General features: G+C 43.3%; 1 protein-coding gene across 12 annotated transcripts; it reads right to left on the bottom strand.

Moving 5' to 3' along the window:
• Window positions 1–29,654: 29,654 nt before the first annotated feature.
• On the bottom strand, window positions 29,655–108,398 carry LOC123994460 (protein phosphatase 1 regulatory subunit 12A-like). Of its 12 annotated transcripts, none has more exons than XM_046297077.1 (28): window positions 108,067–108,398; window positions 81,974–82,104; window positions 72,219–72,337; window positions 65,699–65,858; window positions 64,878–65,022; window positions 64,651–64,725; window positions 64,323–64,414; window positions 63,545–63,702; window positions 62,846–62,982; window positions 61,163–61,270; window positions 60,063–60,326; window positions 57,459–57,550; window positions 56,897–57,016; window positions 56,184–56,336; window positions 55,664–55,831; window positions 55,282–55,440; window positions 54,364–54,454; window positions 53,560–53,742; window positions 53,165–53,366; window positions 48,275–48,405; window positions 47,775–47,840; window positions 39,498–39,514; window positions 39,082–39,193; window positions 38,850–38,954; window positions 38,692–38,739; window positions 38,490–38,520; window positions 35,458–35,508; window positions 31,232–31,373 (listed from the first exon to the last, which is right to left on the bottom strand). In XM_046297077.1, exons 1-27 carry the CDS (start codon window positions 108,301–108,303, stop codon window positions 35,477–35,479), a joined length of 3,336 nt encoding a protein of 1,111 aa, XP_046153033.1. In that variant the 5' UTR covers window positions 108,304–108,398; the 3' UTR covers window positions 31,232–31,373; window positions 35,458–35,476. The 12 variants fall into 12 exon arrangements, with proteins under 12 accessions (XP_046153031.1, XP_046153039.1, XP_046153040.1 ...); XM_046297074.1 differs by lacking the exon at window positions 38,490–38,520 and adding an exon at window positions 34,273–34,484 and having other exon boundaries at window positions 31,237–31,373; window positions 62,873–62,982; XM_046297073.1 differs by lacking the exon at window positions 38,490–38,520 and adding an exon at window positions 34,273–34,484 and having other exon boundaries at window positions 31,237–31,373; window positions 55,297–55,440.
• Window positions 108,399–144,179: the final 35,781 nt, after the last annotated feature.

Here is a 144,179-nt window from a genome sequence, read left to right on the forward strand (position 1 = left end):
GACAAACTGAATTGGTCCACTCACACTGACAGCGTCGTGAAGAAGGCGCAGCAGCGCCTCTTCAACCTCAGGAGGCTGAAGAAATTTGGCTTGTCACCAAAAGCACTCACAAACTTCTACAGATGCACAATCGAGAGCATCCTGGCGGGCTGTATCACCGCCTGGTACGGCAACTGCTCCGTCCTCAACCGTAAGGCTCTCCAGAGGGTAGTGAGGTCTGCACAACGCATCACCGGGGGCAAACTACCTGCCCTCCAGGACACCTACACCACCCGATGTTACAGGAAGGCCATAAAGATCGTCAAGGACATCAACCACCCGAGCCACTGCCTGTTCACCCCGCTATCATCCAGAAGGCGTGGTCAGTACAGGTGCATCAAAGCTGGGACCGAGAGACTGAAAAACAGCTTCTATCTCAAGGCCATCAGACTGTTAAACAGCCACCACTAACATTGAGTGGCTGCTGCCAACACACTGTCATTGACACTGACCCAACTCCAGCCACTCTAATAATGGGAATTGATGGGAAATGATGTAAATATATCACCAGCCACTTTAAACAATGCTACCTTATATAATGTTACTTACCCTACATTATTCATCTCATATGCATACGTATATACTGTACTCTACATCATCGACTGCATCCTTAAGTAATACATGTATCACTAGCCACTTTAACTATGCCACTTTGTTTACTTTGTCTACATACTCATCTCATATGTATATACTGTACTCGATACCATCTACTGTCTGCTGCTCTGTACCATCACTCATTCATATATCCTTATGTACATATTCTTTATCCCCTTACACTGTTTATAAAACAGTAGTTTTGGGATTGTTAGTTAGATTACTTGTTGGTTATCACTGCATTGTCGGAACTAGAAGCGCCCGAGATGGCATAGCAGTTCAGACGTCTTTTGTCCTCGTCTTGTCGTGTCCTGTATATATATATATTTACAACTTTTTTTTCACATACATTTTTTTATTTTCCATCAACTCATCTTCAAAACACCCTCCTGCAAAACGCCTCACCAATTTATATTTATAAATAAGTATTATTTACCTCAAATCTGCAATCCTCCAAGAAGCTAGCCAGAAGCTAGCCAGAAACTCCAGCCAGAAGCTAGCCAGAAACTCCAAGAAGCTAGCCAGAAGCTAGCCAGGAGCTAATCAGAAGCTAGCCAGAAGCTAGCAAGGAGCTAGCTAGAAGCTAATCAGAAGCTAGTCAGAAGCTAGTTAGCTTCTTTACTGGCAAATTGTTAGTATTCAGCTAACCACGGTTTGTGGTCATCAGCTATCCTTTAGCTCGAAAATCTATCGCCAGTTTTGTACGGCGCAGCGCGGCTCGGAACATACCGGACCAATTTTTCTCTCCATGTCCTTGGATTTCAACTGCTCTCTGGACATTCATTCCCGGATCTCACAGCTAGCTAGCTGCTATCCGTGTGTCTATCTGCTCTCGTCGATTCCGGAGCAAACATCAATTACTCCGGAGCTAGCCAGCTCCGTCAATCACTCCTGGGCTGCAGTCACCTATCCGGACCCGTTTTACTGCCTACGCGGAGCCCCACCGGGCCTTCACAACTGGACTGCCGACGTTATCTACCCGAAGGAGATCCGGCTGGCTCCTCCGTCTCGACGTTACCTGAACGCCCATATGCGGCCTGCTAACCGTTAGCTGTCTTACCGGCTGCTCTCAGAATAGACAATCGGACAATTTATTTATTTTTCTTCTTATTATTATGTTTATTCTTGGGCCTCTGTAACTACATCTACTGTTTTTATTTTATTTTTGTTGTTGTGTGATTTGGACTAATCCCCTCTACCACACGGAACCCCACTAATCTACTGACGGAAAGCAAGAGGTGGCTAACAACAGACCTCCTTCCTATGCAAGCTTGCTACCGATGTCCTGGCTAGCTGTCTAAATCGCCTTCACCCCGAAACCAACCACTCCACTCACTGGACTCTTTTGATCACTCGACTAAGGATGCCTCTCCTTAATGTCAATATGTCTTGTCCATTGCTGTTCTGGTTAGTGTTTATTGGCTTATTTCACTGTAGAGCCTCTAGTCCTGCTCACTATACATTATCCAATTTATTAGTTCCTCCACCCACACATGCAATGACATCTCCTGGTTTCAATGATGTTTCTAGAGACAATATCTCTCTCTTCATCACTCAATACCTAGGTTTACCTCCACTGTATTCACATCCTAACATACCTTTGTCTGTACATTATACCTTGATGCTATTTTATCGCCCCCTGAAACCTCCTTTTACTCTCTGTTCCAGATGTTATAGATGACCAATTCTTATTGCTTTTAGCCGTACCCTTATTCTTCTCCTCCTATGTTCCTCTGGCGATGTAGAGGTGAATCCAGGCCCTGCAGTGCCTAGCTCCACTCCTATTCCCCAGGCGCTCTCTTTTGATGACTTCTGTAACCGTAATAGCCTTGGTTTCATGCATGTTAACATTAGAAGCCTCCTCCCTAAGTTTGTTCTATTCACTGCTTTAGCACACTCTGCCAACCCGGATGTTCTAGCTGTGTCTGAATCCTGGCTTAGGAAGACCACCAAAAATTCTGAAATTTTAATTCCAAATGACAACATTTTCAGACAAGATAGAACTGCCAAAGGGGGCGGTGTTGCAATCTACTGCAAAAATAGCCTGCAGAGTTCTGTCCTACTATCCAGGTCTATACCCAAACAATTTGAACTTCTACTTCTAAAAATCCACCTCTCTAAAACAAGTCTCTCACGGTTTCCGCCTGCTATAGACCACCCTCTGCCCCCAGCTGTGCTCTGGACACCATATGTGAACTGATTGCCCCCCATCTATCTTCAGAGCTCGTGCTGCTAGGCGACCTAAACTGGAACATGCTTAACACCCCAGCCATCCTACAATCTAAACTTGATGCCCTCAATCTCACTCTAATTATCAAATCAAATCAAATCAAATCATTTGATTTGATTTGATTTGACTCTAATTATCAATGAACCTACCAGGTACCCCCCCAAATCCTTAAACACGGGCACCCTCATAGATATCATCCTAACCAACTTCCCCTCTAAATACACCTCTGCTGTCTTCAAACAAGATGTCAGCGATCACTGCCTCATTGCCTGCATCCGTAATGTGTCAGCGGTCAAACAACCTCCACTCATCACTGTAAAACGCTCCCTGAAACACTTCAGCGAGCAGGCCTTTCTAATCGACCTGGCCGGGGTATCCTGGAAGGATATTCATCTCATCCTGTCAGTAGAGGATGCCTGGATATTTTTTTTTAAATGCCTTCCTAACCATCTTAAATAAACATGCCCCATTCAAGAAATTTAGAACCAGGAACAGATATAGCCCTTGGTTCTCCCCAGACCTGACTGCCCTTAACCAACACAAAAACATCCTATGGCGTTCTGCATTAGCATCGAACAGCCCCCGTGATATGCAGCTATTCAGGGAAGCTAGAAACCGTTATACACAGGCAGTTAGAAAAGCCAAGGCTAGCTTTTTCAAGCAGAAATTTGCTTCCTGCAACACTAACTCAAAAAAGTTCTGGGACACTGTAAAGTCCATGGAGAATAAGAACACCTCCTCCCAGCTGCCCACTGCACTGAAGATAGGAAACACTGTCACCACTGATAAATCCACCATAATTGAGAATTTCAATAAGCATTTTTCTACGGCTGGCCATGCTTTCCACCTGGCTACTCCTACCCCGGTCAACAGCACTGCACCCCCAACAGCAACTCGCCCAAGCCTTCCCCATTTCTCCTTCTCCCAAATCCATTCAGCTGATGTTCTGAAAGAGCTGAAAAATCTGGACCCCTACAAATCAGCCGGGCTAGACAATCTGGACCCTTTCTTTCTAAAATTATCTGCCGAAATTGTCGCCACCCCTATTACTAGCCTGTTCAACCTCTCTTTCGTGTCGTCTGAGATTCCCAAAGATTGGAAAGCAGCTGCGGTCATCCCCCTCTTCAAAGGGGGGGACACTCTTGACCCAAACTGCTACAGACCTATATCTATCCTACCATGCCTTTCTAAGGTCTTTGAAAGCCAGGTCAACAAACAGATTACCGACCATTTCGAATCTCACCATACCTTCTCTGCTATGCAATCTGGTTTCAGAGCTGGTCATGGGTGCACCTCAGCCACGCTCAAGGTCCTAAACGATATCTTAACCGCCATCGATAAGAAACATTACTGTGCAGCCATATTCATTGATCTGGCCAAGGATTTCGATTCTGTCAACCACCACATCCTCATCGGCAGACTCGACAGCCTTGGTTTCTCAAATGATTGCCTCGCCTGGTTCACCAACTACTTCTCTGATAGAGTTCAGTGTGTCAAATCGGAGGGTCTGCTGTCCGGACCTCTGGCAGTCTCTATGGGGGTGCCACAGGGTTCAATTCTTGGACCGACTCTCTTCTCTGTATACATCAATGAGGTCGCTCTTGCTACTGGTGAGTCCCTGATCCACCTCTACGCAGACGACACCATCCTGTATACTTCCGGCCCTTCTTTGGACACTGTGTTAACAACCCTCCAGGCAAGCTTCAATGCCATACAACTCTCCTTCCGTGGCCTCCAATTGCTCTTAAATACAAGTAAAACTAAATGCATGCTCTTCAACCGATCGCTACCTGCACCTACCCGCCTGTCCAACATCACTACTCTGGACGGCTCTGACTTAGAATACGTGGACAACTAAAAATACTTAGGTGTCTGGTTAGACTGTAAACTCTCCTTCCAGACCCATATCAAACATCTCCAATCCAAAGTTAAATCTAGAATTGGCTTCCTATTTCGCAACAAAGCATCTTTCACTCATGCTGCCAAACATACCCTTGTAAAACTGACCATCCTTCCAATCCTCGACTTTGGCGATGTCATTTACAAAATAGCCTCCAATACCCTACTCAACAAATTGGATGCAGTCTATCACAGTGCAATCCGTTTTGTCACCAAAGCCCCATATACTACCCACCATTGCGACCTGTACGCTCTCGTTGGCTGGCCCTCGCTTCATACTCGTCGCCAAACCCACTGGCTCCATGTCATCTACAAGACCCTGCTAGGTAAAGTCCCCCCTTATCTCAGCTCGCTGGTCACCATAGCATCTCCCACATAGCACCCCATTATTTGTATTTCTACTTTGCACATTCTTCCATTGCAAAACTACCATTCCAGTGTTTTACTTGCTATATTGTATTTACTTTGCCACCATGGCCTTTTTTGCCTTTACCTCCCTTCTCACCTGATTTGCTCACATTGTATATAGACTTGTTTATACTGTATTATTGACTGTATGTTTGTTTTACTCCATGTGTAACTCTGTGTCGTTGTATCTGTCGAACTGCTTTGCTTTATCTTGGCCAGGTCGCAATTGTAAATGAGAACTTGTTCTCAACTTGCCTACCTGGTTAAATAAAGGTGAAATAAATAAATAAATAAAAAGAAGCACAAGCATTTCGCTACGCTCGCATTAACATCTGCATGTGACAAATAAAATTTGATTTGATTTGATTTGAAATAAAGTGGTGATCCTAACTGACCTAAGACAGGGAATTTTTACTTGGATTAAATGTCAGGAATTGCGAAAAACTGAGTTTAAATGCATTTGGCTGAGGTGTATGTAAACTTCTGACTTCAACTGTATCTCTGACAGTAACCCTGTAAGATGAATGTGGCTAACCACAATGGAACATTTTTATCTTTAAAGACATCTAATTTTCAAGGCAGATCAGGTTTAAGCACAGTATAGTGCCATTATTTTCAGGAAGGTGTACCTACGGTAATAGGATGGACAGGAGGCAGACTGTTGACAGTGCACTCTACCTTTGTATGACCTTAAAACTATATGGGTAATGCAAAAGTAAAGTGTACTATCTCAAATATAAATGTGTTTATCCCAACTTTCTTGGCTGTCATGGTGTGTGTGTGTCATGACCGTGATGGCCTGAACTCGGAGCACATAGAATACCAAGGCAAACCGTAGTAACTGTAGTCAAAACACGATGGAACAAAGCCAGAGTGCATTAACTTCATTTACTGCTGTTTTCCTTGGTTGTTCCTTGGATTTTGTGGTTACTGCAAATTTGACACTCAACTTTCTCTAAAACTGAAGATAATTCAACCAGGACACTCTGTCATAAGATAAAACAGATATCACAAAGCCTGATTTCGGTCTTAATTGTCCGGCAGAATTATCTCTGATCTTGTCAATATCAGATAGCTTAAAACTTACTGTGAAGTAAAATTCCAATTGTCATCAATATAATAGTACGTTACAGTATACAGTTTATCATACTTCATATGTTTACAAGCATACATTTTCATTATGTTGTTCTCAAAATCTGGAGTAGAAAAAAATGCTTAGAATCTATAGTTTTACCAAAAGGTTAAGTGGTTATCAATTAAAAGCAGACGGATAGTAAAATATATTTTAACGAATGAGAAGACAGTCATATAAGAAAATATGTGAACATTGCATTGTGAAAAGCAATTACTTTATTTGAACATGTATTGCAATGTGAAACATGTACTTCTACATGAAAACAGTTTGGTGAACATTTACATTTAAAATAAAATAACATAAATTGTTGTGTTGTACTTAGTCAATTGGTGTGAAACAACTGCCTTCTTGATTATCTGTTTAGAGTTTTGTACTAAGTGTTGTGAAATGTACCAAAGGATTTGAAAAAAATATAGCTATAATGAACTTCGGCGATGTGGATGGAATCTAGCCCTAGGTGAAGACAAAGGGGCATTCCTCTGCACAGATCTTACAATGGACAGGTATTTTATGTATCAGCTTTTACACATATTATTTATAGCAATCTATAAATAGACTGCGGCACAGTCGATGACGTAGCACGCAAACATAGATTGATGCATGCAATGTCTGAGCAGGGGAATACGTCCAGAGACAGATATAAATGGGCTCCCGAGTGGCGCAGCGGTCTAAGGCACTGCATCTCAGTCAGTGTCGGTTCTAGCCCTGGGTGAACCACCTCTTCAGCGCCTTGATGACAGCTTTGCACACTCTTGGCATTCTCTCCACCAGCTTCATGAGGTAGTCACCAGTAATGCATTTCAGGTGTGCCTTTTTAAAAGTTAACTTGTGGAATTTCTTTCCTTCTTAATGTGTTTTAGGCAATCATTGTGTTGTGACAAGGTAGGGGTGGTATAAAGAAGATAGCCCTATTTGGTAAAAGACTAAGTCCATATTATGGCAAGAACAGCTCAAATAAGCAAAGAGAAACGACAGTCCATCATTCCTTTAAGACATGAAGGTCAGTCAATCTGGAAAATCTCTAGAACTTTGAAAGTTTCTTCAAGTGCAGCTGCAAAAACCATCAAGCGCTATGAGGAAACTGGCTCTGACGAGGACCATCACAGGAAAGGGTGACCCAGAGTTACCTCTGCTGCAGAAGATATGTTCATTACAGTTACCAACCTAAGAAATTACAGCCCAAATAAATGCTTTACTGAGTTCAAGTAACAGACACATCTCAACATCAACTGTTCAGAGGAGACTGCGTGAATCAGGCATTCATGGTCGAATTGCTGCAAAGAAACCATTACAAGAGGACACCAATAGGAAGAAGAGACTTGCTTCGGCCAAGAAACACGCGCAATGGACATTAGATAGGTGGAAATCTGTCCTTTGGTCTGATGAGTCCAAATTTGAGATTTTTGGTTCGAATTGCCGTGTTTGGTTCCAACCGCCTTTGTGAGACACAGAGTACAGTAGGTGAACGGATGATCTCCGCATGTGTAGTTCCCACCGTGAAGCATGGAGGAACAGCTATGATGGTGCTTTGCTGGTGACACTGTTTGTGATTTATTTAGAGTTCAAGGAATACTTAACCTGCTTAACCAGACCTGGCTTCCACAATCAACCAACCTCAACCCAAATGAAATGGTTTGGGATGAGTTGGACCGCAGAGTGTAGGAAAAGCAGCCATGAAGTGCTCAGCTTGTGGGAACTCCTTCAAGACTGTTGGAAAAGCATTTCAGGTGAAGCTGGTTGAGAGAAATGCCAAGAGTGTACAAGTTGTCATCAAGGCAATGGGTGGCTACTTTGAAGAATCTATCATCTAAACAATATTTTGATTTGTTTAACACTTTTTTTGTTATTACATGATTCCATATGTGTATTTCATAGTTTTGATGACTTCACTATTATTCTACAATGTAGTGGTATTGTATGTGTTGTATGTATTGTATGTGTATGTCAAGTAGGTTAGGTTTTCCGATGTGTTTCTGGGGCGTGGTTTGGTGGATTTTGTTCACTCAGGAATGTGTGTTGATTGATGTTGAACGAGAGATGCAGGTGTCTGTGAGCGTGTTTTATTTATTTATTTTAAAGACTGGTTCTATGTGTGGGGAGGCATATTTGGGCAGCTGTTTATGAGGCCTGTGAGGCGTCCTATACGTCAGACTTTGTGTTTTTCCCATGTTCTTCTCAGTGGTGTGTGTGGGGTTAAGACATGTTGTGTGTGTATGACTAAGACGATGTGCGTGTCCTTTGTTTCCACACAGCTAAATGGGCGATGAGAAACATCAACACATTGGGCAATGCCACTACCAGCATGGAATAACAATCTGTAGGATATGATGGCTTCCAGCAAGAGGATGAATAAACAATGACTTTGCAGAAAAGGGGCTGAATCATCATGACTATGCAGGAAACAGCAAGAGACGATTACTTCAAATGATTTATTTCTACTGGTATAATTCATACAAGTTTAAACCAAAACAAAAATGGTATTTTTGTATTTTTTATTATGGTGGTCGGTGATGTAGCATGTGGATTTACAGACAAGATTTTCACACTATTTTTGACATTTCTGATTCACAGTTTGATGCCTCATCGTGAGTCACAAGGGCAAAAATATATGGGCTATTGTATGAGACAGCATTTAGAACTGGAAGTCAGGTAATTCACCCTTGCAGGGATGAGAGTGCAAAATTAAGAAAAAAGTACTAAAAGATTTAAGTCTACAAGATTTCAAAGCAATTCAAGATGTATTGACAAGGCCTACATTGACCATGCAAGCCACATTTATGAAAACGCACATTGGCATAATATCCAGATGTAACAAAGAGGTTGAGGGAGGTTTCTTATGTTGTTAAAGGCCGTTTTTAGAGATAGACACAGGGTTTCAGCTAAGATATGAGATACTGTTTAAAATGGCTTCACTGAAAATACTGTCAAAGTTAAAATATTTTTGAAAACTGATAGACTAGGAGGCTGAAACTGTAATGGGTGTATGCCACTCTGACATTGCTCATCCTATTGTTTATATATTCCTTAATTACATATATATATCTATATTTAAATGTAACCTTTATTTAACTAGGAAAGTCAGTTAAAACAAATCTTATTTACTATGATGGCCTACTGAGGAACAGTGCGTTAACTAGCTTATTCAGGGACAGAATGACAGATTTTTACATTGTCAGTTCGGGAATTCGATCCAGCAACCTTTCGGTTACTGGCCCAACGCTCTAATCACTAGGCTACCTGCAGCCCCCATATGCTAAACCTGTGTATGTGACCAATACAATTTGATTTGACAAGAGAAAAGAACAAAAGAAAAGGGGGAGAATATATTCTCAACCTACAGATCTTGCAGGACCTCCAGTATGGTGGTGATGGACCAGGCCTGGGTCTCACAGCTGAAGGGACAGTACTGGCCATTCTCATTCGTCAGCTCAAGTAGACCCGTCCAAGACAATCTGGTGGGTGATAAGAGAAAATATTGATTATGTGACAAATATAATAAATAATATAATTTGAGTGAAACAACGGAAAAATCGAATGTACTTCTGACTCGAAAAAACATTATTTCATCCTGAGAGCATTTTCAAAACCATTTTGGTCACTTATTGTTTAAACAATTGAGAACTGTGTAGTATTTTGCAGTCACTTAAGTTCTTGGCCTTGTGTCTTACCTCTCCAAGTGAATGTTATGCCTAGAGAGGACATTCTTCACTAGGTTAACAGTCTTTTCGTAGATCTCCCATCTTCTTGGCAAAGTACAGTTCATATCTGCTCAGAAATGTTTGTGTGGGCTGTAAATGTATTAACGGATCCTTGGGGTATTGGAAGCCCTTAGCGACATTGAAATTCTCGCTATCCAGAGCATTATCATAGACACCATGAAAATAGATGACATGTTAACTGTGGTGCAAGAGATTGGTCTAGTCTAGTGAGTAACACAGACGTTTTCTGAGTATTGCTGGGGAGCGAATCTATGGTACGCTGCCAATGTCTTACCTATTTATCCTCCATCTTTCACCTTTCTGTTCTGATGTGTCTAAATAAAGCAACAACACAAGAAGAATGCTGTACTGTATGTGAATGTGTGGACGAAACATGTCAGTGGTTGTGTCTGAAATGATACTCTATTCCTTATGGGTCCTTGTAAAAAAGTAGTGCCCTGTATACAGTTGAAGTCGGAAGTTTACATACACCTTAGCCAAATACATTTAAACTCAGTTTTTCAGAATTTCTGACATTTAATTCAGTTTGGATCACGACTTTATTTTAAGAATGTGAAAAGTCAGAATAATAGTAGAGAAAATTATTTATTTCAGCTTTTATTTCTTTCATCACATTCCCAGTGGGTCAGAAGTTTACATACACCCAATTCGTTTTCGGTAGCATTGCCTTTAAATTGTTTAACTTACAGTGCCTTTCGAAAGTATTCGGCCCCCTTGAACTTTGCAAACTTTTGCCACATTTCCGGCTTCAAACGTAAAGATATAAAACTGTATTTTTTTGTGAAGAGTCAACAACAAGTGGGACACAATCATGAAGTGGAACGACATTTATTGGATATTTCAAAATTATTCAGCCCCTTTAATTTCAGTGCAGCAAACTCTCTCCAGAAGTTCAGTGAGGATCTCTGAATGATCCAATGTTGACCTAAATGACTAATGATGATAAATACAATCCACCTCCGTATAAATGCACCTGCACTGTGATAGTCTCAGAGGTCCGTTAAAAGCGCAGAGAGCATCATGAAGAACAAGGAACACACCAGGCAGGTCTGAGATACTGTTGTGAAGAAGTTTAAAGCCGGATTTGGATACAAAAAAGATTTCCCAAGCTTTAAACATCCCAAGGAGCACTGTGCAAGCGATAATATTGAAATGGAAGGAGTATCAGACCACTGCAAATCTACCAAGACCTGGCCGTCCCTCTAAACTTTCAGCTCATACAAGGAGAAGACTGATCAGAGATGCAGCCAAGAGGCCCATGATCACTCTGGATGAACTGCAGAGATTTACAGCTGAGGTGGGAGACTCTGTCCATAGGACAACAATCAGTCGTATATTGCACAAATCTGGCCTTTATGGAAGAGTGGCAAGAAGAAAGCCATTTCTTAAAGATATCCATAAAAAGTGTCGTTTAAAGTTTGCCACAAGCCACCTGGGAGACACACCAAACATGTGGAAGAAGGTGCTCTGGTCAGATGAAACCAAAATTGATTTTTTTTGCAACAATGCAAAATGTTATGTTTGGCGTAAAAGCAACACAGCTCATCACCCTGAACACAACATCCCCACTGTCAAACATGGTGGTGGCAGCATCATGGTTTGGGCCTGCTTTTCTTCAGCCGGGACAGGGAAGATGGTTAAAATTGATGGGAAGATGGATGGAGCCAAATACAGGATCATTCTGGAAGAAAACCTGATGGAGTCTGCAAAAGTCCTGAGACTGGGACGGAGATTTGTCTTCCAACAAGACAATGATCCAAAACATAAAGCAACATCTACAATGAAATGGTTCAAAAATAAACATATCCAGGTGTTAGAATGGCCAAGTCAAAGTCCAGACCTGAATCCAATCGAGAATCTGTGGAAAGAACTGAAAACTGCTGTTCACAAATGCTTTCCATCCAACCTCACTGAGCTCGAGCTGTTTTGCAAGGAGGAATGGGAAAAAGTTCAGTCTCTCAATGTGCAAAACTGATAGAGACATACCCCAAGCGACTTACAGCTGTAATCGCAGCAAAAGGTGGCGCTACAAAGTATTAACTTAAGGGGGCTGAATAATTTTGCACGCCCAATGTTTCAGTTTTTGATTTGTTAAAAACGTTTGAAATATCCAATAAATGTCGTTCCACTTCATGATTGTGTCCCACTTGTCGTTGATTCTTCACAAAAAAAATACAGTTTTATATCTTTATGTTTGAAGCCTGAAATGTGGCAAAAGGTCGCACAGTTCAAGGGGGCCGAACACTTTCGCAAGGCACTGTAGGTCAAACGTTTCGGCTAGCCTTCCACAAGCTTCCCACAATAAGCTGGGTGAATTGTGGCCCATTCCTCCTCCAGCTGGTGTAACTGAGTCAGGGTGGTAGGCCTCCTTGCTCGCACACACTTTTTCAGTTCTGCCCACAAAGTTTCTATAGGATTGAGGTCAGGGCTTTGTGATTGCCGCTCCAATACCTTGCCTTTGTTGTTTTTTGCACACATTTGGAAATATGCTTGGGGTCATTGTCCATTTGGAAGACACATTTGTGACCAAGCTTTAACTTCCTGACTGATAATAAATCCACATAATTTTCTTTCCTCATGATGCTGCCACCCCTGTGCTTCACGGTTGGAATGGTGTTCTTCGGCTTGCAAGCCACCCTCTTTTTCCTCCAAACATAACGTTGGTCATTAAGGCAGTTCTATTTTTGTTTCATCAGACTAGAGGACATTTCTCCAAAAAGTAGGGTCTTTGTCCCCATGTGCATTTGCAAACCGTAGTCTGGCTTTTTATGGACTATCAATTAGCCTATCAGAACCTTCTAAAGCCATGACATTATTTTCTGGAATTTCCCAAGCTGTTTAAAGGCACAGTCAACTTAGTGTATGTAAACTTTTGACCCACTGGAATTGTGATACAGTGAATTATAAGTGAAATAATCTATCTGTAAACAATTGTTGGAAAAATTACTTGTGTCATGCACAAAGTAGATGTCCTAACCGACTTCCCAAAACTATAGTTAACAAGACATTTGTGGAGTGGTTGAAAAACGAGTTTTAATGACTCCATCCTAAGTGTATGTTAACTTCCGACTTAAACTGTATGTAATAGCATGGTATTTCACACACAGTCACTCACTCTGGATCCAACGTCTTCATTCTCAGGGGAAAAATGTACATGCTTTGGACAATTGCTATTTGAGGCTCATGTAGAGAGTTGTTCCCCTGTTTTGCAAGAACTGTCTTGTTATAGAGAGATACATCTACTATTAAAAAACTGTTTAGCATTTGCATTTAGTGTGATAACAATCAGAAATTTCTAGGCTAACTGGTTATACGTTTCCTTCAGTATTCAATGAATCTAGACAAACTGTAATGCAGCCCCCTTAACTGAAGTGGGGTTGCCGAAACAATTATCTTGCAAAATGCACTAAACACCATCAAAGCTTCATATACCAGTCTCAAGATTAAAATCACTCCATCAAAACATTATCATTTGTCATTAATGAGAAAATTTATTTAGCAAAATTAACTACACCTTCAAAACTGTTATTTTCAATAGCTTTGCATACAACGCGCTGTAGGCCTCACATGACAGTGATGTTAGGCCTACAGCCTGTTGCCTACCTGAATCCGCAGCGAAGTCTGTATATTTATTATCCCTAAGTACAGATGTTATTGGTTTATCTTGGTCGTGAACACGCTGTAGGCCTAACATGACATTAAGGTTGGTGCTTCAGGCCAGAACTTACTTCAGGCCAGGTATGGCAGTTACATCGTGTGCAACTGAGAATACATTTCTCAAAACAGTATAATTTGTCATCTAATAAGAAAGTAGTCTTTTGATTAGATGTTCATGAATCTTAAGGCTTGGGAAGTCTCTTGGACCTAGACTTGGTGCTCCGGTACCACTTGCTGCGAGAACAGTCTATGACTAGGTGGCTGGAGAACTAGACCATTTGTAGGGCCTTCTTCTGACATCACCTGGTATAGAGGTCCTGGATGGCAGTAAGCTTGGCCACAGTGATGTACTGAGCCGTACACACTACCCTCTGCAGTGTTTTGCAGTTGGAGGCCGAGCAGTTGCCAAACCAGGCAGTGATCAACCAGGATGCTCTCGATGGTGCAGCTGTAGATCATTTTGAGGATCTGAGGACCCATTCCAAATATTTTCAATCTCCTGAGGGGAAATAGGTTTTGTCGTTCCCTCTTCACGACTGTCTTGGTGTGCTTGGATCATGTTAGTTTGTTGGTGATGTGGACACCAAGGAACTTGAAGCTCTCAACCTGCTCCACTACAGCACTGTTGATGAGAATTGGGGTGTGCTTGGTCCTCCTTTTCCTGTAGACCACAATCATCTCATTTGTCTTGGTCACGTTGAGGGAGAGGTTGGTGTCCTGGCACCACATGGCCAGGTCTCTGACCTCCTCCCTATAGGCTGTCTCGTCATCGTCATTGAAGCTCTCAACCTGCTCCACTACAGCACTGTTGATGAGAATTGGGGTTTGCTCGGTCCTCCTTTTCCTGTAGTCCACAATCATCTCATTTGTCTTGGTCACGTTGAGGGAGAGGTTGTTGTCCTGGCACCACACGGCCAGGTCTCTGACCTCCTCCCTATAGGCTGTCTTGTCATTGTCGGTGATCAGGCCTACCACTGTTGTTTCATCGGCAAACTTAATGATGGTGTTGGAGTTGTTCCTGGCCATGCAGTCATGAGTGAACAGGGAGTACAGGAGGGGTGTGACGACCCTCCCACTCTGTCTGCCGTATTCTCTCTTTGTTCTTGTTTCCTTATTAGGATACTGGTGGGCGGAGTTAGGAGGGTCGTCAGCTACATGGGAAACACCTGGGCCCGGGTGTGTCCCAGGATGAATACACCTCTTCCAGATTCATTGGGGAGACTCTCTCCATGCAGGCACCTTCATAGATTTTGTTGTGGTATTTTTGTGGCCTTTTGGTTGTTTGCTTTGGCACCTTTCAACACCCCGCATTATCACATTTATGCATGCAAAACACTCACTTGCACTACTGATTACACACACCATTGTTAATTGCATTTAGGTTACCTTAAGGAATAACAAAATATATTTATTAACTATCTCCACGTTGTCTCCCTTTTGTTACGGGCTTCGAGCCGGTTCGTGACAGGGGACTGAGCATGCACCCCTGAGGGGCCCCTGTGTTGAGGATCAGCGTGTGTGTTGTTACCTATCCTTACCGCCTGGGGGCTGCCCGTCAGGAAGTCCAGGATCCAGTTGCAGAGGGAGGTGTTTAGTCCCAGGGTCCCTTAGCTTATTGATGAGCATTGAGGACACTATGGTGTTGAACGCTGAGCAGTAGTCAATGAATAGCATTCTCACATAGGTGTTCCTTTTATCCAGGTGGGAAAGGGCAATGTGGAGTGCAATAGAGATTGCATCATCTGTGGATCTGTTAGGGCGGTATGCAAATTGAAGTGGGTCTAGGGTTTCTGGGATAGTTGTTGATGTGAGCCATGACCAGCCTTTCAAAGCACTTCACTTCATGGCTACAGACGTGACTGCTATGGGTCGGTAGTCACTTAGGCAGGTTACCTTAGTGTTCTTTGGCACAGGGACTATGGTGGTCTGCTTAAAACATGTTGATATTACAGACTCAGATAGGGAGAGGTTGAAAATGTCAGTGAAGACACTTGCAAGTTGGTCATGCTTGCAGTACACGTCCTAGTAATCCGTCTGGCCCTGCGGCCTTGTGAGCGTTGACCTGTGTAAAGATCTTATTCACATCGGCTGCGGAGAGCGTGATCACACAGTCGTCCGGAACAGCTGGTGCTCTCATGCATGTTTCAGTGTTATTTGCCTTGAAGCGAGAATGTAAGTAGTTTAGCTCATCTGGTAGGCTCGCTTCACTGGGTAGCTCTCGGCTTGGCTTCCCTTTGTAGTCTGTAATGGTTTGCAACATTCCATTTTTAAGAATTGTGATTCCCGTGCATTCACTGTAACTGAGTGGCAATGGGAGTGACTTTTAGCATGAGCTGAAAACTTATCAATAGCCTTCTTCCAATCTCTAAAGCCTGTGCTGAGAAATGTAGGGTCTGATGTTGTGACAAATGATGACCTCTGATTCAGAAGAAATAATACTTTATAGAGACACTGTAATGCAGCCCGGGGAATACTGGACAGTATATTTGTTTGAAAGACTCACTGTCACGTTCTGACCTTATGTCTTTGTTTTAGTGTGGCCAGGGCGTGAGTTGGGTGGGTTGTCTATGTTAGTTTTTCAATGATTTGCCATTTCTGTGTTTGGCCTGGTATGGTTCTCAATCAGCGGCAGCTGTCAATCGTTGTCCCTGATTGAGAACCATATTTAGGGAGCCTGTTTTCTATTGTGTTTCGTGGGTGATTGTTTTCTGTTGTGTGTCTGCACCAGCCAGAACTGTCTTTGTTATTTCCGTGTTCATTTGAATAAATATGGACACATACCACCCTGCACCTTGGTCCTCACCTTCTTCCACTGACGACGGCCGTTACACTCACATAATATTCAGCAAAAATACATTAGTAACCTTAGTACAGGGTTAGGGTTAGCCAGAGACAGACCTGTCTTACGGCTATTAATGACAGAAATGTGTGATAACCTTTTCTTCACCCACATTGATAGTGTTCGGGTTATCCAGAGTACTGACTTTCCTTTACAACACTAATGATGTAGCTATGTAAGCCTTATCAGAGCCAGAGTGACCCATCGGGTAGGGGGCCTATCTTCCTGTTTCTTTAGCATGAGGCAGTTTGATGTAGAATTATTTCCCTTGGACAGGACACTAGGACTTTAGCTACAAAGCTAATGAGGCAGTAAAAAAGGAACAGTGGTTACCACCACAATGGTGATAGCAAAGTTAGGCCTTAGCTGCTAGTCACACCAGGAACGGGCGGCCCCATGGCTGTCCTTGTAGATGCCTCTCTTGTGCACCAGGTCTGGATGTTTCTCATTGGGGTGCTGAAGGTTGTGAGACACATCGCAACGGGCAACAGACGTTGATTCAATGTCTAATTCCACGTTGGTTCAACGTAATTTCATTGAAAGGACGTTGATTCAAACAGTGTGTGCCCAGTGGGATAGAACATCAAAGTTCTGCTGGATCTTCCTGTTCCACTCTTCATAGGGCAAAGAGGTATTACGACCTAGAACAAAACATCGATCGGAAAACATACACACCATTTTTATTTTTACAATTCCAGTGCGGTACTGTATCATGTTTAAATAGACAATTCAACCTCTGACATTTCTGCGAAGTAGTATACCAATTGCCATAACTCATCAACATTTTTTTGAGTTAGTGAAAGTGGGTCACTAGTAAGAAAAGCAGCACTGGTATACAAAAGCGAGATCATTTTTCATTCCGCCGTATTAACACGGAAACATCGTAAATTGTGTTTTTATGTCTGTAACTAGTTGCTTGACAATGTCCCAACGTTTCATAAGGATATTTTTTTTTTTTTACATTTTAGACCCCTGTTAGTGCAATTAGGGTTAATGGACAGTAAAGTACATTATATTTTATCATATCTTGTCTTGTCTTGAGCAAAGGGCAAAGCAACTGTACCTAGGTGTAGCTGGGATTCCTTTGTTATGAGCTGTGTCACTCTCTCCTGTCTTGTCCATCCACGCCCCACAGCTAAAACAATTTCCTCAATAGACAAACCCAGAGTCATCATTCGACTTGGCCTCAAAATTAAACCCTGGAGGGGAAAGATAACCAAGCCAAGAGTAGGAAAAAAATTGCTGATCAAACCTGATTCTGTAAATTAAACATACTCTTAATTAAGTTAATAGAAAATACTTTGGAAACTATTCAGACCCCTTGACTTTTTCCACATTTTGTTACGTTACAGCCTTAATATAAAATTGATAAGTGTTTTTCTCTCTCAACAATCTACACACATTAACCCATAATAACAAACCAACATGTTCCTAGACATTTTTGCTCATTCATAAAAAATATATATAGAAATATCACATTTACATAAGTATTTGTTGAAGCACCTTGAACAGCGATTACAGCCTCAAGTCTTCTTGTTTATGACGCTATAAGCATGGCACACCTTTATTTGGGGACTTTCTCCCATTCTTCTCTGCTGATCCTCTTAAGCTCTGTCAGGTTGGATGGGGAGCGTTGCTACACAGCTATTTTCAGGTCTCTATAGAGATGTTCAATTGGGTTCAAGTCAGGGCTCTGGCTAGGTCACTCAAGGATATTGAGACTTGTTCCGAAGCCACTCCTGTGTTGTCTTGGCTGAGAGGGTCGTTTTCCTGTTGGAATGTGAACCTCCTGAGCAGGATTTCATCAAGGATCTCTCTGTACTTTGCTCTATTCATCTTTCCCTGCCACTGAAAAACATCCCCTCAGCATGATGCTGCCGCAACCATGCCTCACCGAAGGGATGGAGCCAGGTTCTCTCTGGAAGTGACTCTTGGCATTCAGGCCAAAGAGTTCAATCTTGGTTTCATCAGACCAGGGAATCTTGTTTCTCATGGTCTTAGAGTCTTTAGGTTGGTTTTGGCAAACTCCAAGTGGGCTGTCATGTACCTTTTTACTGAGGAGTGGCTTCCGTATGGCCACTCTACTATAAAGGCCTGATTGGTGGAGTGTTGCAGAGATGGTTATCCTTCTAGAAGGTTCCCCCATCACCACAGAGGAACTCTAGAGCTCTGTCAGAGTGACTATCGAGTTCTTGGTCATCTCCCTGACCAAGGTCCTTCTCTCCGATTGCTCAGTTTGGCCGAGCAGCCAGCTCTAGGAAAAGTCTTGGTGGTTCCAAACTTCTTCCATTTAAGAATGATGGAGGTTATCGTGTTCTTGCGGACCTTCAATGCTGCAGACATTTTTTGTACCCTTCTCCAGATCTGTACCTCGACACAACCCTGTCTCTACGGACAATTCCTTCGACCTCGTGGCTTGGTTTTTGCTCTGACATGCACTGTCAACAGTGGGACATTACCCTGTCGTTCTCAACTAACATCAAGGCGGTGGCCCGTTCCTGTAGGTTCATGCTCTACAACATCCGCAGAGTACGACCCTGCCTCACACAGGAAGAGGCGCAGGTCCTAATCCAGGCACTTGTCATCTCCCGTCTGGATTACTGCAACTCGCTGTTGGCTGGGCTCCCTGCCTGTATAGACAGGTGGAACAAACACGCCCCAATCAATCACCCCACCTTAAGGAATCCTAGTGTGCCTTTTCCAAGTCAGGTACAATCAAGTGAATGTACAATCAAGTGAATGTACCACAGGCGGACTCCAATCAAGTTGTAGAAACATCTCAAAGATGATCAATGGAAACAGTAAGCACCTGAGCTCAATTTCAACTCTCATAGCAAAGGGTGTAAATAAGGTATCTGTTTTTTATTTTGAATACATTTACCAAAAGTTGAAAAAACTGTTTTTACTTTGTCATTATGGGGTATTGTGTGTAGATTACTGAGGATTATTATGTTTTAATCCACTTTAGAATAAGGCTGTAAAGTAACAAAATGTGGGGGGAAAAAATCAAAGGATCTAAATACTTCCTCGTTCTTCTATCCTTGTGGGGACCTAAAATCCCACAAAGTCCCCACAAGGATAGTAAAACAAGGAAAATCCTTTCCTACATCCACATGAGGACAAAGGCTATTCTGAGTTTAAGAGTTAGGGTTTGGTCTAGGGTTATAACTATGGAATTAGAGTTAGGGTAATCGGTTAGTTGTTAAGTTTAAGAGTTAGGGTTAGGATTATGGTTATAACTATGGAATTAGAGTTAGGGTAATCGGTTAGTTGTTAGGTTTAGGAGTTAGGGTTTGGTCTAGGGTTACGGGTTAAAGGAAAATAGGATTTTGAATGGAAATACATTTTAGGTCCTCACGAGGATAGAAGAACAAAAAGTGTTTGTGTTTAAGAATTTTAAGGAAGTTGAAGCTCATTTACAGCAAATCTAGACTATTGAAAACTCTAAAATGCTATTTGGAGAACAGAAAAAAACCAGCAGAAATTAGCCCAACCATTATCACATTGGTTGCTGTAGCTTCATCCACCTCATTCGATCTAAAAACACGTAGCCTATTAGTTATACAATGAGGGTAGAGTGTTGCAGAGATGGTTATCCTTCTGGAAGGTTATACAATCAGGGGTTGGAACAGAACCAAAAACCATAAAATAACAAACATTTTCAATGAACAGAAACGGAAACGAAAGTGGTTCATACGGTTCCGGAACAGAACCATTCTTTTTCAAACATGGGAACCGGTTAATAACGTAATTTTTAAATGTTCCAAGCATTTTTTCCTAGTCCCACAAAAAAAGTGCCTCTGTCACTCAGAAATGTATTCCGGTATCTGCCTGCATGCTGAAAATCTTTGCCAGTGTGCGCGTGTTTAGGCTACCTGCCCCTCCCCCCTCCGATGCATAGGCCAATGTACTGACGTTACCATACGCTACTTTACCAGCGTTACCATAGGCTACTACTGACGTTACAAGTTTGGTTCAGAAGAATGGAGAGAGATTTTATTTGGCGTGAGAAAAATGGATTCACTTTTTTTCAATGCTAGTTATGGATACTATAGACCTAGTTATCACCTTTCACGTTGGATGTATTAACTACAAAATCGCAAGATGTTTTTAAATTCTGGTGCCGCTCTTTTACACACAAGCTTTTTAGCTAGCTAGCTCAAATGACATTCAAAGTTCCTCCATAAAAGCCGCTCCTCCTAGTTATAATACTGTAGACATAATTCAGATAATGCATATCATAACAAGATGCCCGGCACTTCAAGCCTCCTCCTCAACCCTCTCTCTCCACCTGTAAAATGGTTGTGTCATTGTTACGCCTTGGTCATAGTATTTTGTGTTTTCCTTAATTATTTGTTCAGGCCAGGGTGTGACATGGGTTTATATGTTGTGTTTCGTATTGGGGTTTTGTAGGCATTGGGATTGCGGCTGAGTAGGGGTGTAGCATAGGCTTGGCTGCCTGAGGTGGTTCTCAATCAGTCAGGTGATTCTCGTTGTCTCTGATTGGGAACCGTATTTAGGTAGCCTGGTTTTCACAGTGTATTTCGTGGGTGATTGTTCCTGTCTCTGTGTAGTGTTCACTAGATAGGCTGTAATTAGGTTTCACGTTCAGTTTGCTGTTTTTGTATTTATTATAGTTATTTCATATATCGTCATTAGTTTCATTAAAGACATGAGTAACCACCACGCTGCATTTCGGTCTGACTCTCTTTCGACAAACGAACGTCGTTACAGTCATGCTTCATAGGCTACACTTGCCTGTCCATCATGTATGTAAATAACTAGCATGCCTGCTCTATTGGCACTGATTGGTGAAGTAATTTAATGAGCTAAATGTTATGATATCTGAATGAGAGTGACTAAGAAAATCAACGGGGGCCCCCTAGAGGTCAGGGCCCCGGGCACATGCCCAGTGTTCCCAGTCAGTAATTCAGCCATGATTACTTCACATTTAGATAGCTGACGAGACTATTTGACCAAAACTGTTAACTGACATGGGCTAATTAAGTGACTGTCAGTGAGTCACATATAACAAGAGGGAAACCACTGATGCACAACCAAGTTTCAAAACTGCACCTTGTGTAATTCTACCATTCTAACTCAGCAGTAGGTTGAGTCCAAAATATATATATTTTGAATTCAATTTTTAGTCCAGACCTCGGTGTCCACATATGTAGCTACTGCACTGTGTGCCTTCTTCTGTCATGTTGCGGTCTGTCTGTGGTCCAGCGTTCCTCTCCCTGAACTCCAGCCCCTGCATGTGATGCGTCCCCCTATAGCTCAGTTGGATGACATCTTGTAACGCCAGGGGCTGGATCCCGGGACCACCCATACGTAGAATGTATGACATTGCAAATCCACTTTGATATGTACAGTCAATAAAGACAAGTCAAATTGAATAATAAAGCATTTCCAAATGTCCTGTCTAAAAATGTGTGTGTGCGAGTGTACCCAGGCTCCGGCAGGCTGTGGCTCGGACATGTTTGTGGGCTACATCCTGAACACAGGGAACATGAGAAGGCTGACACTGTCAGGCACCATGTTGCAGTAGGATTGGATGCACTGCAGCCACCACCACACTACCTCACAGCAGTTTTAACGAGTGTCAAGTCCCCCGACACTGCAGGTTGGGGTTCAGGCCACATCTCAGGCTAGGATGAAGTTCATGTGGAAATAAGCTATTAGATCAATTCAAGCAATCATCTGTGTAACCTTGACAGTCTATAGACAAACATTTATGTGAGATCCATTCAATTGTTTAGCAGCATACAAAATCATAAGTGCACTGGAGTTTCTTACTTTATATGAATAGTTTTATTCTCCATGCACATGGAAACTTTATATGTGAGACATAACTGATCTTCCTGTCACCAGAAACAGACCTCCCGGCCCCAGCAATGGAAGATCCCGGCAGCAAAATGAGGGAAACCTCATCAGCCAACTAGTAACTGAATGAGAAAGAAAGGGAGCAACATTATGTGGATATATCTATATCTCTGTAACAGTACAGAGGGGGATTTTCCATACCCAGAAGGGCAAAAATAAAGTTGTAATGAATTGGATTTAAATTGAACTGGATTGAATTGAAAGCCTTACCTGAAGCCAGTGAAACACATCACTGCTCTTTCTCATTGGTGATATTTTAATTTGACCTTTATTCAACTAGGCAAGTCAGTTAAGAACAAATTCTTATTTTCAATGATGGCCTAGGAACAGTGGGTTAACTGCCTGTTCAGGGGCAGAATGACAGATTTGTACCATGTCAGCTCGGGGGTTTGAACTTGCTTCCACCGCTCTAACCACTAGGCTACCCTGCCGCCCCAAATCATTGAGACTGTAGAGGGGGGGGGGCAGGGCCAGGTGCAGGCCCACAAAAAAACATCTGTACTGAGCCCAGAGATAACTGCTTCAACAGAGTGGAACTAGTCTGGATAAAGCTTAACACACAAATATTGCAAACTGAAGGACTGCACATTAGTTTAGAACAGCAGTATTTTTGTACACTGGTCACGACTCGTCTCATTGACAAATTCAGATTTGTCTATTTTATTTTTGAATAGGAATAGCAAGTTGTTATTAAACCCAGTTTTACATTTGATTGAACACAATATCCAAGGAGGTGGTATAGGCCCCAACAATGATGGAGCCAAAGTAGCATGGAACCAGGTAATGAGTGATGTACAAGGGATATGTGAACATAGCCTGGAACCACTTACCCACATGGAGGGACAACACGAGACATATCATTTAACTGCAGATCAGTATTTGTTTATAGTCACTTACCTCCAGTCTAAATACACAGTGTACAAAACATTAGGAACACCTTCCTAATATTGAGTTGCACCCTTTTGCCCTCAGAACAGTCTCAATTCATCAGGACATGGACTCAACAAGGTGTCAAAAGCATTCCACAGGGATGCTGGCGCTTTTTGACTCCAATTGCGTCAAGTTGGCTGGATGTCCTTTGGATGGTGGACCATTCTTGATACATAGGAAACTGTTGAGCGTGAAAAACCCAACAGCGCTCCAGTTCTTGACACACTCACTCAAACCAGTGTGCCTGACACCAAGGGCACTTCAATCTTATGTCCTGCCCCTTCACCCTCTGAATGGTTCACACTGTACACAATCCATGTTTAAATTGTCTCAAGGATTAAAAATATGTATTTTTAACCTATCCCCTCCCCTTAAACTACACTGACTAAAGTGGATGTAACAACTGACATCAATAAAGGATCATAGGCTGACCTGGTGAAAGCTGTCATGGAGAGAGCAGGTTAATGTTTTATACACTCAGTGTATACAGTTCATAATCAATACAACACAGATGCAGAGATTGTGTGTGATGAGGTGGTTCGTTTTGTTAGGTTTGTAAAAGTCTACTGCTTGGTGAGGAGGTAGATGACCATTTACCAGTAGAAGACAGCCACGTCTTATGGTAGTTACTTATGTGAATGAATAGGCCCTATGTCTGCAATGCATAGGTCAGATATTGTATGGGCCGAGATTCATCACAAAAACAACCATCAACCAAGTAAAATAATAATGTTGAGTAAGTGCACTGCACAGGGAGTAGTGAGTATGGCTGGTGAGTTGGTGTCAGGCACACGACCTGTCTTGTAGTGATTACAGAAGTGAATGAGGTGTCTCCTCAGAACCCCCACCAGCTCCTGGAACTTGGGGTGCAGGACAACATGGGTTACAGACTATGGCCATCAGTACATCTGTAAACTACAGTTTGTAAATTGTACTTCAAATAAAAAAAGATTTACAGATGTTATCACAGGTGCAGCAAAATGCTTATACAAACATAATCCCAAAAGTTTTTAAAGAAATATCAGAACGAGTAATATCAGTCTGGAATATTTATACAGGACCAGTCAAAAGTTTGGACACAGTGACGTGAAGACATCAAAACTATGAAATAACACATATGGAATCATGTAGTAATCAAAAGTGTTAAATTAAAATATATTTTTGATCTTATATTCTTCAAAGTAGCCACCCTTTGCCTTGATGACAGCTTTGCACAATATTGACATTCCCTCAACCAGCTTCACCTGGAATATTTTTCCAACAGTCTTGGAGTTCCCACATGCTTAGCACTTGTTGGCTGCTTTTTCTTCACTCTGCGATCCAACTCATCCCAAACCATCTCAACTGGGTTGAGGTCGGGTGATTGCGGAGGCCAAGACATTTGATGCAGCACTCCATCACTCTCCTTCTTGGTCAAATAACCCTTACCCAGCCTGGAGGTGGGTTGGGTCATTGTCTTGTTGAAAAACAAATGATAGGCCTGGTTTGCGCTTAGTTGAACTATCACTCAGAATTCTGTGGCAGCCATGCTGGTTAAGTGTGCCTTCAACACCAAATAAATCACTGACGGTGTCACCAGCAAAGCACCTCTACACCATCACACCTCTTCTTCCATGCTTCACAGTGGGAACTACACATGTGAGATCATCCATTCACCTACTCCCCACCAGACTAATGTCAATTGTTCGTGTTTTTAGGCTTCCTACTGGTGTCCTTTAGTTGTTTCTTTACAGCAATTCAACCATGAAGGCCTGATTCACAGTGTTCTCTGAACAGTTGATGTTGAGATGTCTGTTACTTGAACTCTGAAGCATTTCTTTGGGCTGCAATTTCTGGGGCTGGTAACTCGAATGAACTTATCTTCTGCAGCAGAGGTAACTCTGGGTCTTCCTTTCCTGTGGTGATCCTCATGAGAGCCAGTTTCATCATAGCGCTTGATGGTTTTTGAAGAAACTTTTCCGAATTGAATGACATTCATGTCTTAAATGATTGAGAGAATGCAGTATGTGCAAAGCTGTCAAGGCAAAGGGCAGCTACTTTGAAGAATCTCAAATATACTTAGACTTGCTTAACACTTTTTTTGTTACTATATGATTGAATGTTATTTAGTAGTTTTGATGTCTTCACTATTATTTTACAATGTAGTAGGTGTCCAAACTTTTGACTGGTACTGTATATACATATGTTTGGTATACTCAGTGTATGTATGGTGTGTAATGTGTATAGACAGTAAATTAATAGAAAATGAGTGTACAGCAATAGTTATATAGGATGAGCCATGACTTGTAACCTACAGGCCATGTGTATCATTAGTCTTAGAATAGAAGTGCTGATTTAGGACCCGTTTAGATCATATTATATGGACAAAGGTGACACTCCTACTCTGAGACATTTGATACATAGGACACCTGGGACAATAAATAGGACATTGTATTCATACTTACCTGAACAAGTGTCACACTACCAGAGTGAGCTGTTCAAATGTAATATGCTTACAATTCACTGCGGCCCTTACCAGTGACATCAGCCTGCTTCACAATCCTGCTGACGAGTAGCTGGACAGTTCCAGTAGGGGAAACAAATGGTACTAGCCATGCCTTACAAAAGGAATATAACTCATGTACATGTGTTTAGACTGAAGTGACCTAAGCACAAACCTCAGGTCTAAGAACAGCCCTGAGTTATCACACAGTAATCCCCGTGTTCTCATGCCTTTAATTAAATTTCCCATTGTGTACAAGCCCATTGTGTACAAGCCCATTGTGTACAATCATATGCCAGGCATATACAGAGACACACCTGTAACCCTAGCTGGGATGTAAAGTTGTAATTCTATGGTGCTGTTCTCATGTGACCTGGCTGTGTTCTCTGATCTCTGTGTGCTTAGGCAAACTGTTGATGCAGTTCCTGTCTTTCTGGTTTGACCCAGAGATCTGATCCACTCCACAGTCCTAGCCTCCAGAACCACCACCTCTTTTTGAATTATAAAAAAAAAAATGTACTTAAGTAGTGGTGGGAAAAAAATACTAAAATTATTATAGAGTAAAAGTAAAATCTATAGATCAAAATCCTCACATTAAACAAACCAGATACAATTTTTCTTAAAAGCTTTCTTAATTTACGGACAGACAGGGGCAAACTCCAACATTCACAAATACAGTATGTGTTTAGTGATTCCACCCAGATCAGAGGCAGTAGGGGTTACAAGGCGTTAAATGGATAGGTTTGTGAATTGGATCATATCATTGTCGTGGGTAACATCCAGGAACATGGCGTGGGCGATAGTGGGTACTAGACGTCTGAGGCTGAACGAACGAGCCCACAGGCTCTCCACCAAATGTGTAGACCAGCCTGCCCTCCACATGACTGTCCCCGTGGAGCAGAGAGAGGGTGAGCGAGAGCGAGGATATTATTATTGTAGCAACTAGAGAAAATTGGCAAATGGTTGTAGCCAATGTGGTCATTGCAGTCTTTAAAAAGAAAACTCAACCTGAATGAATCTGTCAATTTATTCATAGTTCACCGTTCATATTAACACCAAGGTAATTCTAGCCAAGAGATGATCAATTGCAGATTCATTTAATTTCCTGTGGCATTTCATACCATTAACTAAGGCAACACCCACCTTCACAAACGCATATCCATGTCACATGTTGAAGCAAAACAGAAAGTGAATAATTATTTTTCCCATTTCTAACAGATTATGGAGTCTGGTCCCAGATCTGTCCAGCTCCTTGCTGCCTGTGAACAGCTCAGCCACCATATGCAGGTCCAACTTCAGCTAGCGAGTTCTGTCCAGCATGTACTACATACAGCCTCACCACACACACACAGGCCAGGGACAACAATGCAACATGGGCAATGTTGGGGAATGGAGGAAGAGTGAGATTGGAGAGAGAGATGAAAAGAAGAAGTGAGGAGAGAAGAGGATATAGATATGAGACAAGAGAGGAGGCGAGGGAGAGAGAAGGGGTACAGGCTGGACAAGAGAGAGAGTAAATAAGAAAACGACAGAGCGGAGGGGGACGTGTCAATTACCAGGCAACAAACAGGTTAATGGGGGGAATTGGCCCGATAAAAAGGGGTGTTGGGAAATGTAGTAACAAAATCAATTTATATTTAAGAGAATGTGCAAAGGTAGTCTGGTGATATAGTTATACACTTAATATACAAAACATTATGAACACCTGCTTTAAGTGCCTTTGAACGAGGTATGATAGTAGGTGCCAGGTACATGTCAAGAACTGCAACACTGCTAGGTTAACCCTCAACTGTTTCCCGTGTGTATGAAGAAAGGTTCACCACCCAAAGGACATCCAGCCAACTTGACAACTGTGGGAAGCATCAGATTCAACATGGGCCAACATCACTGTGGAGCACTTTTGACAACTTGCAGGCTGTTATCTTGGCAAAAAAAGGGGGGGGGGGGGTTCCCCAGCATCGCCTCTGACCAGACTATCACATATAGGTTAGGTCTGACCGCCTTGGCTGGGGTAAATCTTTACCACCCCTTTTTGGTATAGACTGGATATGACAGTTTTAGGTATATAACTAGGCCCCAGTTACAATAGCACTTTCAACTGACCTGGAATCTAAAACTACTGAACTATCAGCTGACATGGAACCTAATACTGCTGAACTATCAGCTGACCTGACTCTGCAAAGTTTCTCAGGGGGTCATATGACGTGGGCCAGGAAGTGTCCGTCTGGCTCATCAGCAGCATTTCCTGGTCAAATACCAAGTGTTCCTCAGGTGAAATATCTGCACACCATTGGATGTTTCCCGGTGATCGGTCCCAATTTAGGCTGGTGGTCCACAAGGTGTTTATAAACTACATTTCCCAGTTCTAGCACTCAACATTAAGCTCCTCAACCAGTTACAACACTCCAGGGTGGATCAGGGCTCATTACTGTAACACAAGCACAGGAGTGACAAACATTTGTAGCTCCAACACTAGTGACAAGGCAACAACCAGCTCACGATTACTGGGATCCTTTTCTTCAAGGTATTCCCGCGCCTCTAAAACGGGTCTAAAGCGCCCTTATCGGACATAAAGATCGTAAATGTCTTCTAGAAGGTAGCATACAATATCAGAAAAGGTCTATTGCAATAAAGGAGTATCCAAAAGCAGACATGATTTGTGGCCACAGATGGTTTGTTTACATTTCTACTGTTGAGGCTAGAGGGAGTTGACGTAGGCTTACATCTCCATCTAGCGGTCGCGTCGGGGACAATAGTTGACAACTGTAGCATTAGCTTAACCCTAACCCTTTCCCTAATCTGAACCTCATTCTCCAAAACTGCTGCTTTAATATCCTAATCAACTGTGGCGACAAATCACACCCCTAACCCTTCCCGTGCCTCACAATCGTGTGATCCGCAAACATTCAATGAAATATTTCACTCAGTGTAGTCACTCCCACTTTGAATCGTTGCTATGCCACGATTATTTGCGCAACATCCCTGGGGACGAGGTTAAATGGTTCCCCCCTCTGAGAGTAATCTATGGGCCAGAAGAAACTAATCCATGGCTGACATGGATCTAAATCACATCATTATTATTGCAGGTGAAACAAAACAAACTGACCTGAGGTGGTGGTGGATGTAGGCCTAGAGGAGCATGGTTGTTGGGCTCTCCCCGGCTGAGCTGGGTGTTTCCATTCTATGTGGGTTAAAAAAAAACTGACCTGAGGTGGTGGTGGATGTAGGCCTAGAGGAGCATGGTTGTTGGGCTCTCCCCAGCTGAGCTGGGTGTTTCCATTCTATGTGGGTTAAAACAAACTGACCTGAGGTGGTGGTGGATGTAGGCCTAGAGGAGCATGGTTGTTGGGCTCTCCCCAGCTGAGCTGGGTGTTTCCATTCTATGTGGGTTAAAACAAACTGACCTGAGGTGGTGGTGGATGTAGGCCTAGAGGAGCATGGTTGTTGGGCTCTCCCCAGCTGAGCTGGGTGTTTCCATTCTATGTGGGTGACAATAAACTTGAACATTATTGGGAAACATGACTAGGAATGAGTAGACCTCATCATTTCTAAAAACACTCGTTTGTCCTAAATAAAATACAGGTAGTTGAGACATCAACATGGACATCTTTCACAGATTTAGCCAGTTGTTGGGAGTTGGGGACGTCCATAACACAGCTGAGATAACACAAGAAACCTCTCGTAGCATGATTCTGCTGTGCTATGGAGGTATCGCTGCAGAAAGAGGTCAAGACAAACTAGTCACAGACCAGCGACTGGTTAGCATCCCTGAAGGGCTATAAAGTCACCTTCAAGTGCACAATGTAATGAATGACAATAAAATAAGCAACAAGGGCTTCACAATGTACAAGTTTATTTTGAATGAACTCTTCAGTGGTTGGTAGTCACAGCACAGCTCGCATGTATGAAGCCACACGCCTATTTTACAAGATGGGAAATTTAAAAAGGAAAAACAGCAAAAATGTAAACCAAAAGAGGAGATGGCCAACAGTCCAACTACAGCAACTTGTTTTCTTTGCTACAGTATCCTTAAAAAGGCCACTGAATTGCATAAAATGTGTTTGATGCAGGGACTTTGATGGTGGCTGACATGAAATACTCCTCACATGGCATTGACAGTGCATGTAGACATTGTAAAAAAGACTGGGTTAGCAATACCTAAGATCTTTTAGTGACAACACCTTGGCTAATACTACGGCTTAAAAAAAACATGAACAGCACTCGTCCAAAGATACTGAATACAATGTGTGAAATGTAGTGAAGCAATTATATTAGTCGTATCTCAATTACCGTGAACACTTAAAACTGGAAAGAAAAAGCACTGAACACTGCCAGCCCTTCCATTTAAGAGAGAGAGGCCCGGTTGTAATCCAATGTCTTTAGACTCTAAATGAAGAAAATAGTTAAAAACACACTTTTTTTGTCCTCTGGAGTTTGTATATTTTTAATAGTAACAGACGGGAATCATAAATGCATGCCATGTGCTGGTCTCAAACGATACATACAGGTATATACAGCATCACTCAGTACCTGCTAAAACGAAGTGAGAAATACAGAGTATAAACCAACGCCTACACTACAACCTTAAAGAAAAGAGGGGGGGAGAGGGTCGGTGAAAGGGGTGAGCGATGGAAAGATGGAGGAGTGAAAATCCTACTAGTGATGGACTCATCATTAAAGCATTTTTATTAGAAATAAATGCATATTGCACATACAGTGAAAGCTTAAATTCCACCAAGTCCACCTGTTCTGTAAAGCGATAATTCCATTTACCTCTGAGGGAGACACACAAAGGTACAGAAATGGAAAGGGGGTGAGTGGCGTGGATAGAGGTGTGTGCGCGTGTGCTTGTGTGGTGTGTGTCGGGGGGAGGGGTTGCATGCACTAAGACAGGGGGTACCACTGGGAAGTCTTCTGCTGTGAGACAGAGCCTCCAAAAACAGGGGGAGGACTTCTGGGGGTCAGAAAGAACAGGACAACTACACATCGCACAACCTTTGTATGTAGGTCGAGAAACAAACAGGAAATGGAAACAAAAAGATCAAATAAGAGTTTGTGGCACAAATAAAATCAGGTGTGAAATAACTGTCCTTCTGTGACAGCCGAGAGATCGATACAAGTGTTTTATGTACAACTAAGGCTTATTGGTTAAATAGTTGAGGCTTCCCCGCCCGCAAACGCTTTTACATACCGTTCACAACCCTATCCTCTGCTAATGTAAACTCAGTGGTTCTATCTGGAGAGCAGCCACAGGTTGAAGTGGAGAATAACCTAATGGAGAGAGGGAGGACATGGAGGATGTGGTGGTAGAGGAGAGAGGGATAGGAGGGCTGAGGGGAGAAGGATTCTTCTTGATGCGGATGTCTCTTGCAATTAATACCTAAAAGTTGCAAGTCCATTAGTCACTGCCATGGAGGAGTGGGCGGGCCGCAGGAGGAGGGCCGGGGGGGGGGGGGGGGTTGTATGTTCTACTTGGAAAGCTTGCTAATGACTCGAATAAGAGCTCCGTTCTCATCCTTTAGTCTCTGGTTGTCTGCTTTCAAGTCTGGTAGCGTCTGGAAGAGAACAAAAGAGAGAGGGAAACGGGCTTAGAGACACGTTGACGTTTACCAGTCAGCCAGCCCAGTTCTAGAAACGGTTCATTGCAGAGTGTGTCATCAGCATCTTTGACGAGCCACAGTCAACAGTTTGTTTTACCCCCTTTGCCATTTATTTTCTTAGCTGAGAATGGAGCAGGCACACGCCGGTCAAAAGTCTCTGCTAAATAGCCATGCAGAACAGGAGAGGCGGCTCCACTGGCGCCCAGGAAAACATACTCGTCAAATAACCTGCACAAATCCTGGCAGCACTAAGTGCTCTTTTATTTGAAGCATACAGGGGCAAAAAATGCATGAGCAACAAACTGCTGCAGCATCAAATAATGCCTTTGCAATCGTTTTTTTTTCCCCCTGCGTCTTCGTGAGGTAGACTTACCACGTGTAAAGCTAACACCATCTCAGTCAATACCCGTTTCTGCCCTGAACCAAATTTCCAAACTGGTATTAGAAAATAATTGCATTACTACATCTGCCTTAATACAATGAGAGTAGTTACGTTATTCACTAACATAACTACACCACTGCCTGCCATCTTGGTCACGGTTTGAGAGTTTAGTCTGAAAGTGAAACAATAAAATGACTTAATAACAGGGATATCCTACTGCTTTAACTATTTATCAACACAATGTTCATCAGTGTGATGTCCAAATGTTGTGGATTAAGAAATTACAACCCAGTTTGTTTGACAAATTAAAATATTACTAATCACAATCAGTCACAATCAGTCACAAGATTATCCCTTACAGGTATAATTCCCTCAATATCAATTCAAACCATACTAGGCTAAGCAGATTCCTGAAGCCATGCAGCACAGCTTTGCCTGGGGCAGAGCAACCATGGCAGATTGGCCAGTCACTCTCGGAACAACTGAACATCCAGGGAAATCAAGAGCAAAACGTAACTGTCCACCGCAAAACTAAGGCATTGTATTACAGATGACAATCAACAACGTGAGCTTCTTATGGCATGTAATGGAAATTGAAATCATGAGCAAGAGCCAAATTAATATGTCTAGGTCACTGGGAAATTAAATGAGACCAAAGTGTAAACCTGCAGTATTGGGGTGACCCGGTCTCAAAGCTGGGTTGATGTCATCTGTAAGAGTCAACTGAAATGGGGGTAGGAATGGAGAGCGAGAGACACTGAGGGGAAAGGAAATGTGTTCGTCCTCCATAAAAAAAATGTCCGCCATTTGACGCAAAAAGAAAGCCACGTCATGCAAAGCCAGAAACAAGCGGAACGAAACAACCTTGATAAGACTTCAAGACTGCACACTGGTGGGAAAAGAACAAAATGGGGCACTCTCCTTTACAGTACATCAAATTATATAGTCAAATCAACTGCATGAAGATCTAATCATGTAGTACAATATTTAAACTTCAGGTGCTGCACTAGCAAAGTACACTGCTCAAAAAAATAAAGGGAACACTTAAAACAATGTAACTCCAAGTCAATCACACTTCTGTGAAATCAAACTGTCCACTTAGGAAGCAACACTGATTGACAATAAATGTCACATGCTGTTGTGCAAATGGAATAGACAACAGGTGGAAATTATAGGCAGTTAGCAAGACACCCCCCAATAAAGGAGTGGTTCTGCAGGTGGTGACCACAGACCACCTCAGTTCCTATGCTTCCTGGCTGATGTTTCGGTCACTTTTGAATGCTGGCGGTGCTTTCACTCTAAGGGTAGCATGAGACGGAGTCTACAACCCACACAAGTGGCTCAGGAAGTGCAGCTCATCCAGGATGGCACATCAATGCGAGCTGTGGCAGGAAGGTTTGCTGTGTCTGTCAGCGTAGTGTCCAGAGCATGGAGGCGCTACCAGGAGACAGGGCAGTACATCAGGAGACGTGGAGGAGGCTGTAGGAGGACAACAACCCAGCAGCAGGACCGCTACCTCCACCTTTGTGCAAGGAGGAGCAGGAGGAGCACTGCCAGAGCCCTGCAAAATTACCTCCAGCAGGCCACAAATGTGCATGTGTCTGCTCAAACGGTCAGAAACAGACTCCATGAGGGTGGTATGAGGGCTCGACGTCCACAGGTGGGGGTTGTGCTTACAGCCCAACACCGTGCAGGACGTTTGGCATTTGCCAGAGAACACCAAGATTGGCAAATTCGCCACTGGCGCCCTGTGCTCTTCACAGATGAAAGCAGGTTCACACTGAGCACATGACAGAGTCTGGAGACGCTGTGGAGAACGTTCTGCTGCCAGCAACATCCACCAGCATGACCGGATTGGCGGTGGGTCAGTCATTGTGTGGGGTGGCATTTCTTTAGGGGGCCGCACAGCCCTCCATGTGCTCACCAGAGGTAGCCTGAAGCATGCCCAGGTATTGTAGGGAGGTCATACAGGCACGTGGAGGCCACACACACACTACTGAGCCTCATTTTGACTTGTTTTAAGGACATTACATCAAAGTTGGATCCGCCTGTAGTGTGGTTTTCCACTTTAATTTTGAGTGTGACTCCAAATCCAGACCTCCATGGGTTGATAAATTTGATTTCCATTGATAATTTGTGTGATTTTGTTGTTAGCACATTCAACTATGTAAAGAAAAAAGTATTTAATAAGAATAATTCATTCAGATCTAGGATGTGTTATTTTAGTGTTCCCTTAATTTTTTTGGAGCAGTGTATTTGCTTAAAGGAAAATTACCACCTGAATTGATACTTACCTGACTGAAAATAACATTTAACTTTACTGTGAACTATAATAGGTAGTGTAAATGAAAGTGCCCGGTCAAAACACACTCCCCAATATGAAAACCAGAGAGGTCTGGGGAGGTAGGGGGAGTCAGTCTCAGGGGGGAGGAGATAACCTTGTAGTTGGGCGGGGGGGGGTGGACGACCTGCCTGTCTATGGGTGAGGTCGGAGCACAAATGGAGCATGAGAAGGGAGGGTGAGGGGGAGCGGTTGGGCAGGGCTACAGGTCCACGGAGGGGGGCAGCTGGCTGCAGGCTGACTGGGAGAGCTTGACCACCACGCGGGCCAGGGCCCTGTTCTCTGCCTGCAGCCGCTCCTTGACCTGACGCAGGGCCTGAACCTGCTTTACCTCTGGGAGGTTCTGCAGGAAAACCACAACACAGAGAGAGGGGGAGAGAGAGCGAGAGAAAGAGCGAGAGAAAGGGTCAAACCAGCAGAGGGCAGAGAAAAAAGGGGGAGATGGGAGAGTACCAGAAGGGAGAGAAATAATGGAAGACAAGGGGGAGCAATACAAATTATAGAGAGGATAAGAAGAGGGGCAAAGAGAAGACAAAACAGAAAAAGGAGATTGTTAGGAAAAATGGGACAGAGTTTGGAACTGGAGGAATGACAAGTGCTTTCCAGGCAGACTGGCATGTAGGAGAGATTGCAATCGACAGTAGCAGAGTAGACTAGAGAGAGGAAGACAGATATGGTCGCTGGGCTGTCTATGACCTAGAAATAATCACTTCATTATGGCAGCGCTGGGAAGAAGGAAGAAAACTTGCTGAATCTGGCATAATGGATTTTGTTGCCCCGTTTCTGAAAACATCCAATCTCACATCTACTTATCTAGAAGGGCATATGAGTTACGTCACCATAGATTATATAGAGCATCCCAGAATGTGACAAATACTGTACACACACATTCAGAATACACACAGGATATACTGGGGGCTCAAATCAAACACCACTATGCTGACTGTCTGTTAGGTTATATAACTACTGTGCTATAATTCACAGCAACAGAGTTTATCAAAACGGGACATTGAATAGCCTCCAGCCCTCCTCACATTGGGCCTGTGGCAGAGAGAAAAATAGCAGTCTTTGTGCAAAAACACAAACCTGTATAGTAACTGTTCAGCAATACATTTCAGCAGGGCATACTAATCTAGTACAGTAGTGGTCCAGCTAAAGTATACAGTGTGTTTAACAACAGAATATTGACTGCTGTTCCTGATCTTAAAGGGGCAATATGCAATTATGTGACTCACAACCTTCTGGTGCCCTACACACAAATAGGGCCATACAGCCAACTACATACATCCAGAGGGCCCAGTCACATGAGACAGTACCTTAAGTTCCTCCTCCATATCAGAGATCTTCCTTTCTAGAGCTCTTCTTTCCTGCAGGGAGGGGGACAAACAGATGTTAACCACGGGTTTAAAGAAGAGGGAGACGAGCATTGAAAAAAAAAAAAGACTCAAGACAACCACCGCATACAGGCTCCCACAAACTGCTTCAGTTATGTTACCTCACACCTCGGCTCCACAGCTCAGCTGTTACACCCTATTTTTCCTGACTAAAACGAGACGAGATTCCCTGGGGGGGGGGGATAACTATTACAATTTACTTGTCATTTTAGTCAACAAGAATGTGACGAGACTTTTGCGACTCAAATGTACATTTAATTTGACATGCGGACCACGGCGCACATGCCGTAACATTCGGCAGTCAAGTGTCACCTGGCTTCGCATCAATCCAAAATGGTCAACGAGTGACTGAGCTGTGTGGGAGAGCTGGACAGATCAGCTTAATCAGCTGCAGACCGCGGAACATGAAAGACGTGAATTCTGCCAAAGAGAGGACTGCATTAAATATTCTGCATGCATACATGCTGAGGATTGGACTTGTTTGTTTGTAGAATTGACATCTTTCAGCTGCACAGTCTGATTGAGCTGATCTACCCAGCTCTCCTCCCACTCAGCTACCCAGGTCACTTCAATCACTCGTCAATATTTTGAACTGATGTGAAGCCAAGTTCCAGAACACTTGACTTTTAACTAAACTCAACTAGAAACAGTAATGTTTACTCAATTTCATGTTGGCCATTTTTGCTTTGATCACATCAGAACCTCTATTTTCCCATTTTCCCTATTATTCATGTGTGTTGCTGCTGACGAGCCACGGTGCTCAAACACAAGTGGTTGCTTTTTTCCTGTGGGAGAAACTAATGCTATTTGTTGAATATTAGGAGTACGGTAAAACTTCTGACACTTCTGGAAAGCTCAAATCCGCCCCTTTTCAAGAAACCACTTATGATGGGGAGAAAATCAGTTGTAAATGGTTTAACCGGTAGCCAAGGCTTAATAGCCTATGGTTAATTATGGCTGGCATTAGTTACAATCTGCCACAATAATCAATGTTAGAGGTAGCCTACATATTATTTAATTTTTAAAAAATGCACCATGTGGCTAAAATGTGACTAAACCTAAAAAGGCATTTTAAGACTAAAACAAAGACTAAATGTAAATTGACACGGTCTGATAGCAAAACCTAGCTGCAGTTCTATCCAGTGACGGTGGAGAGGAGGTGTGAACGTCAGATAACAGATGCAGGTTGAGGAGCAACATGAAGAGAGGCGAGAGGAGGGAGAGTGGGTGAGGTGCACACGCATGACTGTGAAGCATGTCAAAGCCAGAACCATGGAGACTAATCTAAAAGACCTAACATGTTTAGTGCTGCATGTCCCATCTCCTCCTGATGTGGTCATCTAAACATGACAAGTTAATGAAATGACACATGGGTAATGGTCAGCTATACTGGCAGGCACAATACAATACAAAGGCAGACCCAAGCTGTGAAGGTCTGGAGGTATGCTGACTAAGGAATGCCAGGGGAAGGCCATCTAAAATCCAGTGACAACATGGACTCTAAGCAGACTAAAGCAATAGAATAGGGTACGAGTAAATCACTCATGCAATATGTTGGGAGATCAGGATAAATGAAAAAATTCTTGGCCACCATGCGAACTGCATGTGCCCGTTGACGTGAAGGAGATGTTTGGGTCAGTCGTTAAGGTGCTGTTTCTATGGGGTCAATTTCACACCATATGTATAAAATATAATCAATCGTGAACTTAAACTAAAGTTGAGAATGTAAAACTTACTTTAGGACGGTTGAAATAATGGCTGTTGAAATCAAAAACCCAACAAGACATCAAGAAAAACCAAAACGTGTAAGCAAATAATTTTAAAGCGAGAGCAAAACTATGACAAAAAAAAACCATCTACCTACCGTCTTACTACTTAGATAAACATATGAATTACCTGTCGCACAACGTTCGGCGCAGGTGTATGCCGAACTAGTTACCAACACCCGAACGTTGTGCGGCAGGTAATTCATATGTTTATCTAAGTAGTAAGACGGTTTGTCATTAAATGTATTAGACAGAGATGAGTCTAAAATCTGTACATTATTGACCCGTGCCTGACAGTTTGTAGTTAGCGAGCTAAAACGAGGTGGACTGTCTGCTTAAGGAGGCAATAGGAAAAAAAAGCCTGTCTATCATGTTCATTGATTGGGACGAACCGTCACTCCAAAATTAGCAGACCAATACGCCTCCCTCTAAACCCCGCCCTTCACGGAAAAATAATGCCAAAACTCTCAATGGAAAAGACTGGCAGTGAAAGCAAAGATACGAGTAACGTAACAAAAAAGGTAGTACATGCAGGCAAGAGCCTAGGCAAAACCTATTTCAATAGGAATGGTTGCTGGGAAAGCTTCACGGGAGAAGATCTTTTGCATTCGTTTTCAAATCTTTTTGAAAATCATTTGTCAGTTTTGCTCCAGCTTTAAAATGATTTGCTTACAAGTTTTGGGGTTTTGCTTTTGACGTCTTACTTTTGTATACAATTCTATACATTTGCTTTCAATTGATTGGTTATTGATTTCAACATCCATTATTTCACCCGTCCTTGAAAATACAATGTTTACAATTCAACTTTATTTTTCATGTTCACAAAGTATTTTATTTTGAAATCAATAGATATGGTGGTGAAGTTGACCCCATATGTTGGTGTCCGTCGTTAAGGTGATGTGAGTGAACACTTGCCAAGAAAATGGCAAAAAGCACATGCAGAAGATAACATTTCCATTGAAACAATCCATCATGTATACTCGCCATCACACACTATGCAAAAAGAACAACCCTGGAGAAGTGACCACACACACACTGGCTAAAAATGTTCAAAAACACGTGAGAGAAGGTAGGTAGCTCGTGCTTGGGTGGGGTGGCACGCCCCCCAGCCAACTATATGGGCATGGTGAGCCAGTCAGCAGGAGAGGCAGTAGACTGGAGAAAGTAGTCAGGTTTATAAGACCATACCACCCAGCTGAAATTGGGGCCTGCTTGTAACCTTCAGACATAAACCAGTTGGCATTGATTACCACGCTGTTAACCACTACCATTACCAATAGCAATAATTGTATTTATAAGTGCCTTTCATACATCTCATTTTTGTGAGTTCGTTCATTTGTTGAGCAAAATGATTCATTAAGTTAAAAACATAACACTTAATAATCATTACCCTTTTCTCCATCTCAAGCTGCGACCGGTCAGCAAAGCGCTCCTGCCTCTGTAACACAAGCAACATCGATAACCCAGTTAGTGAGGAAGTGCTATTTATTCACAATGAGTGATGCTAATTTCCCAACTGTACAGCGCAGCCTGGCCACAGTGCCTCACCTGTGTGGCCTTCTCCAGCTGTAGCTTCAAGTCATTCAGCTGCAGGTCTGTGTCACGTAACTGGGACTTCAGCTTCTCATTCTCAGCTAGGATCTGCTCATAAAGCTGAGAGGAAAAACAGTCAGAAAAAAGTCGAACTTCACAGGGAAGTATTAATATTTCTATGGTGGTGTTATAGAGTCTGGTGTGACTTTAACTAAGGTAGAAGGTGAATGTCTGGGAGCTCTAGTACCTTCTTGTAGTCAGTGCTATCGTCTCGGTCCAGCCTGCTTGAGAATGACCTGCGACCCTCGCCGTAGCCACGGCTACCCAAGTGGTCGGAAGAGGAAGTGCTGCTCTCATTCCTGAAGAGAATAAAAAGCCTTGATACTTAGCTCCACAGTTACAGTATCTTATCGACCATGTCTAATATTTACACTGCCATATACCAAGTTGTCAACAGTTTATTTGGTCCAAAGTGGCACAAGCCCCGCAAGTGAAGGTTAAGTAGTAGACCGGAAGGATGCATTCCCAAATGGCACTCTATTCTCCACATTGGTCAAAAGTAGTGCACTGAGCCCTATGGGCCCTTGTCAAAAGTAGTGCACTATATAGGGAATAGGGTGCCATTTGGAAAGATCTGAAGAATAAACTGAATTTGGCACATACCTGGACAGTCGGTCACTCTGAAAAGAAAAACAGAAGTGATTTAATGTCTTTACCCGATGTTACATCAAGCAAATCCACATGACAGATTCAGAGCAGTGCAGTTTTCCTGTTGTCTAGACAAGTGCAGTGCCTGGAATGTAGATGATCAATTAGAGTGCATTTGAGGGTTTCGGTTGTTCTGCTGGGAATGTTTGCCGCATCACACTGAAAACAGGATGTTTAAGGTGGCATTCTATTCTCCTAGCACATTCTTTTGTCCATTCTTTTTGTAAATGCTAAATTAAATGTACTGATAGGTTAGTCATTTCCTTGGCTTCACAAAGGTCTGCCTCCTTGACTTGCAAAGAGTGGACAAGGCTAGATGTTGGACCAATCAGTGTCTACCCCCTCAGTGTCGAGCCTCTCTCCCTTCTCATAGCACCTGACCACTCTGCACTGCAACAGCCCCCCCCCCGACATTCCTGAATGGCTGCCAAGCCTGCCAGTGCTTTAAGGGGCTGCCCCTGAACCCCAGCCTCTCCTAGCTCCCGCGGCTCTAGCAGAGTGCCTCAGAGCAGGCGGGATGGGGGTCAGAGGGCCAAGCCTATAGCAGTGTTGGCTTCCTGAAGCTGAAGGAGCCCGAATGCCAGGAAAAGCACTTGTGTGTCTGCACATCTTTAAGACCTTAGCTACAGAGATTAAAATGGTGAAGGGTAAGAAAACTGACATGTACAACTGGTTGAATTCCAGAAAAGAAAAATACACTGCTTAACAAAAACACCAAAGTATGTTTTAACCTACTTCTCTCAGGTTGTGATATATTTTGCAGATCTTGACAAATTCAAATCTACATCAAGTTGTAAAAAAAAAAAAAAAAAAAAAAAAAAAATGCTTTACTTCACACTGCAATTTAATTGACATCTCCATCTGGCTTTCAGGGGTCACCTTGTTTTTTCAATTGTAAAGATTTTATTTTTTATTGCAGCGTTTTAAAACTCTTATATCGTTTGTTGCTTTACATCAATGCGCGAGCGGGCGCTCTCACTCTCCAATTCTATTCAAATTGCATCCAAGATAGATTGATGAAATATCTAAATCTATATATATCTAAATCGATATCTATACAGTGGGGCAAAAAAGTATTTAGTCAGCCACCAATTGTGCAAGTTCTCTCAATTAAAAAGATGAAGCCTGTAATTTTCATCATAGGTACACTTCAACTATGACAGACAAAAATAAAAAAATCCAGAAAATCATTGTAGGATTAATGAATTTATTTGCAAATGGTGGTAGAAAATAAGTATTTGGTCAATAACAAACTTTCTCAATACTTTGTTATATACCCTTTGTTGGCAATGACAGAGGTCAAACGTTTTCTGTAAGTCTTCACAAGGTTTCCACACACTGTTGCTGGTATTTTGGCCCATTCCTCCATGCAGATCTCCTCGAAAGCAGTGATGTTTTGGGGCTGTTGCTGGGCAACACAGACTTTCAACTCCCTCCAAAGATTTTCTATGGGGTTGAGATCTGGAGACTGGCTAGGCCACTCCAGGACCTTGAAATGCTTCTTACAAAGCCACTCTTTCATTGCCCGGGCGGTGTGTTTAGGATCATTGTCATGCTGAAAGATCCAGCCACATTTCATCTTCAATGCCCTTGCTGATGGAAGGAGGTTTTGACTCAAAATCTCACGATACATGGCCCCATTCATTCTTTCCTTTACACGGATCAGTCGTCCTGGTCCCTTTTCAGAAAAAGAGCCCCAAAGCATGATGTTTCCACCCCCAGTGGCAGCGCAGCCTAGTGGTTAGAGCCTAGTAACCGGAAGGTTGCAAGTTCAAACCCCCGAGCTGACAAGGTACAAATCTGTAGTTCTGCCACTGAACAGGCAGTTAACCCACTGTTCCTAGGCAGTCATTGAAAATAAGAATTTGTTCTTAGCTGACTTGCCTAGTTAAATAAAGGTAAAAAAATAAATAAAAATACAATTCTTCACAGTAGGTATGGTGTTCTTTGGATTCTTTGTCCTCCAAACACGACGAGTTGAGTTTTTACCAAAAAGTTATATTTTGGTTTCATCTGACCATATGACATTCTCCCAATCTTCTTCTGTATCATCCAAATGCTCTCTAGCAAACTTCAGACAGGCCTGGACATGTACTGGCTTAAGCAGGGGGACACGTCTGGCCCCGCAGTATTTGAGTCCCTGGCGGCATAGTGTGTTACTGATGGTAGGCTTTGTTACTTTGGTCCCAGCTCTCTGCAGGTCATTCACAAGGTCCCCCCCGTGTGGTTCTGGGATTTTTGCTCACAGTTCTTGTGATCATTTTGACCCCACGGGGTGAGATCTTGCGTGGAGCCCCAGATCGAGGGAGATTATCAGTATGTCTTCCATTTCCTAATAATTGCTCCCACAGTTGATTTCTTCAAACCAAGCTGCTTACCTATTGCAGATTCAGTCTTCCCAGCCTGGTGCAGGTCTACAATTTTGTTTCTGGTGTCCTTTGAGAGCTCTTTGGTCTTTGCCATAGTGGAGTTTGGAGTGTGACTGTTTGAGGTTGTGGACAGGTGTCTTTTATACTGATAACAAGTTCAAACAGGTGCCATTAATACAGGTAACGAGTGGAGGACAGAGGAGCTTCTTAAAGAAGTTACAGGTCTGTGAGAGCCAGAAATCTTCCTTGTTTGTAGGTGACCAAATACTTATTTTCCACCCTAATTTGCAAATAAATTCATAAAAAAATCCTACAATGTGATTTTCTGGATTTATTTTCTCTCATTTTGTCTGTCATAGCTGAAGTGTACCTATGATGAAAATTACAGGCCTCATATTTTTAAGTGGGAGAACTTGCACAATTGGTGGCTGACCAAATACTTTTTTGCCCCACTGTATCTATCTATATATATCGTAGCCTAGTCTCAAGTAATAAATTCAATGCAGAATTAGCCTTATATTTTGGTAATGAATGATGGGTTATGCATAGTAAGCGTCTAACTTTTAGACTGTCTCTTGCGCAATACGCAAACCTGTGCTCCACTTTCTGGACTCTTTTTTTTAAAAAACAAAGTCTCCTTAGCTAGACTAGAATACCTTGCTGGACATTTGTTGTCGTTGTTGCTGCATTTCTTATAACAATAGACTACTCGAAGAGGGACACAAGACTCTTGCTCACTGAATGTTAAATACAGCAGCCAGTAGAACTCATGGGTAGTTTGAAAGAGAGAATGTGCTAGACTATACAAGTCATTTATTCAGACCCATAAACTATTCAAAACTCGTGGAGCAGTGAACACCTTCTGCATCTAAATTCTTGTCCTATATTACTCAAGCATGTCGTTAGAATTATGACAACGTATTTCATTTAACTGTTGAAAGCGAGGAAGGAATGAAGCAACACGAGAGAGAAATGTGTAGGCTAATAACAGAGGAATTATTACAAAAAAAGGTTAGTCAAATTTGCTAGCCTATACTTGTAACTTTGTAGGCCACAACGTGCTGCACCAGAATCACATGTTCTCTCCCTGCTTTATCATGGTTTGAACAAGGTGCGTAATGCCAGTCCATACAATACAGTAATACAGTTAACACTGAAAAGATAAGTGCCATTTAGCCATAGCATAGCTATATCTCCCAGCTGCCCACTGCACTGAAGATAGGAAACTCTGTCACCACTGATAAATCCACCATAATTGAGAATTTCAATAAGCATTTTTCTACGGCTGGCCATGCTTTCCACCTGGCTACTCCTACCCCGGTCAACAGCACTGCACCCCCAACAGCAACTCGCCCAAGCCTTCCCCATTTCTCCTTCTCCCAAATCCATTCTGCTGATGTTCTGAAAGAGCTGAAAAATCTGGACCCCTACAAATCAGCCGGGCTAGACAATCTGGACCCTTTCTTTCTCAAATTATCTGCCGAAATTGTCGCCACCCCTATTACTAGCCTGTTCAACCTCTTTCGTGTCGTCTGAGATTCCCAAAGAATGGAAAGCAGCTGCAGTCATCCCCCTCTTCAAAGGGGGGGGACACTCTTGACCCAAACTGCTACAGACCTATATCTATCCTACCATGCCTTTCTAAGGTCTTCGAAAGCCAAGTCAACAAACAGATTACCGACCATTTCGAATCTAACCATACCCTCTCTGCTATGCAATCTGGTTTCAGAGCTGGTCATGGGTGCACCTCAGCCACGCTCAAGGTCCTAAACGATATCTTAACCGCCATCGATAAGAAACATTACTGTGCAGCCGTATTCATTGATCTGGCCAAGGCTTTCGATTCTGTCAACCACCACATCCTCATTGGCAGACTCGACAGCCTTGGTTTCTCAAATGATTGCCTCGCCTGGTTCACCAACTACTTCTCTGATAGAGTTCAGTGTGTCAAATCGGAGGGTCTGCTGTCCGGACCTCTGGCAGTCTCTATGGGGGTGCCACAGGGTTCAATTCTGGGACCGACTCTCTTCTCTGTATACATCAATGAGGTCGCTCTTGCTGCTGGTGAGTCCCTGATCCACCTCTACGCAGACGAAACCATTCTGTATACTTCCGGCCCTTCTTTGGACACTGTGTTAACAACCCTCCAGGCAAGCTTCAATGCCATACAACTCTCCTTCCGTGGCCTCCAATTGCTCTTAAATACAAGTAAAACTAAATCCATGCTCTTCAACCGATCGCTACCTGCACCTACCCGCCTGTCCAACATCACTACTCTGGACGGCTCTGACTTAGAATACGTGGACAACTACAAATACTTAGGTGTCTGGTTAGACTGTAAACTCTCCTTCCAGACCCATATCAAACATCTCCAATCCAAAGTTAAATCTAGAATTGGCTTCCTATTTCTCAACAAAGCATCCTTCACTCATGCTGCCAAACATACCCTTGCAAAACTGACCATCCTACCAATCCTCGACTTTGGCGATGTCATTTACAAAATAGCCTCCAATACCCTACTCAACAAATTGGATGCAGTCTATCACAGTGCAATCCGTTTTGTCACCAAAGCCCCATATACTACCCACCATTGCGACCTGTACGCTCTCGTTGGCTGGCCCTCGCTTCATACTCGTCGCCAAACCCACTGGCTCCATGTCATCTACAAGACCCTGCTAGGTAAAGTCCCCCCTTATCTCAGCTCGCTGGTCACCATAGCATCTCCCACCTGTAGCACACGCTCCAGCAGGTATATCTCTGGTCACCCCCAAAACCAATTCTTTCTTTGGCCGCCTCTCCTTCCAGTTCTCTGCTGCTAGTGACTGGAACGAACTGCAAAAATCTCTGAAACTGGAAACACTTCTCCCTCACTAGCTTTAAGCACCAACTGTCAAAGCATCTTACAGATTACTGCACCTGTACATAGCCCACCTATAATTTAGCCCAAACAACTACCTCTTTCCCAACTGTATTTTATTTATTTATTTATTTTGCTCCTTTGCACCCCATTATTTTTATGTCTACTTTGCACATTCTTCCATTGCAAAACTACCATTCCAGTGTTTTACTTGCTATATTGTATTTACTTTGCCACCATGGCCTTTTTTGCCTTTACCTCCCTTCTCACATTGTATATAGACTTGTTTATACTGTATTATTGACTGTATGTTTGTTTTACTCCATGTGTAACTCTGTGTCGTTGTATCTGTCGAACTGCTTTGCTTTATCTTGGCCAGGTCGCAATTGTAAATGAGAACTTGTTTCAACTTGCCTACCTGGTTAAATAAAGGTGAAATAAAAAAAAATAAAAAAATCTGCGTGCTTTTATGCGTTCCTGTCGTGCGTAATGTGCACGTATTGGATAACGTCCCAATCATTTTGGCCTGTCTTTAATGTAGGGCTCATAATATGCATTTAATCAGGCTCAGGTTGCATCAGGCTTGAATGTTCAAATCAAAGCTCTAATCATAACCAGACATAGGCCTATTTATATGCTTTGAATGACACTTCCTGTTTTGACGGTGAAATACCGGGTTACACGGGAGAAAAGTGAGTTATTCGCAGGATGGAACATTTGTAAAATACCAGGAAAATATTCAACTGATTGCTAGGTGACGTTAGTTGACTGTACCTGAACCAAAACTCTTGTATTGTTCATCCTATAGCTTGTTCTCCATCTCCGTAAATGGTGAGCCAAAATGTTTTCAGCCCTTATTTCCAATGACTAAAACGTTATTTTCTCATGCGCTCTCATCTCTCTGTACCAGACATATTGTGAACAAAATAGTTTGGAACATCAAATCGCAATACACACAGAATCGGGAGAGTCGCTATACATATCGTATCGGCCCCTAAGTATCGTGACATCGTATCGTGAGGTCCCTGGCAATTTCAAGCCCAGGGAGAAACCCACATCAACTCTGCCAGGAGGAAGCAGCTCTTCCTGAATGATTTCCTATTTTGCTTTCTGTTCAGGCCACGCCCCAATGTGCAGCCTTCAACAACAGATATGCTGGCTTTCCGGCTGGTTGCTCCGTCTAGCCACCCTCATCCTCCTCCCACTGTGTGCGTCATCTGCAGCAAAGCGCCTGGCCACGTCACTGTCTGCTACGCAGTACTGCACAGGACACACCCCTTCCAAAACAGGAAGACTTAGCCAGGGAGAATCCATATTATTCAACCTTTATTTGGACAAGAAAGTCATAACGAGACTAAGGTCTCTTACAGATGAACTCTGCATAAATACATCAGATAAAATATACAAAATTACAAAAAGTATTAAAACAGATCTATCAGTGGTCACTTATCATTACTCTAAACTGACCAAGGAGGATGATAATATCTCATTTCAGAGAGCTCTGGAAGTTGTTTTTTTTGCAACTTTTATGTGGAACAAAGCAGCTTTACCCAACTCTGGAGCCCGAAAGGGCCTCCAGTAGCATCCAAGCCTGAGAGTGGGTTTGGTGATTTTCAAGTATAAATTGAATCAATGATGATACAGTAGACATAGGAAGTTTCTGCACGAGTCCTTTGTAGATAAATAAAAATGCTGCTCTCCTTACATACAAAAGAGGCCCAAACCCACACACCAACCTTCCCCTCTCCCAAAGCTACAAAGGAACTCTATGGGGGTTCTTTATCTATTATTACAGGGAGATGTCATGTCCGCTAAAAATAAGTCTGGCTGATGGCATAATGTCTGATTTTTCACTGCATGTGAAAAAATAAAACCTCTAAAAAAATATACATTTACCATTACTGCCCAAAAAAGTAACTAGTCCAGAATATTTTCTCCTCCATTCGCAGAATAGTTTTCCAAATAGTGAAAACTGTATGTACGTTCAACCTTTGACATAAACAAGACAAATTTCCTTTGCGTTTCAGGTCACCTTAGCGACAGGACAATCACAGGAAAGGAGGAACCATTAAACCCAAAGTCATCAGAAAGAGGGAGTCGTTACAGTACCAAAGCTGGCCAAAATAGGCCAAATCAAGGCACTTGCTTGGCCTTGACTATAGACAAAAGAGCAAAAATAGTTGATTGGGGTGAGAAAAAAAAGAAAAGAAAAAAAACTGGCCAATCACTAAAGAGCAAGCGTTTAATCAAAACTATCAGTCACCCAATAAATGAGCATGTCTTTCCACAATAGTGTTCATTAGTCAGTATGTGCCGACATCAAAGTTTAGTTGGATAAAAGTTAAATCATCCTTTAGTTTGGGTCTCAGCCTGGAGGTTGGACCACAGTTGCGATAAAGAGGTCAATGGAACTCAACCAAAACAATTGCAATGCCATGGAAACAAGTGGTAGAAAAGATCTGGAACATCCTCATTGCCCCCCAGCAAAAACAACCTATATTTAGGCTATTGTTTATTATGTATATTTCACAATATGTTGAGGTATAAATCTGAGCATAATACTAGTAAGGATGTCAAGCACAATATATAAGTCCATGTCATCGTCAATCAATCAATGGAGTTCATGACATACACACACTGACACTAATGTAGACATGCCTTTCAGTTAAAAACTACTGACTTCCCATAACCAATTTCTGAATGCTAGCTGTGCAACCATCTCATACAAAATGAGAGTTAGCATTTAGTATTCACTTCTTCAAAAAGTGAAACAGGAAAACTTCTAAAAGTTATGCAGCGAAAATAGCCAAATATATCCAAATCACACTTTAGTAACCACCTTGAGCCCGTTTCAAATGAATACATAAAATACGGAATATCCACTTAGTTTGATCAGATTAGTGGAATTTGCGCCAATGAGGGCGTCACTGCATCCTGCGTTCCAATGACCTCTTTACAGCAACTATTCCAGGTTTATTTCTACATGGTTGTGTGGACTGAGGTTACCTGAGGTTCACCCTTGATGCTGCCTTCCTCTGAGTCCGCCGACTGGTCTGGGTCATTGTCATCACTCTGGAATACAAGGAGGGAAAGGAGGTCAGGAACAGCCCCGGGACAGTTATCCTCAGAATAAATCCATAGCCTGGCTGCAATTCCCCATTTTTTTTTTTTTGTTAACTAGGCAAGTCTCTTAAAAACAAATTATTATTTACAATGACAGCCTACTGGGGAACAGTGGTTTAACTGCCTTGTTCAGGGAAAGAACAGATTTTTTTTTTTACCTTGTCAGCTCGGGGATGCCGTCCCAATCAGCTAAATCCAGAGGTGTTTCATGAGGTGTACTTAAGTGTAGTACCTCGAGAGTAGTTGTACTGCTAAATCTATAAAATGGCTTTTTACCTCAAAACTGACATGTATCCTTATTGCCTTATGGGTGGGTCAAGTGGGCTCTGATCATTACACTTGAGGCATGTCCACATTAAAGTGTCAGTGTGTATGTCACAAACCCCATCTTGGGTCCAGAAAGACACCCCGGTGGAGCGTCTCTTCTCACGGGGCCGCCGGCGATCCCGTATGGAGCGGGGCTGGGACTTATCCTCTCCCTCCTTCTCCTCCTCCTGCTGCTTCTTGTCTGATTCTGTCAATCACAGAGAGCTTGAGTGAGACACATGCACCTGACCCAACACATTTGGGGTCAATTCCAATTCTGTATCCTGTTTACATTGTCAAATCAATAATCACCCAATAAAATGAGCATGTCCTTCATCAATAGTGTTCATTATAGCCAGTATGTGCCGACAAAGTTTAATTCGATCAAAGCTTAGTCCGGTAAAACTTAAGTCAAATCTTTGCTTTGCGCCTCACAAGTGGCGCATCGGTCTAAGGCACAGCATCGCAGTACTGAGGTGCTACTACAGACCCGGATTTTATCCCAGCCGGGCCAGGACCCATGGGGCATTGCACGTCATTCAGGTTAGGAGAGGGTTTGGCTGGCTGGGATTTCTATGTCTCATTGTGCTCTAGTGACTACTTGTGGCGGGCCATGCACCTGCAAGCTGACTTCAGTCGTCAGTTGGACGGTGTTTCCGCCGACACATTGGTGCGCCTGGATTCCATGTTAAGCGAGCATTGAGAGTCAAGGTCATGTTTCATTCAATCCTCTCCCTGCCTGGGTGGAATTCAGGTTAACTGTTCTGTGCTCAGATGGCTATTAGATACAGTGCCTTCAGAAAGTATTCATACCCCTTGACTTATTCCACAATTTCCACAGCCCGAACTCAAAATGTATTCAATTGATCATTTTTTTCACCCATCTACACAAAATATCCCATAATGACAAAGTGAAAACATATTTTTTAGGTTTATTGAAAATGTAATAGACATTAATTTACTAATTTACATGAGTATTCACACCCGAGTCAATTCTTTGCAGAAGCACCTTTCGCTTTGAGTAGTCTTCGGTGCCTGTATTAGCTTTGCACCACTGGATTTTAGGATTTTCTCCCATTCTTCCTTGCAGATTTTCTCAAGCTCTGTTAAGTTAGATGGGGAGTGGCGGTGAACAGCAATCTTCAAGTTTTTCCACGGTTTAAGTCTGGGGTTTGGCTGGGCCACTTGAACATTCACATTCTTGTTCTGAAGCCATTTCAGTGTTGCTTTGGCTGTATGCTTGGGGTCATTCTGCTGTTGAAATGTAAATCGTCATCCCCCAGTCTAAGGCCATTTGCACTCTGAAGCAGGTTCTCAACGAGAATATGCTTTTATGTCTCCATTCATTGTTCCCTCTATCCTTACCAGTCTCCCAGGCCATGCTGCTGAAAAGCATCCCAGTAGCATGCTGCTGCTACAACACTTCACAGTAGGGATGTGTTATACGGGTGATGAGCTGTGCCTGATTCTCCAGACATAGCGCTTTGCATTCAGGCCAAAGTGTTACATTTTTGTCTCAGACCACAGAATCTTTTGCCTTAATGCTCTTAAGGTTTTCACATGCATTTTTGCAAACTCCAGGCATGCTGCCATGTGCCATTTTCTCAGGAGTGGCTTCAGTCTGGCCACTCCCATTAAGCCCAGATGGGTGAAGTGCTGTAGAGACTATTGTCCTACTCTAGAAATTATTTTATAACTTTCCCAGATACATGCCTCATCACAATTATCTTGGAGCGCTACGGACAGTTCCTTGGACGTCAAGGTATAGTTTCTGCTTCAACATGGACTGTGGGACCTTATATAAACATGTTTATCTTTCTAAAAAAGAATGTCCAAACAATTGAATTGGCCACAGGTGGACTCCAAGTTGTGACATCAAGGATGATCAAAGGAAATTGGATGCACCCGAGCACAATTTGGAGTGTCATAGCAAAGGGGTGTGAACACATACATTGAACAGAAATATAAATGCAACATGTAATGTGTTCGTCCCATGTTTCATGACCTGAAATAAAAGATCACAGAAATGTCCATATGCACAAAAAGCTTATTTCTCTAAAATGGTCAAATATTTGTGCACATTTCTCATTTTCCAAGATAATCCAACCACCTGACAGGTGTGGCATATCAAGAAGCTGATTAAACAGCATGATAATTACACAGGTGCACCTTGTGCTAGGGACAGGAATTTCCAGCAGAGCTGTTGCCAGTGAAATACATTTTAATTTCTCTACCATATGCCACCTCCGTCATTTTAGAGAATTTGGCAGTATGTCCAACCGGCCTCGCAAGTGCAGAGCACATGTAACCACGCCAGCACAGAACCTCCACATCCGGCTTCTTCACCTGCGGGATCGTCTGAGACCAGCGACCTGGATAGCTGATTAAACAGGAGTATTTCTGTCTACAATAAAGCCTTTGTGGGGGAAAACTCATTCTGATTGGCTGGGCTTGGCTCCCCAGTGGGTGGGCCTATGCCCTCCAGTCATGTGAAATCCATAGATTAGGGCCTAACGGATTTATTTCATTTGACTGATGTCTTTATATGAACTGTAACTCAGTAGAAATAATTATAATTGTTGCGTTTATATTTTTGTTCAGTATAAATTAGATCTGTATTTCATCTTCACACATGTTTTCTAAAAACATGTTTCCACTGTCATTATGGGATATTGTGTGTAGATGGGTGAGAATCTATTTAATCCACTTTGAATTTAGGCTGTAACAAAATGTAGAATAAGTTTCTGAAGGCACTGTATATCTAATAATGATAAATACTCCAGCCATACCTCAACATGGGAATACATTCTACATCAGTAGAACTAAAGCTTCTATTTTTCAATGAATAGGTCTGCTGTTGAAAGCAGGAGTATCTCAGTATAATATTTGTGCGTCTATGTGTGTCTACTCAGTCAATCAATGTACTGCTGAAAGTGTGTCCAGAATGCGTACAGTTTGGTATGAGAGTACATGCTTCTCATACTGACACATCAAATGGCAGCAAAAAACTCAGCAAAAAAGAAACGTCCCCTTTTCAGGACATTGTCTTTCAAAGATAATTAGTAAGTATCCAAATAACTTCACAGATCTTCAATATAAAGGGTTTAAACACTGTTTCCCAAGCTAGTCCAATGAACCATAAACAATTAATGAACATGAACCTGTGGAATGGTCCTTAAGACACTAACAGCTTACAGACGGTAGGCGATTAAGGTTACAGTTATGAAAACTTAGGACACTAAAGAGGCCTTTCTACTGACTCTGAAAAGTTCTCACGTCACCCCGCTCCTCCGCTCTCTCCACTGGCTTCCAGTTGAAGCTCGCATCCGCTACAAGACCATGGTGCTTGCCTACGGAGCTGTGAGGGGAACGGCACCTCAGTACCTCCAGGCTCTGATCAGGCCCTACACCCAAACAAGGGCACTGCGTTCATCCACCTCTGGCCTGCTCGCCTCCCTACCACTGAGGAAGTACAGTTCCCGCTCAGCCCAGTCAAAACTGTTCGCTGCTCTGGCCCCCCAATGGTGGAACAAACTCCCTCACGACGCCAGGACAGCGGAGTCAATCACCACCTTCCGGAGACACCTGAAACCCCACCTCTTTAAGGAATACCTAGGATAGGATAAGTAATCCTTCTCCCCCCCTTTAAGATTTAGATGCACTATTGTAAAGTGACTGTTCTACTGGATGTCATAAGGTGAATGCACCAATTTGTAAGTCGCTCTGGATAAGAGCATCTGCTAAATGACTTAAATGTAAATGTAATGAAAAACACCAAAAGAAAGATGCCCAGGGTCCAGGGTAATAAATTGTCATGTCAGTACTGTGAGACACCTAAGATAGCGCTACAGGGAGACAGGACGGACAGCTGATCGTCCTCGCAGTGGCAGACCACATGCAACAACACCTGCACACGATCAGTACATCTGAACATCACACCTGCGGGACAGGTACAGGGTGGCAACAACAACTGCCCGAGTTACACCAGGAACGCACAATCCCTCCAACAGTGCTCAGACTGTCCGCAATAGGCTAAGAGAGGCTGGACTGAGGGCTTGTAGGCCTGTTGTAAGGCAGGTCCTCACCAGACATCCCCGGCAACGTCACCTATAGGCACAAACCCACCATCGCTGGACCAGACAGGACTGGAAAAAAGTGCTCTTCACTGATGAGTCGCGGTTTTGTCTCGCCAGGGGTGATGGTCGGATTCTCGTTTATCGTCGAAGGAATGAGCGTTACACTGAGGCCTGTACTCTGTAGAGGGTCTGTCATGGTCTGGGGCGGTGTGTCACAGCGTTCAGATTGCCTGCAATGACAACAAGCTCAATCTGAACGCTGTGCGTTACAGGGAAGACGTCCTACTCCCTCATGTGGTACCCTTCCTGCAGGCTTATCCTGACATGATCCTCCAGCATGACAATGCCATCAGTCATACTGCTCGTTCTGTGTTTGATTTCCTGCAAGACAGGAATGTCAGTGTTCTGCCATAGCCAGCAAGAGCCCGGATCTCATTCCCATTGTGCACGTCTGGGACCTGTTGGATCGGAGGGTGACGGCTAGGGCCATTCCCCCCAGAAATGTCCAGGAACTTGCAGGTGCCTTGGTGGAAGAGTGGGGTAGCATCTCACAGCAAGAACTGGAAAATCTGGTGCAGTTCATGAGGAGATGCACTGCAGTACTTAATGCAGCTGGTGGCCACACCAGATACTGACTTAATTTTGATTTTGACCCCCTCCTTTGTTTAGGGACACATTATGAAATTTCTGTTAGTCACATGTCTGTGGAACTTGTTAAGTTTGTGTCTCAGTTGTTGAATCTTATTATGATACAAATATTTACACGTTAAGTTTGCTGAAAATAAAAACAGTTGAAAGTGAGAGGACGTTTCTTTTTCGTGAGTTTATGAGGTTTAATACAATCTATAGTATTTAGAGATTTGAAGCCTTAGGTCTGCCCTCATTGCTGACCTTTCTCAGTGTCCCTGGAGGAGCGGCTGTAAGAGGAGGTGATGCCGGACAGGCTGTTGGGCCTGTTGAGGGAGCTGGAGGAGGAGGTGATGCCGGTCAGGCTGTTGGGCCTGTTGAGGGAGCTAGAGGAAGTAGAGGACGGGGTGGAGGCCGTGCTCAGGGTGGTGGCTGAGGTGGTGGAGGGACGGTAGCGCTGGTAAGTCTGGAGAGAGGAGAAAGAACAGGAAGTGCGGAATGGTTACTGTCTTCAGATCAAACAACCTGGGCTTGAGGAAAACTGCAACAAAATAAAATCTCAAAAGTGATTGTCAGTTTACACATCAACAGTAAACTTATATGTTGCATTTCCAGGTGGATAATAGAGCATTGTAAATAACGAGGAAGCCATCACATACCTCTTCGAAGCTGCGGTACCTCGACCGGTAGTCGTCCTCCTTGGTTTCACCAGTCTCCTTCTTCTCCTCCTGCTTCTCCTTGTCTTGTTTCTCCTTCTCTTCCTTCTCCTCGTCCCGGGTCCGTATGGGGCGGCTCCTGCCGATGGTCTTCTCTGCCTCTTGGAGGTCAGTTAGAGTCACACCCTGAGAGGAGATTGAGAGAATTTAGTGAATATCTGACAAAAAGGGTTGCAAGAGCAATGTTTTTTATTTGGCCAATTTAATTTCCTCATGGAGGAGAAAAACTACAAAATGGAATTAAATCTGCGTTTTGGAAGAGGAAAATGGTTAACTAATTTCAGGCATTCACTTATTGCACTGTGAACATTTGGGTTATAAAAAGTGGACAATTTAACAGGGCATTTTAAGCTGAACCATATTTAGTTATTTCAGATAGTATTAGTGACAGCGTGGAAAAGGACCAGCCCAGTTTCCTACGGCATGTAAACAATCTCATTAAAACTCGGCACGCTTAGGCATGCTTGCCAATTTATACAATATTTATGTTTCCACAATAAAAACTGGCAACTTAAAAAAAAAAAATAACAATCAGTTCAGCTATATTACCCCAAGCCACATTAAAGGCAGAATACTTGACAACACGTACCTAACTTTTTCTGTAGGACTCATAGCAGAGAAATGGACTAACCAACCATTACAAAGACCAAAAAGAAGTGACTCAGTTGAAACTGCATTTATCGACAAGTATTTGGTTGGCCATTTAGGCCCAGTTCAGAAGCAGTCAGGACAGACGTCTTTACTAACCTGGGTAGACCGTCTGGACTGTCTAGCCTGTCTGGAGCGGGCTTTCCTCTGGGACTCCGACTCTTCATCCCGGACAGGGGTGAGGTACGACCTGCAACACAAACAAGGACAGGCGTGAGGTATAACCTTGAACAAAAACAAGCTATAGCCACACATAACAATGATTGACATGGTAGTTGTGAGATTAGGCCATTTACTTCAACAGTTGTCGACAACAATCTAAAATGACAAATCTAACATCCAAATGTTTTTTCTGCTCACCATTTAATCAACCATATTCTTATTGTACTATCAGCTATGGAGATATTTAATCTCCTTTCACCTTTTATTTAGCGTTAGTATCAAAATATTGCAAATATTGAGCGAGCAACAAGACAGGTAATTGTAATGTTCTCTTTGAAGAGGGAACGTGTTCCTTCATCCCACACAAAAATATCAACTCAATCACTGGTGAGCCTTGGCTTGGCCTTCAGAAACACCATCTTCCTTATAAGGAGAACTTTCTGAAGCAGACAGGGTTCTAGAACCCTCCCAGAACAGGTGGCTTCTTTCAGCAGCAGTGACTTCACAGGAAGACGTGCTCTTAACCCCATTCATTTTAACAGACTCCCACTCCTCCTCCAGTGTGTACACACTGTAGGAGATCACACCCAATTCTCAAATAAAGGCAATGCAATCTCAACCAGCACAGGATCCTGCAAGCTTCAAGATATTCCGCTTTCTGAGAGACGGCAGTCATTACATTGTTTCTAGTTGCATAAAGAAGAGAAGAAACATGAGCTTTGTGTAAAATAGACAATGTGTGTATCAGTGATATCCTTGTTTTTCCCCTGTGGGTGTCACGTGTGGGCATCCATGTGTGTTTCCATGTTTGCATTTCAGAGTGTGTGCGTTTGTGTAGGCGGGGGGTGCGCGTACGTGCGCGTGTCGGACCTGCGTCTCTCCCTGCCGTCAGAGCCAATGATAGTGCCAGTAGTGGACGTGGTGGTGGTAGAAGCAGTGTTAATCGTAGGGATGACTGCAGCAGACTCCTTCTCCCGCTCCTTTTCCCTCTCCGCACTCTCCTCTGCCCAGTACCTGATCCACAAAATTGTACACAGGACTTCAAAATATGACTAACATTTTTACATTCGTGTGTGTAGGGTTCTCCCAGGATTTTTCACACCTGAAACGGACATTTCCTGCAATCTAGATTTTTTTAAATGGCCTTAGGATAATAAAATAAGATGTACTTATTTTACATAGTGGCGCAGTGCCCCTCTTTCATTCTTTGGGGAGATCCCGGTGTGTGTGTGTGTACCTGCTGGTGAGGCTGGAGGATCCGGTGCGGGTGGAGGAGCCCAGGCTGGAGAGCAGGCTGCGGTCACGGAAGCCGGTGGGCGAGGTAACAGACGAGGTGGTTGTGGTGGTGCTAGTGGAGGAAGAGGTGGTCGAACCGAGGTCTTCATGCCTCCTGCCAAAGGAACCACTGTGGATACCAGTGGAACAACAGTCAGATAAGAAATGAGGAACAGGAAAGAGGAGGGAAGGAGAGTGAAAGGTAGGCTGGACAGGACCCATTACCCATACAAGGAATGACACACTATGAAAACTAGGCTATCAAAAACAGTTAACACTGTGGCCTTTGAAGATGAATTCCTCTCCATTAGCCATTACTCCAAAATGGGGTTGATCGCTCTTCAGTTGATGGGAGGGTCAAGAGAACACCAGTCAAAGACGCATGAAACTACACAACACTTATGCAGCAGAGACCGACAGACAGGTGACAGAGACAGTGGAGGTAGATAGAGGTTGTTGATCAGTGGGGGCTGGTAGTATACCTGCGGTAAATGCTGTAAGACTGGTAGTGGGAGGCGGGCGACTGCCAGGGTTTAGTGTTACAGGTGTTAGGGTCCAAGCTGGAGGCAGAAGAGGATTTGGCTGGCACGTCCCGCGTGCTGCCGCTCCGCCCTAGCGTTAGCGTGTGGGACGTGCTGGCAGTGTGTGGAGGTGGGGGCGAGATAGGCATGTTAGCAAGGGGGCGCACACCACACACATTTACATAACATGTATAAAAACTAAGCTCTGACACGCTTGGTCCATGTCTTGGTTTCTTGGGCCGTAGTGATGGATTCTGGGTCATGTAGTTTTGGAACCTTGCAGGCTGTAAGACCGTGACAATGGCAGATTGTAATGTAGAACCAGATGTGTAGTATAGAGAAACTAAAAGCACAGAAACCCGACAGGACTAGTACAGTCATGCAGGAGACTGTGGCATTTGTGACAGAGACGTTGAACTGACTTGCATGGATTTTCTCAGTAGATGTTTGCATGTGAAGCATGTATGTGCACTTGTGTCAAATGACAGTGCGAAATCAAATTGACATGAGGAATGAGCAAAACTACTAAGAGTCAACTGAAGTGGAACTGGATAGCTCCACAATGTTGTTAGTAAGTCCAGAACTAGTACTGAATGAAGATTGTGCACTGATCTGGTGTAGTGAGTCGGTCAGGTTGAGGAATGAGGGGTAGCATATCGTGAAGCGTGGCTAACCTGCGCTGATAGCTGGGTGTTGTTCGGTTGGTGGAAGCGCTTCCTTCACTGTTCTTCAGCTCATCGTCCCAGCGTCTCCTGGTGTAGGAGCCGCTACGTACCAGACTAGCAGCAGAGTCCCTGGGATTGGAACCACACACTACAATAGCACCCAGGGCTCCACAATATGCTGGCAAGGACCCGCAGCCTTGTGCTACAAGTCAATACTGGATAAATCCTCAAATGTGCCTAAATGTAAATCAGTAATGACTAACAAAGTATCAATGATCGATATTTGTAACATTATATTCTAGATAGTCAATATGATTGATGCTGGCCAAATGTGAACATTGAGAATATAATTTTCATGTAACTAATTCCTACACTTCAAAGAAATATGTACGAGGCCACTTTTTAAATATATAGATTTTTCATTGTAAACTGAAGTACTCAGAGGCAGCAGAGCAGCTACATAAAGACAACATGCAGTGCTGCTTTGGGCCTGTAACACACAGCAGTGAACAGCAGGTGGTGCTCCTGTCTATGCACTTTTCCCTTCGGAGGGACCACGCTGGCACTTCACCTGTTCTCCTTCTCGTCAATGTCTGATGTACTGGCCAGTCTCCTGGGGATGGTGGGGGCAACGTAGGCAAGTCTGGTTCCTTTGTCTTTTTCCTGCACATGAAACATTGGAGCCATTTGCTTGAGCTCCTAAACAAACACATGCTACATCTACTAACATTCTTCATGCATTGTCCCCCAGCCAACAAACCAGTTGTCAACAGACAGTGGATTTCAAATTCAACCTGGCAACACAACTTATCAAAACAGTCTGGAATGGTGAACCATCAACTTCATATGAATGATGACATCCGTTTCAAATCGTGCTATATGTCCAACCAGCTGGACACACACACACACACACACACACACAATATATAAATAAAGGGAACACTTAAACACAATGTGACTGCAAGTCAATCACACTTCTGTGAAATCAAACTGTCCACTTAGGAAGCAACACTGATTGACAATAAATGTCACATGCTGTTGTGCAAATGGAATAGACAACAGGTGGAAATTATAGGCAATTAGCAAGACACCGCCAATAAAGGAGTGGTTCTGCAGGTGGTGACCACAGACCACTTCTCAGTTCCTATGCTTCCTGGCTGATGTTTCAGTCACTTTTGAATGCTGGCGGTGCCTTCACTCTAGTGGTAGCATGAGACGGAGTCTACAACCCAAACAAGTGGCTCAGGAAGTGCAGCTCATCCAGGATGGCACATCAATGCGAGCTGTGGCAAGAAGGTTTGCTGTGTCTGTCAGCGTAGTGTCCAGAGCATGGAGGCGCTACCAGGAGACAGGCCAGTACATCAGGAGACGTGGAGGAGGCTGTAGGAGGGCAACAACCCAGCAGCAGGACTGCTACCTCAGCCTTTGTGCAAGGAGGAGCACTGCCAGAGCACTGCAAAATGACCTCCAGCAGGCCACAAATGTGCATGTGTCTGCTCAAACGGTCAGAAACAGACTCCATGAGGGTGGTATGAGGGCTCGACGTCCACAGGTGAGGGTTGTGCTTACAGCCCAACACCGTGCAGGATGTTTGGCATTAGCCAGAGAACACCAAGTTTGGCAAATTTGCCACTGGCACCCTGTGCTCTTCACAGATGAAAGCAGGTTCACACTGAGCACATGTGACAGATGTGACAGAGTCTGGAGACGCCGTGGAGAACGTTCTGCTGCCTGCAACATCCTCCAGCATGACCGGTTTGGCGGTGGGTCAGTCATGGTGTGGGGTGGCATTTCTTTTGGGGGCCGCACAGCCCTCCATGTGCTCGCCAGAGGTAGCCTGACTGCCATTAGGTACCGAGATGAGATGCGGTTGGCCCTGAGTTCCTCCTAATGCAAGACAATGCTAGACCTCATGTGGCTGGAGTGTGTCAGCAGTTCTTGCAAGAGCAAGGCATTGATGCTATGGACTGGCTCGCCCGTTCCCCAGACTTGAATCCAATTGAGCACATCTGGGACATCATGTCTCGCTCCATCCACCAACGCCATGTTGCACCACAGACGGCGGATGCTTTAGTCCAGGTCTGGGAGGAGATCCCTCAGGAGACCATCCGCCACCTCATCAGGAGCATGCCCAGGTGTTGTAGGGAGGTCATACAGGCACATGGAGGTCACACGCACTACTGAGCCTCATTTTGACTTGTTTTAAGGACATTACATCAAAGTTGGATCAGCCTGTAGTGTGGTTTTCCACTTTATTTTGAGTGTGACTCCAAATCCAGACCTCCATAGGTTGATAAATTTGATTTCCATTGATAATTTGTGTGATTTTGTTGTCAGCACATTCAACTATGTAAAGAAAAAAATATTTAATAAGAATATTTCATTCAGATCTATGATGTGTTATTTTAGTGTTCCCTTTATTTTTTTGAGCAGTGTGTATACATGTACGCACACGCACACTTAAAAGTTTGGGGTCACTTAGAAATGTCCTTGTTTTTGAAAGGCACATCTCTTTTTAACATTGATTAAAAATACAGTGTAGACATTGTTAATGTTGTAAATTATCAGCAACCATCACTCCTGTGTTCCAATGACACATTGTATTAGCTAATCCAAGTTTATAATTTTAAAAGACCAATTTATCATTAGAAAACCCTTTTGTAATTATGTAAACAGCTTAAAACTGTTGTTCTGATTAAAGAATCAATAAAACTGGCCTTCTTTAGACTAGTTGAGTATCTGGAGCATCAACAATTCTGAGTTTGATTACAGGCTCAAAATGGACAGAAAAATACTTTTCTGAAACTATTCTTGTTCTGCGATATGAAGGCTATTCCATGCGAGAAATTACCAAGAAAATTAAGATCTGGTACAACGCGGTGTACTACCTTCACAGAACAGCGCAAACTGGATCTAACCAGAATAGAAAGAGTGGGAGGCCCACTCTTGCACAACTGAGCAAGAGGACAAGTACATTAGTGTCTAGTTTGAGAAACAGATGTCTCACAAGTCCTCAACTTGCAGCTTCATTAAATAGTACCCGCAAAGCACCAATCTCAACAGTGGAGAGGCGACTCCGGGATGCTGGCCTTCTAGGCAGAGTTGCTAAGTCCTATAGGGTTGGACAGGCACTGAGGCCTGGGGTCAGACAGTGTGGTGTTAGTTAAATACTGACCTTCTCTTTGTCCTTGTTGTCCAGGGAGGAGGAGAGGCGGGGGCTGGAGGCTGAGCGCATCACCCCGGCCGTGTCCTTCTCCTTCTGGGCCTCCTTGGTGGCCGTGATCTCCGCCAGCGCCCCGTAGCTGCCCGTCTTCCTCAGGCCCAGGCGCCACGACGCCGGGGACTCGTCCGATTTCTTCGTCTTGTCATCCTCCTGTTTATCTTTAGGGGAGACCTCTTTAGGAGAGACCTTACCGGCAGGGGACACCTGCTGGGCCACCTGGGGGAGAGAGGGGAGAGGGGTTCGTGGTTAGCCGTTAGCCTAGACACGTTAATAAAGGGGGTTTATTCAGAAAGCAGACGAAGGCAGCAGTCCGGGTTTTAGTTTTCTTGGGTGAAGAACACAGAGAAGCAAAAAGCAAAGGAGTTTGTGTGGAATGAATCTGCAGAGGCTACTGTCTGATCTCTGGCAGCACAACAAAATGCAGGTGATGTTTTGAGTAGAGGTGCATGTTGGAGGGGGAACCAAAGGTCTGGAGACATGCTTGAGACACCACAAGTGACTTGTACCCCTAGAAATAACAACCACGTCTAGGTCGAAAAAGAGACATTGGACTCAATGGGACTCCCTGATACAATAAAGGTAAAAGTAATAAACTCCGGTATTAGACTTTTGACTGAGGGACAGAGTACAAACTCCTTACTCTCAGCAGCAGTGGCAGGCCTAGAATCAGACACTAAAGAGACTAAACACCATTCACTGATAAACTCCAGTTAGTGCATGGATGGATGGTACTGCTTCAATTCAACCTGTTAGGGTTTAGAGGGCTGTTAAGTCCTCACAAGCCTTGGGCACACTGCACACATAATGGCCAGAGAGACATCAAATAGACAATATTTAGAGCACATGAGCCACAGAGAAAGCATTATACAACTGTGTTTGAAGACTCATGCAGAAAATAAATGTTTCGGCGGGGAAGGGACTGTCACTAGGGGGGTTAGCAAGAGTGTTGACTGGATGGGCTATTGGGGTCAGGTGATTAGGCAAGTTGCGGTTTGGTGGGAAGGCAACAAGGGCATGGTAACTAATAACTCTGGAACACACCAATGCCTCACCATGGGTTTTTTGGGCACAAGAGAAATGCCAGTTTTGCGCAAGCCTTGACGCCACAATGCAGGACAGCTTGGCTCCGCCACAGGCAAGAGGGCAGTAATATAATCAGACTAAAGCCAACCAAGACAAGAGCCATGATGAGAGAGGGGCGGACAGAGAGAAACAGAAACAGAGTAGAGAGACAGAAGCAGCAGCAAAGACGGACAGTACCTTGCACAGACAGAGACAAAGACATATTTTAAGGCCTGATCACACCACACAATGTTTACTGACAAGGGGGTCAATCGTTTCTATTGGTTGAGTGAGTGACAGCTCTCGCAGGACACGAGGCTTTTTGAAGAGACAAGACAATGCTAGTCTCAAAGCGGACATTGTTAATCGTTTTGATCACTCTCGTTAGACAGAAGACATTGTGTTGTGTGTGTGTGTGCTAGGCATTAAAGTAGGAGGGGAATAAGGGCATTTCCACGAGAGATAACAGGAAATATGGATAACTAGGATAGTGATAGGTATATTTCATAGTCTGGACTTCAGCTTGAATGCAGAGTCCTCCAAGAAAATGCAATCAGATGGAGGATACATCCAATGGGAGAAATTTCCATGGGCACAAAACTTGACAATTTAAAACGTGACCATTTAAAAAATATTGAACTTCAAAGTGAAGTAAGAACAGTAGTAGTATAGACCGGGAATTGTTTGTAGCGTAACAGGTTTTTTCTCTTCTAGTTTAATGATACTGTGCCAGTGGTGTTGAAGGAAAGACAGTACGTTTGTAGTATCATTAGGATAATGTGGTCCCCCGCCTCAGTTCTTATGAGGGAATAAAGCAGAAGTGCCCTCCCTCTGAAGAGAGTAACAGGTCTACAGTTAAAGACACAGTATATGGACTGAGGTCACCGAGTACATTCAGTCAGCTGCAGCGCCACATCTGCACTGCAGAGGGCAGCAGACAAAGGGAAACTGTGGGGCCATTTTTTAACGATAAAATCCCATCCTCATTGTGTCTCGTAATAATCAACACTGCTAAAATATCTGACTGATGACCCCTGGAAGGACACAGGTAAGGCCAACAGTGTCAGTGTACCGTTAACATTGCGCAATGACTACTCACCCCCCCATGTACAACCACTGCCATGTTTGTTGAAGACCAGATCTCCAGTTCTTCAACTAATGGTAACTCTCACGCCCTGGGCCTCTGTGACACTTGTCTGTTCAGTGTACCGCAGGCGGCGACAACAAGACCTACACAAGTTTTGTACTATTCATGTGACAAATTCAACGTAACCCCCCTTTATGTAAACTCCGTGTAACTTGAGCCAAGTGTGAAGCGTGGGTTTGTGTTAACGCTTTTACTAAATAAAACATTGAATTATATCGATCTGTATCCTGGTGAGGTGTCCAGATGTCTCATCTCAGGGCCTCGCGTGAAAGCTGCATTCATAAACTGAGCTTAGGCATCGCTATGTATCCGGGATGACAGGTTACAGCCTAACGCATCAGCGGTTAAACCTTCCTTTTTAGGTTCTATAACTAACAAACTTCTGGGACACGGAACCACTTGGTCAGTCATGCGACTGTAGAAAGAGTTATTCAGTAGTGGGAGCTGTAAAGAAGTGACAAACTCTGCAGAAGAGGCTGACAAGGACTAGTGGAGGACTGCAGTGGACCTATCCACCAGGCCGTACCTTCTTGACAGGCGAGGTGAGAGTCACCTGGTTAGTGGGGCTGGTTGGGGAGGTGGAAGACACCGTAACGCTGGTCGGCGTTGGCACCACGGCAGTGCCGTTACTGTTGCTCACAGGGACAGGCGTCTTGCTCTTGTCTGGAGGGGAGGAATAGAGGTGCCAGTATGAGTTACTGATGCATAAAGACAGGTCTATACTTCATCTAACTACATGTCCTATTTTAAATGGTCAACAGAAGTGTCGTTGGCAATAAAATAAATTATACTCAAGTAGACTGTCTGTAGACCGTCGTTGCAACTGTTGTTTTTAAGATATGGTCTGATTAGCCAGGTAGCTACGGCTACAGAGGTAGCACCAAACCCCTCTTCAGAAATGTGTTTTAGTACTAAAATAACTTTTAAAACAGATGGGTTTGTTGGTGTTAAAATAGAACAGGTATGCTTTTTGGACCATATTTTGCTGATGTCATGCTGACCATCGTTTGTGTTTATACTTTTTCATAAAGATAACGACCATAGGGGATGTCATAACCAACAACGTTCATGTCGTTGCAACAAGTGTATACATCTACAACACTTACAATCAGTTCAACTAATGTAGACAGGGTCTAAAGACTTCAGACTTGGACTCTGGGATAATGGCTTAGATTGAAATCAGGTTTAGAAAGACCCTGCCTGCCATTGAGGTTATTGTACGTACCGGCTTCAGTCTCAGATTCCGAGTCTTCCTCCTCTTCCTCCTCGCTGGAGCAGCTGGACTCTTGGTCCTTCTTGCCCTCCTCTTCCTCGTCCACCTTCTCGGGTTCCAGGGTCTCGATGCGCAGGGCGGGCTTCTCGGGTTCCAGGAGGGTCTCTTTGCTGGAACACACACACAGAATGTTTGGTACTTTCAGTCTGCATGGATTCATTATTATCAGACTACAAAGACATGGGTGCATCATTTCAGAGTAACACCCATAAACCTCCATATTATCAGGGTGCCTCAATGACTTGGAGCTACTTTCAATATACTGAAAACAATGGTATTTCAAACAGGCACTTTAACGATGGTTTGCCCCGTGGCCTAGACCTCATATCAAATGTTATTAGTCACATGCGCCGAATAGAACAGGTAGACCTTACAGTGAAATACTTACTTTACAAACCTCTAAACAACAAAGCAGTTTAAAAAATATCAAAAATAAATCAAAGGAACAAGTTATTAGAGAGCAGCAGTAAAGTAGCGAGACTATATACAGGGGGTACCGGTACAGAGTCAATGTGCGGGGGCACCGGTTAGTCAAGGTAATTGAGGTAATATGTACATGTAGGTAGTCATTAAAGTGACTACGCATAGATAACAGAGTAGCAGCAGCGTAAAAGAGGGGGTGGGTGACCTACACTGGGGTTAATGCATAAAGGATTAACAATCCATTACATGACTGTATTTCACTGAGTGACTACCTAATGTCACACACCCCCCCAACCAAGACATTTACCTCTTAATGGATTTTAGATTTTGATTGTTGTCCCCGGTGGTCGTCGTTTCTATCAAGGGAGACTTCTTAACATCCTTCTTTTCACTATTGAGCTGCAACGGGAGAATGTTTAATGACTGACGGCAGTTAGTACCCTAACGTCAAACTTTCAGCCGTGAACAAAAATACAGAAGTCAGATTTGATCAAGGGCTTGTGCTATGCTTACACCTGCAAGGCATATACCAGTGAGTCGCAGTTTCACTTTTGAAAGCTATAATAACAGGTTATGCAGTTCATCCAGGCTCAAATGAAAGCGCTTATGTAAGCATTAGCCACACACTGGCTTACCAGATTCTGCTTCTTCTGTAATTCCTCTAAGTAGCCAAGGACATCTTCATCTGCAACATCAAAAGATGTCTGACCCTGAGGAGGAAACAGACACTTCTCAGAACTAGTGTTATGAGAAGAGCACATATGTACAGTACAGTACATTACATAACAGTACATGCTCCATATTCAACTGAACCTTAGAGGGTATGGATAGAGGATGGAGACTCCGTAGAAGGACTACCCACCACTTTATTGATAAGGTCCATGTCACACAGGTTCTCCACCAGTATCTTGCAGGCCTCCTCTTTGCCCCAATGTGAAGCAGCGTGGAGCGGGGTCCAGCCGTCAAAGTCTTTAATATTTACATCATACCCTGCTTGGATTAAAAGCCTGGTGGGGAAACAAAAATAGTATTTGAGATTTAGCTAATCTTGTTTTCTTTGATCTTGTTTTCTTTGATTTGGTGCTGAAACCTAATTTTATCAGTCGTTGCCAGTGTCCAGGCTTTTGCTACTGTGGCAGCATTATGGCTGTATTTGGTATTAGTTACGCAAAAACAGAACCCAAAGACAAATCAATGATAAAGTATTCTATCAACTATTTGCATAAGCGCAAATACATTTGTGCAAAGGTTTAAGACGCATATTTCAGTCAATAAACGTCTTGCAGGACAGGAACAATTTGACCTCGGAGTGACCCCTGAGTATCTGGTACTCAACATGGTAGATGTTAGTGTTAGCCAACTATGGAAGTGGAGTGTGTGTGGGAGACTTCGTTGGCTGCATTCCCAGGAGCAGATGGACAGGGTGCTGCAGTCCCTCCCTTAGGCGGTCTGTCTGTACTGACAGGACAGAGCTGAAGATGGGCTTTTGATAACAATTGATTAAAATCCCACAAGGGACATGACTATAAGCAGCAGTCACCTAAGAACAAATACCTAACGATAACAAGTGGAAATATCTTTTAAATCAGCGTTAATAAAGGCGATAAGACTAGAATTAAAAGGAATCCAAAGATGGGCTACAGCTTGTTAGAGGTAAAGGCGAGGTAAGGAGTCTGGACTTACTTTAAAACCTCAGCGTATCCCTTGGCGGCGGCCACGTGGAGTGCGGTCCCCCCGGACTTGGCGTGTCGAACGTCGTTGATGGTTCCGCTGTTGAGCCACTGCCGGGCGTCCCTCAGCATGATCCGCTCCTCCTCCTTCCTGGCCGCCTCGATGTCCACACCTGGTGGGGGCGGAGTTTAACGGTGACCGCTGTTAGTCTGGCCTCGGTCAGGAAATAATGCTGCCTTTCTGGCATTCAACCCCAGGGAACTAACATTAGAATATTACATAAATTATTCAAAGACATGAAAACAGTACCCTGAAATTAGCTGAAACTGGACATACCACATGCTTGGCACATATGGCCTTAAGTGAATGAGTTGAATGCTCACACTCAAATTGGGAACTACAGTCCAGAGTTTCATTTGAAACTAACAATGGATGAAAAAGTCAAAATGCGGCTGAAACCCTTTACACAGCAGAAATCTGCCCTGGAATATTACACAAGAACAGGCTAAATTTCCCTACGGTTTACACAGTAGTGTAAGCGAGCTATGGACATTGACATACTTTGTATGGTGAGGTGTCAAAATTCAAGCCATGTAGGCATGTAGTTGAAGCAAATAATCCACTTGTGGTTGTGCAAAGCTAGCACTCTTTTCCATTAACTGGAGGCCTCTGACAAATTGCTTATTTCAATATTATCACTGCTTTGGGACAGAGCAAACAGTACGTTTTCCATGTGGGTCAGTATGTCTAAGGTATAGGCCGGCACTATACAGGCTGTTGCAGGAACAGGCGTGTATTGTCTTGCTGACACTCGACTGGAACGCGAGACGGCTGAAATTTGGAGCGACTGGTGAAGGTGTGTGACTACCAAGTTCTGAGTTGATTGTGCTCAACTACATAAACAATGAGCATAAGTGCTCTGGGGTGGAAGCCAACAACACTTCAGCTGATCCTATAGGTTTAGGGTTCCTCGTATGATGCACAGTCATCCCTCATTGGTCAGCTCTTGCAAAAAAGGCTGGATTTTCTTTTTCTATCCATTCATGAAGTCACTTTATTTTTTCCGTTTATGAGAAGGCCAAGGACAGTCTAGCAGCATTAAAAAATAAACAAGATTGACAAAGATCGAATAGAATGTCCAGGAATAATCTGATTTTATTCAGAAATGGATCAACATTAGTTAAATCAGCGCTGGCTAACACTACCTGTCATTGTTGAGGAGATTAACGAGCTGAAGCGTGACTAATTAAAAGGACAAAAGAAGATTCCAACTGTCTGACAGTGTGTTAGGCTGGATGGACAGGGAGCAGTTAACTCCAACCAGAAGTTCAGGCCTGGGGCCAGCGGAGGAGAACAAGGGACCATGATCTGTCAGCTAGGGGACCTGGGCAAGAATTCCTGCCCAAATTCACTGACAAGAGCGCCGCTTGTCTGCATGCTGCGTTTCAATTGTGGGGAGGAATTAAGAAGACTCAGAAGGTCTGAAATTGACTCCTGGCAGCCCAAAAACAATCCTGCTGCACAGCTACAGCTCACCACAGTCCATCTAGTTTGGTTTTACTTTCACATTGTGCATTAAGAGTTAAAGGTTGTGACAAAAATACTTCTAGCTAATCTACGGGCCTTTGCATTGAGATGGCCATCCCTTTCATCAACGACACCTTGGGTTACTATGATGTCTGGCTGCATGGAATAAACAAGCCCCATTTGAAAGGGGGATGGGTGTGGCTCTAAGAGTCAAATCCCTGACTCACTGCACAAATGAATGTTCCAATGAAACAGAGATTTTTCCAATACAGAAGTGACTCAATGGGTTCAGGCTGGTCTTGGGGGAGACGGCACCATGGCTGCAGTGTTGAGTAATGCGTTGCCCTTTAGTCCAGTCCATGTGATGCCATTACAGTGTAATAGACAATGCACTGCTGTCATAATGGATCTCAATTAGTCCTTTATTCTGCTGGGCTGCTGCACATTCAGTCTGTGGAACGGGTGGACTGTGGAAAAAAGGTGAGATGTCCACAACCTCACAGATGCATGTTTTACAAATGCACCAGCAAGGCAGGGGAACTCTATTAGTCAAGGCATTATCAACATTACTAGCCTTGCAGTAATTGGCCTGTATAAATGTTTATTGCAACTGCTACAATCGGGCCTATCGCTTACTAGAGAGCAGGGACATTTAAGGAGTAGCCTGTACACTGGTTCTATAAAAAGGCAGGGAGACTAATAGATCCTAAGTAGGACTACAAAACAGCAGCCTGGTGGAGGAACTGGACACATTCCAAGCTGCTTTTTCAAGAGAATATTGCACCTTCTACCGGGACCCTGAGAAAATAAATAGAGAAAAGCCAGTAGACCAGAAAACTGACTGATTAAGTCCCCACCACACTCCCTCCCACTCTCTCAAAGCTAGGCCTGCATATGGTCTGGTAAAACCAAAATATCCCAAAGAATCGGCCATGGAGCAAACATGTGAATCCTCTGAGGAAAGTCACCTCTGAGGATGTGATAACACAGGACTAAATTCAGCTGAGGGAAAACCTGTTGACAAGCCAAAACTAAAATTACCCCAAGACATTGAGCAGGGAACCTGTGTGGGGGGTGGCACCAGCGACAGCCCTTATGGGCAGCTACAGAGGGAGTGGGGGGTGGTACAGGCAGCCCAGTCACCTGGCCTGCGTGGAGCAACTGTCCGGGAGGCAGAGAAGGGATCTGAAGGTGGAGCCAGTCGCCCGGCCGTGGGGGAACAGTGGTGGCTCTTTAACGAGTTTAACCCCATGACCAAGAAGATCTCTTTTGGAGAGGAGACCACACGACGGGAAGTGAACACCCCATTGAAAACAAAGAGGAATGACTGATGGTAAATGCAGTGGTGTGCAACACTGGTGCTGCAGGCAGCGGTTTGTGTGTCTGTCAATAAGGGATCTTGGGAGCTGGCATGCTGACGTCCCGCTCCAAAGCCGCAGACTGCATATCCATCAAGCACAGCAAATGAAGACAAAGCTGCAGTCGGGCCGAAAGCTGCAGTCGGGCCGAAAGCTGCAGTCGGGCCGAAAGCTGCAGTCGGGCCGAAAGCTGCAGTCGGGCCGAAAGCTGCAGGCGGGCCGAAAGCTGCAGGCGGGCCGAAAGCTGCAGTCGGGCCGAAAGCTGCAGGCGGGCCGAAAGCTGCAGGCGGGCCGAAAGCTGCAGTCGGGCCGAAAGCTGCAGGCGGGCCGAAACGAGCGGGGCTCCCGTGGGATAAGACCCCGCCTCCGTAATATAATTCTCTTAAGTAGCGTAGCATGCTAACGAAACAGGAGAAGAGGTCATAACTGCTGAATGAATTCTGCACATTCAGCCCTTAGGACTGTTAAAAGGGATAGGGCTCTGACCACCTCAGCCAAGCCCTGCTTCAGGTCCCTCCACCTCATACCCTGACCTGGTTCATGTTACTGGGGCTAGTCTGGTTCTACTTAAGGCTGGGCTGTATAACGTATTTAACTATATACCATTACTGCTGCATGGACCGGTTTGAGTTTGTACTTTACTTTCTGTAAAGGTATTTGTAGGTTTGGTTTGTTAAATGTGATACGCCGTGTGTAATGTCCATTTTATAGTTTACACGCTACTTGAGTCATCCCTCTCCACTCTCTCCATGCCACTTTCCACACAGACCTAGCACAGCCCACTGTCACTCGAGGGCTTTGTTGTTGCTTGACCACGAGACACATTGCCAGAGTGAATTTACGAACACGCCCTATCTATTCCGATTTCAGAGCACTCGTCTGAGTGTGCCAGAGCACAGAATAAATGAATTTACCAACGCTCAACACCTGCTGAATATGGCCGGTGTTAGTAAACACCGGCAATAATTGTTGCCAGCATCACAGTTAATCACCAACACTCTGGATAACATGAAAACAGCTTAACCAGCTCTGTTAGGGCAAGTAAAATGGTGAGTGATGTGTTCCCTCCTTCATGTCTGGAATTAACTTGCAAGCTAGCTAATTTTAGCCAGTTTGCTTGACTGCCGTTGTGAGGTCAGATCAACACTACTCCTCGGCCAGAGCATCCAGTGTGTGCTCGAAACCCTCCGAGCACGAAAACAATCGGAATTTACACAAATCTGACAATCCTCTGAATTTACAAACACCCGGAGCGTTCTCTGGCACACGAGTTAATTTTACAAACACACCCTTAATTCAGTCTGCATGGTCAATGCAGCACAGACTATAGGGTCCCTTAGGAAACACAGACCATCACTTTGGTTCCTACCCTGTCAACTCCTCCCTGGCATTTTCATACGTTGTCATGTCAAACACTTCAAAATGCCCCACTATTATTTAGATTCTAACTATAGAATTAGAATAAATATTATATTTCCATGATTCCAACAATTTACCCAATTGTTTTAATCTAAATCAGTAGTCAAATCACAACTGCAACATTTGGTTAAAAATAAGGCCTAGTTTTTTTTGCCTATATTGTGCAGCCTTACGTGGCAGTGTGGACATTCTCAAATGAGTGCAGGAAATGCAGATTTAATTATTATTATTATTTTTTCGGTTGAAGTTGAATTGAACAGTAGAAAACAGATTGGAGAAACATTCCAAGTGATTTCAATGGATCTATGTGTTGCCACTGTAGGATCACGCACTACTCAAAGCAAAATGTAGAGCTTTAATTATTAAAAAACATAACATACCGTCAAACTATTTCACCTAGTTCTACTCGTCTACACCTTACGGGAGGCGCAACCTAAGCAGAGAAGGGTGCAAACAACAGAGGGGGTGGGCCTGCTGTCTGACAAGCTGCAACCTAAGCAGAGAAGGGTGCAAACAGAGGGGGTGGGCCTGCTGTCTGACAAGCTGCAACCTAAGCAGAGAAGGGTGCAAACAACAGAGGGGTGGGCCTGCTGTCTGACAAGCTGCAACCTAAGCAGAGAAGGGTGCAAACAACAGAGGGGGTGGGCCTGCTGTCTGACAAGCTGCAACCTAAGCAGAGAAGGGTGCAAACAACAGAGGGGGTGGGCCTGCTGTCTGACAAGCTGCAACCTAAGCAGAGAAGGGTGCAAACAACAGAGGGGTGGGCCTGCTGTCTGACAAGCTGCAACCTAAGCAGAGAAGGGTGCAAACAACAGAGGGGGTGGGCATGCTGTCTGACAAGCTGCAACCTAAGCAGAGAAGGGTGCAAACAACAGAGGGGGTGGGCCTGCTGTCTGACAAGCTGCAACCTAAGCAGAGAAGGGTGCAAACAACAGAGGGGTGGGCCTGCTGTCTGACAAGCTGCAACCTAAGCAGAGAAGGGTGCAAACAACAGAGGGGGTGGGCCTGCTGTCTGACAAGCTGCAACCTAAGCAGAGAAGGGTGCAAACAACAGAGGGGTGGGCCTGCTGTCTGACAAGCTGCAACCTAAGCAGAGAAGGGTGCAAACAACAGAGGGGTGGGCCTGCTGTCTGACAAGCTGCAACCTAAGCAGAGAAGGGTGCAAACAACAGAGGGGTGGGCCTGCTGTCTGACAAGCTGCAACCTAAGCAGAGAAGGGTGCAAACAGAGGGGGTGGGCCTGCTGTCTGACAAGCTGCAACCTAACTTCTAATTATGGCTGGTGGCTAACAACGTAAAACAGGGCAAAACAGGGCAAAGGTGTCCAGCCACACTTAGTGGATTTGATGAGAGGTGAATTTGGAATGGCTACTAGGTGAAGGAGAGCGCCATAATCTTCCGACAACGCAGCAGCATCATGAGCAGAGGAGCGGTTTGTCCCAGGGGCCATTAGCACATCTGAACAAGGCCTCCCACCAGAGCGTGGGGTGGGAGGGGGGTACATTTCATCATCTCAAGAACACAGGGCCAAAAATAGAAAAAGCCTTCCATCCAGTTTAGAATCATCACAAAGAGAAAGACACAAGTTTAAGTGGATCTCATTCATCTCCATTATGTAACTTCTCCACTGAGGCAAAGCTGCAGGGACTGGGACTCACTTGATTTCATAAATGCTTTATGACATGGTACACGCATGACATACCTGGACATCATGTACGTAAGCATGGTATTGGGTGAAGTAGTAAAGGGGGAATTATACTAGACCAGTGAGATGTTGGCCATGGAGGCTATTGAACCAAGCAGAGTGCACGCCACTGGAGGCCTGCCAAGACCTGCTTCCTGATATGACCGGAGGCCACAGTGGCCTAGATGCATGTACCACGATCCATTGCGCACACACACACACACACACACACACACACACACACACACACACACACCTCATCCCTAAACAGTCTACTTGGAAAGGCAGTGCATAACTGCCTGCCTGGTATGTAGCAAACACAGAATGATGCTAGCAAAGTAGCAGCACTCGTGTGTCATTAAAAAGTAATCTAATTTGAAACCTTAATGAAAAACATTTCCATTATGTCGTTTTAGTCCCATTAATGATGTGCTTGGTGGACAACATTTGACCGGCAATGGTTCAACTGAAAGCAGAAGTGAAAGTTGCTGATTATCAGGTCAGTGTGGGGCAGACAGTGAGTCAGTGCTGCGGTCCGTCTGTACCTTGTCGGTTGATCTCATTCTTCAGGAGCTCCTCCATGGCCTCCTCCTCAGCGATGTCCAGTGGTGTCTCCCCCTCACTGTTCACCACCCCCACACTGGCTCCCTGGCCAATCAGATACCTGCACAAACACACACACACTTACTTAGGACAGGTAAAGAGTAGTCCAAGTAGTATTAGTAACACTCAGTAGTAGTAAATTCCTTCATCACTGAATCAATATGGATGGATCAAGTCTCTTATTTAACCCAGGTGAATACAGGTTCACTCAAAATGCCTAGGAAATCATGTCCATCTCAGGCCTATATAAAGCTACTGCTGTAGGCCTATGAAAGGTTTGAAGAGAAAAATGGTCCAAATTCTAGCAAGACACATTTACAAGGATTGGAAAATAAATGCATTTACAAATGACCATAACTCTGTCAATAATTTGTTGTTCACCTGCAGGGAAACAGTAGAGTGAATATATTATGAAAACATGTATGTCATAACCAGGGATTCCGTTACGAAAATGTGGCGCCAGACATTTGACCAGCAGCATTTAAACATTTTAGTAATTCATATTAAGAGAACATACAAGATGAGGCTCAACAATGTGTGGTCTTTCTTACCAAATTCTGAGTTGCACTTTGAATAATCTTCCACATTTTCCTCAGACAACAAGACGAGTAACGAACAGCAAAATCGCTAGCCTTTGTCAATCTACTAACCCCCATAGTAGAAAAAGTGAACTATTCTATTGGTCAGCTTGTATAAAAAATAAATAGCTCGGGATCCGACCGTAAGGCACTACAGAGGTTAGTGCGTACAGCCCCGTACATGACTGGGGCCAAGCTTCCTGCCATCCAGGACATATACACTAGGTGATGTCAGAGGATGGCCCCCCCAAAAAATTGTCAAAGACTCCATTTACCAAAGTCATAGACTTCTCTCTGCTACTGCACGGCAAGTGGTACCGGAGCACCAAGTCTAGGTCCAAAAGGCTCCTTAACAGCTTCTACCCCCAAGGCATAAGACTGCTGAACAATTAATCAAATTGCCTCCTGGACAATTTACATTGACACCCCCCTTCCCCCCTTTTTTTAACACTGCTGCTACTCGCTGTTTATCATCTATGCAGTCATTTTACCCCTACATACATGTACAAATGACCTCAACCTGTACCCCACACACACAGTACCCCTGTAACCATTTCTTGAACTGCATTGTTGGTTAAGGGCTTGTCAGTAAGCATTTCACGGTAAAGTCTACAACAGCTGTATTCAGCGCATGTGACAAATAACATTTATTTGGTTAACAACTGTAGCATTGTAGCTTTGCCTAACCCTTTTCCTAACCTTAACAGTCTCCTAACCTGCCATGCTAATTCACCTAACCTGCTGTGTAAACAAATCTGTAGCGAAACCATCAGTTGCATAAGGCCAGAGCTGACCAGGTGGTGAGGGTAGGCAACAACATCTCCTCCCCGCTGATCCTCAACACGGGGGCCCCACAAGGGTGCGTTCTGAGCCCTCTCCTGTACTCCCTGTTCACCCACGACTGCGTGGCCACGCACGCCTCCAACTCAATCATCACGTTTGCGGACGACACAACAGTGGTAGGCTTGATTACCAACAACGACGAGACTGCCTACAGGGAGGAGGTGAGGGCCCTCTGAGTGTGGTGTCAGGGAAAATAACCTATATATATATAAATAAAAAAAATATATGCCATTTAGCAGACGCTTTTATCCAACCTCACACTCAAAGTCAACAAAACATAGGAGATGATTGTGGACTTCAGGAAACAGAAGAGGGAACACCCCCCCTATCCACATCGATGGAACAGTAGTGGAGAGGGTAGCAAGTTTTAAGTTCCTCGGCATACACATCACAGACAAACTGAATTGGTCCACTCACACTGACAGCGTGGTGAAGAAGGCGCAGCAGCGCCTCTTCAACCTCAGGAGGCTGAAGAAATTCGGCTTGTCACCAAAAGAACACACAAACTTCTACAGATGCACAATCGAGAGCATCCTGGCGGGCTGTATCACCGCCTGGTACGGCAACTGCTCCGCCCTCAACCGTAAGGCTCTCCAGAGGGTAGTGAGGTCTGCACAACGCATCACCGGGGGCAAACTACCTGCCCTCCAGGACACCTACACCACCCGATGTTACAGGAAGGTCATAAAGATCATCAAGGACATCAACCACCCGAACCACTGCCTGTTCACCCCGCTATCATCCAGAAGGCGAGGTCAGTACAGGTGCATCAAAGCTGGGACCGAGAGACTGAAAAACAGCTTCTATCTCAAGGCCATCAGACTGTTAAACAGCCACCACTAATATTGAGTGGCTGCTGCCAACACACTGTCATTGACACTGACCCAACTCCAACCACTTTAATAATGGGAATTGATGGGAAATGAAGTAAATATATCACTAGCCACTTTAAACAATGCTACCTTATATAATGTTACTTTCCCTACATTATTCATCTCATATGCATACGTATATACTGTACTCTACATCGACTGCATCCTTATGTAATACATGTATCACTAGCCACTTTAACTATGCCACTTTGTTTACTTTGTCTACATACTCATCTCATATGTATATACTGTACTCGATACCATCTACTGTATGGTGCTCTGTACCATCACTCATTCATATATCCTTATGTACATATTCTTTATCCCCTTACACTGTGTATAAGACAGTAGCTTTGGAATTGTTAGATTACTTGTTGGTTATCACTGCATTGTCGGAACTAGAAGCACAAGCATTTCGCTACACTCTCATTAACATCTGCTAACCATGTGTATGTGTCAAATACAATTTGATTTGATCAATGGCAGGTTCCTGATATCAGGGAACACCCATATCAAGAAACACCCCAAATTGCAGTCTGTCATTACACCATATTCACCTGAGGGGTTTACTGTTGTATCCCTCCACTGACCTAACCACCTGAGGGGTTCATGCTGTCATTCTAGTATGCCTCTAATCAAACAACTAGTTCACACATTCACTGCATAATTAGCCTAGTGATTTACCCGTGTGGTCAATCACGCTCCAATGATCTTTTCCTCATTGATTTCTCACCCTGTGCTGGCTGATTCAAGAGGCTCTTGGAACAGCAGGAGATCTTGACTCCTGCTGCTACCAATTACAGCCGTGGAGAGACGCAGACCCTTCCCATTAGAACACACCACTTGAAACCGGCGCATTCCGGTAACTTCCCTCGTAGTGGAGATTCAGCGACCGTCGTTACATTTTAGAGTTCCACATTGTCTTTGAATTCACTTTCACCCCATTTTAGCTGGGTTTTACAAGTTGTGGTTGAGCCTTGTGGTTAGGAGTTCATCTACCCTGCCATCTACTGCCGAGCGATGTGTTTTTTGAGATCGGTTGGGTTTGATCAAAATTACTTGGTTTTCGATTTTGAAATAAAATAATTGTGGGTTGAATGCTGTAACAGAATAAAACAATTACCAAAAGTCGCAAGATGGTGGTGACCGCACAATACTGCTTATTAGGGCCGGGAGATATGGTAAAAACAGCATATCATGAGATATACAGTACAAGTCAAAAGTTTGGACACCTACTCATTTCCAGGGGTTCTTTATTTTTACATTGTAAAATAATAGCGAAGACTTCAAAACTATGAAATAACATATGCAATCATGTAGTAACCCAAAAAAAAAGGGTTAAACAAATCCTTTGCCTTTATAACAGCTTTGCACACGCTTGGCATTCTCTCAACAAGCTTAATGAGGTAGTCACCTGGAATGCATTTCAACTAACAGGCATGCCATGTTAAAAGTATGTTTTTTGGAATATACAATCAGTTGTGTTGTGGCAAGTTAAGGTAACTTCTTTGGGACTGGGGGGCAGTATTGAGTAGCTTGGATAGAAAGGTGCCCAGAGTAAACAGCCTGCTACTCAGGCCGAAAAGCTAGAATATGCATATAATTAGTAGATTTGGAGGGAAAACTGTTTCTAAAACTGTTTGAATGATGTCTGAGTATAACAGAACTCATATGGCAGGCAAACACCTGAGAAAAAAAATCCAACCAGGAAGTGGGAAATATGATGTTTGTAGGTTTAAGTCTTTGCCTATCCCATATACAGTATCTATGGGGTCATATTGCACTTCCTACGGATTCCACTAGATGTCAACAGTCTTTAGAACCTTGTTTGAGGCTTCTACTGTGAAAGGGGAGAGAAAGAGCTGTTTGACTGAGAGGTCTGGCAGAGTGCCATGACGCGCACTCCCGTGAGAGGTAGCTGCGTTCCATTGCATTTCTAAAGACAAAGGAACATAATTTGTAATAATTTGAACATAATGAATAATTTTGCACGCCCAATTTTTCAGCTTTTGATTTGTTAAAAAAGTTTGAAATATCCAATAAATGTCATTCCACTTCATGATTGTGTCCCACTTGTTGTTGGTTCTTCACAAAAAAAATACAGTTTTATATCTTTATGTTTGAAGCCTGAAATGTGGCAAAAGGTTGCAAAGTTCAAGGGGGGCGAATACTTTCGCAAGGCACTGTACATTCAAAGATGAAAAGGCCTGGAAGGAGGAGAGATGACTAGAAAGAAACGAGTCGGTTGACAGTTGTGCGTGTGGATTAATTGTCGGAGTAGAGGGCCTTGTGCATTTCAGATAAAAATAACTCAATAAAACTCAATGTTTATATCCCAGGACAAATTAGCTAGCAACAGTATGCTAGCTAAATAGGACAACTTAGCTAGCTAGCCAAATTGCCATACATGTTTAATGCTTTTTGACCTGTAATGTAATTGGTTCAGGAGTTTGTTTTGATATTTTAACCTGTGTGGCATGATCGCGTTTGGTGTGTGTGGGGGAGGGGGGGGGACTATAAAAATAATTTAATGTATGGTGACGCATGTGCATAGCCAGTTTGGGTTCTGTGTAAGACAAGAAATATTTACTAGGATTAAATGTCAGGAATTGGGAAAAAAATGAGTTTAAATTTGGCTAAACTTCCAACTTCAACTGTGTGTATGTATGCATGTATTCGAGGTTGACCGATTAGGGCCGATTTCAAGTTCTAATCACAATCACTAATTAGCATTTTTGGACACCGATTAAGGCAGATTCCATTGCACTCCACGAGGAGACTATGTGGCAGGCTGACTACCTGTTACGCGAGTGCAGCAAGGGGCCAAGGTTAGTTGCTAGCTAGCATTAACTTATAAATAAACTATCCATCTTAACATAATCACCTGTTAAACTAGTAATATCAACAGTGTTGTTATCTAGCTTGTCCTGCATTGCCTGTTAATTTATCATTGAATCACAGGGGATGATTTGACCTTCTGCGTGTAAGGGGCAGTATTTTCGTTTTTCGCTTAAACATACCCATTTGAAACTGCCTTTTTCTCAGCCCCATAAACTAGAATAAGCATATAATTGTCAGATTAGGATAGAAAACACTAAAGTTGCCAAAACTGTAAAAAATATTGTCTGTGAGTATAACAGAACTGATATTGCAGGCGGAAGCCTGATGGAAAATCCAATCAGGAAGTGCCTCTTATTTTGAAACCTCTGTTCCTATGCAAGCCTATCCTCCATTTAAAGGGATATCAACCAGATTCCTTTTTCTATGGCTTCCCTAAGGTGTCAGTCTAGACAAAGTTTCAGGCTTTTATTTTGAAAAATGAGCATGAAGGATCACATTTGCGCAACTGAGTAAAGCCGCCATTGTTCCTCCCGCTGTTTTTGAAAAACCTAGACACTCTGTTGATATATTATCAAATATATATTTGAACAACATGAGGAACGATTATAAAAAACATTTGACATGTTTGTGGACATTATGGATATTATTATTATATATACACACACATCTGCGTTGTCGAATAAATCCTGTGGATTTTTGAACATAACGTGACACACATCGGTATTTTGGGTATAAAAATCATCTTTATGGAACAAAAGGAACATTTGTTGTGTAACTGGGAGTCTTGTGAGTGAAAACATCCGAAGATCAAAGGTAAACGATTAATTTCATTGCTTTTCTGATTTGTGACCAAGCTTCCTGATGCTAAGTGTACATGATGTTATGCTATGCTATCAATAAACTTAATCAATACACAGAAGTATATCAATACATAGAAGTATATATTTTTACACCTACATATTTAGTTAAGAAATTCATGTTAGCAGGAAATTGTCACATCTCTTGCATTCATTGCACACAGAGTCAGGGTATATGGCTCGTTGCAAACTAATTTGCCAGAACTTTACATAATTTTTTACATTATGACATAACATTGAAGGTTGTGCAATGTAACAGCAATATTTAGATTTAGGGATGCCAGAACGGTTCCGTATTTCACTGAAAGAATAAACGTTTGGTTTTCAATTTGACCATATTAATGACCTAAGGCTTGTATTTGTGTGTTATATTAGGTCTACGATTTGATAGAGCAGTCTGACTGAGCGGTGATAGGCAGCAGCAGGCTCGTAAGCATTCATTCAAACAGCACTTTCCTGCGTATGCCAGCAGCTCTGAGTAATGCTTCAAGCATTGCGCTGTTTGACTTCAAGCATATCAACTCCCGAGATTAGGCTGGCAATAATGAAGTACCTATTAGAGCATCCAATAGTCAAATGTATAGGAAATACAAATGGTAGAGAGAGAAATAGTCCTATAATAACTACAACCTAAAACTTCTTACCTGGGAATATTGAAGACTCATGTTAAAAGGAACCACCAGCTTTCATATGTTCTGAGCAAGGAACTTAAACGTTAGCATTTTGACATTGCACTTTTACTTTGTTCAACACTTTATTTCTGCATTATTTAAACCAAATTGAACATGTTTCATTATTTATTTGAGACCAAATTGATTTTATTGATGTATTATATTAAGTTAAAATAAGTGTTCATTGTTCATTCAGTATTGTTGTAATTGTTTTTGGTCCTCCAATAAATCGGTATCGGCACTGAAGAATCATAATCGGTCGACCTCTGTAGGCATGTATAAAAAAAAATGTTTTTTAAATGTATGAGATATCTAGGCATAGGTTATTGGTGTACTGTTGGAATCATGGAAATATGATTGTAATTCAACATTTGGAATATAGTGGGCAGCACTTTGAATGCATTGTTGTTTGATATGAATGAATAAGCCAGGGATAAGCCAGTGTAAGGAAAGGAACCAAAGTGTTGGTCAGTGTTTCCCAGGGATCCCAATGTGAAGTATAGTCCCCTTTATGTAGCTAGCTAGCTAACAAATTCATACTTCACCTATTCCTCTGATTTAGTAGATACCATTACACAAACATACAGATCTATGCCTACACCAGCACTGGTTTCAGGCTGTAATTAGCCATTAGGTTTGCTCACACTCCGATTACATTTAGCTAACCAGCAGTTAGCATTAGCTCCAAAGTAAGCAGCAAGTGAAGTGCTCATGACTACACAGCCAAGCAACACCAACAACTGCTCTCCTTGAATGACAGGGGGCAGGGCGTGGGTAGCGGAATGCAGGAGCGTCGAGTTGCAAGTAGCAAACGGAGTGAACTATAAAAATGGACATTATGGACACGCTGGTGTTGTGCCTCACATTCAACAAACCAAAACATTGAAATACTGTTATAGAGGGTGAAGTAAAAATCCATATCGGTCTGTGCATTAATAGCGGTATACTGCCCAGCCCAACTGCTTATTACGTATAAAATAATTTATTTACATTACTTTAATAAAAAAAGTCTGTTCTCTATATTACATTTGTTGACCAATTTCATTCCAAGTCCTCATCTCTATAGAGCTGCTGCCTATGCTGTCTGTAAAATTCTTTAAAATGTTATTGCCAAAGTAAATAAAGCCTACTTTTATGACTCCTGAATACCAACTATCACATAGATCATGTATTTTCAGGTAGATATACCACGAAGCAACCCTGTTCTCGTCTCTTCTCTTGGTCTACCCCACACAGACTGTCTGTACTATAGACTGGACAAGTAGTCTCACAATGGATTATAGTCAATGCCATGTTTCCTGCGCTAAACTGTGTATACTATTGGCCTGTTGGAAACTGCAACTCCCTACTATATCACACAGTTTGGGCTTGACCCGATTTCTCTCGAGACAAACTGTGTATTGAGCTCACAGAAAAACTAAATGGAATCCAATGAGTTGTTTCTTTTTTTTTATAACAGAAGTGTTGGTTAATCGCTCAGATCTACTGCCATCGGATGGTTGTTGGTTCGACACCAAAGAGTTTGGCGTAAAAGGCTGCCATTGCCTTTCTGGCTCTGTAGGCCTGATTATGGGAATGACGGGGACAGTGTTGTGGGCTAAAATGGCACTGCTATGTGCTCCTACCACCCACATCAGGTCCCAGAGTCGCCCAAGACCAGAGCACTCCATTAGTCATCCATATCAGACAAGGCCCTTCACATTTCTCCTTCATTCCTCACTGCATTGTGAGAAAGTAAAGGGAGCCCTTGTCTTCAACAGCCCAGTCCTGATATGGAGGAAAATAGAGCAATAAGGTAGACTACACACTGTATGAAAATGATTTAACTGAACATTCAGCTTTTTTAAACTTATTTTGAATAAATAATGTGGTGTAGGGGTGAGATGGAAGTGTGAAGGATAGAACTATCTGGAAATGTATAAGGAATTACAACCACCAATTGCAGCTCATGAAACACCATAAAAAAGGAATTTGTATATCAATGACATTGGTAGCGTAGTATGATAATTCTACTCTAACTTGGGCAGTAAGACTGCACAGGGTGCGATAACAACCCTCATGCCAGGCTCCTGTAATATAATACAGATAAGTAAAACAGGTCACTGCACAATGAGTGCAAGTGAGATCCTTCAGCTCTCAGCCGGTTTAAAATATCTACTGATAATATCTCCCTACTTGCCGGCCCGGTTTCTGATCCCGTTAAACAGCCTTCTTACCTCAAAAGGACAATGAAAGAAAGGCTCGGAAAGCAACTGGAGTAATGTCTGATGCCGGAGGTTAACCCCGATTTCTCTATATTGATTACATCAAGGAACTTGTGCGAGGTTGTTGGGGCCATCTGACAGGCGGTTGCCCCAATCAACATGTAATCATGCACCTTGGAGAAACCATTTAAAACAGTGACCCCTGACAAGTTTAGGCTGTCTAGTCTATAAGTAGCAGCTATTAGGATTGAATTGATTAGCAATGCATTTCAAAGTCTAAGATGATTGAATAGAAAAACGTTAACTGATGACCTAACCGGACTAGTGATTTACAACAAAAATGTGTCTGGGCAGGGGTAATGCATGTTCTCCAAATGAAAAGGCATTCGCACAATTACGTGTTCAACCAGCCATAAACCTCAGGGAATAGCCTTGTAACACTTGGCAATGCAAAATAAATACTTGTTCAATTGAGAAAAGAAAAAAAACTGACCATTGATGTGCCTGTGAGTCAGCCTCCATTGATAAAAATGGGTTTTGCTCAAGGTGAATTGCCTGGCTAGCCAGCCATGTCGCACCAGCCAAAATGACATTTCCCACAATGAATGTATACGATCATGTATGTAGCGATCAGAGCAGCAGAATTTAATTCAGGGTGAGTCGTCAGGCAACATTGTGAAAGGGCTGGTACATAATGGGGTTATTCCAATGCAGTAATACGTGTGTGTGGGGGGCCCTAGAGACCAGCCATTCCCTAGAGTTCCATAAGAGTCTCCAGCTGGACCCTCACCCCTTCAGCCATGACACCTCCAGCCCAGCAGCTGTACTTACTCTGCTATGTCCATGTATCCACAAGAGGCTGCGGCGTGGAGGGGGATCCAGCCCTCATTGTCAGGCTGGTTGATGGCAGCCCCATGCTCCACCAGGAAGGTCACCATGTCCACGTTGTCATCTATGCACGCCTGAAGGGAGGGAGAGAGGAATAGAAAGTACGTTAGAAAAATCCAACATTTAACACTAAGAAACTTCAGTGACGACCCCCGAAAGGAGAAAAATCACAAGCCTTCAGAGACATGCAGGTCACATTGTGTGTGATGCCTCCCTCAGTGTCAAGAACCAGCAAGCAGAACCTGTGTGTGGTGTGCACACACCCCGGTTGACCCCACCAACAGGGAGTGGTGGGTGGTGTCAGTAGGGGCTACCTACCTCATGCACCGTTTTAAAAGAGGCGCCTCACTTCTTCAGAAATTGTTGGGGTATGTTGGCGGGGTTACCCATTGGCCAAAATGTCAGGACATAGCCGAGGTGTTTGGAATACCTCAGGGCGTACTACTACTGTTGGGATGAGGGAAAATTGAGTGTTCTCCGACAACTCTTATGCAAATTATTTGACTTTACACTCCCTCTTTTAGGCTGTCCCATTCAAAGGCTGTACCTATGGATTTGTGCCGCTCTAGACAACATGACCGATGTTTCACTCCAGTCAAAATGTGGTTCGACAGAAAAGTCCATTGAGCTACCCAAAACACACTCGCCATTATACCCTCGACTCAGTAGTATTTAGTCCCCAGGAATACGCTAATCCGTTGCATTCTAGGAACAAGAAACCGGTAAGTCAGAAATTCTAAAAGGAGTCTTTTCCTTCAAATATGAATGCCAGGACTTGATACAGGCAAGGAGCACAAACCTGAGAGGGGAAAAATATTAGGCCTAAGCAACATCACTACAAAATGGCTGTAAAGACTAATCTGCTAATTTTAGGTTGCATCCAAAGACAAATCGTAACAATACAATAAAATGACATGTGGGAGTGAGCCAGCAACTGTGTGTGTGCATACTAGCTGGGGGCGTTCCCTGCCGAGGCTGGGAGGTCAAAGGGATGACAAAGGCCAACTATCTGTTGGAGAGAGAGGAGAGTGAGAGCGCCGTAGGGAGTTGACTCTGTTCAGAGGACGAGGGGCTGCTGGGACAGATTTAGAGAACTCCGTGACGACCTAGGGGTTACAATGTCACCCGCTTCAAAGCCAGCCAGTTAGCAAGGTGACTGTCAACAAAGAAACAAGGCCAGGCTGGGCAAAACATTGTACACAGGAACGACGGGAATAAAGCTGGACATAAAAATGAGTGAAACAACCTTTCACTTTTGACGGCAGGTTTCAGATCTTAGTTATTACAGTAGGTGGATTTCACAAAATCAGGAATGCCCAAAAGGCCCCCCTACCCTCATTCGACTGAATGCACTACTGTTAAATGTCATTCTGAGATCCCTTTACGGACCCAGGACCTGGAATTGAATTCCCTGCTTTGCGTTCCATAACCTTGATCTCTAAGATAACTTTCTGACCTTGAGGGCTCCCCCGTTCTAAAGCCTGTAAAGTTTCCCACTGAGCTGCTATGATGCCTCAAAAGCAACGAGGGGGGGGAAACACACCGGACTCACGTTTGGGTCACAGCTCTATCTGGCTGGAATCCTGGTCCAAATTTGGGCCGTTTACAGCATCGTACATGGCCAGGGCTGGAGAAGAGTCTGCGTGGGCCTCGCTGCTCTTATCTGGGACTGTGTGTGTGTAAAATGTACTATCCTCATGGATACCCGATATCTTCAAAGTCCCAGCAAGGATAGTAAAACAAGGAAAATGCTCCCTCATGGGGACATATCCCGCGTGCGTGCGGAGGCCGTAAAGCTGTTCAGGCAGCTGCTTGGAAGTGTGTATCCAGGTGCGTATCCACCTTTAACTCACTGGCTGGCTGGGCTCCTCTGAATTTGCTGCAGGGCAGACAGACGGCACTCCACTGAGCGCAACCCACAGCTGCTCACAACCACCCTCTAGCTGAGTGACGAGATGACGCTAGGCCCGTCTGTCAAGAGTTCAGTCACCATCCCTTGGATACATTGTGGTCATTCTTGATAAGAGACTGTCTGCTAAATGCTGAAACCAAAGTAATGTAGCCAACTGTAGACGGTATACAAACAGCTAGACCGTTGTTCTGCACCGTCTGAAGTCTCATATCTGCAGGTGACTGATACTATAGGTAACTAAGGTAGTAGCGATTTAGGTCAGTCGATTTGTATACGAATCTGCTACCGTGCCCCTTAAGGAGAACTCAGTCAGTTCCTGATGCTCCCCTCTGCGTCATCCCCTACAGAGGCCCAGCCCACCGGCTACAGGAGCCCAACAATGGTAATCCCTTAATGGCTGTAATTGTTTGTAGCTGACAGGTGCCAGAGTTACTGCCAACATCCCAGGGACGAGTAGCATGGCAGCCAGGGGGACAGGACGAGGAGGACAAAATAAAGGAGAAGATGGCGAGTCTCATCCTTTGCTAACAGTCCTTTGGCAGAGATGTGGGGAAAGTGGCATACCTGGCTGCCCCACTCGGTCACCGCTCAGAGACAGTGGGGCAGCCAGGCATCACTCAGTGGCCTGCGAGAGACACTCACTGACGCAGGAGGGACACTGCCACTGTTTAAAGTTAGGGGGGGGGGGCATTCCTTGACCAATATAGGAGCCACAGAAATGCAACGGGAGCAATACCGGGAATGGGTTGAACCATCTTTTTACTGACGGGGGATTTCAGTAGTGTTTCGGTGGTTAAAGCCAAACAAGGCAGACAAAGCCATCTCTATTTGAATGCTAAACACACTATGGGGAGAGAGGGAGCTAATCTGACTATTAAATGTAGGTAATAACAGGAGACATTGTGAGTAAAGCCCGCCTCACACCACGAATGACGCCTGATGGACAGGCCTGTTCTGCACACACAGACAATCCTAGGGGAAACTTTTGTCAGCAGGGTAACACTTTATTCAATACATTTAGGGGAAACACTACAGACATGTACTGACTCGCACTCCATAGGAAACATACACGTTACCATGCAAACCTGTTTGACCAGTGTTCTAGCTAGAGAGCAGGCCTTGTCAGCAGTCTGCATAACACAGACGAGGCAGGAAGGAGAGGGCAATGCAGTGTCTCGAACTCGCAAAATAAATGTAGCATCATCATGACTCGCAGTTCAAGTCCAGTGTTCCTCAACCACACAGAGCGATGTCGTCGATAGTAATACTGAAGAGGGTTGTGCTAACAGACATAACATGAAGACAGCAGTTGAGTATAGCAGAGGGGCTATTTCTCCATTTCCCTTCCAGCATGTTAAACCAATGAGTCCCACTAACGCCGGTGCGTTTTGGACTTCAAACCCCTTTTAAAATATTCCTGGGCTGTACCATCGGATTCATCTATTTATTCTGAATCTGAAGACACCAACCATTCGTCTGTGTGATTAACGGTGTTTATGAGACAATAGCCGATCCCAAAAAGCCCCGGGGCCAGGTCTTAAGTCTAGAGTCTGAACGGTTTGCGCTACAAACTATATCAAACAAGCACGCACATGTAACATGTTCTGCTTCATGACGTTCACAAACTACACAAGTCATTGGAAGGAAAGGGGTTCTTTTACAAAGGAAATCCCACGACAGTGTCTTTAGCTCACATAGTTGCTGTCAAACTGTTTTGAGTTTGACAGCAACTATGTTGCTGGACATTCATTTCCTACTAAGCAAACAATCTGTACTTACAGCATTCATATAAATAAATTTCTCAGATTTGCTTTGGCGACCTTATATATTTTGACATTTGTCACTAAAACTCATGAACGCACCAGGTTGTGTCAAATTGTTTTACATTATGAGTCTTAACTGGATCACCACTAGCCCTGAAACCAGATGAAGTCCAAAGTCAGGGCCAGGCCAATATATGCACGAGTGATATGTAAAGCACCTCCATAGCAGGTGCCTTAGCCAGCAGCTAAGGTGGCCTTTCTGGGAATGCCCTTCTCTAACGGAGGAAGAGAGGGGTTCTGGGAAGTAAACACTGACAGCGCTTTAGTAAATGAATCAATTATGTACATTATGACAGGATCCCCCACTTCATTGGTTAAGAGAGTTAAAGATGCACTACGGAGAAATAGCTCTGCCATTTCCTGGTTGCTCAAATTGTAATAGTTCCCCTAATTTCAGTTTGTGACAAAGCAAGCTAGTGTAGAGAAATATTGTATTTCCAGCAATTTAAAGCATAGAAATAGCACAAACAGATCTACTGCTTCTTAGACTTGCTTTCAAAAGAGAACGACAGAAATATAACTCACATTTCTATGTGAATTTGGTCAGTGTGTCCAAAGGTTACATATTGCAGCTTTAAAATGTACGTGCCTCTCCATCTGAAAAACAGTCTGTTTATCCATTAAAATGGTCCGACCAGGGAGAATAGCAAAGTCGTTGTCATTGTGACACCCACCACCCAAAGCCAGGTAATGATGCTCTTTTTGTGTTACTGACCAATTAGCAAGAGATCCTAGCGGACTGTTTAATTAAGTTGAAGTAAATCGAGATGTAAAAAAAAAAAATATATTGCAACTGGTAAGGATGATTACATTTCTATGAAACACACAGCTCTGTAACGTTCTTAGGAATCTCTACATTTACTTTTTTCCCCAAAGACGGCTACTGGAATCATTTATAATAATTCTTACCAGGCCTGCTTGTGATTTGAGAAACTGTGGGAATTTACCACAGGTGTAACTAGTATGCACTCAATCTCAGTGCTGCTAAGAGAGAACACTCAACATCTTATTTTCACTGGAGGTACTTTCAACACTAACACACAGGACTGTTGTAACCCATGCTCTTTTCAAACACTGAAAAGTACTCCTAAATCAAACCTGTGCGTGTTTATTGGGTGTGTGTACATTCGATTACCCATTCCCATCAGTGGAGCGTCAGCCGGCATGTGCCAGGAAGTGACTGTGTGCACACTTCACAAAAGAGCACCGAGGGTGGGAGGTAGAGGTTGTCTCTTGTAGTCTGAGAGCAGAGCCTAAACACCCCAGTGAAACCTGACCCATACAAAAACACACTGGGTTCACGCTGTAAACCACAATGTTAGCACAGACAAATGCCTCCACATCATGGCCCTGCTAGCTAGCCGTCCATGTGATGACTGCAGGAAATCATTGCCGCGGGCATCAGTGAGCGAATGCTCTGCATCTGTCCTGGCCTTGTCAAACATTGTTTAATGGAGAAGACAGTTGGAAGTAAACAGGGAACTAACCAGTAGAACATTTATAAGATGCACATGACAGAATCAAAACCTTGTCTGCTGGAAGAGACGCTTGGAGGTAGCCTCCATGCTGACTGTGTTCACAAGCTCAGGCTACAAAGAGCCACTGTCCCCCGGCAGTAGAGACTTTCGCCAACCGCAAGGCAAGTGAAGCAGTGCCCTATGCGCCTCACACATTCTCTTCAATTTAGGGCACCCATATCGGGCAGATTACACAGCACTATCTATAGATTAACTTAATGAACCCACCCTGAGCAGCAGGGATACATATGGAAACATTAAGAGCAGAAAGAATAGTGTCCATATGCACCAGCCTAATGCTAAAATAGAGGATTTAAGAGCCCTGGCTAGCAGGTAGAGATGGGCAAAGCCATTCTCAGAGCACGACCAAAAATGAACCAATGACATGGCCCGCCCCCCGCCCCAAGAGAGCCCAAAACCAGAATACGACGAGAGTGCAGTCTTGTCGGGCCTTTGTAAGAAACATAAATAAAAAGAGAAAAGAGTTCATTTAAAGCACACTGGGGTTGCTCAGAGAGGCCCCGGAGGCAGCGCACAGACCAGACCTCGCAAGTACAAGATCAACAGCTAATCTTGAGAACAGGGGGAGAGAAGGGTTCCTTCTCTTTTTGGACGTTCCAAGTTTTCATTCCCCCACCACTGTTCTCATGACTGGTTATGGTCAAAGGACAGAGAATGTTCTCTGCTGCTAGACCTCTCATCTCCAGAATCGCAGAGTATATTATTGAACAGGTTGAAAGCATAGGTCACCATGAACCATAATAGGTTAGCTTAATTAACCTGTTAAGTCGACCCTCTACTTTTTCGAACATTCTGTTAAAAATCGTGCAACATTTCAGCGCCCTGCTACTCAGGCCAGGAATATAGTATATGCATATGATTAGTATGTGTGGATAGAAAACACTCAAGACGTTTATAAAACTGGTTAAATCACGGCTGTGACTATAACAGAACGTGCGTTTCATCGAAAAGTGCAGGAATATCTGATCACTGAAAATGGAAATAAATATCCATCCGCGACTTCAAGGAATTGTTCAAAGTGAATCTAATTAAATGAGGCCGATGTAGCAGTGTGTACAGCTTCCACACGTTGTCTAGAGTCTTGTCATTTGATTCGCAATTGATTCTTGGTCTAACCGAATCAAGGGAATCGATTCCCTCCGGTCTCCGACGGGATGTTTTGGTCGAGCTCTCTCCAAGACATTTTTTCGAAACAGACACCTATAGAATTGACATCGCCTCCTGATGAATTTTATCGCTTATTAACGTGTACTAATACCTAAAGTTGCATTACAAAAGTATTTCGAAGTGTTTTGTGAAAGTTTATCGTCGACTTTTTGAATTTAAAAAAATGACGTTACGTTATGAAACGCTATTTTTTTCTGTTTATCACAGTCTTCATAGATCGATATCTAGGCTATATATGGACCGATTTAATCGGAAAAAAAGACCCAGTAGTGATTATGGGACATCTAGGAGTGCCAACAAAGAAGATGGTCAAAGGTAATGAATGTTTTATATTTTATTTGTGCGGTTTGTGTAGCGACGACTATGCTAATTATTTTGTTTACGTCCCCTGCGGGTCTTTTGGGGTGTTACATGCTATCAGATAATAGCTTCTCATGCTTTCGCCGAAAAGCATTTTAAAAATCTGACTTGTTGCCTGGATTCACAACGAGTGTAGCTTTAATTCAATACCCTGCATGTGTATTTTAATGAACTTTTGAGTTTTAACTAATACTATTAGCATTTAGCGTAGCGCATTTGCATTTCCAGAGCTCTAGATGAGACGCCTGCATGCCAGGTAGGACCAAGAGGTTAAACAGATACAACAAATATAATGGTGACAGCCTACATTAAAAGAATGGAAACTTCAGGGTGGCTATCCTTGTAGCCATTTCTGTGGAGAAACCCACAACCCCACCCCCCCTCAAAAAAGACAACTTCTTGCTAAGGGCGTGTGTCATCCATATAACCAGTCGAGGCAGACACTGCAAAGTCTGACAAATGATGCAATATGGCCACAACGCATTTGAGGTATCATTTTACTGTCCAATCAAAAAGGAAATTAAAGACTTCCACCTGATTAAAATGTGTTAAACCATTATGCTCCAACCAAGAGTATTTCGCCAAAAAGAGTATCCTAGCCCATGTATACAGGTTCTATCTATTAGAATGAAGTCACACAATAGAAAAACACTCATAGAACCTAATGAACCTGTGACAGCTTCCAAACCCCATCTCCCACCCATAGTACAGTTCAGAAAAAGGACAGAGGGCTTTTTCCATACTTTAAAAGGCCCTGTACTTCCTACTGATACAGTTTGGGGTCATTGTGCAGAGCGCTCCAAGCTAACTTTAGCAGCACTCCACATCAAGGAGAAGACACTTGAGGACCCCTCCCACCACTTCCTCTGGCAGGGCCCTCCGACGGCAAACAGACTCTGGAACAGTTGTAAGACGATAGATCCCAGATTCACACAACCAGTAGGCCTAGACAACATAAAGAAAAAGAGTTAAAGCAACAAGTTTGATGCAACAGTTCAGAACGTTTAGATTCAAACTGTTGATTAACTTATTTCTTTACATTATAGGCACAGCAATGTACACGATTCAGTAGGCTACACGTGAATGTTTGTTCCATAACGGAATTAGCAGGAAACACTTGTCACAAGGGCACTGCACATGCAAGCGGTTTCACGTGACAGATTAAAATATCCGTTAGAAATTTAGAAAGAGAAGTAATAGGTTACTTTGAAGCAAGGTAAGACTTATAATCACAATATGTATTAAATAACATTCAGGTTTAAAACAATTTGGTATACGTTTTCAAAATGCATACGGCCTCCAGCGCACTGCAAAGCAGTGTGTGACGTTCTGATGAAGCCCGTCTTCTGTTACCGTTTGCCGCCACGTTCAAAACTGGGAACTTTGAAATCCGCCTTCAGTGCGGGGGGAGCAGGGACTAGGGAAAATAATTTTGTAAGACTATCCAAGTCGGAATCTCAGGCCTCTGGATGCATGTAACAATTCCACTAAATAATGCAAATTAACCTATAGACTGATAAGCATGACAAGTCTAAATATTTTTACAGACTGGTATTTCCATCAATGAATAGACAAAAAACATTTTGCAATGGGACTCCTCACAGACAATTGGCCGACAAATTTTATTTATCGGCTTTAAGTTATTTAAAATAAAATCAGACAAAGGCCGGCTATTCCCAGCTAACGGAAACCCTGGTACCAAGCAGACAGGTCCACAACTGGTCATTCCAACCACTAGTAGCCATGGCTAGGACCCTGGGTATTTCCCGACAACATGACTTGTACCAGTGTGGCTCAGTTGGTAGAGCATTGCACTTGCAACGCTAGGGTTGTGGGTTCACTACTGTAAGTCGCTATGGATAAGAGAATATGCTAAATGACTAAAGCAAATGTAACATTACCAGGATCATATCAGGGGCCCTAACTGTAGGTTATATTGTGGGTTCCTGATCAGGAAACAGAGAGCCCTAGGTATGAGTGTTGGCACATCCAGTGCTGGTTTTACAAACTTTTGTTTTTGCACAGGAACCAGAACAGATGAAAATAAACAAAACACTGAGTGCCATGAGTGGAGAAAAGTGTGGTGACTAAGCAGCTGTTTAAACCCATAACGACAGAGCGAGGCCTAGTCCCTCTCCAGGTGGGAACAAAGCCCCAGCACAGCCACCAAGCACTTTGAGCTCTTTGAAAATATGACACCAAATGACAGCATTATCAGTCACAATATCAACACCATAAAAAAGTATAACTGTTGTATTTTTTCCTGTAGCAACTATCACCATTCTATCATTTTGTCAACCGTCTACTCATGTTTCAGATAAGCCTCACAGACCTTTTGAGAAAACAAAACTGGTAATCTAATTTCAGAGGAGCGCGAGAGATTAAGGCAGTGCAATATTTGAGTAGCTGTCAGAAATAGCAAAACATCCATCATGGGCCTGGCTTTAAAATATCACGTGTATAACCCAAATATACCTGCTGGCTTTTTGAGTCAGCAACTAAATGTAATAACAGGAGATGGGCTCCACTGTGGAGCCCTTGTTTTCTTTTTGGAAAAGACCCTTTACTCCCTTCTAAAGCAAAAAGTATGGAGACAGAGCAGCTTCTCCTGAAGACCAACACTGGCCCCTTTCTCTCCCTCACAACCTTGCTTCCTTTCCACAGCCACCTAGCATATCTGCAGCCAAGCCACAGTCTAGCATAGCAGTGGAGAACTTCCCAGATAAGTAATACTCCGGGGCTCAGAGCTTCGAGTGACGCTCTGGCCACTCCTACTGGGCCATGTCACCGGCTCAAAGGCACGCAGTCACTTCCACAAAAGGAATTATTTCTTACCGCGCGTGTGTGTATGCTCACGAGAGAGAAAATTAAAAAAGAGGGAGCAACTGAGCGACAGTGTGTGTGTGGTTTAAAAGCACAAAGCTACTGCAGGAGGCCAGAAGAAGGGTTGGGGGGGGGGGAACGCTGCGGGCCAGCCAGCTGGGTTCCTCCACTAGATGAGCCCTGTTGGGAGCAGTAACCCGGCTGCACAGAGAACTCTGCCTCCACTGCTGCTGAGGATGACCATATATGGCTCTGGGATTCCCATGGAAAAAGGCCAGGATTGAAGCAGGGGGGGGGCCAAAACAATAGCCCTGCTTAAGAGCCAAGTTTGTTTCCATGAGCTGTTACTGTCAGTGGTCCAAGGAGAGAGGGGCGGGGCAAATTAGTTGGGGGTAACGAGGTCAGACGGCCACAGTAACACGAGTGTGTGTGTAGCACAATCTCCTTTAATACCGTGCATTGTGGGTTAACCTACAGCCATGAGCAGAAAATGCTGATGAAGCCTGTTTATGTCATTCTCCAGGCAAGCACTGCCTGAACTCCAGAGGTTAAAGGGACAGTGTGTATGCTTGTGTCTGCCCGCCAGGCATTCAAACAATCCATAGCCATTATGGTTGAAAAATATGGATCACCTCCATAGCCTTTGGAGTAAAGGCTCCAGCCGCTGTCCCCTGCCCTGCCCTGCACCACCATCATCACCTCCACACGTGAAGCTGAACTCAATGTCTCACATAGGACCATCATGCACATTATATTGCCAATCTTCTTAGGCCTAGCTCACGAGACAGGATCTCTTCCTGGTATCGCCAAAAGGCTGCTTTTGGGAAAGAACGAGTCAAGACAGAGGCATCAAAGTGATTTCCTTAAAAAGCCACACCGTAGTCAATGAGGAAACAGTTTACACAATTAGGAGAGTTGTCTTGGCTCTCCAATGTAACAGGGGCATATATTGCAGACTGGGCTTTCAAGTAGGAGAGAAGCTGGGTGTATGTTCTGTGGTGGTTGTTATGGTGTCAAATGCTGAGTAAGGAGGGGGGGGTTATAGTGATAAAAGCAGGCATTAGGAGTTAGTAGATGAAGCCATGCTCACTTGGAGCCTCGACGAGGAAATTAGGAAAATAAACAAATACTTCCTGTTCCTCTGCCTGAAAAGTCTCTCCAACACCCCCATCCCCCACTACATCCTATTACACCCCCCCCCCCCCCCATTTAAGAAGAGAAACATTCCTGTCCGTCCTCCTGCCCTCAAAACAGACGACAGCGGAGAACACCTTTAATTAGCCAATGAAAATCCACATGAGGAGTCCTGAGCAGAGACAAAAGCTCTGGTGGAGACTAGGGCGTTGGGATTTCCAAAGGCACACCTAATCTCCGAGCCTCAGAAAATGTCAACTACATTGGAAGGCTCACATGAATCTCCAGTGTGGTCTGAGGAGACTAAATTAGACTAAAATTACTGGTACACCAAGAGTTCTATCTATTTTGTGAATGTATGCTAAACGGCTCATTGCTTGTGAAAGAGAAAGTTCACTTATTTGGATTGAAAAGGTTGTACTTCTAGATTGACGTTGTGCTTCCGACTGTAGCCTCCTTTGTCCAGACACGCACATATACAGTAGGGCAGTCTGCTTATTTTTGGTTCATTTAATTATTACATTTGGAAGGCTATCAACATCTGGGATAGGAGCTCAGAGACTTAACAACCAGACAATATTCACGCTCCACAAAATGTTAATCAAGTCTACAATATTAGGAAATGAACAGTGAAAAATATGCAAACTGTGACATTGAACCAAAATGTCCACTGATTTAAAAAAAGTACATTTATCTTCTAGTATATTCCTGTTAGAGGTCGACCAATTAATCGGAATGGCCGATTAATTAGGGTCGATTTCAAGTTTATGACAATCTGAAATCTATATTTTTGTGAAATCTGTAAAAAAAAAAAAAAAAACACCTTCAACTAGGCAAATCAGTTAAGAACAAATTCTTATTATCAATGACAGCCTAGGAACAGTGTGTTAACTGCCTTGTTCTGGGGCAGAACGACAGATTTTTACCTTGTCAGGTCCGGGATTCAATCTTACAGTTAACTAGTCCAACGCTCTAACCACCAGATTACATTGCACTCCACGAGGGGCCTACCTGTTACACAAATGCAGTAAGAAGTCAAGGTAAGTTGCTAGCTAGCATTAAACTTATCTTATAAAAAACAATCATAATCACTAGTTAACTACACAAGGTTGATGATATTACTAGTTTATCTAGTGTGTCCTGAGTTGCATATAATCGATGCGGTGCGTATTTGTGGAAAAAGGACTGTCGTTGCTCCAACGTGTACCTAACCATAAACATTAATGCCTTTCTGAAAATCAATACACAGACATATATTTTTAAACCTGCATATTTAGCTAAAATAAATCCAGGTTAGCAGGCAATATTAATCAAGTGAAATAGTGTCCCTTCTCTTGCGTTCATTGCATGCAGAGTCAGGGTATATGTGATAATAAACGTTTTGTTTTCTAAATGATAGTTTCCGGATTCAACCATATTAATGACCAAAGGCTCTCATTTGTGTGTTATTATATTATAATTAAGTCTATGATTTGATAAAGCAGTCTGACGGAGCGGTGCAGCAGCAGGCACGTAAGCATTCATTCAAACAGCACTTTCATCTGTTTTGCCAGCAGCTCTCCGCAATGCTTTAAGCATCTCAACACCCGAGATTAGGCTGGTGTAACCGATGTGAAATGGCTAGCTAGTTAGCGGGGTGAGCACTAATAGCGTTTTAAACGTCACTCGCTGAGACTTGGAAAAGTTGTTCCCCTTGATCTGCAAGGGTAACGCTGCTTCGAGGGTGGCTGTTGGCGATGTGTTCCTGGTTCGAGCCCAGGTAGGGGCGAGGAGAGGGACGGAAGCTATACTGTTACACTGGCAATACTAAAGTGCCTATAAGAACATCCAATAGTCAAAGGTATAAGGAATACAAATTGTAGAGAGAGAAATAGTCCTATAACTACATTAACTACAACGTAAAACCTCTTACCTTGGTATATTGAAGTCTCGTGTTAAAAGGAACCACCAGCTTTCATATGCTCTCATGTTCTGAGCAAGGAACTTAAACGTTAGCTTTCTTACATAGCACATATTGCACTGACTTTCTTCTCCAACACTTTGTTTTTGCCTTATTTAAACCAAATTGAACATGTTTCATTATTTATTTGAGGCTAAATTGATTTTTACTGATGTATTATATTAAGTTAAAATAAGTGTTCATTCAGTATTGTTGTAATTGTCATTATTACAAATAAATAAGTTTTAAAAATTGGCCGATTAATCGGTATATGCTTTTTTTGGTCCTCCAATAATCGGCATCGGCGTTGAAAAATCATAGTCGGTCGACCTCTAATTCCAGCTCTGAATAGTTTCCTACTCTGGTCTGTTCAGCAGTGTTAATGGCACCACTAAATTACTGTACCTGGAGATACTAAATAAAATCAGTGGTTTTGAATGATGTCCAATGCCTGCAGCCATCAAAACTCACAAACCAACACACGGACACGCAGCTCTATTCACTGCCACTGCTTTTACTCTACAGTCAAATACACACACACAGCACACACACACACCACAGACAATAATTAAAAGCCTCTGTCAGCACAACTGCACACAGCAGTTTCACTGGCACATAGTTACAAGGCTGGTGGTGGCTCAGTACAAAACTAGATCCATCGCAGGCTGAGGGGAAGAGTCAGACTGGTTAGCCTGTACAAAGGTAGCTAAAAAGAGTTTGTTGCGTAGTGGGTTGGTTGACTATAGGCAAGGCAAGTAGCCCACTTTGAAACCACATAGGGGTGTGAAGCCTGTCACATCTAGTAAGTTGTAGGTCCTTCACTCATACTCTAGACCTACATCTTATGGTCCTTCACCTAGGCTGTAATCAGGGCTTTACCTCAGGGATCGCGTTTGAGTTCAGATATCTACATTTTCAATATGCAGACCATCAAAGAAACTGATTTTAAACAATTTCACCTGCGTTTTACATTGCTTACAACAACAAAAAGTCCATCATATTTCTAATGTTTATTATAGAAAGAATGTAACTTCTCCCTCCCAGGACAGCAACAAAACAGACTGGGCTTAATTGTCCTCCCGCTGCATAAGACATAGGAATTCACAGTCCAGGTGTTTTCAGTTCAAAGGCATGTTATAAACCCACACTCAGTGAGGCATATGACTGCTGGAAAGCAAAGAACCCTGGGATAGTTTAAAAAACAATCTAGAGCAGAGAAGACTGCCACAGGGTGAATAAAAACAGACACGCTGCTGAAGTCATCCCACTAGCATTTTGCAGCAGCTCAATACTATGCTAAGGCCCAAGTGTGGACGGAGATGTGGGGCAGAGGGGTAGGAAAGAGCGCAAGAGAGCTCACAAAATGTACTTGTGGGAGAGGGAGGTACACCGGTGTGGATGAATGGTAGCTTCTGGTTTCAAATCAACTGTGACTTTGCCTTTAAATGTATAGCAGAGTCTCCAGCTTCTTTGTCTCGTCTTGATCATGGCCGACACCCGCAGAGCACCTAGCCCATCGGTAGCTAATGTGTGACAGGTCAAGTCAGTCTCCACATCCTGCCTGGCTGTCACGTCTGTCTGAGCACATGTGGCAAAAGAGGGTGGAGTTTACACCCCTGCTGAGGAATTCTACCTACAACCCCAGGTGAACCAGTTTCAACCTGCAGTGACGCTAGTCTCAAATACTTCACAGTTCCAACCAATCGAGCCCTTTCAAAATTAAAGCACCATGAAATTGGGTATCAATATGTCTCAAGAAAATGTTAGTATTTATGCCTATATTTTAAATGTGTTTTATTTGAGGTAACAGTCATTTTTCCAAGAAAATCTGAAGTTGAACAATCATGGAAGGTGTCTGCTTTCCAATATGTGTGACATTGCGCAAGGAAGCCATGCAGACGTGCCATGATCAGCAGACTACCTGACGTGTTGAGAAGCAGCCGAGAGCAACAACACAAGGACTTCCTGCACTTGATTATAGGTTTTGTGGAAACACTTCAATGAAAAATTAGACAGGGCCCGCCTGACAATTATAAACAGGTAGAATGTGCAAGTTCTGTGAGCTTTTCTAATAATACAGTTGTCACAAGCTAGAGGCCCGTGACGGTTATGCTGATGATTCAGAGGCAACGTTGAATCAACATTGGGTTGGGTGACCCGTAACACTTGAATTATGTTATTAATGCACTAGTGTCCATAAAAACTGACAAGCAATCGACTGCTACTGTTAACCTTTCTACAAGACAGACGACTGAACGCATAAAGTAATACGATTCAGATTTTCTTCATTCCATTCTATAAATAACTGAGTGACATTAATGTATTCTCAATCTGCTCTGTGCATTATAAATGCATGAATCACTGCCTTTGGGCAGGTCAATTAGAAAGCCTAAATTTCATCTTCAACAAAGAAAGGGCGGTTGAAATATTTCTTATAATAGATGATTTCTATAGTGCCTTTATACAAGAGGTACATCAAGAGCTTTAAATAGTAACGGCTAAACTCACCTCAACCACCAATGTAGTGTGGATTTTACAAAGTTCTCCAAAAACGACCAAATGTTTAATGTCTTAAACAGTGACGAATTCTCACCACGATCGCATAACAAATATAAGGTCATCCAGCTGCTGTACAGTACGCCCTTCACCATAAACCAATGGCTACAATTACATTTAATTCAGAGCTGCCATTTGTAATGGCACTGACCTTTGGTAGGGCTAAACAGCCTCTGCTGACAGGGCCCAACACAAGAGGCAGGGGTTTCTAAACATTCCTCAGAATGGTTTCAAAAAAGGAAGTGGGGCATTCCACTGTAAGAGTCCCATCCTCCACAAACAAAACAGTGCCATGTGCTGTGTTTGCACAGCGCCTGCATACCCAGTCCACTGCCAAACAAGCCACCCCCAACTTTGGTTTAGGGCTAGGAATAGACACCTTCAATGAGAAAACTGGCTCGGAGTGACATTGAGTGACAGCTACAGGAAAAGGTAGAGAATGATGTCTATCTTCTGGGCCTTGGTATGGGGGGGGGACTGACTGAAAGTATTCAGTCTTGTTCGGCATTCCTTTGATTATCTTCCAAGGTGAACAACGACAAATGTCCCTAGTAATGAGGAACACGGTGCTCCCCCGTCATCAAAAAGTCACACAGCTCGTTTCACCCCAAATCAACTTAAATCTAGCACTAATTGGGCGGCACTTTCAGGTCCTGACACACTATTCTCACTTCAGATCAGGTGCTACGTGGTAAACCAAAACACTCTCCGCTTCCCACCAGGGTAAGTGAGTTTACAGCCTTAAGAATAAAAGAGTGCCGCGTGACTGATGAAAGAAATGTTCCAGAACATAATATTTCAGCAATAGGATCTGTGTGAAGACAACACTTTACAAGGCCAGACCTTCCAAATATCAAGTCAACAAGTACATTTTCCAAATTTAATCAAAAGATTAAATTCAAGTAACAAAAACATCTCAACACCTCTACTGAAAGTCAAATCTATGCTTCCTGCCATGAGACAGCCCCCCCGGCTCTCATTGGCTGACTGGGAGCCTCTGCCACAGCTGAGAATCTCAAGGTTGGGGCTGGAGCAATTATGTAATGTGTTAATGTAACTGGTGCTGCTTTGGATGGAACTACATTGAGGGCCTCATGCACTGCAGGCTGCATAGGTTCCATTTCAAGATTCATGCAGTCCATGTGATTCTAAACTGCTGCTGGCTACTCTGCTCAGTCAGTGGTTATGTAACTCTGTATGTACGGGAATCTGCCGCCAAGCCGCTAGCAACTTGGCATGAGACGTTGCCATGGTAACATTGTTAGAGTTCACACACACCGATAGTGAGAGCGTGGAATGTAAACTGATATGGTAAAAAAGTGAACAGTTGGCATTTTATCGAACCAAACCCAATGATGTCGTAAAGCCTTCACCGTGACGTCAAAACCACAACTTACAAAAAGCTATTTTGATGATCCAGTAAAAATGTAATCCTTTGACAATAACTGTACCAGCTAGACTATATACACTAAGTGATATACAATGTGGATGACTGAAGAGAAAGGCCAGATATGGGTGAATACGCCTGTTGTTTCCCTGTGTAGGCCCTGCCTGCAAAGTATGCAGCAGTCAGCTGGGGAGCGGCTGGCAGGACTGTGTGTGTGTGTGTGTGTGTGTGTGTGTGTGTGTGTGTGTGTGTGTGTGTGTGTGTGTGTGTGTGTGTGTGTGTGTGTGTGTGTGTGTGTGTGTGTGTGTGTGTGTGTGACAGCTGAGGAATGCCTGCTCTGCTCTCCCTTTGCCATGGTTTCCACCAACTGTCATGCGAGGAATGCACGGGCCAGGACGACAGAACCGGAATGCTACCCATCCGGTGCATATCTACAAACATCTTTCTCCAGTCCTGCCCCCTCATTCACAACTCCCTGTACCTCCTCTCCACCCCACACCTCCGGGGAGCAACTGTTAAGCGGTACAATTCTGGTTTACAAATTTACTCAGTGGTCCTAGAGGGCTGCAGGGTGTGAGGGCTTGTGCCCCAGCAGTAAAGACGTCAGCATGCTTCAGTTCGGCTGGTGCCTCGTCAAACTTAGGTAGCCGAACGAGTGTGCTCGCATACTCCCTTAAAAGACTTTCACATGAAAACCTAGAAAGACACCGTAGCCAAATATTCAGAATGAATCTAAGCTTTTTATGACAACTCAAATTTGACATTCATTTTTGCCAAGTTCCTCGTCACACAGTTTTACATCTTAAGAGGTTTTATTCAGTACTTCATGGGGGGGTGCATTAACTTCACTAGGATAGGGGGCAGCATTCAGAATTTTGTTTGAAAAGCGTGCCCAAAGAAAACTGCCTGCTACTCAGGCCCAGAAGCTAGGAAATGCATATAATTGGTAGATTTGGATAGAACACTAAAGTTCCCAAAACTGTTAAAATAATGTTGAGTATAATAGAACTGATTTGGCAGGCAAAAAACAGACAAATCCATCCAGGAAGTAGTTTATTTTTATTTTGTAGCTCTATGGATTGCACTGAATTGCACTTCCTATGCCTTCCACTAGATGTCAACAATCTTTAGAAGTTGTTTCAGGCTTGTATCCTGAAAAATGAGGGAGTAAGACCTCTCAGAATGAGTGGACACTACAGTGTCTCAGAGCTTTTTCCATGCGCACAACCGAGTGCGCCTTTCTTGTTTACCTTTTATATTGGCAACGTTATTGTCCGGTTGAAATATAATCGATTATTTAGACTAAAAACAACCTTAAGTATGATTATAAACATCATTTGACATGTTTCTACAAAAAAAGTGCTCAGCCAGCCGAAAAAAACCCTCACTGAAGTCCAAAGCGTCACAAAATGTTTGTGCATATATTATCACAACTATTCCGAACTGGTAACATGCGGAAACCTTAACACACCAAATTCTGATTAACAGTTTCAAATCAACCAAATAGGCCTAGTCCTCCAGGTCCATAGTTAAGAACAGTGGTGCTCATTCACAACAAAAGGTGATCAGAGGCCATTGTTCAGTGACTAGTAGGTGATCTCTGTTCCACACAGACAAACCCTTTCAAGCCAGACTGTCCACAAACTCCAAATGCATGCCAGGCCTCCAGTACAAAGCTAAGCGGTCCAGAGTATGTGTGGCGGTGACTCATACCCAAACTTAGAATCATCTCCACAAACAATCTATACTGAGAAGAACTGATGCAGGTGGTATTTATAACCTGGCACTCAGAAGTGGCAGGAGTGCAGTGCAGTCACTGCACCCAAGGAGGAGTGAGTGACCCTCCTTGTATGTAAAGCATTGTTACAATCAAAGCTAGAGGTCACTGCCATGTCACAAGGAAGGGACATGGTTGAGGGCATGTCAATGGCCGCTGATGTCATCAGCACCCGACAACACCCATAAACAATTGTTGCAGATAAAATAACAGCTCTACAGCTGAAACTGAAAGGAGACTTGCCACTCTACCATGTCAATTAGCCTACATTGCCTGGCTGGTCAGTGGTCACTTGAGTACCTGCGTGGTAGTAGAATTAGAGTTATGTTAAAGCCACAGTAGTCTCACGACTAAGCCAATTATTACAGTAGTGATGAATCGTGGCACAATGATTGACTTAATAAAAAGGCTAGTCAAACCACTGGCAGGTGACTAACCCTATACAACTAATAAAGACGTTTTCGTGGAAGACTTGTTAGGGACCAATGAAAATATGAGGCTTGTTTACAATGAATGGGGGATGGGTAGTGGCCTATTGGGGAGAATTGACTTACTGTTTGGTTTAGTTCCATTCAAGACCGGGACTAGGGTGCATTACCACTACTGGCCTCCTGCTAATAGGAGGAGAGTCCATCCTACTTTGGGAGAGCCATTCAAGACCGGGACTAGGGTGCATTACCACTACTGGCCTCCTGCTAATAGGAGGAGAGTCCATCCTACTTTGGGAGAGTCATTAACCAATCATTCTGACAACTGATTCTCTAAGCCAATTGGCCCTACTCCTTGAAGGCAGAGATTCCTTATGTGGATAATGATTAGCAAAGCAATCAGGGACAATTAACGTGGCAACCAAAACAAAGAGGCAACCCAGACTGAGCCACATGAGATGGGGGTTAGCAAAAATGTCACTATTCAAATGGTATCAAGATATTTTTAACAGCAAATATGTTTAAACTATTATTATTATTTTTTTTTACTCTGCGAGGTTGGGAAAGTTGTATTTGGCACGTGTCCAATCAAATCGGATTTGTCAGATATCTGGAATACATGCATTTTGATACGTTTTTATTTATTTTAACACTGCTGCACGAGGGAGCTGTGGAGGTGCCGGTGAGATGGGAATGAGCAGACTGAGGCAGAGAGCGATGCTACCTCATCTACAGCCAAGAGTACCTAGCTTGTAAAAGCCACAATGTTATTTATCATCCCATATAACAGCGCCCATCTTGACTGGAGTAGCCTAGAGAAGCTAAGCTAGCCAACTATAGCTAGCTAGGCTAATTGAGGCCACATTTCGCTCACATAATTGTATTCCATCTTGCATTGCAATAGTGAACTCCCCATCCATTGAGCCACTTTGATTGGCCAACAAACACCTGAATGCTACCAGTCTTTATGGGGAGAACGTCATAAAAACTACAATGAAAGGTTTGTTTTTATTAAATGTATAATTTGAAATGTCATGGTATATTCTTGCATGTAACAATGTCACATGGATATTTTACATTTAGAAAATTATTTCAGTGTTAAAATAGGCCTATACATTTTTTGGGCCCTAAAATGAATACTCAAAAGTATTCTAATACCAACGCATGTTCAGATATTCAAATAACAGTGCACATCTCTAAACCAAATCTCTGTTGGTTTGAGCAAACCAACATCAGCCAGACCTTCCTGAAATCCTAGGATTAGCATGCTAAAAGCCAATCTCTAATTTGTCGTCAACTCTTTTCCAAGACCCTGAAGCCAAGGATCACATGCTGGAACACAAACAAAGCTGCTCCAAGTCTCTCCAGACATGGTTAGGTCTCCAACACCGCGTCGCAAATGCTTTCCGAACCCTGCTTGTCCCTGGAGCGGACCCCTAGTCCAAAAAAAGGCAATGTTTTCACCCAGTGAGCCTGCTCAGTGCGGGGGACTGACTAATTCCATTTCAAAGGAAGCCCAACTCAGTCACCCTAAAGGCAGGCTGATTAACCTCTCTGCGCACCGAACTCGTTTGCGGGATTACATTCAACAACATACGGTGATCGCTACATAAATAGTCATATTAAACATTCATGACAATACAAGTGTCTCACATGGGTCGAAAGCCTAGAATTTTGCTAATCCAACGGCGTTGACATATTTAAAAAAGGATTGACTGAGAAAGAATACGATGCGATTATCTGAGAACAAAGCCCCATAAAAAAATAACTATTTCAACCACCACAGGTGTAACATCACAAATTGCAATAAAATAAATAGTTTAGCTTTGACGATCTTCCTGTTTGCAATCCCAATGCTCATTGTTACACAATAAATGGTCTTTTGTTTGATAAAAATACATTTTTATAGCTTAACACGAAACATTTTGTGAACCGCTTGTTTCATGAATTCCGTCGCATTCCATTTGACGACACAGTCGATGTAAATACACACACTAAACATGACTTTTCCAGTTATGTTTGGTTTCATTGCAATCAACTGGTTTGTTTGTAACAACCAAACCTGATGGGTCATTTCGCGGGACGTATTGACTGACAGAAACTGATTTGAAGACAACAAGTAATGAAATTGTTGTGCACCAATGATATGACCTCTGTTTCATTGATTGACTGCATTTTAACCCAATGACCACTGATCGTCTTGAAATCTAGCTGGGTAGATAGCCAATGAGCTGAGCTAAATGGCAATATGTAATGTTTATGTGTTGGAAGACAAACCCATGTTGTAAACTCTGGCGTAAAGAGGGTCATTGGCCATTGAAGATTCATACCGGAAGGAGCCACGCATGTTATGCACAGCATTGTTTTGGTAAAGTGCATCTTCAGCTGTTTATATATCAACCAGTATTGCGACTAAATCAGGGAAAGCTAAATCTAAGTCTAGATATACAGATGTACACACAATTTTAGAAGAAATTGATCGGGAAAGTGAGACAGATTGGAGGACGATTCATTTAGCGATTCCCAAATGGAGGAATATTTTTTGAATGGAGAGGACATTGTTTTGTTCTTCTCATGGTAATGCCGTTGTTTGAAATGAATAATAAAATGTTTTTTTAAATTTAAGTAGCAATTTATAAAAATGTAATGAAATGTGTAAAGTACACATTGGCTATACATTGTGGGTGGGGGTATGTTTGTGTGTATATATACATATTGTGGATTAGAGGGAGCATGGCCGAGATGCGCGTGCCTGCCGCCCCACCCCACATGAAATAGCCTATTTGAGGCTGTTGAGAGGAGGGCAGGCCCACAACAATCGCCAAAGTGAAATGGAGACAGTAGATCTAGCAGGTCTATAATAATATATTCAATGTTATGTTCCCTGTTCTCAATATATATATATATATATATATATATATATATATATATATATTATACCTGTTGATACAGGGCTCATATGTGAAACTATTCGAACTGAACATTTTATTTCCCAGTGACACCGACTCCGAAAGGGAGCCCCCAGTGCCAAGGTGTCCATCCCCCACTAAAGCTGGTTCATCCAGCTCCTGCCACAAGTGGTGTTCATCTGCCCAAATTTATTTCTACAGGCATGGATGTGCCTCAGGGCCAAAAGGGCACAGCATGGAGGCATCGCTGTGTTCTTTGCAAAAGTCCCCCATCACCTGCACCACATGCTTGGTGACCCTCTTCTTTACAGCAGAAAAGAGACTGCTATGGCACCTGGCATCAGCAGCACAATATTGTGTAGAGGACTGAGGGTCTTCCAAAAAATAGAAGAAAAAATATATATACATTTACAAAATAACACTTTCAATATTTGGGGGGGGGGGGGTTAGAATACGATTTTGGTATTATTAGTTATTCCATTCAAAATGGATAACTTCACCAATTTGGCCACTTGGGTACATTTGGGATACTTGTGTGGGACACCTGGGTGACTTCATGATAAATGTCATGTAGCACACTCATTTTGGAAGTTATAATTCTGAAACTTTGCACAAGTACTGTTGCCCTCTTATGTGCTTGTTTTGTCTTGTTCATTTTAAAGATGATACAACAATAAAAATGAAAAACCGTATGGTTTTTTCATTGTATTATCTAAACCAGATCTATTGTGTTATATTCTCCTACATTCAATTCACATTTACACAAACTCCAGAGTGTTCTCTCAAATGAAACCAAGAATATGCATATCCTTGGTCCTGGGCCTGAGCTACAGGCAGGTATGTCTTCAGGCGGAAATTGAAAAAAAGTAAGGGGGTAGCTGTAAGAGGTTAAGAGTAGGGCTGGGCGGTATACTGTTTTTTGCGATATACCAGTATTGATGCACGGACCAGTTTGGGTTTTTACTTTACCTTCTATAACAGTATTTGAATGTTTGTTTTGTTAAATGTGATACTCCGTGTGTAACGTCCATTTTTATAGTTTACTTCGCAACTCGGGTCATCCCTCTATGCCGCATTCCACACAGACCGAGCCCAGGCTCCTGTCACTCAAGGAGCACATTTGTTGTTCCTCCACCACGAGACACTTGTGTTCAGTCTGCATGGTCAATGCAGCACTGTTGATGACAACGATGCAGTTGTCACTTTGCTTCTTAATATAAATCTACTACCATTCTATAAATACACTATTAGCTTGCGTTTCTTACATCTGCAAACAGCTAGTTTGTCTTTTCTTGGCAAGTTGTTCCTAAATCTTGTTAGCCGCTAATGCTAATCTCTAGCTAATAAATGTACTGAGTAAGAGCAAGTGTAATTAGCCATACAGCCTGATAATACCATTGATGGGGTAGACCTAAATCAGCATGTTTGTGCAACAGTATTTTCAAAATTAAAGAGGAATACCCAAAGCAAGAATATTTTAGCTGCATGAAAGAGCTAAGAGAAAAAATTAAATGTAGCCAAAGATTATAGGGTCCCTTAGGAAACACCTATCAACACTTTAGTTCCCACCCTGTCACAATAACTCCTCCCTGGCATTTTAATTAATTGTCATGTCAAAAACTATTAAATGTGACCACTATTATATTCTAACTATAGAATTAGACATTCTATTTCCATGATTCCAACAGTTAACCCAAGTGTTTTGCTCTAAATCTCAAGGCAAATTGCAACATTTGGTTAAAAAAGGTCCAGATTGCTTGCCCATATCGTGGCAGTGTGGAAATTATCTTAAATGTAGAAATTTATGAAAAGTACATTTTTGGGGTTGAATTGAACAGTATAAAACAATCAGAATGGAGAAAGACCCATTGAAATCACTTAATGTTTGTGTTGCCACCCTGGGGTCACTCACTACTCAAAGCAAATTTAGAACTTGCATTATTAAAAAAGTGTTTTATACTGTCAAATAACGTCCATTTTTATTAAAATACAGTGATAATATTTTGGCCATATCGCCCAGCAATAAACAAGAGACATGTACTACTAGTCAGGGACTATCGAAATGTCTGACAAGACAAAGTCATTTGTGTGAATTCCCCCACCCAAAATCAACTAGTAATACAGCAGCATCTATTCTAGATATATGGCACCAATTCCACACCCTGAGATCAGCCTTGGGGGATATAGCCTTGCCCGGCAATAACAGTTTATAAAAAGGTGCACACATCACACTACTTATGAGAAAGAGCGGGTGATGCATCACTTAGCAAACGGGACATCTGGGTGATGAGATCATTGTAGATGTAAGGTTCAAGACACTTTGAGTATGCAAGACTTCAATAAACCATGATTCATTCTAACTTTAAGCAAGGCAGGCCTACATTTTCTCAATTTTGCATTTACGCCAGTGTGAAAACCGTTGATGGACAATTGACAATTAACATCTTACAATGACAAAACAATGGCATGGCGTAAAATGTTAATGTACAGTATCTGTTTTAAAAACACTTTCCCCTGACTTAGAGTTCTGGCTTCCACAGGCACTCTGTTTTGGTTGTCAGTATTCAAGGTAACAGGCTGGTGCTCCACCTGCCATAAGATAGGCTAAAGTGTTGACTAATAATATTGACTAATAATATTAACAGCCCAAAAACCTAGGATTGGCTTCTTTCACACAGCTGAAAGTGACAGATATTGACATGTAAACCTCATCTCTCAGAGAGAATGTGTCAGCTGTTATCTGACTGCAGAACAGTTTACTGTGCAGCAAAACCCATGTCAGTAATGCAACACTGCAATCCAAACACATCTGCAGGATATATGCTAGCTTGCCTAATTTAGAGCCAATTACAAAGTGTAACAATCTTTATAAAATGAGCATATGATTCTAATTCTGAGCATTTACTTAGTGTTAAGCTAAGAATGTTAGTTAGGAAAGTCTACTTTTAAAATAGCCTAGCTAACTACTTTGAAACAGCACAAGTTGATTGCCAATCCACGCAGAGAGCTTACAATACAATTACACAGATCTATGCATAGCTATAGCCTCCATACATCACAATAACTAGGATGTGCCCACTTTACAGCAGCAACAGAAAATAGGCCAAATGCATTGTGATAGATAGATAGATCACACTGGAAATTACAAATGTGGGTACAAATTGTAACGTTATCAAATTGCTACAATAGTAGTATTAAAATAATAGGAGTAGCAACATAATGTCAAAAGACTTTGCTACTGAGGCTAACGTTTGCTAGTAACACGTTAGTGGGCTGTTGTATGATAATTGAGTTAGACTGGTTAGTTACATAATATTTCTTGAAAATATAAGTGTCATGACTGTAGCTCGTTAAATATTACAGTCGTCCTGCCCTTTAGTCTAGAGACTGCGGCATAGCTACAGTAGCTAAACATATTGTAAAATATTGTTGCATGTTACAGTTTCGACCTGATCCAAGCTGACATCTGAATTTAATTTGAATGGAGTTTTACTGCCAACCGACTGCAGTCAAGCTTATGCTTGGTAACGAACGAACAGTGCCACTGCACTGGCTAGCTAAACGTTCTTTCCACAGGTTAGCTAACGTTAGTTGTGCTAGCTTGCTACAAGTTGGCTAGCTGGCTATCAACAAAAAAGTGTTACTTTTCTGTACTTCCTATTGACTCAAATAACACAACTGGCTGCAGTTTTAACCTCGCCAAAGACTAACAAAAGGGTATTTGTTAAACAACAATACGGCGATCTTTCATAGTTTACACAGGTTAGCCAGAGCAGGGCGGCAGATCAGTTCCAATAATGGTTTGCAGATCTGGGCTGTGCCTGTAACTGGCTGACGTTAATTAGCTATGCTAACTGCACCACCCAAGTGGCTGGTTAAATGTTAGCATGCAAGCCAACGTCATTCTTCCTGACTATTGGATGTTTGAATCAGTTGCTGATAAACGAAGACCAAATAGCTAACAATCCATATAACATTAGCTAAGCTACGAATGCATTTAAACATACCTAGCTAGCTCAAACAGGATAGCTACCAATCAGATATTTTATGAGTTTAACCACCCCTTCGCTTCTGATCCAATTCAATCAACACAGCCCAACAAATGAAATGGCCCTGTCTCGTCTAAAAAAAAGACGGGCGTGCTAGGTAAACAGACTGAGCTTCAGCAGGAATTACTCCATTACTGTGGCAGGAGGTAACGTTAGCTACGATCTTTGGCAAGACATATGGTTGTCGTGCTCTTGTATGGAAAGTGTCTAGGCTTATAGCTGAAAAAGACAAACCTGGTGGAGGGCAGTCAGACCGTCTACATTGGCGTAGTTGATGTCAGCACCCCGGTCAATCATTCGGAGCACCTCCTCGGTATCGCCGCTTGAGCAGGCAGCCAAAAACACGGCGCCATCGTCGAACTTCACCTTCGCCTTCTTCTTTTTCAGAATAGGAGGCTCGATGTCTGTCTCCGACCCTAACCACCGTTTCAACTGTTCGTTCCTTTTTTGCTTGGCGTCCGCCATCTTCATCCCCTCCTGTCTCGGGCTTCTTATCTTTCTCCGAGAGAGGATATACTTTATAGTGCCACTATCCCACAGCGCACTGGGCGTGGGAAGGGGGGCCTGAGAGAGCGTCTGGATTTGTTTTCCATAAACTCGCGAGACAAAGCAACGTCACCTCAGGATCTGCAGTATAACGTCATCATCAGCAGATGAAGGGAAAAGGAGGTTTTACATTCCTTGACAGAGTTAGAGTGTTATAATTTATTATCATAAATAAGAGCAATGAGACCAGCATAATGTCAATTTTATTCATTGTGAGTTCTATCAGGATGGCTTCCAGTTTCTTTCAAGGGTTTTTATGGTGACTGGTCAAACTAAGTCAAAACATTTGAGAAAATAGGTATTTTATTTCAAATTTACATTTACATTACAATTGTATTTGTCAACAGTGCAGTAATATCTAACAAGTAATCTAACAATCCCCAACAACTACCTAATACACACAAATCTAAAGAGGTGAATGAGAATATGTACATTTAAGTATATGGATAAGCGATGGCCGAACAGCACAGGCAAGGTGCAATAGATGTATAAAATACAGTATATACATGTGATATGAGTAATGTAAGATAGGTAAACATTATTAAAGTGGCATTATTTAGGGTGGCATTGTATAAAGTGACTAGTGATCCATGTATTAAAGTGGCCAGTGGTTGGGTCTCAATGTAGACAGCAGCCTCTCTGAGTTAGTAATGGCTGTTTAGCAGCCTGATGGCCTTGAGATATAAGCTGTATTTCAGTCTCTCGGTCCCAGCTTTGATGCATCTGTATTGACCTCACCTTCTGGATGGTAGCGGGGTGAACAGGCAGTGGCTCGGATGATCTTTTTGGCCTTCCCATGCCATCGGGTGCTGTAGGTGTCATGGAGGGCAGGTAGTTTTCCCCTGGTGATGTATTGTGCAGACCGCACATGCACAAGGCGGTGCAGTTGCCGTACCAGGCTGTGATACAGCCTGATAGGATGCTCTCGATTGTGCATCTGTAAAAGTTTTTCAGGGTTTTGGGTGACAAGACAAATTTCTTCAGCCTCCTGAGGTATGAAGGGATGCTTTTGCACCTTCTTCACCACACTGTCTGTGTGGGTGGGCCATTTAAGTTTGTCTGTGATGTGTACACCAAAGAACTTAAAACTTTCCACCTTCTCCACTGCTGTCCCTTCGATGTGGATAAGGGGGTTTATTTATTTTCTGTTTCCTGAAGTCCACGATCATCTCCTTTGTTTTGTTGACGTTGAGTGAGAGGTTGTTTTCCTGACACCACACTCCGATTGCCCTCACCTCCTCCCTGTAGGCTCGTCGTTGTTGGTAATCAAGTCCACTACTGTTGTGTCATCTGCAAACTTGATGATTGAGTTGGAGGCGTGCATGGCCACGCAGTCATGGGTGAACAGGGAGTACAGGAGGGGGCCGAGCACACACCCTTGTGGGGCCCCAGTGTTGAGGGTCAGCGAAGTGGAGAAGTTGTTTCCTACCTTCACCACCTGGGAGCAGCCCATCAGAAAGTCCAGGACCCAATTGCACAGGGTGGGGTTGAGACCCAGGGCCTTCAGCTTGATGATGAGATTGGAGGGGTACTATGGTGTTGAATGTTGAGCTCTAGTCAATGAACAGCATTCTTACATAGGTATTCCTTTTGTATAGATGGGATAGGGCAGTGTGTAGTGTGATGGCAATTTCTTAGATTGGTAAACATAGCTCCTTCATTCTTTTTTTCAGCTGTTTATTAATAACGTTCAAAGAACATCATCCCTATTCATATGAAATTACCAGAGGAAGACAACAACAATTAAATAACATTGGCAATAGAAATAGGCAATGGGGTTTATGTTTTACCAACAGTGGTAAAATGGTGTAAAAGGGCACAATCCCCAAAAGTAGAACTTGCAGATTTTTTAAGGTAGCACATTGAGCATTGCACGCCAAGGTCTCAGGAAAAAAAAGTTAAATTGATGTTGCAGAGCCAATATCAGCCGACAGGCAGGCCACATACTGTGCAACGCAGGCCAGTTAAATGCATGTCTCATCTAAATTATTTTCGGAGCCTTTTATTCATCAAGGATGAGGTGCTATTACATTGTTTTTACATTTGAGCCTTTAAATGGGGCCTTTAAATGAAATGTGACCATGGTCACTTAATCAGACTTTGAATTTTCAATAGCTTGTTTACAAAACTACCACTAGTTGAACAAATATGTCTCTGTTTTCTACTTAAATTTCTCTGCGGTAGTTTCACTGTAGTAGCAGGATATTAGTATGTTTACTTAGTTTGTGCCCATCTGTGTCAGCTGTGCCACTCCTTCAGAGGAGCCATTATGGAGAGAGAGACTATTGTCAATGAAACATTAGCTGGCCAGTCCATGGAGATAATTACATTAGATATGAGAGAGACCAAGTAGAAGCCTTTTACCATGGGTGCTTTAAAGCACTCTGGGTCGATAGGAAAACATTTAGTGACTAGTGTGCAACAACAACTTATCTAAAGGAAACTATTGACTTCCTCCTTGGCCTCACATTGGATTGGAAACCCAAGGGTGTAAGCCATGGTATGGACTGCTTTGTCTCTCAGTAGTGTTTGTGTGTGTGTTTTGTCGGGGGAAAATACCTTTATTGGCAGATGCCCATGTGTACGTCACAGGGGTGTGGGTTTGCTTCCTTGTATGCTGGTTGTGGAGTTGTTTCTAGAGGCCAGTTCCGAGGCAGTCATCATGGAGCATGCCACAACTATTTAAATGGAAGTGCCATTTACTGTCATGTTCATAATGATAGTGTTTATGGTTTTGAGTGCAATAATTATTGGTCTAATTGTCCTGCTAATTCTGGTGGGAATGGCTCCTGGATCTCAAAGTAATTTATTTCCTACAATCTAGAACATCCCTGTGTATAAAACAAGTGGGGATAATAGTGATACAGATACATATTTCTGCTAATTCTGGTGGGAATGGCTCCTGGATCTCAAAGTAATTCATTTCCTACAATCTAGAACATCCCTGTGTATAAAACAAGTGGGGATAATAGTGATACAGATACATATTTCTGCTAATTCTGGTGGGAATGGCTCCTGGATCTCAAAGTAATTTATTTCCTACAATCTAGAACATCCCTGTGTATAAAACAAGTGGGGATAATAGTGATACAGATACATATTTCTGCTAATTCTGGTGGGAATGGCTCCTGGATCTCAAAGTAATTTATTTCCTACAATCTAGAACATCCCTGAGTATAAAACAAGTGGGGATAATAGTGATACAGATACATATTTCTGCTAATTCTGGTGGGAATGGCTCCTGGATCTCAAAGTAATTTATTTCCTACAATCTAGAACATCCCTGTGTATAAAACAAGTGGGGATAATAGTGATACAGATACATATTTCTTAAGTTGGTTGCCCATTATAGGCTGCTTTAGTTAATCTTCTGTAACGTTGCTTGACACGATGCTTCATTTGTTAATGGAACCCTCTAGTATCTGTCAGCAGCATCGGAGATGTTGTGGTGCGATTAAACTCGCCTGACTCTGGACAATCTGACAAAATCTGACAACCTGAGCCAAAAAGCCATCCAAGCAAAGAAATTATCCAAAACATTTACACAGCTCCACCCACATGAGTTAAACCTCAAGACAGACCAACAACTGTGAGGACAGAAGGGTTGACGAGAGAGAGAGAGAGAGAGAGAGAGAGAGAGAGAGAGAGAGAGAGAGAGAGATCTCCTCTGCAGATCCAACCGGCTGCCACTTATTTTCCCAACCCTGGTCCCTCCATCAGACTCAGTGGACATCCAGCAAGGACCAGTGGTGGAAAGAATACCAAACGTTAAAGTCACACAGTACAATACAACTTGAGTAAAAGTCCAAGCTTTTTTGGATTTAAAAATACTTAAGTATCAAGAGTAAATGTAATTACTGAAATATACTTAAAATTCAAAAATAGAAGTAAAAGTATAAAACATTTCAAATTCCTTATATTAAGCAGACAACACCATTTTTTTGTTTTGAAAATGTATGGATTGCCAGCGGGACACTCCAAACCTCAGACATTTTTTACAAAGATACATTTGTGTTTAGTGAGTTTGCCAGACTATAGGCAGTAGGGATGACCACTGGATCTCTTGATATGTATGTGAATTGCACAATTATCCTGTCCTGTTAAGCATTCAAAATGTAACAAGTACTTTGGGTTATCAGGGAACATGTATGGAGTAAAAAGTACAATATATTCTTTAGGAATGTAGTGAAATAAAAGTAATAGTTGTCAAACACAGTTGAAGTCTGAGGTTTACACACACCTTAGACAAATACATTTAAACTCAGTTTTTCACAATTCCTGACATTTAATCCTAGTAAAAATTCCCTGTCTTAGGTCAGTTAGGATCACCACTTTAATTTAAGTATGTGAAATGTCAGAATAATAGTAGAGAGAATGATTTATTTCAGCTTTTATTTCTTTCATCACATTCTCCAGTGGGTCAGAAGTTTACATACACTCAATTAGTATTTGGTAGCATTGCCACTAAATTGTTTAACCTGGGTCAAATGTTTTGGGTAGCCTTCCACCAGCTTCCCACAATAAGTTGGGTGAATTTTGACCCATTCTCCCTGACAGAGCTGGTGTAACTGAGTCAAGTTTGTTGGCCTCCTTGCTCGCACATGCTTTTTCAGTTCTGCCCACACATTTTCTATAGGATTGAGGTCAGGGCTTTGTGATGGCCACTCCAATACCTTGACTTTGTTGTCCTTAAGCCTTTTTTCCACAACTTTGGAAGTATGCTTGGGGTCATTGTCCATTTGGAAGACCCATTTGCGACCAAGCTTTAACTTCCTGACTGATGTCTTGAGATGTTGCTTCAATATATCCACATAATTGTCCTGCCTCATGATGCCAGTTATTTTGTGAAGTGCACCAGTCCCTCCTGCAGCAAAGCATCCCCACAACATGATGCTGCCACCCCCGTGCTTCACGGTTGGGATGGTGTTCTTTGGCTTGCAAGCCGTCCCCATTTTTCCTCCAAACATAGCGACGGTCATTATGGCCAAACAGTTCAATTTTTGTTTCATCAGACCAGAAGACATTTCTCCAAAAAGTATGATCTCTGTCCCCATGTGCAGTTACCAATGGTAGTCTGGCTTTTTTATGGTGGTTTTGGAGCAGTGGCTTGTTCCTTGCTGAGCGACCTTTCAGGTTATGTCGATATAGGACTCGTTTTACTGTGGATATAGATACCTTTGTACCTGTTGCTTCCAGCATCTTCACAAGGTGCTGTTGTTCTGGGATTGATTTGCATTTTTGCACCAAAGTACGTTCATCTCTAAGACAGAACGCGTCTCCTTCCTGAGCGGTATGACGGCTGCGTTGTCCCATGGTGTTTATACTTGCGTACTATTGTTTGTATGTGGTACCGTCAGGAGTATGGAAATTGCTCCCGAGGATGAACCAGATTGTGAAGGTCTAAAAACAATTTTCTGAGGTCTTGGCTGATTTCTTTTGATTTTCCCATGATGTCAAGAGTAGAGGCACTGAGTTTGAAGGTAGGCCTTGAAGTACATCCTCAGGTACACCTCCAATTGACTCAAATTATGTCAATTAGCCTATCAGAAGCTTCTAAAGCCATGACATCATTTTCTGGAATTTTCCAAGCTGTTTAAAGGCACAGTCAACTTAGAGTATGTAAACTTCTGACCCACTGGAATTGTGATACAGTGAATTAAAGTGAAATAACCTGTCTGTAAACAATTGTTGGAAAAATGACTTGTGTCATGCACAAAGTAGATGTGTGTGTGTTTGAATGAGAGTGTGTGTATTTACATATGTACACGCGTACAAACAACTGCTTGGCATCAGCCTCAAGCAAACATTGACAGTCATTTTATCCCACTCCCACTTGTCTCCAATTCCACATCCCAACCCTCAGCTTCCCTCATCCCATCCCACCTATCTCTGCTGGCCACCCTCTTCGGATTTCTATGCACCATACAGAATATCTTTCAATAATGCTGTGATGTTTAACATAAAGTTTGAACCTATCTAATTGAATACTATCCACAGATTGTGAGTTGAAGATAAATACTTTTAGAGTATTAGAATGTTAGAAATTGACTGACCACGTCTCTGCAGATCTCCCAACAATGCTATTTCTAGGATCAATTTTAGATTAATGTTAAGCTTTTTCAGCCATTCCAGAACCTGAGACCAGAAACAGACTACCTGAGGTCAAAACCAAAACAAATGGTATATTGATTATGAATCCTCACAACAACATCTGCAGAGCTGCGATGATTGCATGCCTTAAATACTCAACATTTTGTTGGTGGCAAGTCTTGAACTCCTACACCCTGTACCATGGAATCGGTATATCAAAAATCTCTTCCCAACTATTTTACAATCTGTATGGCACAGCTGTCAACATCCTGGTCCTCAAATGAAACTGGTATACATTCCTATTTATGCTAATTTCATTCCTCCGCCAGTTTGGATCCTTTATATTGGGCAGGCAGACCAGTTCCATACCACCTCCCACTGCCACCTGCATCCTCCATTTTTGGTGTAATGATGTAATCAGTTGGTTCTAATCTTTGATTGAGCAGACCTTCCCATTCAATTCTGAGAACTCCATGAAAGACATAAATCTACCATTCCAATTTACAATATCGTTTAAAAACAAAATACACTTTTCAAACATATTTTCCATAAATACAGGTCTTCTATCAACCAGCACATTTGAGTTCAGTCATAATATTTGTTGTAATATTTGTTTTATCTTTTCAGGGGGATGAAATTGAAATTGTAACCAGCTCTACAATGCTTGTTTGAAATAGAGAAATACTTTGAAAAAGGTTCAATTTTCAATTAATTGAAAATGAGACATGGCAATCTGCACAAAGGCAAAAAGGCTCGTTTTAAACATTGGATGAGCTTTTCTTAGTAATCTACTTGACAACAATTTAGGGTTCAAGTAAAACTTTTGTATAAGTGAAGCTTTTTGTTTTCATAGAGATATTTTTAGTGCTTTTATATTTAATCATCTCAACCCACCCAGTTCATATTCATTATATAGATTGGCATGCTTTATCTTGTCTGGTTAAGCATCCCAGATAGAGCTAAATATTTTCTGCTCATATTATTTGAAAAACGAATCATTGGGAGTAACGATCATCTGAAGAAGTAGACCAAGGTGCAGCGTGGTGAGTGTTCATGATCTTTAATTCTCAGAACACCAAACAAAAAACAACAAAAGGAATAACGGCCGTCACGTTCTGCCAGCTTCACAGAGCTTTAAAAAATATATATTTTAAAAAAGCAAGATCCCACAACATAGATGGGAAAACAGGCTACCTAAGTATGATTCCCAATCAGAGACAACCATAGACAGCTGCCTCTGATTGGGAACCACACTGCCAAAACCAAAGAAATACAAAACATAGAATGCCCACCCCACATCACACCCTGACCTCACCAAATAGAGAAATAAAACGGCTCTCTAAGGTCAGGGTGTGACATCGGGAGTAAGCAGAGTCATAAGTAAGTGAGTAAACTGAGATATGACTAAGGAGTTAATCACTGCAATTTTCCCATAAATAGACAGGTATTTACCTCTCCATGGTTGCAGGATCTTCTCTATTTTTAGTAGTTTTCTATCGAAATTCATTGTGGAGAGATCATTTATATATCTTGTGATATGAACACCAAGTATGTCTACTTCACCGACAGCCCATTTTATAGGTAAACTGCAGTGTAATGTAAAAGTTGTATTTTTTAAAGATTCAATACGTAATATTGTACACATAATTAGGTATAAGTCCAGAGAGAACAGAAAAGAGGACTGGCCACCCCTCATAGCCTGGTTCCTCTCTAGGTTTCTTCCTAGGTTTTGGCCTTTCTAGAGTTTTTCCTAGCCACTGTGCTTCTACACCTGCATTGCCTGCTGTTTGGGGTTTTAGGCTGGGTTTCTGTACAGCACTTTGAGATATCAGCTGATTGAAGAAGGGCTATATAAATACATTTGATTTGATTTGATTTGAAAAGTAATCTAGATCTTCAATGAGACAACACAGGGATTTAGCTTGCTGACTTAATATAAAACGTGAGTCATCGGCATACATAGATAACATTGTTTTTAAGCCTTGGATTTCAAATCCTCTAACATTTTTCATTAATCTGATTTTAATAGCTAGCATTTCGATGGCCATAACAAATAGATATGGTGACAGAGGACACCCTTCTTTAACTCCTCTTGAAATTTCAAAACTCTCTGAGAGGTAGCTGCTATTGAAGTGTAAATGGCCTCCAGTTTTTTAGATAGATTATATTTGCCATCTAGGTCTTTTTTGCCAACGTTTTTTAATCATAAGGAGGACAGCCTTAACAGTAATTGATTTCTGCAGCATAAATCAACCTCCTGGTAGGACCGACGCTGAGGCGTGGAGGATCTCTAGGCCAGGAGAACCCGTGGGAGGCCAAGATACACAGAAGGGGGATCAGGCCCAGTTCATCCTGATTTACTGGCCACCCCTCGAACCAAAGTCTATGGTGCAAACAGCCATCAGGAGATCCTGGAGGGAGGTCTTTTGTGTTTAGTCACAGGGGAGGTGGAGCACGCCAAACGTCTGTGGTGTCAGGATGATGGCTAAAAGGGTTTTATGTGCTGATATCAGGAGAGCTAGTAGTGGGAAGTGATGTGTAAGCTGCTGCTGGGCATTGCAGGGAGCAGACCTCCCCGTAATGTGATGGACAGTGTGAGTGAGTTCAAGGGACGTGTGTTGGACGGCATTGATATCTGTAGTGTTTGTATTGGAACACTGACAATCTGTCAGCGTCTGCGTATATTTCTTCTCAATGTGTTAATGGAGGTGCTCAAACTCAATGAAATCATCCTACCGAATAAACACACACTAGAAAATGTGTCAAATGTGTGTCAAAATCAACTTCAAAAGTTCTTGCTACTCCTTTCAAATGTTGATTGTCAAGCCAATAGTGGATAAATTGTATATCAATCTTAAAGCAGGGGCCCTCTCCTACCTAAACACCTTACTGTCATCGGTTTATGCTATTACTATACATAACATGCAGCACCATACTGTATGTGAGACTGAGCAGCTACACCTTTCCCACGGGTTAGATTATAAAGAACAAACCATTCATTATGTAAGGATGATGTCACGTCAAACACAGTAAATCCATTTGCTTGTAATAAAATTTGCAGGGATCATTGGTAGCTTGAGCGGAACATAGAAGACAAAGTCTGCGATGCAGGCAGAGCCAAGCATGGCAATGAATTGTCTCTCTCCACGAGGCAGGTACCACCAAGAAACCATCTGTGGGTGTAATACAGAGCCAAGCTCTATCTATCTTACAGCCAAGGCCTTCTGAGACATCATGGTGCTAATTTGTTCCAGGCTTCTGATTGGATGCCTCAGCAGAGAAACAGTAGATCATACGGCCCCCAAGGTGAATTCATATCTACTCTCCACCGCCCCTCCTTCTGGCCTGTACTTCCCAACCTGCCAGGTCCTGTCTGTAGTCATTCGCCACAACTGCCATAGCCCCTCTGCTTGTCTAACAGTGGTCATTTGCTCCCTGGGGCAACCAAGTGATCCATCATCCAACCACATCAGTTACATGACTGTTTCGTTCTGTTTGGCTTTTCCCATGTGGACTAACCTGCCTCTTGAATGTATAGTAAATGTTTAGGTGTCTTTTCCTTAAACATTAAACAATTGTGTTTACCACAATGCTCACGTGGGCCATTAGTGGCTGCCTCAACTGCATACAGGCCAGTCCAGTCATCATGTGTCACTGGGAGGGAAGGAAATCCAGACGAACTCTGTCTCTCATTACCTTTCACTTTCATGCCAGAGGACTGTTTGCAGTTGTTACTCTTCCTCACAGAGGACCATGATTAGCAGCCCATAGGAGTGAACAGGTCAGCTGTTTGGTAGAGAGAACCACCAACACTCTCTTTTTGGCAGTGTCCATTGACATGTTAGTGACTGAAGTTTTAAAGACTTATCCCAGGGGCTCGTTGTTTGTGTGTGCTGCTGTGTGATCTTGTGTCAGAACGGTTATACCTATGACTGATTCCTCAGGGGAAGCTGGTGTTTACTGTTGTAATTGAGTGTTTCTGAAGCAACTGTTCCCTGATGTGGTTTGTAAAACCAGATGAGGTGAGGAGTCTAAGAGCATAAGGGATTGCTGACTGAGGCCGAGGGTGGAGGACTATACAATATTGTGGACTGTTGTGAGTGGGATGATTGCTATTGCCTGTGGTTGTGAGTGGGAGTGAAACTGTTAATACATTGGACAGGGTTAAATTATCAGATATTGCACTGAAGATAAAATACAGCTTAGTTAGAATCCTTCCAATAAATAACTGACTACCATTGACAGAAAAACGGTCTCTTCAGACATATTCACTAACAACAGTAACATGTCCCAGAAGGTAACTGAGGCAGCAGCCACTCAGAGCTGGGTGAATGTGGACGAGTGAGCACCATCTGAGTGAAGCCAGGTGCCCACTTCCTGTCGCCCACTGCCTGCTGCCTCGGCGACGTTGGCGCCTGTGACATACACTCAACTCCTCCCAGAGCAGAAACCCCAGACTGCAGTGCTATCATCACACTGATAGAAATAGTCCTGCTTTGATGTTATCTGGGATGCGAGAGGCGATGGCAAGAAATGCATAGATAGTGCCGGCTCAGACCGTAGCCTCTTCAATTAGTCACTGTCAGATTTTAAAGCTCTCCTCCAGCCCCTGGTATCAGGTGAGAGTTAGCAGGTCTGCAGACAGTGTCGCTCTCGGGCCTGCTGTTTTGCAATGTGCAAAGTACATGTCATCACATTCCCAGAAAAGCACAGCATGACGCTTAAATAGGCAGCAGGCCCAATGCAACCGTTCCTATACATCTGTGCTCATCCACGTCTGTCATTGACAAATAGGTCCTACGCATCTAAATATTCAAAGTAATGTTACATGTGGAACTTTGAGCCACCATGAGTTGAGCTGAGTTGGCTGAGGTAGTGTGGTTGGATTCTGTCAGACCCTCCTCATTGAATAGAGTAATAATAGCAAGCTGATCTCCGCAGCAGCCAGTCACATGATTTGAAGTCTGTTGATGTTGTTGTGTGTGTGTGTGTGTGTGTGTGTGTGTGTGTGTGTGTGTGTGTGTGTGTGTGTGTGTGTGTGTGTGTGTGTGTGTGTGTGTGTGTGTGTGTGTGTGTGTGTGTGTGTGTGTGTGTGTGTGTGTGTGTGTGTGTGTGTGTGTGTGTGTGTGCACATGTTTGCATAATTTCTATAGAAATCTATTGAGCAGTTCCCCCAAGTAAATGAATAAAATGACTGTATGGTATGTAAGGCTGGGGTTTTAGGTTTGACATTGTGGGTGACACACTTCTGTGAGACAAGCTTCTCAAGGGTTGAAGTGTAGTTTATTGCCCATGTCAGTTGTTGATGAGTCCAATCAATTTGAGGTTCACGGAAGACCAAATACAACCAACAACCAAACCATGGAAACACATCACTAAATAGATAGCAGAAAGGCAGTAGTGGAAAGAATAAGCTGTTGCTAAACTCTCAGTGCAGGGTATAATTGTGGCGCCCAGCAAACAGCAGCAGAGCAGAGACACTGAGGCAGAGAGACTCAGGGATTTGACTCTTGCATCCAGGGGTCAGAGGTCAGACAGATCTGTGATGAAGCTGCCCCCCCCCCTTGCAGCTGTCCCAGGGCCCCCTTTTTCACTGTGCTGCTCAGAGCCTCCGTATGGGGGAGGCTCAGCTTCTCTCTGTAGTCTCAGGGAGCTTGTCACTTTGAATTCACACTCTTAGGATATCTACACCACTGAGCATGTGGCTTCTTCAACGTAAAGAGCAATATTTCTCCGTTGTGAGCGGGTAGGCAAAATTTGCTGGTGCGCCCCTGTGTTCAACACGAGATATATCTCAGCGAGAGCGTCCCTCGCCAACCCCCCCCAGAGGAGGAGTGATCATGAGCTGATCTTTGTCATGGACAACAGCTGAGGTCCTGCCTCGGCCAGATACAGTTAGCATTCAGATTCACTTAGCAGCTCTTCCTACTATAGCGTCACTCCATTCTCTCTACTAGTCTAAAGACTTCACATACACAGATACTGTAGTCCATCACAGGAACCTTCAACTTGTAAGATATCCCACAGTGTGGGGTTATACTTCCTATGGTATGGCTATGGTTTACTGTACTGAATGGATGTATACTATGCACATTACTCTACTGGTACAGGGATACATGTCTCTTTAAGGCAAAGTAGTGGCAGCCTAATAATCGAAAGGCTATTGGACTGACCTTGTTTCATATCAAGAGTCTAATAATAGTATGAATCTGGAGCTGTGCAGCAACCGGTAATGGGTTAGAGCTAAAAGCTCAAATTAGTCACAGAGCAAACCATGGATAAAGACGCCTGCCTATCCATCGTTTATTGTCATAAAAGGTTAACAACATATAGGCCATTGGTGAGGCGGTGTATTATGGTGATGGAGTGTGTTTAGTCTCTCTACCAAACAGCTGACCTGTTCACTCCTATGGGCTGCTAATTATTACCATGGCAACATTGGCACTGGCAGCGTCATCAAGAGCCCAGTGGACGAGAGGCACTCTCAGCTGTCTTCTCCTCCATTTGTGTCTATTGGCTTATTAACAATGGGAGGATTTGCTGTTCCTTATTTTTCTTGTCACTTCCTCATTGTCTGTCTGTCTGTCTGTCTGTCTGTCTGTCTGTCTGTCTGTCTGTCTGTCTGTCTGTCTGTCTGTCTGTCTGTCTGTCTGTCTGTCTGTCTGTCTGTCTGTCTGTCTGTCTGTCTGTCTGTCTGTCTGTCTGTCTGTCTGTCTGCCTGCCTGTCTGCCTGTCTGCCTGTCTGTCTGTCTGTCTGTCTGTCTGTCTGTCTGTCTGTCTGTCTGTCTGTCTGTCTGTCTGTCTGTCTGTCTGTCTGTCTGTCTGTCTGTCTGTCTGTCTGTCTGTCTGTCTGTCTGTCTGTCTGTCTGTCTAATTTCCTCCATTTCTCCATTAATGAGTGGTTGATAATGGAGAATATATTAGAAAGCCTCTTGACTTCAAAGAGTAAAATATACCTCTGGGACAAAGGCTTTCCCCTTTAGAGTTACTATTGGTTATATCTCCTATCCAGACTCCATTCCATTTAGCCTACCTTTCTTTGCAACCATGTGATGAAAAGGGCAGCCACTTGATCGATCACTCAACCTGAGGGCTGTCGGGTCTTCAACCCTCAGTTGGAACTGAACTCAAACCTTTTTGATGATCAGTGGATGGGAGCCCAGTGGAGACATCTCTATCTAAGGGTTCAAAGTTCACCAGACCAGTCCATTTGCCATTTCAAGGCAGTCAAATCTGCATGCAGATAGGTTCACGTTTCAATTAACAGGTGTCATATATCTTGTTTCCCCCATCGGCCTCATATCCCCCATGACCCCAGAGTTTCAGAGCAAAACAACTAGTTACAGGAAATTAGTATTATCTATCCACAACATTGTAGCCAGTGTTAGTTGACCATCTACAGAGCGAATAGAAGCCCAGACCAAAAATACTGTAGATAGATAGACAACCAGAGCCTCTGGCCATTAAAGACATAATCCTCCATAAACCTAGTCCGCCATGGTTACCACTGTGGAGTGTTGGCACATGTACAGTGAGAGACCCTCCATTTTACACAGGAAGCCCTGGAGCAGCAGTGTTGAGTGTCTGCAAGATGAAGCAAACAGAATAGACCCTCCAACCAGAGTTATAAATAGAGCTGTGTTCCTCTGTTTACTTAGATACAACTCTTCCCCCTCTCTTTACACTGGAGACACTCATTATTAGCGTTTATGTTGCAGCTCTCCACTCACCAGAATCAGAAGACCAGTGAGGAGGTAAAAAATCATGCTCCTGAGCTGAAACAAAACTATTATTTTAGCACAAAATACAGTTGGTTTATCAGTTAACACAGGTGGCCTGAAGTATACAATATACACACGTAAGAAGGAGATGGCATTGGCATTAACATAGCAGGATTAATGGATTTATGTAGTATCATAAAATGCAATAATAATTCAATGAGAGTGATTCTGCTTTGGTGAGATGAGGGCTTGGTGTCACAGGTGTGAATATGAATATTCAGCATCCAGGGAAGCTTTGCTGAGACCTGCATTTCTAACCGGAGTAGAATTACTCAGCTGTGTTGACTTATCACAGACAGACGTTCTCTCATTAAACAAATAGAGTGAAATAGCTCATCAAGCTCGTTGTAATCCTATTCCAAACACAGCCAGTGTCCCTCTCTCGCCTTGCCCTTCATGACCAGACAACTGTGTCGTACGCCGGCCCTCTGACAGACTCTAAGGCCAATCTACACCCCACAGTAACCGTTTCAGCATAGCTGCTAATGGTCAATGATTTTGACCATGGAACTAGACTATGGTGGTTTTGTCACCGAGCGGCGAGCTACCACTACGGCTTTCTGGGATGTGCTTTAAGTTTAGAGTAACAAATTAGGTCAAGGTTAGCTGAATATCCAAAGTCACAATAACAGCCTCCTTCCCTGGTCCCACTCCATCCTAGGCCCAGAGATAGTAAAAACAAAATGGCTGCCAATATACAATCCATTGGTATGGATGTGCTATTTTCTATACTTTAGAACCGGGACCCCCAACAGAAGCTAGCCAGCTTACTAGCTAGTAGTCAGTTGGCCACTGCTAGCGGTCATCAGCTAACCTTAGCACGGTCAGATCCTGCCAGTCTGCACAGCGCGAGTCAACCCAGAGCATACCGGACTGCTTTTTCTCCACATCTCTGGATTACTACCGCAAGCTCTGAATCTTTTCACCTGGATCATCGCAGCTAGCTAGCTACTATCCGAGTGGCTACCCCCGGCTAACGTCTCTGTCCCAAAGCAAGCACCAGTTAGCCTGGAACTAGCCTCTTGCTAGACCCATCTCCCTGCTAGCTGAAAGAGGTCCATCAGCCAATTTCTTGGGCTACAATACCTATTTTGCCAATTGGCCTGGACCCTTTTACTGCCTACACAGAGCCCTGCCGAACCATCACGACTGGTCTGCCGGTGTAACCGTCCGAGGGGGCTACAACAGACTCTTCCGTTGCGACGTCCCCCTAAGGCCCTTCCACTAGCCTGCTATCCCCGGCCCGCTAGCTGTCTGAATCGCTGTGCCTCCAGCTCACCTAGCTACCCACTGGACCCTATGATCACTCGGTTAGACATGCCTCTCCCTGATGTCAATATGCCTTGTCCATTGCTGTTTTGGTTAGTGATTAATGTCTTATTTCACTGTAGAGCCTCCAGCCCTAGTCAATATGCCTTAGCTTGCCCTTTTGTTTCAACTCTCACACTTGCGGTGATCTCACCTGGTTTAAATGATGTCTCTAGAGACAAAACCTCTCTCATCGTCACTCAATACCTAGGTTTACCTCCACTGTATTCACATCTTATCATACCCTTGTCTGTTATGCCTTGAATCTATTCTTCCATGCCCAGAAACCTGCTCCTTTATTCTCTGTTCTGAATGCACTAGATGACCTGTTCTTATAGCCTTAAGAACCTTACCCTACTCCTCCTCTGTTCCACTGGTGATGTAAAGGTTAACCCAGGCCCTGTAGCCCCCAGCACTACACCTATTCCCCAGGCACTCTCATTTGTTGACTTCTGTAACCGTAAAAGCCTTGGTTTCATGCATGTTAACATCAGAAGCCTCCTCCCTAAGTTTGTTTTATTCACTGCTTTAGCACACTCTGCCAACCTGGATGTCCTAGTCGTGTCTGAATCCTCGCTTAGGGAGGCCACCAAAAATCCAGAAATGTCCATCCTTAACTACAACATTTTCCGGCACGATAGAACTGCCACAGTGGGCGGATTTGCAATCTACTGCAGAGATAGCCTGCAGAGTTCTGTCATCCAATCCAGGTCTGTGCCCAAACAATTCAAGCTTCTACGTCTAAAATCCACCTTTCCAGAAACAAGACTCTTACCGTTGCTGCTTGTTATAGACCACCTTCTGCCCCCAGCTGTGCCCTGGACACCATATATGAATTGATTGCCCCCCAAATTCATGAACTTCTTTGAGGAAAAGATTATGATTATTAGAAAGCAAATTACGGACTCCTCTTTAAACCTGCATATTCCTCCAAACCTCAGTTGTCCTGAGCCTGCACAACTCTGCCAGGACCTAGGATCAAGAGAGACGCTCAAGTGTTTTAGTACTATATCTCTTGACACAATGATGAAAATAATCATGGCCTCTAAACCTTCAAGCTGCATACTGGACCCTATTCCAACTAAACTACTGAAAGAGCTGCTTCCTGTGCTTGGCCCTCCTATGTTGAACATAATAAATGGCTCTCTATCCACTGGGTGTGTACCAAACTCACTAAAAGTGGCAGTAATAAAGCCTCTCTTGAAAAAGCCAAACCTTGACCCAGAAAATATAAAAAACTATCGGCCTATATCGAATCTTCCATTCCTCTCAAAAATTTTAGAGAAGGCTGTTGCGCAGCAACTCACTGCTTTCCTGAAGACAAACAATGTATACGAAATGCTTCAGTCTGGTTTTAGACCCCATCATAGCACTGAGACAGCACTTGTGAAGGTGGTAAATGACATTTTAATGGCATCGGACTGAGGCTCTGCATCTGTCCTCGTGCTCCTAGACCTTAGTGCTGCTTTTGATACCATCGATCACCACATTCTTTTGGAGAGATTGGAAACCCAAATTGGTCTACACGGACATGTTCTGGCCTGGTTTAGATCTTATCTGTCGGAAAGATATCAGTTTGTCTCTGTGAATGGTTTGTCCTCTGACAAATCAACTGTAAATTTCGGTGTTCCTCAAGGTTCCATTTTAGGACCACTATTGTTTTCACTATACATTTTACCTCTTGGGGATGTTATTCGAAAACATAATGTTAACTTTCACTGCTATGCGGATGACACACAGCTGTACATTTCAATGAAACATGGTGAAGCCCCAAAATAGCCCTCGCTAGAAGCATGTGTTTCAGACATAAGGAAGTGGATGGCTGCAAACTTTCTACTATTAAACTCGGACAAAACAGAGATGCTTGTTCTAGGTCCCAAGAAACAAAGAGATCTTCTGTTGAATCTGACAATTAATCTTAATGGTTGTACAGTCGTCTCAAATAAAACTGTGAAGGACCTCGGCGTTACTCTGGACCCTGATCTCTCTTTTGAAGAACATATCAAGACCATTTCGAGGACAGCTTTTTTCCATCTACGTAATATTGCAAAAATCAGAAACTTTCTGTCCAAAAATGATGCAGAAAAATTAATCCATGCTTTTGTCACTTCTAGGTTAGACTACTGCAATGCTCTACTTTCCGGCTATCCGGACAAAGCACTAAATAAACTTCAGTTAGTGCTAAATACGGCTGCTAGAATCCTGACTAGAACCAAAAAAATTGATCATATTACTCCAGTGCTAGCCTCTCTACACTGGCTTCCTGTCAAAGCAAGGGCTGATTTCAAGGTTTTACTGCTAACCTACAAAGCATTACATGGGCTTGCTCCTACCTATCTCTCTGATTTGGTCCTGCCGTACATACCTACACGTACGCTACGGTCACAAGACGCAGGCCTCCTAATTGTCCCTAGAATTTCTAAGCAAACAGCTGGAGGCAGGGCTTTCTCCTATAGAGCTCCATTTTTATGGAACGGTCTGCCTACCCATGTCAGAGAAGCAAACTCGGTCTCAACCTTTAAGTCTTTACTGAAGACTCATCTCTTCAGTGGGTCATATGATTGAGTGTAGTCTGGCCCAGGAGTGGGAAGGTGAACGGAAAGGCTCTGGAGCAACGAACCGCCCTTGCTGTCTCTGCCTGGCCGGTTCCCCTCTTTCCACTGGGATTCTCTGCCTCTAACCCTATTACAGGGGCTGAGTCACTGGCTTACTGGGGCTCTCTCATGCCGTCCCTGCAGGGGGTGCGTCACCTGAGTGGGTTGATTCACTGTTGTGGTCATCCTGTCTGGGTTGGCGCCCCCTTGGGCTGTGCCGTGGCGGAGATCTTTGTGGGCTATACTCAGCCTTGTCTCAGGATGGTAAGTTGGTGGTTGAAGATATCCCTCTAGTGGTGTGGGGGCTGTGCTTTGGCAAAGTGGGTGGGGTTATATCCTTCCTGTTTGGCCCTGTCCGGGGGTGTCCTCGGATGGGGCCACAGTGTCTCCTGTCCCCTCCTGTCTCAGCCTCCAGTATTTATGCTGCAGTAGTTTGTGTCGGGGGGCTAGGGTCAGTTTGTTATATCTGGAGTACTTCTCCTGTCCTATTCGGTGTCCTGTGTGAATCTAAGTGTGCGTTCTCTAATTCTCTCCTTCTTTCTTTCTCTCTCTCGGAGGACCTGAGCCCTAGGACCATGCCCCAGGACTACCTGACATGATGACTCCTTGCTGTCCCCAGTCCACCTGGCCATGCTGCTGCTCCAGTTTCAACTGACCTGATCCCTAGGACCATGCCCCAGGACTACCTGACATGATGACTCCTTGCTGTCCCCAGTCCACCTGGCCGTGCTGCTGCTCCAGTTTCAACTGTTCTGCATCTTGGCCATGTTCTGTTATTATTCAACCATGCTGCCACCCCACATATGCTCTCTCTAATCTCTCTTTCTTTCTCTCTCTCGGAGGACCTGAGCCCTAGGTCATGACTCCTTGCTGTCCCTGGTCCACCTGACTGTGCTGCTTTATGATGCTGGTCATTTATGAACATTTGAACATCTTGGCCATGTTCTGTTATAATGTCCACCCGGCACAGCCAGAAGAGGACTGGCCACCCCACATAGCCTGGTTCCTCTCTAGGTTTCTTCCTAGGTTTTGGCCTTTCTAGGGAGTTTTTCCTAGCCACCGTGCTTCTACACCTGCATTGCTTGCTGTTTGGGGTTTTAGGCTGGGTTTCTGTACAGCACTTTGAGATATCAGCTGATGTACGAAGGGCTATATAAATACATTTGATTTGATTTGATTTGATCTATCTTCAGAGCTCGTACTGTTAGGTGATGTAAACTGGGACATGCTTAACACCCCGGCCATCCAACAATCTAAGCTAGATGCACTCAATCTCACACAAATTATCAATGAACCTACCAGGTAAACCCCAAATCCCTAAACATGGGCACCCTCATGGATATCATCCTGACCAACCTACCCTCTAAATACACCTCTGCTGTCTTCAACCAGGATCTCAGCGATCACTGCCTCATTGCCTGCATCCGTAATGGCTCTGCGGTCAAACGAACACCCCTCATCACTGTTAAACCCTCCCTAAAGCACTTCAGTGTGCAGGCCTTTCTAATCGACCTGGAAGGATATTGACCTCATTCCGTCAGTAGAGGATGCCTGGTCATTCTTTAAAAGTGCTTTCCTCAACATTTTAATTAAGCATGCCCCATTCAAAAAAGGTATAACCAGGAACAGATATAGCCCTTGGTTCACTCCAGACCTGACTGCCCTTGACCAGCATAAAAACATCCTGTGGCGTACTGCATTAGCATCGAATAGCCCCTGCGATATGCAACTTTTCAGGGAAGTTAGGAACCAAGGAACACAGGCAGTTAGGAAAGCAAAGGATAGCTTTTCCAAACTGAAATTTGCATCCTGTAGCACAAACTCCAAAGAGTTCTGGGACACTGTAAAGTCCATGGAGAATAAGAGCACCTCCTCCCAGCTGCCCACTGCACTGAGGCTAGGAAACACTGTCACCACCAATAAATCCACTATAATTGAGAATTTCAATAAGCATTTTTCTACGACTGGACATGCTTTCCACCTGGCTACCCCCACCCCAGTCAACAGCCCTGCACCCCCCCACAGAAACATGCCCAAGCCTCCCCGATTTCTCCTTCACCCAAATCCAGATAGCTGATGTTCTGAAAGAGCTACAAATCAGCTGGGCTAGACAATCTGGACCCTCTTTTTCTAAAATTATCCACCGCAATTGTTGCAACCCCTATTACTAGCCTTTCTAAGGTCTTCAAAAGCGAAGTTAACAAACAAACTGACCATTTCGTATCCTACCGTACCTTCTACGCTATGCAATCTGTTTTCCGAGCTGGTCATGGGTGCACCTCAGCCACTCTCATGGTCCTAAACAATATCATTGAGTTGAGTCCGCCATCGATAAAAGACAATAATGTGCAGCCGTATTCATCGACCTGGCCAAGGCTTTCGACTCTGTCAATCACCACATTCTTATCGGCAGACTCAGCAGCCTTTTTGTCTCAAATGACTGCCTCGCCTGGTTCACCAAATACTTCTTAGACAGAGTTCAGTGTGTCAAATCGGAGGGTCTGTTGTCGGACCTCTGGCAGTCTCTATGGGGGTGCCACAGGGTTCAATTCTTGGGCCAACTCTTTTCTCTGTATACATCAATGATGTCGCTCTTGCTGCTGCGGATTCTCTGATCCACCTCTACACAGACGACACCATTCTGTATACCTCTGGCCCTTCTTTGGATACTGTGTTAACTTCTTCGAGATAGGGGGCGCTCTTTTAATTTTTGGATAAAAAAACGTTCCCGTTTTAAACAAGATATTTTGTCACGAAAAGATGCTCGACTATGCATGTAATTGACAGCTTTGGAAAGAAAAAACTCTGACGTTTCCAAAACTGAAAGATATGATCTGTGAGTGCCCCAGAACTAATGCTACAGGCGCAACCAAGATGAAATTTCATACAGGAAATGCCCCAGATTCTGAAGGTGCTGTGTTCCAATGTCTCCTTATATGGCTGTGAATGCGTCAGGAATGAGCCTGCACTTTCTGCCGTTTCCCCAAGGTGTCTGCAGCATTTTGACGTATTTGTAGGCATATCATTGGAAGATTGACCATAAGAGACTACATTTACCAGGTGTCCTCCCCGGTGTCCTGCGTCAAAATTATTGCGTAATCTCTAGGTCCATGCGCGTTCCATTTCTTCAGAGGAGAAACTAAACTGCCGATATTATGGAGTTAATTTGGAAAATGATTTATCATCACGTGATGAAGAAAACGGAGATATTCTAAACAACGTTTGCCATGTTTCTGTCGATATTATGGAGTTAATTTGGAAAAATGTACACGTTGTAATAACTTAATTTTCGTTTTTTTTCTTACCCAAACGTGATGAAGAAAACGGAGCGATTTGTCTACACAAATAATCTTTTTGGAAAAACTTTTTTTTTTTTTGTGAAAAGGTTGCATGCTGAATGCCAGGCTTAATGCTATGCTAGGCTATCAATACTCTTACACAAATGCTTGTTTAGCTATGGTTCAAAAGCATATTTTGAAAATCTGAGATGACAGTGTTGTTAACAAAAGGCTAAGCTTGAGAGCAAATATATTTATTTCATTTAATTTGCAATTTTCATGAATAGTTAACGTTGCGTTATGGTAATGAGCTTTTGAGGCTGTATTCACGATCCCGGATTCGGGATGGCTAGAATCAAGAGGTTTTAACTAACCTCCAGAAGAGCTTCAATGCCATACAACTCTCCTTCCGTGGCCTCTAACTGCTCTTAAACGCAAGCAAAACTAAATGCATGCTCTTCAACCGATCGCTGCTCACACCTACCCACCCGTCCAGCATCACTACTCTGGGCAGTTCTGACTTAGAATATGTGGACAACTACAAATACCTTGGTATCTGGTTAGACTGCAAACTCTCCTTCCAGACTCACATTAAGCATCTCCAATCCAAAATTAAATCTGAAATTGGCTTCCTATTTCGCAACAAAGCATCCTGCCAAACATACTCTCATAAAACTGACTATCCTATCGATCCTTGACTTCAGCGATGTCATTTACAAAATAGCCTCCAACACTCAACTCAGCAAATTGGATGCAGTCTATCACAGTGGCATCGGTTTTGTCACCAAAGCCTCATATACTACCCACCACTGCGACCTGTCGCCAAACCCACTGGCTCCAGGTCATCTATAAGTCTTTGCTAGGTAAAGCCCCGCCTTATCTCAGCTCACTGGTCACCATAGCAGCACCCACCCATAGCAAGCGCTCCAGCAGGTATATTTCACTGATCACCCCCAAAGCCAATTCCTACTTTGGCCGCCTTTCCTTCCAGTTCTCTGCTGCCAATAACTGGAACGAATTGTAAAATTCACTGACGCTGGAGACTCATATCTCCCTCACTAACTTCAAGCATCAGCTGTCAGAACAGCTCACAGATCATTGCATTTGTACATAGCCCATCTGTAAATAGCCCATCCAACTACCTCATCCCCATATTGTTTTTTTGTTGTTGCTCCTTTGCACCCCAGTACCTCTACTTGCACATTCATCTTCTGCACATCTATCACTCCAGTGTTTAATTGATCAATTGTAATTACTTTGCCACTGCGATCTATTTATTGCCTTACCTTCCTAATCTTACTTAATTTGCACTCACTGTATATAGATTTTTCTATTGTGTTATTGGCTGTTTATTCCATGTGTAACTCTGTATTGTTGTTTGTGTTGCACTGCTTTGCTTTATCTTGGCCAGTTCGCAGTTGTAAATGAGAACTTGCTCTCAACTTGCCTACCTGGTTAAATATAGGTGAAATAAAATGTAAAAAAATATATATATATTGAGGTTCAATGGAAAATGTATAACATATTTTGCAGGTATTCATTACAAAGTGTTGAGTTTTATAGTGTAGAATACAACAAGCCAGTCTGAATGGGTATTCTCTCCTGCTACATGATCATGAGGTAATGTCAGTGTTGTCTCTGAGCTATTAGGCCGGATGGCGAGGTGTCCCGTGTCAAAGATGACAAGCCGACGACTGACGCCGTTCATCATGTAGAAATTGTCATCAGCCCTGTGACAGGTCCTGATCAGTGCTCACGCATTACATGTACCAAAGACTGTCTATTATATTGACAAGATAGTCAAGTGACCACTCTAACAATGGTAATTACATGTCCTCAAAGATGGATGGCAGGCGGGAGGAGGCGAGATTAGGTGGGAGCCCATAAGAGGGCAGATACTTACATGGAAGACAGGCGATAGAGATAGAAAGATGACTCATCTTTGTATCTGTGCCATTATAGCATCTGTGACAGCATAGGCAGTGCCTTTGAGGCTATCTCCATTTTATCATAGTCCATTTTTTTCTTCATTGGCTGATATCTCCCAACTCATAGGAATCCCCACCCAATTGTCTACTTTAAAATGGTGGAAGCTCTCAAGGGCAATGTCCATGCTAAAACAGGTTATATCCATGATGTGCCCTTTATCTATCTCTATGAAAACAGGCAATGCACACACACACACACACACACACACACACACACACACACACACACACACACACACACACACACACACACACACACACACACACACACACACACACACACACACACACACACACACACACACACACACACACACACACACACACACACACACACACACACACACACACACACACACACACGCACACACACATACATACAGGTCTCCCACGTGTTAATGTGTGCATGTAATCTCACACTCACTCACTCACTCACTCACTCACTCACTCACTCACTCACTCACTCACTCACCACTCACTCACTCACTCACTCACTCACTCACTCACTCACTCACTCACTCACTCACTCACTCACAGAAGAGCATATACATCTCTCATGACATGCTGTTTTCAGAATGTGATCATTACATAATGGACTCGTTGTCTATTCAAAATAGGGGTACAATAATTTGATATATCTACCGATGGAGAAAGTGACAACTAAACTAAAGCAGGGAAGTAATTATCAACCAATTCATATGACATGGAAATCATCCAGCCCATTAATGCTTATTTTCTGGTTACAGTTTTACATATGAATTTTATGCATCTCCTCCAGGGAACTGAATATCAGCTGACTCCAATCGAGATCTACGCGATCCTGGAGATGGACTTCAACATTGTCATGGGAAAAGATACAGCAAAAGGAACCATTTTCAGGTTTTCAGCTCTGAAAAGGGTTCCAATCCACACACCACATTGTCCTCCAATCAACTCCACATTTGGAAATCACTCAAGGAAATGTCCTTGGAACTGTGACCAGCCTGCATGGAAGCCATCAAAAAAATGCAGTTTAACAGACATGTAAACACAAACAGACTTGACATGGAAAGCAGGCGGGAGGTGCAACCTAAGACAAACAAACGGATTTATTTCCAGATCCTGTGACATCATAATAACAACCTCCAGCAGTGGGGCCGGTGTCTAAAAATAGGGAAGACGTCAAAGCGCTGGTACATATATGTCCATAAAGTGTGCAGCACATTCCTCAGATAACAGCAGATGGCTCACAGATTTGGGCGTAGCGGGGAGAGGAGGAACAGCCCACACTCGCTTCGCATCGCAGGCCCTATGGTGCGGCTGTTTACTGAGGAGAAAGGGAAGACTTCAGACAGGGCTACCAAATTGTCCTGTGTGGAGGCAGACAGGGGTTTAAGAGGGACCCTGGGTTCGGCCATGTTGTAGCATTGTGTACATAAAGCAGTCCTTTACCCCTATCAGTGAGGTCCTGGTGGAAAAAGTTGAACCCCCTGAAACTGAGAGGCCAACAGCTGTTGTCTGAAGAAGACATCCGCTACTGTACATGCTCTGTGTTTTTTAAATTAGTTGTTAGGGTCAAGATGTAGCTAAAGAGCCTTCCTGGTAACTGCATGAGAATTTCATAGCATGGAAATTATCACTTGATACATCTTGCTGATATTTGTATTGTCGGCCTAGATTAACACATACATGGTAGTTGATGAAATGTTTATATTTTTCGTAGAAGGGGAACCTGCTATTGTTCCCATATATCCCTTGGCTCACTCCATGATCTTGTTTTTCTCTCCATCTTCAGTGGCCCCAAGACTGAACCATGCACATTAACCGAGGTTTCATAAGGATAACAGTTGAATTAATGACGCCCTTCTCCAGAGCCTTCAGCAGACTGTAAATGGTCCAGAACGCTTGAGAACCCTGCCTCGGCGCATCATGTTGTCAACCATGTTCATGTCACATTCTATCAAAGTGGACAGCCCTCTCTTCCTCTCTCTTCTTCACTTTCTCCCTTAAACATGCCCTATCATGGAGAACGACGTACCTTTGACTGGGAGGAAGAGGAGGAGACTAAGAGGAGGAATTCGATTGCATTGCTGGAAATAACAGTTTTATACTACTCAGGGATTTATTCTACTTTTCCAATATCTAATAGAGACAAATATAAACTTTGCCCCATTGAAAGACTACACATACTGTAGCAATTTGTCCAATATACCCATGGTCTCTGTGTGCACCAGTCAGAATATAATGGACATGAGGCCTACGTACTCCAGCCCTCTGAAGTCATCGATGTTGTGTGTGTATCTGATGCGCACGACGAGTTCCACAAAGCCTGCTGCTAGGCTTCTCTCCTCTTTAAGAAGGAAAGAAAAAAAAATGAAAAGAAGAGAGTCCACAACGACATCATTCATCCTGGCCTTTTAAGGAGTGCTCCTGTGGAGGCCTTGTGAGCTCTGTGCTGGCCCACTTTCCCAGCTGCAGCAGCACACAGTTTCCCAGCCCAGTTCTCTCTTCTCCTGGGGAGCCAGGAGCACAGACACGGACTGTACTGAGACACAGACACACACAGTGACGATTCAAAGACATGCTGTACGGTTACACAGAGACACTCCGTCAGGCTGCTTATGTCAGGGGTGTACAACCCCCGTCCTAAAGGGCCTCAGTCCTGCTGGAGTTCTTTTTGGTTTGGGAACTATATCGTTGATGATGTCATTGATTAGCTATGGTGAGGACAGAAAATGGCATACATTGCAGGCCTCGTGGATCGGAGACACCTATCCTATAGACACGCAGACATGCACCGAACTATAAACACAAAAATGCTGTACATTATGCAGAGGAACAGACAGTAAATCACACTGTGCATATGCATGCAGCCATACTACACAGACAGATGCTAACAGAAAAACCCCAAAAAGACCCCAAAAAGTGAGACAGGCCAAAATGTATTTCCATGCATCAATTCAATCAAAATGCATCTCATTCAATAATTGATTTATAATGGTGGTCCATTATGTAACTGAGGTAGAGCAATAACACTACCGCTATCACTGTATGATTCAGTCTGGCTAACTGGTGTTCATCAGCAAGGCCATGTTCAGAGTGTAGTGGTGGTGGGGGAAAGAACCTCCATGGTTCTGGCAGCAGTATTCGTCATTGTATTTCCTCCCAGGTCCAGCAGATGTTGTCCAGGCTGCAGCCACTGTCCCAGAGCCCATCAGATAGACAGAGACAGACTGTGCTGTGGTGGCCCTCCCTGCCCTGACTCGAATGCTGCTGATGGCCCCCACACACCCTCCACACTCTGCCTCTTGCATGAATCCTTACCAGAACCACAAAAGGAGGACAAACGAGAGAGAGAGAGAGAGAGAGAGAGAGAGAGAGAGAGAGAGAGAGAGAGAGAGAGAGAGAGAGAGAGAGAGAGAGAGAGAGAGAGAGAGAGAGAGAGAGAGAGAGAGAGAGAGAGTGAAAGGCTGAGAGAAAGGAGGAGAAAGAGTGTGAATGTGACAGAGAGACAGTGAGGGAATGACTACTGCGTTGGCAAGTTTAGTTACTTTCCCAGGTCAACTCAATGTTCTCAATGTTTCAAGTGTAGCTTTAAGACAGAACCTTTGAATGATCCAGACACTCTATAAACAATAACCCATTCTAAAATGCATAATGATGCTTTAAGAGAAAGTGGGATGAAGAAATGTAGTTTATGTGAACAGAACACATTGGATATCACCTTAATGTCATGGCCGTTACATCGCGCTAGCTTTTAACTTAATATTACAGTAGGGGAGAGTGGGGTAAGTTTATTTATAAAACAATTTTAACATAGGCCAGACCCTGTTGTTATCTCATTTTCCAGCGATAATGCCTTGCATTACGCCTGGGAAGAAAACATTTTAATTGGCTCAACAATAAAAATGTACTATCTTGAGTTCATATGCATGACACATTGCAAAATATTATGCATATTATGCATTAAACTGACAAAATTGTATAATAATTTGTATGGTGGCCATTGGCTCAACTTACCACAAGGCAAACATTTTGACTATATTTGCCAACATAGCTACAAGGAAGAACTTTCATGCTAGGTTTAGGACGTCATTTTAAGCTTATAGAGACCCCAACTGATGTATAAAACGATCTTCAAAGTATCTACTTTTGTTTAGATGTAAGCATCATGAAACCTCTAACACAATACATTTGTTTAACTTTGTGAAAATCGTTTTTGGGACCTAACTTACTTACCACTTTTTCCTTGTGGTTTCTTCCTTCACAGACTCAATGGAATGATGACTTCCTAAATATTTGGTCAAATTATTCATTTTGTGTATGTTTTCCTAGAAACAAGTGTATCTCATCCTCTTTGGCTCAACTTACCCCACTCTCCCTTACGTGCCTTTTCTCAAACATCTAGATGTTTACAACTGGCTGTTAAACATTACCCTGTTAATTAACCTCTCTCTCTGTCTCTCTCTCTTTCTCTCCCTCTCTCTGCCTCTCTGTCTCTGTCTCTCTCTCTCTGTCTCTCTCTCCATCTCTCTTTCTCTATCCATCTCTCTCTCTCTCTCTGTCTCTGTCTCTCTCTCTCTCTGCTGAAAAAGCAGTGTGTGTGAGTCTCTGTCTCTTCCTGGAACCTAATGCTCTGTCTAATGATGAGCATCAGGTCCTGTGTACAGGCCAGGGGACAATGCCTCCCACCCCAGTGGGCTAGAGGACAGCTGTCTGCAAGGCCCGCCACTATGCAGCCGATGCCTGATAAAATAGCCAAATTAATGGAAGAGGCTCAAGTCCAAACGAGGGTTTAATACCAGGACACATTTTACCGGCCTGCGCTGTCACACACAGCAGCAGACATCAATATTTACCGCTGCCATGGCACAACGGTAAGAGGTGGAGATGGAGTGACGGCCATTTTGGTTGCCCTCCAGGGTAACTTTATACTGTGGTAAAGGGTGAGGAAATCCCCCCTTCAGTGGCCCACCGCTATGCACCCTGGTGCTTCTAAGAAAGAGGCTAGAGGCGGCCAAACATACTGTAAATAACTGTCACTCAGAGCCTATCAGCATGTACACAACTGACACTGAGAAGCTCAAGCAATGTTTCTATGGACAAGCAGGAAATGTGTTTAGATTATGTAGCAATATGATTCCACTTAAAAATTGTGGATGCATATAGTAGCCTATAAGTAGACTATTATGTCACATTGACAGACCTGTGCGTCTCACAGTGATGTCATTTTGAATATTGAATAGCTCCCCGTGTGTTTCTGCTAAAGACTTGCTGTTTCTTGTTGTGGCTGCAGCTCAATCCCTTCTTTCCACCGATATAGAGTTTGAGCCTATAGCCGTCTTTTTCTATGCATGACAAGATCCAGACAAGAAAATCATCACGAAATCATGTGTAAAACCCGAAATGTTTGAGCTACAAACTAGTGTCACCACCATCGAAAAATTAGTCTCATGAACACAATGGTTGTTTCGCTCTACAACATCCACAAGCTTTACATCAGTTGTCTGAACTGTCGCGGACATCCTCATTTTGAAGAGATCTTCTCACAGAACAAGTTGTCCAGACCGAATCATTGGAGCTACAAAATAATATGTCACCTTTATAGAAAAGGGAGACTCTCACAAAGTTCTTATGTTTCTCGGAAATAGGACAGACACTGTCAGTTTGCCATGTACAAATGTGTTATTCAATGCGTTTCTATGGACTATAGCAGTAAAGGCCAAATTCAATGTTTTATCAAATATAGGTATATATTTTTTTATACCTGCAGGGGTCCTTAAAACAATTCCATATATTAGCTTAGTAGATATTTCGCTCTAAGGGCTTAGACCTAAAGGGGTTAAGGGCATTGGAGTAAAGTTTTAAGGCTAGGCATTATGGGAAAATATATGGTTTGGATAGCTGTGTGCGTCAACTAAACAAGCCAACATGCCCACAGCTAGAGGATGGTGGCCTGGTCACGTCGCTGATAAATCTACTGTCATTTTCCTATTTTGTCTGACTAATCACAACCTAACCTTGGATGGCCTGCCTTTTACGCAGTGGAACAAGTCATTATGACGAAACTGAGAAGGTTGATGCATGTGACTTCTTTAAGAGCCGGATGTAGGGTGAAGAGTGGGAATGACAGGGCCTATTCAGGGACCCACAGACAGAGATATGAAAGGTAAGACCTGTGGCTCCTAATCATTATTTCCCTTCGCGGACAGGCAGGCAGACAGGCAGGCAGACAGGCAGACAGGCAGACAGGCAGGCAGGCAGACAGACAGACAGGCAGGCAGGCAGGCAGGCAGACAGGCAGGCAGACAGGCAGGCAGGCAGGCAGGCAGGCAGGCAGGCAGACAGGCAGGCAGACAGACAGGCAGACAGGCAGGCAGACAGGCAGACAGACAGATAGGCAGGCAGGCAGGCAGGCAGGCAGGCAGGCAGGCAGGCAGGCAGGCAGGCAGACAGGCAGGCAGGCAGGCAGGCAGGCAGGCAAGGAGACAGGCAGGCAGACAGGCAGACAGACAGGCAGGCAGACAGGCAGGCAGGCAGGCAGGCAGACAGGCAGGCAGGCAGGCAAGCAGGCAGACAGGCAGGCAGGTAGACAGACAGGCAGGCAGACAGGCAGACAGGCAGACAGGCAGGCAGACAGACAGGCAGGCAGGCAGGCAGGCAGGCAGGCAGGCAGGCAGACAGGCAGGCAGGCAGGCAGGCAGGCAGGCAGGCAGACAGACAGGCAGGCGCTGTATTCACTGCCCTCGCTGCGACGTCGCTTTTCTTCTTCATAAGCTGGCCCTGAAGAGTGCTTCCCTGTCTCCATGGCAACCGTACTACTGTATTCCTCACAAAACTCCAAAGAACCCCTCTCGCCCCCTCACCCCCAGCACCCAGGGCTTGGCAGCCCTCTCTCTCCCTCTGCTCAGGGAAACTTCAGTTACCAGCAACACTTTTGCTACCTCGCCTCAACCTATTATGGTCAAATGAGAGCATAACTTCGAACCGAAAAGCCTGCTCCTTTGCTGTAAATCTGCGAGCCATTGTCTCATGCTCGGGGTGGTGTGACAAGATAAGGTCATGGGGTCGCGCCTCCAGGTGATGTGTTTCCATAAGGCTGTGGAGAGGGAATGCACATATATGGTATTGTCTTTATTTAATGCCTGTTCCCTGGCTTTACTGGATGACTGGCTACAGACTCTTCTCTCCCAGAGTCCTGCACTTCTGTTCTGACACAGTACAGTAGAGACTCAGCTAACTCTTCTAGCAATGCAGGTTTTAGTTAACCAACTCCAACACTCTTTACGTATGAAAAATACCATTTTGTATCCTGTTATGAAGCAGTGCTGAGGTTATTGTGCAGGCCCCCGGTACCCTACAAATGCTGTGTTTGAAATACCATACCCAAAGCAGTAATCTAAGAGCGTTTAACTTGAGATCGCGGAGTGACCTGGACAATGTAAGGAGAACTTGACAGTTGTGAACACAAAGGGATTGTGTGCTTTAGCGGGCCGCTGAGCGAAGCAGGAAATCGAGGACGATTCTGTGGCCCTAACGTGTTTCCTATGCAGACGGCAAGGGGGGCCCCAGCAACCCTCAACACGACCACACAGGTCTATCTGTCCTGCTTGATGTCCAGCCTGGGTCGTCTCCTCGCACAGAGTTTCCTCTGTCTGACACTGGGGTGTAGACATTGGCACGCTTACATGGTGGAGGAACATCCCTCCGAGTTATCTGTAGGCTGATTACTCTATGGGTTTGTCACGCATGAACCATGGCTGCGGCCCTGATGGAAAGAGCACAGGGAGCCTCAGTGAGCGGGGCTTCTGAATCACACCTACCCGCTTAAGACATCTCACACACCACATACAGTGTTGACTGTGAAGCTGAGTCCATCACATAATAACCCAGAAGTCAAAACACACACGGTACGTCCTCATTCACTTGAACTGTCACTCTAAAACACAGAGGGCCTCTTTTCATTCCTCTCATCCAACTCCAACCCACTGCATGAGAATAGCAGGCCCCTGGGTTTAAAAGAGGACCGTATCCCAACTCAGAGGAGAAAAACAAATGCAATTTAAAAATGCATTTGGGCCCCCTTGGCCTGTGTGCCTAAACGGGAGAGTGGTGGTGGTGCTATGAATAGACTGGAGACTGGTGAGGGCATTGGCTGACTCAAAGCTGGCATGCCTGGCACAGCTATGCCAACCCTACAGGAAATGTACCCATCGAAATGTGTTGAAAAAGTATTTATTGTAAACAAACAAAGAAATATGGTTTGAAATGCATTTTTAGTTTGCAAGTTTTTCACCACATATATTTAAAATATATTAACACATTAGAATGGCAAATGTAATTTATTCATTTTGTGTAAAACTTCCAGTAGGGTAGCCAAAGCCAGGTTGAAGAGGACCCTAAGTGGAGGTCAGTCTGGAAGAAGTGAGGGTAACATCATTACCATCACTACACATCCACGCTGCACTGGGTCATTGGAGCAGGGAAGTGGGAATTCTCCCTGACAATAAAAGGAGCCAGGTGCCTGTTCACCCGCGTCCGGCATTGTAAACACCTCTCTCCCTGCTGTAAATGTCAGGCATAGGTAGGTGCTGCACGGCACTCGCATGACTCATGCCACTGTATACAGATTCCCAAGACGCTATTTATCTTCAGCCCTCCCCTGCCCCGGGTATGGCCTGACCGCTTCCCTCCTTTAAGGGTAAGAGTATGACCAGACGCAGACTCTACTTTCCTCTCTTCTCTCTGGTTCCAGACAGACAGAGTTGTCATTCATATAGGCTGTTCCACTGCTCTGTGTATTGTAACCTTCCATTCTGCCTCGTCATGTGCTCTGTTCTAATGCATACAACAGTGTGATAAACAAAGTGCCCAGGCCCAAAGTCACTGCGTTTACATGGGCAGCCCGTTTCTGATATCTTTTTCCACTAATTGGTCTTTTGACCAATCATTTCAGATATTTTTTTCAGAGCTGATGTGATTGGTCAAAAGACAAATTAGTGGGGATTTGCATCTATTTATTGGTCTGCCTGTGTAAACGCAGCCTGTGAGTCTTCACGCAATAAATGCTTCTGGTGTCAGCAGCAGAAAACACAGATGAACAAATCCTACAAAATCACTCTGTTTATTTCCATTGACATGCTGCTCTGTCAACTGCAATGCTACGATAAATCATGGGAAAGCAAACAACCACAGACGCAACCAATACACTGCAGGTCGTATGGTCGGATGCTTGATGTCAAAGAGGCTCCCCACTTCCTCTATCCCACGTGAACAGCAGGCCCATTCCCATCATCCCCAGGCCCAAAGCTCCTCGACACCACTGAGTCATGTGGCTCTCTGTGGTCAGCACTGACCTAAAGGACAAATCTGATGGACATTCAACTGCTTGCAACAAATATGGTGGGAACACATCACTTTGTGTAACTGTACTGATTTTGTGTTTTTCTCTCATTAAAAAAAGTGACATTTTAGAATGTCAGGTTGAATGTGCTAATTGGTTGATCCTTTTCATCTTTGTCAATTGTCAGTCTGAACGTTGATGTCGCTGCTCAATTGTGTTTTCACCTTTATCTTCCACCTGAGGATGCTGTTGAGCAGAGTTTTATAGCAGTGGATGAGGTGAACCATTTTATTGATTGAGAGACTTGACGTTATCCGTGCATTTGAAAGATAGACACTGATACGACCCATGGTTCAAAAAGATTTACACTGTTCTATAACCCGAGCAAGCTACTGCTACACATGGAATATTGCAACCCGACAACACGTTTCGTCTTTCTCTTTGTTAATTTTGACTTGTGCGTCAAAGTTTAGTGTGCCTCATCTGGATTACTCAGATTGTACAGGATGCCCTGTATCAGATCAACAAGGTATGTGCGTCAACATCCCAAATAAATAGATGTTTTGGCTGTATTTCATTACACATATTAACATCCCTGTTCAATGACTAAGAGTCATTTCCTTATGCAACATTACTCATTCAGGTTCTCTTTCTGAGCTTTTCTCACTGCTACTAGCCAGCAGTGTGTGTTTATATGTATGTGTGTGTGGGGGGGTACCTAGTTGGTAAAGGGCTACCTCCTAATTCTATGAAAATAAAGTATTTAAAAAGTGTTTAAGACATGTATCTCAACGAAGCATTGATGCAGGACATTGGATAATAAGGACTCCCTTCACACGCCTGTCTGGGACGCACGACTGCATTTCATCAACTCAGTTTTGGAAGCAGCTAATTTCCCCTAGTCTCTGTGGAGTTCTGACCTGATTTCTCCCACAATGAATTGGACTGCTCTCTTTGCTTTGTCATCAAATGGATTACGGGGAACTAAGGACAGACACACTGAAAAAATAAACATTACAGTAGGCTACTATAATGTCTGCACAATGTTGAAACTTGACACGTACGTATATAGACGACCGCAGCAGTACATTCCAGTAATAAACACTCTTTCTGTATGTGATGACCACTCTTCCATAATCCCAATTGCAAACTCTATTGCCAAACCTTGCATGCCCTCCTGTGACTAGAGCAAAACAAATAAATGATGCTCAGCATGCCCATGGACAAATCAGAAATTGTCTGAAAAAAAATGGAAAATTGGAAAATTGAATGCATCCCATAGAAGAGAGAAGTTTAGAGGGCATTTTTGTGAGAAAGAGAAAGGCAAATGAGATTAACCCTAAAAGCATGTTTTAAATTCCCCAAAATAAGTATATCTTAATAAAATGTCACATTTATAGTGAAATCTAATCATTCTAAATAAACATTTTTTGTATGTTTTTCATGTTTTGAACAGATAATTTGATAAATTTCATCCCATAGACAATTGTTATGAACATTTGTCTGTTATTCATTCAAAGTGTTGTGTTTCTGTGATACTCAGAGGCAGTGGCAGAACTAGAGTTTTCTACATGGACTGGCCAAGGCTACTTCAGGGGGTCCATAGACCATGGCAACAAAATGACTGTAACCCTAACCTGGCATCTAAGGAGCATGAATGAATCCTATGATTGCTGATTGGAGGTAGAAGTGATAATTCACTTCACCCAGAGTTCTTCAATGTGGCAGATAATGTGATCCAAAAGGGTCACTTCACTAGAATTCTTTAACATACTATGAATAGTCAGTGTCTCTACCTCAGAACTGCAGCTCAATTTCTCTCTCTCACTCTCTCTCTCACACACACACACACACAATACTGTACTCACATACTGGAGAGACTTGGGTCACTCTGTTTTCATGAATATATAATCTGGGTCTATAAGTGTTGAACATCAAAATTATTTTCAGGAAAAAAAAGCTCAAGCACCAAGGAGATAAGATAGCATTTGTGTGTTACATAAATTGAATAGCTTATTTACAAAAAAGTAAATTTACAAAAAAAAACACACGGCAATTTGACATACCAGGTATCAAGCAGAAATGGACAGAAATACGAAGCAGAAAAATAAAAATCATTTTGTTGCCCATCAATACAACAAACTTACAGTATCATATTTATGCTCATATATATTATGTTAACTAAGAGCAATGAAAAGTTTTAGAATTGGCCTAATCAAGACCAAATTAAATCAGTGTGATACCCTTTGGAATGATCATTTTAGAACATCAGTGTATTAGCTAGTACACAGTGCAGGTTTTAATCATGACCAGAGGGACCGCCTAAGTGCCAAATTATCATAGGTAGATTTAAAACAGAATACTTCTGCTGTTCTGGTGAGAACTGGCTAAATGTTTCACAAACTCATCCATGTTGAGGGAGCGTGCCCTCCTTGACTCAACACTGGTAATTCTGAGGTGACTTAACCTGTCATCAACCATTGTTGTCCTAAGATGGGTTTGAATCAGTTTTAAAGCTGAGAAGCTTCTCAGAAGCACTGCTGACTGGTGTGACAGAAACCATCACTTTGGCCACTATTTTTCTGTCCTACAGTGCTCATCATCAATGAGTCATGAAATCTCAAGCTTGTTTTAGGCTGTTTTTTACACACTGTTTGTACACTTATTTTGCAGTGCTCTGCAATCTCTTTCCATAGTTCTCCAAAGTAACCCTCACTTCTGTAGTCCTGTAATGTGTCTGTAAGGGCACCTACTAAATCCACAGACCTTGCTAGGTCAAGAGAGCTTGATCGGAGCATGTCAGAAAGACATTTGGCATCACCAAGCACTTAACAAAAGGTAACCAAAAGCCCTATGAAATGTAAATCTATCTGAGAAAGAAGGCCCCTTGCCTCCACTGATCTATCATCTATAAGGGTACAAGGCGAGACCCAGATGCAGACACGGAAGGCAGATGGTTTGAGTCTTTGATATTTGTTGTATCCAAAAGGGGTAGGCAAGAGAATGGTCGTGGACAGGCAAAAGGTCAAAATGAGTTCAGAGTCCAGGAGGTAGAGTGTGGCTGGCAGGCTTGAGGTCAGGGCAGGCAGAATGGTCAGGCAGGCAAGTACAGAGTCCAGAAAACAGGCAAAGGTCAAAACCGGGAGGACTAGTAAAAGAGAATAGAAAATGGCAGGAGCACGGGGAAAACACGCTGGTGGAACATACAAGACAAACTGGCACAGCGAGCCAGGAAACACAGGGTTATATACATAAGGGATAACAAGCAACACCGGGAGGGGGTGGAGACAATAAAAAGGACAGGTGAAACTGATCAGGGTGTGACATCACCACTATTTTCAAGTGTGATATCCTGTGGCACTCAACTGCTGGAAGCCTGTCACTCAGATTACGACATGCCATGTCTCTGCATGCCCACCTTACATCTGTAAGTCTCTGTA

The sequence above is a fragment of the Oncorhynchus gorbuscha genome, linkage group LG14, assembly GCF_021184085.1.
Source record: "Oncorhynchus gorbuscha isolate QuinsamMale2020 ecotype Even-year linkage group LG14, OgorEven_v1.0, whole genome shotgun sequence".
Taxonomy (NCBI): Eukaryota; Metazoa; Chordata; class Actinopteri; order Salmoniformes; family Salmonidae; genus Oncorhynchus; species Oncorhynchus gorbuscha.

Excerpts from the sequence above, each read along its gene's own strand:
- LOC123994460 (XM_046297072.1), bottom strand. The coding sequence starts at position 108,303 with ATGAAGATGGCGGACGCCAAGCAAAAAAGGAACGAACAGTTGAAACGG. Across the intron at positions 60,327-61,162 it reads TTGTGCCCAAAAAACCCATG|GTGGCCCAGCAGGTGTCCCC; the intron begins GTGAGGCATTGG and ends TCTCTCCCCCAG. Across the intron at positions 53,367-53,559 it reads GGTACCGCAGCTTCGAAGAG|ACTTACCAGCGCTACCGTCC; the intron begins GTATGTGATGGC and ends TCCTCTCTCCAG.